The sequence below is a fragment of the Wyeomyia smithii genome, chromosome 2 (genome assembly GCF_029784165.1).
Source record: "Wyeomyia smithii strain HCP4-BCI-WySm-NY-G18 chromosome 2, ASM2978416v1, whole genome shotgun sequence".
NCBI classification, from domain to species: domain Eukaryota; kingdom Metazoa; phylum Arthropoda; class Insecta; order Diptera; family Culicidae; genus Wyeomyia; species Wyeomyia smithii.
In genome coordinates, this window is record NC_073695.1 from 114,892,278 (window position 1) to 115,001,922 (window position 109,645).

At 39.3% G+C, this 109,645-nt stretch overlaps 1 protein-coding gene across 2 annotated transcripts; it reads left to right on the plus strand.

Annotated features, from left to right (window-relative positions):
• The first annotated feature begins 44,276 nt into the window (after positions 1-44,276).
• On the plus strand, positions 44,277-109,300 carry LOC129721542 (neurotactin). 2 transcript variants are annotated; one of them, XM_055674240.1, is made up of 5 exons: positions 44,277-44,940; positions 65,033-65,052; positions 77,508-77,572; positions 105,302-106,367; positions 106,497-109,300. In XM_055674240.1, exons 4-5 carry the CDS (start codon positions 105,341-105,343, stop codon positions 108,056-108,058), a joined length of 2,589 nt encoding a protein of 862 aa, XP_055530215.1. In that variant the 5' UTR covers positions 44,277-44,940; positions 65,033-65,052; positions 77,508-77,572; positions 105,302-105,340; the 3' UTR covers positions 108,059-109,300. The 2 variants fall into 2 exon arrangements, with proteins under 2 accessions (XP_055530215.1, XP_055530217.1); XM_055674242.1 differs by lacking the exon at positions 65,033-65,052.
• Positions 109,301-109,645: the final 345 nt, after the last annotated feature.

The following is a 109,645-nucleotide window of genomic DNA, read 5'->3' on the forward strand; positions in this document are numbered from 1 at the left end:
CTTGGGCCAGGTGATTTTTTTTAATTATAGCAATGCGTCCAGAACGCTATAATTTGTCATTGTTTCGGTTCTACCTACCAGTTTTGTTGATCTTACTAAAATTCTTAACAGTATATATTTCACATACATTTCAAAACGTTCATGTATACAACCCCCTGATGATAATACCAATTTTATAAGTTTTTTCAGGCCTGAGTAAACAAATTTCAAAACACCAAAACATACGCTTGTTCTGAAGCTTGTGTCAGCTGTATCATAAAATTTGAACTCACTTTCACCTCTGCATTGTTCGATATGTCTCACGCTTCGCTGCTTACAGTATAAGGTATTTCAAACTGTCCATTAATTAAGGCAGTTTTGATAATTTTGCTAGACTTTTTTTAAGAATTGTTTGTAAAAAGAGATTGCAGTTGCGATTGAACTTATTTATCTTTGAAAACTTTTAAAAGGATTTTTAAATATTTCTCTTGACAATTGGGAGTAAAACATGAAGAGAGTCAGTTTATTTTCTCTTTATAACAATCTATCACAGAATGCATGCATTAAATTTTAAACTATTCATATCTTGCATTTCTTGTCGACATATTTTAAATAATCATACAGAAAAGGTAATGGTAAAAAATGTATTAAATGATCAAGCATACCTAAAATAACAATGTAAAAAAGTATGTGATTTAAACAAGTGCTGTAAACCCCGCTATTTGACCAGACATCAACACGGATCACAACGCAAGACGTCATTCAATAACTTCCTTTGTGTTATGCGCCTTTAGTCGCGCCCAGCACAAACCGGCGTAAACCAAAACGAACACTCGAACTAAGTTTATCGACTCAAACTAAATATGATCCAACATTGGCCACGGCAATACTTTCGCAAAAACAAAAAGTGGGGGTTTCCTACCAAAACTCAACCATCTGTCACTCTCATCACGGGATCGCTTCCAGAAACTTACTGTTTAGGATTAAATCACGCAGCAAGTGCCTCTGAGCCAGATTGTGATTCACTCAAGTGACATCTAACCGAATTCCTGATTGGAAATCCCGAGTTGAAAAAGTACCATTTCATTATGTTTAGATTGCTTTCCAGTTTTTACTTTAAAATGGGAAAACCCTCTTAACACATTTTCCGTTTTCTCATCCATTCTAAACACGGTGACGCTTCTCGAACCGATTATACTTGCGGATAAAATGTAGATAATCACGGCGAATCACGATTGTCCATTGCATCTTCATCTTGCGACCCACACCGGTTAGAATGTGAGCTCCCTTCCTATTATTGACCTGTTTGCGGTTCAGATTCACACCGATTTGCTTCTGGAACGCACGCTCGTTCTGATCAGCCATCTTGACGTTGGGCGCACATTCTGATCAGCCATCTTGACGTTATTTCATCAGTGTTTCAGCCAGAAATAAACTTTGTGATTTAAACCAAATTTTGTATACTGGTCAACTGTATCATTTCCAAGGAAGGGATGTTTTTTAAACTCATGAGGAATGTTTTTGAATAGACATATGCATCTTAGCATACTCCTTATTTGAAGTATTGAAGCCATTGATCAAACAAAAACCTCAATTAATCCACCTAGCGGTCAGACTCAGCCTTTCTCATTCAAACTTATTATTTGTAAAATTAGATTTACATGAATGCCTAAATCCAATAAATGTTTATCCACTCTTTGGGTTCTAAAATATTGATGTTGTAATTAAAGTATAAAATATGAAATTTGACGTTATGTTAGTACTTAAGAAATAGCGAAATAAAAGCAATGACTCTTAATTTCGAACAATTTAATCACGAGCGATGCCGGGAACGTTCAGATAGTACGATACCACATTTAAATCATGTTGAGCCCATATATATTGATCGAAGCAGGTAAAGTGTTGAATAGTCTTTGAATTTCTTTTCTTTCTAAAACTTTTAAACAGCATATCAAATTGTTATGAAGTTTGTTATTTGTAAGTTTGAGAGATGACTCATTTGTATGACACTAGTTATGTTCAAATAAGTCGTGTAATACTTGAGATAATAGACTTTCGTTGTTTTAAAAATTCAAATATAACGGTTGCTTAAGTTTGATTACAATCTAATTAAAAGGGAACGTATAGGGCAGCCAAACTTTGAAACCACGTGTTCAATCATAATTCATCAGTTAACCCTTAACTAGCCCGTTCATCTAATATCAATATTGTTCATATCGGTTGTGTAGTTTCTAAGATAATGAAGTTTCGTGATTTTCACATTTCGATACATTACAGACAAAGTTACATTCCGATTACAGCAAAATTCAATAGGGTGTTATGAGGCAGCTAGACCTTTCATTTGATACTAATTCTGTGGAAATCGGCTCAACCATCTCTGAGAAAAGTGAGTGAGTCCAAGTAGTTTTCGGAATATGTTTCTTTTCATAGCTAGATTTCACATTTTTGAACATAACAGGCAAAGTAATAATCCGTTTGTAAAAAAAAATCATTAGGGTCTTATGGGGCAACAAGTTCTTTCATATGACACTAATTTTATAAAAATCGGGCCAGCCATCTCTGAGAAACATGAGTGAGATTAAATAGTCTCCAGAACACGTTTCTTTCCATAACTTCTGAACCACATGTTCAATCTTCATAAAACTCAAAAGTTAAGGGTTTTTAGGTAGCCCGTTCATTTGAAACTAATTTTAATCAAATCAGATGTGTGGTTTCTGAGATATTGATGTTTCGTGATTTTTACACTTTGATACATAACCTCTAAACTAGAAATCAGATTACAATAAAATTCAATAGGGTCTTATAGGGCAACTAGACCTTTCATTTGCAATTAATTTCATTGAAATCTGTTCGGTCAGACCATCTCTGAGAATAGTGAGTGCGAAAAAAGGTGCACATACACACGTACACACCCACACACAAACATATACACCTATACATGGATCACTTTTCTACCTTTTAATTAGCCAGTGATCGTTAGAAGATAGTCAATATTTTAACTTTCATTTTGTGATTTCACATTTTTATGAACAACGGACAAAGTTACAATCCGATTGCAATGAAATTCAATAGCAATCTATGGGGCAACTAGACCTTTCATTTGACACTAATTTTGTGAAAATCGGCCCAGCCATCTCTGAGAAAAATGAGTGAGTTTAAACAATCTCAGGTTAACTTTTCTTTACATAACTTTTGAACCATATGTTCAATCATAACGGAATTTAAAAGTTAAGGGTTCTGGAGACATCCCGATCATTTGAAACCAATTTTATTAAAATCGGTTGTGTGGTTTCTGAGATATTGATGTTTCGTGATTTTCACATTTTGATACATAACCTCTAAACTAAAAATCCGATTACAATGAAATTCAATTGCAACCTATGGCGCAACTAGATCTTTCATTTGCAATCAATTTTATGAAAATCGGTCCAGCCATCTCTGAGAAAAGTGAGTGAGAAAAAAAAGTTGCACATACATACACACACACACACACACACACACACACACACACACACACACACACACACACACACACACACATACACACATACATACATACATACAGAAAATGCTCAGTTCGTCGAAAGGGGTCGAGTGGTATATGACATTTGGCCATTGGGACCACTTTTATACCTTTGGTTTTGCAAGTGATTGCTATACCTTTCTAGGAGAAAGGCAAAAACATTATTTTAAGAATCGAGTTGTAGGAAACTAATAGTACTTTGTAAAAAAATATACTTAAAAACGATTGTACGAACAATTGAATCGATTCCAATAACTTTTTTTAATATCCGTTTCATTTGCATGTTCCCTCATTTATCTTCTCTCGAACGTTTATTTTGTGTTCTCTCGAACGTTCTGAGAAGAGAACTCAGGGTGTGGAGATGAAGCAAGGGGACACCTACACGGCTTACACTAGACCTGCTTAAACCTCTCCAGTCTCCAGTCCTGATCTTCCCGGGATGACGGTTAAGTATTACGTCCGGAAATGGCTTTTGTGCTTGATGAAAGCACTTTGCCCACTTTACTTTATAACCTCCTAACTAACCTACAGACTGGCAGTTAGCTACCACTAACATGTAGGTGGTTGAGCCGCCTCACACGTTGCTACTCCAGGACAATCTGGGAGACGGTCGCACGAACCGCGCTCCAGATATCTAGATCTTCGCACATCCTCCGAACTAGGTTATCCGGTTATCCGGCCCGCTACCTATCATCATGTCGCTCCTCGCACGTACAACACGAGGACATACGAAGAAAATATGCTCGATAGTCCTTCTGTATCCATGCACTCGAGACACATGGGGGAACCCGCATGTCGAAACCTGTATAGATATTTCCTGAAGCAACCATATTCTAATAGATCTGTGTCAGGTGTAAGTTTATTTCACCATGGTGCCTCCCGATCCAACCAAATTCCTCCGCAATAAGTCGGTGTGTCCATCTATCCTTCGTGAAAATGGACCATTCCCGCTGTCATCGGGACGACGAGGATGACCTTCTGGTACCTCGTGTATCCCTTATGTCACGTTGGTCAAGGCATTCTCTGTCCTCCTTGATGGCGATTGACGACAGATTGCGTGACACTGTACGATACGCATTCGCAACCCTCAGGCACTTGTGCTAGTAGTTTACCACGATAACTGTTAGCACCGAGAGCTTTAAACCACACTGACCCACCGTACCTAAGTATGGACGAAACCACGTTGGCAATAAGTTTTCTTTTGCTGCCAAACAACGCTGAGCTGTTCGGCTTCATACGAGATGATGCTGCAATAGCCCTTGAGCTTCTTAGTACCTTACCTTACCAAACAGTTCCAAGCCGAGGTGTAGCCTTTGCTAAACGTAAGAGTCGTCTCACTTCCACTCGCTCCTTGGCTGTAATCCACCAGCTCTGCAGTCTGAGTGGAGTCTGTAGGTTGTCTTCCACCTAATCGATCAACCTGTCAGCTGTGCACCTCTTCGTCTCGTCCCTGACAGATTGGTTTCAAGAACCATCTTTACCTGGCTGTCGTCCGACATCCTTACGATATGCCCAGCCCACCGCAACCTTCCATCTTAGCGGTGTGGACTAGGGGTGTCTAAACCCACCGCACCACGACATTTTAAGCTATGCCACGGCGGGTATTTTCATTCCCCTCCAGAGCTAATGCAAAACGAAAACCCACAGTGTTCCAAATAAAACAGCCCTTCGACAGCTTCGGCAAACATCGGCACGAGTGTTCTCCACTTCGTGAGAACACCTCGGAAGCCCTCTGCTTACAGGTTTTTTGTCAAACGCTTTATTTTTGCAAAAGTACACACAAAAAATGCAGGTTATCCAGTATTATACAATTCTCATTACTTTAAGATCTCGTCGTGACGACTAAAGCTTGTGTGCTCCCCGAAACTGGAAGTCCTCGGTTGTCTCATGTGCCGAAGTCAAAAACCCTCGGCTCTCGTGGTAACGAATGGCTTTCCGTGTTTTGTCTTGAGCTCGCGGTGAAGAGTAAAACGAATTGCCCTGCGTGGCGTGTTTGTTAGTAGAGGAACCACCTGTTGCTCTGATTTACGGTCACAAACGTGACCTCCGTCTTATGGTCCAAAATCCAGTTTCCTGGAGTGCATCCAGTCTTCGATCCATAGACCATAGTCCGCAAAGACGACGATCACAACTCCTACGAGAAACTTGAGCTTCAACACACTGTCTCACATGACATTTCACAACATCGTGCCCAGGAACCCTGTGGTGATTAGAACGCACTTTTAACCTTCCCCGTACTCGATTCTGAAAGTAGTTTTCCAAAATCTTGTACAACGGCACCAGTACGTGGATGCTCCTGAGCGCAAGCGCAATGAAGTCCCAGCTGGCGCTTTCGAACGCACTCTTCACGTCGAACGTGACGATTGTGCAATAGCGAATGCCCCTTCTCTTACGCTAGAATGCTACCTCATATTGGTGACAGAATCCCAAGAAATAATGACCAACACTTTACCGGTTAATTATTGCACTTTTTGGCGTTTCGGACGGCAAAAGCCACACGGCCGATTACCGATTGGACCAAGGAGTGTATGTTTCATTCATTGTCACGAATTAGCTCAAAAAATCCTTACTATAACGCGTAATCAATGTAATATTCTCCATGAGTAGTGCGACACGCTGGCCTTTTTGATCATTTGTTAAAAAACGCGGCACCATTGATGAGTAAAATGACCAACACGTTTCTTTGAGATGCCTATGACCCTAACTAACTCGCTCAACTCTACTTTGCGGACCCTATTTAGCCTATTCAGCACTATTTCACGGGCGTGAGAAAGCCAATATTTTACGGTTGAATTTTGTAACACTTATCAATGTTGTCAAATTTTGACTGCATTCTAGCTCAGGTGAAACTCCGTACTGGAATTTTGCAAGATCATTTTCTCGAAAACCATTAAAATGACGTGTGTCAATTGTTTGCAGTTGCACCGCTGACGCATGTATAAATTGGCAGTTCAAGTGCTATTCATGAAATGGAAGATGAGGGTTTTACGCTCAAAATCGGCAAGTAAAAAGAAACCTATCCTCAAAATTGTATGGAAAAAAGCCACTGTCTAGTTTCACCGCAAAGATATTTGCAATGGTCGACAAAATAAAAAAGTGCATTCCAAAAGCCCAAACCGAAAAAAATGGAAGAATATAGCTAACCAACCCTATGAATTTTGCCCCTAGTGTAATTTATTTTTTAATGTGTAGTTTTTACTTTAGTTCTTTACAACTCGGTCTTAAATAGCTATCCAACTAATGGTTTCTGATTCAGAATGCTTTAAGTCCCAACGATATTGAATCCACAAATGGCCGACTTCGAGCCACCAACTCGAACTTTCGGAAGCTCAAGACTCGGTAATAATTAATACGTAGCTTGTGTAAACGCTATTTTATGTCTGCTACGGTGAACTAAACATAAAATAGCGTTTTCACAGGGAGCGTATTATCTATTTCCGAGTCTTGTGCTTCTGAAAATCAGGAGTGGTGGCTTGAAGCCGGCCGTTTGTGGATTCAATACCGTTTTACCTTGAATAAAGTGTGTTAAATCTAAGTATGATTCTCCATCCTAGGATAATACACAGTTTTCTAAACTAAATACATGTGCAAAGTTCACTCGCGTATGTGTCTTCATTTGCCTCTTTTAACTTACGCTATAACTTCTGCACACTATCGTAACATGCATAGTTCCAGTTATAGTCTGAAAACAAACCTCCACGGTAGAAAAGGAATAGAGCAGATTACGCCACTTTCATGATCTACATATAATTGTCATTAAATGCTAACCCATCATCGTCGTGCTTCGCGCTATTAGATCATTCAGCGAAGCTAAAGTTCGCTTACCTTTATGTTTAACGTGCACCTATTTTTTTTTGCTACCGGACTAAGCTTAATCACGATACGCTTTTTTTATAAAACTGCCAACTACCACGCGGACATGCCTCCGAATCGGATCTACAGGAGTGCCGGAGTTTTCGTTTTCCAATTTGCGAGTTGTGACCACAGTTTTATTGTAGTCTGTGTGACCTTGGGCGATAAGGGATAGCGTAAAAGTGAACGTAAATTTTTATGGCGGGTAAATTAAACTGGTTATCGGCTCTAATTGCTTTGTTGCTTTTCTTTTTTTGTTGTATTCAATATAAATTTTTATCTGACTTTTTTTAAATAAAATTCTACAATTCATATGCAGTAATATAACAAACAAAACTTATACTAGGCGGCACAATGGAATATGTAATGCTTCCTGATAACCTTCACGTGCTTCCTTAGGCATTTCGCACACGAATCAAATTTACCCCAGCATTAATTTCTGCTGGAGGCGTGTCGGTTATCGAATTGATTAAACTGTAGTCTAGACATGCTTGGAGACCAAACTGCAGCATCACGACAAACAATTGATGCTGTGAATCCAACGTGCCTAATCTATTACATTGGTCATGCCGGCAAAATCATTCGATTTTGAATTTGATGTGTAATGTAATAGCACATAAACTGAATTAGAATATATCATTATTCTGTAGAAAATTCATCTATCTCAGATTTGGAAAGACACACCGCTCTTTATGATTTTTTTTTTCATTCCTAGATTCTTGCCAAAATACTACAAAATATTCCCTTGCTGCTTAATTTTCTACATTTTTTTTAAATTGAAAATTATCATTGATACCATTTCGCTCCATCTATATATTGTACGCAACAGACTTTATTGATTGAATTATCGACTACTTTACACTAAACGCTTTAAACACTAAGATCATTTATCCATATTCGACTCCTTTGCTCTCAACAGATTAAAGGAAATCGTTTTATGCTCAATAAAAATATATGCTTATGAAACGTGTCTAGGTGGCACGTTTATAGCCATATTTGCGGAATGGAAGTTGAAAGGAGGTTTAGATGTAGTCCATGACTTCTCAATTAGTTCCGTACAATATGCGCACAGGGGTTGAACACCCGTTACGGGACGTGACACTCAAAAATGTAAAAAAAATATAATCCGTACAAAATGCTTTTTATCTATAGTAAGCATATGCAAAAATTTAGCACAATGGAGTTTTAGTTAGTTTAACTGTGAACCTACAAAGCGATCGCGCCGGTAATTATAAAAAGTTGGTCTTTATGGCTTTAATTATCAAAGCAAAAATGCCTAGCCTTGATGCTACATTCCGCTATCGGAACATGACCTGCCGTTTATTTTTTTTAATTTTTTTTTTAAAGAGGCTTTGCCTGATTTGACATTCGCCTCTGTCCGTTTATTATTCGCAGACTTCGCGGCCAACTGTTGGTGTACAGGACAATTTAGAAGCTAGCGCTGCAATCCTAATATGAATATTTGATCTGCTTCTCCCAAAGTATTTTTATTCTGCTATCAAATAACTCCGGTTTCGTCAACTTTCATAGTAATAGCAAGATAAACTAAATAAATAAATTTCTATGTTTTGAAAAAATTGTAATCGTGACCTAAAATTACAATATGCATTCTCTCGTATTTTTAAATAGATTCTATGGTTGCGTTCAAATTGAAATATCACAAGACCACCAGAAAGACATCTTTTAAACTTCAGGAAATGAAGATATTTTAATGGACAGTTTGAAAAATGATCATGGTTTGCTAATTCTTGCTAATCGATTAGATAACTATTTCACAAAATTGTTTTTTTTTCAAATTTTGTATCATAGATTTACTTAACTACTCGAAAAACTTCTATACTCGGCAGGAAAGAACGAAATTATTCACTTTCTATCAAGAGAAAATTTACATTTAATTGTTTTAAGTGAACTCATTAGATTATCACAAGAAATTTTACAAAACCTCGTAGACCTTAGAAACTGGATCAAACAAAATTTTGTGTATGCTACAAAGTTTCATAAAATTTTCTGATCCACAACTTTGTTGAAAACAGCAAAGCTCTAGCGTGTAAAAGAAATAAGTTAGCATCGCTGCGCCATCTTTGCGACCAAATCGCATACTAGTTTAGGCTTTCAAATTGAAGCCCTAACTTTACCAAGAAACTTTGAAGAAAATCAAAAAGCGATTGGTTAAACCGTAAGATTGCTGCTAATTTTGTTCTGCTAGACTTCATTTCTGGCCCAGTGTGCCCAGTGGTACAAGAGCTCGAAATCATAAACTGTTTTCATTTACTCTCTAAATACTGGTTTTATTGACAAACTATCTTCAGAACAAGTTTGGCATACAAAAATTCTCAGAGAATGAACATAAGTTTTAGTACGAAACTCTGCCGCTAGTGGCGCTGAATAACCTAACTTTTCAGCCTTGCACTTTAGAGTAATGGTGTTTTCAGTAAAGTTGTTGCCAATATTATAATGAAAAACTTTGCTGAAGCTGTCTTCCTTCTAACTGGATGAGATTGGATTGGATTGGATTGGATTGGATTGGATTGGATTGGATTGGATTGGATTGGATTGGATTGGATTGGATTGGATTGGATTGGATTGGATTGGATTGGATTGGATTGGATTGGATTGGATTGGATTGGATTGGATTGGATTGGATTGGATTGGATTGGATTGGATTGGATTGGATTGGATTGGATTGGATTGGATTGGATTGGATTGGATTGGATTGGATTGGATTGGATTGGATTGGATTGGATTGGATTGGATTGGATTGGATTGGATTGGATTGGATTGGATTGGATTGGATTGGATTGGATTGGATTGGATTGGATTGGATTGGATTGGATTGGATTGGATTGGATTGGATTGGATTGGATTGGATTGGATTGGATTGGATTGGATTGGATTGGATTGGATTGGATTGGATTGGATTGGATTGGATTGGATTGGATTGGATTGGATTGGATTGGATTGGATTGGATTGGATTGCAGTGATCACGATTGTCATTAGTTTAAGATAGAACAATTGCATGGGAAATAAATGAAAAAAAAAATTTTCAGAATGTTATTTCCAGTTTCGCTGAAACTTTTTTTTTTATTCTCGCTTATTTTCCGTCGGTCTATTTCCGCCACTGTTGTGGCCAATTACCGACGCCCAGGGAGGCGGACTCCACACCCAGGTCCTTAACTCACGACCCGTTTATTAACCGACCGGCGCCAACGGCTTTACTTCCTCATGCGATGGAAGGCGTGATCCCAGAGATTTTCGCCTCAGAAAATCTCCCGGTGTCGGCTAGGATTGAATCTAGACCAGTTGGGTTGGTTGTGAGTGGATCACGCCACCTCACAACCATCGACCCCTATGTCGGCGGTGGGATTCGAACCCAGGCGTCAAGCGTGGTTGGCGGAGACGTTACCAACCACACTAGGCCCCCGCTCAGACCTCGCTGAAACTTTGTACAGTTGTTTTTTTTTTATGAAGAAGCCGTTCAATGATATCGGTTCTTCATGAAGATTCACGACTGCTGTTTCAAAAGGGCCTACCAAAAAATGTGACTGAAGGATAAAAATTTCTGTTTCAGCAAAACGGCTTGTTTAATTGAAAGTCTTCAGCAAACTGCGGCACTGTTTCAGTTTATGCTGCTACTTTCACTTCTGCTCTTGCTCCTGCTTGTTCTTCTGTTTATCGAGGCTGTATATGTTTTAATTAGAAAAAAATGAGATTCCTGTATTTGATGCTTTTTGAACGAATTCAAACAATTTTGCACGACGGAGAACGGTTTGTAGAAAAAAGATTAAGGCCATTTCAATAGGTTTATTCAACCTTCTTTTGAGTTAATTCCGTGCAACTCATTGAATAGCAAACACGTAACGTGAGCTTATTAACTATTTAACCTACAAGGGATAAAATCTGACCCTTTCGATATATCGTATTGCAATCGTAAAACAGTAATTGGAACCAAAACCTAAATAGAACATGTCATAGCTGCATATTTCTGCGGTTACTTGATATGCACCAACGTTAAGGTCAGCCACCAGCTGACCGTAGAGCTTAATCAACCTTTTTCCGGTGCTTTTTTAGCAGCGAAGTATGAAAAACAGTATCATGAGTAAAAACAACTGATACCTATCATTTAAATGTTTTAATGGACTTCAAACTAAGTTACCTGCTAAACAACGACGCGAAAAAAACTAGCTAAAATAATAAAACACAATATAACTGCTTTATCCACGTTCGAATGTTTCAGTGTAACATGATTGCAAGTTATCAAGATCATTGAATAAAAAATATTTCATTGTTAAGCAATCTTGTTTGACTCTACACACGGTGTAGATTTTTTTGTCTAAGTAAAACTTGTTAACTAAAATCATTTATTGCACGCTTATCTCTTGTTCAAATTACAGGTGGCTACGCTAAACAATTGAGAAAACCTTCGAAAAAACACAAAATCATATTTCTTTATTTCTTGAAACAATTTTAACTAATTTATATAAACTGAATATTCGAAACATATTATCGTTTATTATCACTTTAGAAAAGTTTTACTATTATGGTAGTACCTTCTCAATGCAGTAATGTTACAACACGTTCTCATGAACAACATGCCATATGAGCCACATCACTGAACTAGCTATCTTTGAAGCAACGAAAATTTCATAATCATAGAACCACAAACAAGTTATCAATGGGGACGGTTGCTCAAAGGTCACCACTTTGTTCTTCCGGTCGAAACAATGTAAACTCAATCCGTCGTAATGTAAAATCGAATAAGTCACCGTTCACCTATTATATAAGCCCAATCACGTAAACATACTTGATTCCATCATGTTCATAAACCCCACTTTACACAACAAGCCCTTCGCACAGCATTAATTTCATTAAGGTAAAAAAGTATTTGGCGGTCCGAACAATAAACAACAAAAAGAACGCTCTCGTTGTTACAAAAAACGATAATACTGTTCTGGTCAGATAAAAAAATATTCTAAGCTTCAAAAAGTAAGGTAATTAATACCTAATTAACGACATATTAATGTTATCAACAAAAGTTTGTATAAGTCTCAGAAAAAGTTATACGGTCACAATTATATTACCACCTCGCATGACGATAATTTCCAGTTTATCGCCTATTCTCTCTCGTTCTATCTGCGAACACCTGTTGCCTTTCAGATTTATAATCTCAACTAAATTATAATACGGAACATGAACGTCCCATTTGAAAAACGTATAATACAAATTAATAAACAGGAATGCAATATTATCGACTTGTATAATTTGTGACGCTAAAATTTTGTTGACAAAATCGGACAAAAAATTTGCAAAATTATAATCCTTAAAGAATAGAATTTTAATAATAAATTCTAATCGAACCAATTTTTTTTATGCATTGCAAGGTACAGCGTGCAACCGATGACAAACCTAATAGTCAGTTATTAGTGTTGATTGGCGAGGCTAGATAAATCAATATTAGACTGCATTTACATTTCATTGCTCCCATCTGATCAATATCAACAAGCAGGCACTCGTAAATCGCAGGCGCTATTGTTTGTGGAATTGTCACTCCGCAACAGCTGGCGCAAAAATTTTACTTTTTAATCAGTTCACGTCAAGTCGATGGGAGGGGCTGAATTAGTTGGAACAAGAGGAAATCCGGATGTAACAAGTACTTCGCTGGGGATTTTGTCTGGTCCGCTCAACCACTTTCGTAACATCTGGCGGAGCAGAAAGCTAACACTACTTAACCCTCGGTGCTAATTACCTTGGTAATAATTCTAGAAGTGATGAAAAGCTCTGTAGCGTTTGCATCACTTTAAACTGTCATTTCATGTGATATTCGCGCGAATTTTCCACTCCACTGCATCTGTTCAATATGAGTGTGGCACAGCTTAAAACATGCTTTGGAATCCTAGTTTTTATTTTCATGTTAGCGTTCGACGTACGTTATAGGTTCAAAGGCATAATAAACTTCCAAGTCTGATAAAATAATATTTGAGCAAGAGCACTAGCCAACACGATAAGCTGCTGTGGTGTAGGCAGTACATGTTCGAAACTGTAAAACACGCTTAAAATCACAGAAACGTCTATTAAATAAAAGTAGAACTATTTCATACTAGCGTTGTAGCTAGTACGTATATGTACAAAACCAAAATGCTTGTATGTTGACTAGTTCACTCCGCGTTCAGCAGACTGCGTTATGTGTAGAGTATTTTCTAGATAGTATCACTGTGATCCAATTTAGAAAGATTCAGTGTCATGTCAGTGTGTCACCTAATACCGTTATTAGGGCGTCAATCATCGTATGGAAAAAAGTGACCAGAAAATTTCAAAAAAAAACCCTATACAAAATGTTCACCTGCTTGAAAAAACACCCTGTGCAAAATTTCAGCTCAATCGGACTTAAAATGGGGTGGCGCAAAGCGATTGAAGTTTGGCTTTTTTGAAAACCGAAAAATCATCCAAGGGGGTACGTGAAATTTCAGTTTTCGAAAATTTTTTTTTTGATGCCAAATGACTTAAAAACGCATGAAACGTCGAGAATTGGTGTCATCTGAAAATTTTTTTTTTTTTGCAAAAATTTACTCTCTGGGACATAGTCGTTTTTTCAATTGTGGAAGGCGGAGTTCAAAATGTTTAGAATTTATCTTTTGAACTTGATCACCAGTCTCTCAAAATAGCTTGTATAATGATATACACTATAACTAGCATCGAATACATTATGTTTCATTAGGGCGGTTCATTTAATCGACATAGGGTGGTTCATAATATTGTGTAAAAATGAGTATAAAATAAAAAAAAGCACTTCGGTTCGTATGATTGGTGTGACGTCTTCGACAAAGTTGTAGATAATAATTCTGCCTTTCCAAAAAAATTACACTCAAAAAATCATTCGTTCAAAAGTTAGAAGAAAGAATCAAAATTAATTATTCAAAAGGGCTCATTTTTTAAAAAAATGATTTTTCAAATAAAACCTACGAAAGACTACCAAAACAATGAAACCAGTCCGATCATATAGAAATCAAGAAAAATAAGTTATCATTTTTTGAAAAAAAAAAATGTAATTTTTCGAGCAGGTACACATTTTGTATAGGGTTTTTTTTTTTTGAAATTCGAGATGACTATTATGGCTGGCACCTAACCGTTATTCAGAGTAAGCATTTTAGAACTTGCTCCAAAATGTGTTTATAGAAAAGTTGACCAGGACCAATGTGTTTTAGAAAAAAAAAGGTTTAACTTTTGAAATTCAATTGGAAATCATTGTTGTTATTAAACTTTTAATTATGACCTATTACAGGTTTCGCAATTCAATTATACAAATAGTTTTTCTCTCGCAGATTGCAAATATGCTTTATAGAACACAACAATATCGCACGCTTAGCGAGTGCGTCTTGGGTTGTCGTGTACGGTTGAGGATAGTGCAATAATGTCGACGTATTTTATTTAGCCTTCCCGTCGCGTAATCGTTATATTTTAAGTGCAAAGGGTGGAGTAAAAGGTAATACGAAATGTGGCGGTTTCGTATTATCGGTGAGAGTGACGTCAATGTTGAAATCCGTGAAAGATTCGTGCAATTTTGTGGCTAATTTGTGAGAGCTGCATTTCTTTTTCGGTGGCGGAGCACGTTTCCCGCTAGCCCTTGCCTTGCCATAAGTGTGTGTGAGTAAGTGCAAGGTTGCTCTTGCGTGCGGCACGTTCTCGCACCAGCATGATGGTTCAGAGAGGACCTGTGTTTTTTTTTTTTTTTTGTTTGATTTGCATGGTAAAAGGGAACCAATGTTTTTTTTCTGCTTTCCACAATTCCTTTTGTGGGGATGCTACATTTCTGTATACTGAACATCGAAAATGTTTTAAAGATTTCCAGTATAAAAGTCTGTATAAAAATTTGTAAATTTCGTAGAAAATCGTAGGAATCTTCATGGCTTTACAAATCCGTAAACTGTAAACTGTATGGATGAGAAATTTATAATTCACAGATAAATTTAAATTTACATATGTGGCATCTCTGATTGTTATCGCGGTTTCTTAGATGCCGGTTTTGGAATTTTCTCACTCAATCGTTTACAGTAGGTACAGTGCGTACTGGGGCCGATGCTGTTCGGGTGACTGCGTCGAAACAGTTCGGGATGTGTTTTAACGCGCGTCAGTTTTCATTGTTGTTTTTTCTCCTCGCGTGAGAAAGGACGCATTTCGCGCCGCGTCCTTTGCAGTGTGGCGTCGGCCTAACATCGGCCTGTATTTTGAAGGGCGCGTTTGCAGTTCTGTATGTACATATACTTGTGTGGGAATTTTGTTTTGCACAGATTGGTCTGTGTTTGTGGCATCCCTGCTTGTGACCGCGGCTTCGTGGAAGCCGGTTTTGAATTTTTTTAATCTACCGATTGGGCCGATGCGGCGCTAACTGCGTCGAAACAGTTGCGCGTCAGTCTTCATTGTTGATATTATTTCCTCAGGTGAACGGAGACGCTGTTACGAACATTTTGAGCAGTTTTATGCCCTTATTTAATGGATTTTCTAGCTTTTGAGTGAATACTGAAACACATAGACAATTTTAAATTTAATTAAGTAGAAATCTTGTCGGTCAGCATGGCAAATAAATTTTGATTGCGATTGTTTTGGCATTTTGTTAAATCTAATTAGTACTCGGTCTTGTTAGATATGCATATTTGCATTTTTAAAAATTTCTAGCTATGAATGCATGAAACTTTGCCAGTTTTTCATACTCAGTAGGTATCTTCGCTTTATTATTCAAGAAGTAAGTGGTAATCAACGCGAAATACCGTGTCTCCGCGCGTAGCGTCGGTAAGAGGGAATAGAGCGGTCGCGCATAACTTTCCGGGGTAAACGTGTTTTCGGCCCAGGTGAGCTTTGCTCAAATATAGATTTTCGGTGTGTTGTGACTTCCGAGGTGTACCAAACCATTTATTCGCAGACTGTCCACTAGAGATGGTCGGGTATGGGAAATTTGTTACCCGTACCCGACCCGTACCCGACTAATCGAAAATTTTCAAACCCGTACCCAACCCGAACCCGTAGTCTGGTTTGTTTAAAATACCCGTACCCGACCCGAACCCGAAAAATATCTATTCCAACTACCCGTACCCGACCCGTACCCGAAAGAAAACAACGCCGAAATTGCTTGAACCCGACCCGTACCCGACCCGTCCTGGATTTTTTTTTTTTCAAAATACCTGGGTACCTCGCACGTTATATGCACTAATTGTCATATGTGGTTTCTCGAGATGATGGCCGGAGTTAGACAAAAACCGAGTGTGAATGTGAACGCATGTTAATGAACCCAGAGTTCCAGGCGGATGGTCCACTATAAGGAAGAGGTCCACTATGAAAAGTGCATGTCTGGTAAAGTTAAAAAAGCGACGAGTTTTATGTGAACATCGCAGCAACCTGAAATCTTAATATTATAATAAAGTCAAAGTTAATATTGTTTATAACTTGATAAAAATTTAATGATTCATTTGCATTTGACAAAAACCTGTAATTTTTTAGTACAGATTCGGTGTCACCGATTCAATCTAAAAATCGGTATAACACAGATATTTCTGTACATCCCTGGTCACAGTGCAAACAAAGACTATGCTATCGCTGTCAAATCTCATATACATATTTGCTTCGTACCAAACACAGTAGAGAATCGATGGCCATCCGCCTGAATTTTTTTTACGTCAGCTGTTTCATAATATTTTTCCTTTATTGCTATAATGTTCAAGTGCCTAAATCCAAAATGTGGGTGCAATATCATGAGATCTGTTTTTTTATGACTTTTCGAAGTTTGGCATACTGACGTTTTTTGACATGTGTTTAAAAAAAAATTCATTACTTTGAAACAGCTTCAATGATAGCTTGGATTTTTTTGGTGTCAGAGAAAAAGTTGATTCGTAGTTAGTTTGTATGTATTACCTATGTTGTTTTAATTTAAGAAAAAAATTTTTTGGCAAAATTTGGTTGATTTGAGGTGTTGTGCAAAAGCTACGTAATTTGTTTCTGTGAGGAGAACGCCCTGTGGCTAAGGGGAAAAGTGCCAAAATCATTAATAATTAGGTCACCTGCTTTATGGACGGCCCCAAATAAAAAATGGAATGGAGATTGGTGTTCAGCACCCCAAAATTAAGTAAATACCATATTTTTGTCGCATTTATCCACACTTTTTTTTACTTAACCAGCCTTTGTATTTAGTTGCCTTACTGTGCAATGCTCCGCGGTTTTCCTCACAAATATGAAAAAAGCCTGGCAAAAATTCCATTTAACTCAAAATGGTTGCAGGAAGAACTATTGACTTTCACATTAGAAAGAGATAGCATGATGTCATTCCCTTGGTGCAAACACTGCCGACAACTGTCAGAATAGGTATTGGCCGATCTCTCGTTGAGTGAGAATGGGCAATTTCTTGTTCGATCTTTCCGATTATCGACACTAAGAAAACACCTAGGTTTGAAATGTTAAAAATTAATTTCTCATAATGCACGAAAATCAAATTACCCGTACCCGACCAATTGGAAATTTTTCAAACCCGTACCCGACCCGAACCCGAAGCCTTGGTTTTTAAATTACCCGTACCCGACCCAAACCCGTAAAATATTTTTTTACACTACCCGAACCCGTCGGGTACGGGTTTCGGGTAAAAATACCCGTACCCGACCATCTCTACTGTCCACCCGTAGGTTCTATTCCAGCACGCAGTGATTCAGAGTAGGTTCCGTTCGTTCGATAAATATATAAATAATTAATCGCGACAAAACATTGTAATTAATCGCCACCAAATATCGCAATTATTTGCAATTAATATCAGGATTATACGCGACTCGTCTGTCAACGCACACATCTTTTTTTTTTTCTTTTTTTTTCGTTCGATTTGAACGGCGATGGCCAAGCAAATAGGCCGTTTTTGAAGCTCTCTTGCTGACCGCTTGCAGTATGTGTTGAGGGTCTATATATTAACTTTTTTCTTGTTTTTGGTTAATGCATATCTGGTTGCTTCGTAACATTGTGTAGTCAGCTGAGATAAATCAATGAGAGATACGTTTCGGTAGTTGCATAATGACTTCATAAACATATTTTCGAATATTGGAGTCTGTCTTGATTAGATTATAGGTCCGGTATCCTCGCGTGCGCTTTATTTTTGCGGTGTTACATCATCAACCGGAATAAGTTCGGATCGCGTTATGACTTCCGTAGAAGATATAATGAACTCGTACGCGCGATATTTGTTATTATGAATCCGGTATTAGAACTCAGCGCATCGTTTACCAAAACGAAACCTGCTGCAAACCTTACCCTTTTCTTCCAACATCCCAGTGATTTCTCGTGGAAGTGCAGAGGTGTTCTCGGCTTCCAATAAAGCGAGTATCACGTCAACATATTCCCATACACACTCCTTCTTTGACCTGCATTCGGATGCGGCCGGCGCTGGTATTGCCTAATATAAAGATTAAGGTCACCAGTTTTTACACATTGAGGATGAATGTTAATCCCAAGCATCATCCATTGGTTCTCTGTGTAATTACAGCTGATCTGGCAATAACGGAGTAGCAACCGCGGGCGGTCAATCATGCTCATGCTCATGCTCATGCTCACAACAATATCGCACGCTTAGCCTTGGGGCTAATAACGGTCTCGATCAACTAGACTAGTTGAGAGAATTCGTTATCGATATTGTTTTTGACACATTTTGCATGTGTAGGATAAGGCGTCGTATACAAATTACGTAACGCATGAAGGGGGGAAGGGGGGTTAAGTCAGCGTTACATAGGGGGGAGGGGGGTGGTAGTTGAGACCGTTACGTAACTGTGATGTTTGCTCAAAATTAGAAATTTGGAAGAGGGGCAGGTCTGTCCAGCGTTACGTAATTTTAGGGGGGGGGGGTCATATCGAACGTTACTTATCGTTACATAGGGGGAAGGGGGTCTGAAATCTAGATTTTTAGCGCTACGTAATTTGTGTACGACGCCTAAGTACACGCAAAAGTTGAAGTCTTGTACAATCATTGTGTCTTCCCGATTCGCACGAATGTTGCACAGAAATCGCACAATAAATGTGTGAAACGCATAACGCAACAGTTGTACTGCGAATACATTGACATAGAATGAAATCAGAATATGTATCATACATCGACACTTTATTTCTCACGTCGAGTGTATTAGTGACTGCACGCGCTTTTTTCTCAAGCGAGGAAAGAAATTTCTCTCCCGCTCGTAGAATTTCCCTGTTTGTGCGACAAGACTAGACAAGTAACATACAATTTGCAGGTTGCTCTTTCGCTTCTCTTTCGGTTCGGATTGCGACGCGCAAGGCAATATCTCGTTGCTTCACGAAATGAGCGAGACACCCGTGCTGTACATACTTGATTTTTTTTGACTTGAAAAGCGTAGCATATGTCTCGTCCTTAAGCAGAAAGGAGGAGAATGGTTTTGCTTCTCGCTCGCTTTGCAATGCTGCTTGATACCAGTTGAAACTGTTTAGGTGTAGTAGTTTGGAGCTGCTAAATACATTTAAAAAACGCTAGAGCATTAATTGCGTTATGCCCAACACGCAATCATTGTACTGGTTCCGAATTACATCAACAAACGCGCTAAAAACGCACAATTTTGTACTGGTTTCGCACCATCCAACTTTTGCGTGTACAACGATACACCGTGCCCCAGTGCTGAGTCGAGAAAATTTCCAGCTTGAAAAGATCCTCGACCTGATCGGGAAACGAACCCGATATCACAACCGTGTGGGAGAGCTAGCCGACCGACATCGCTAACCACAGAGCCACGGGGACCACTTTATAGAGTTAAAGCTAAATCTATCATGGAAATAAAAATTTCTTATCAAGTTGGCTAAATCCCATAAGCATGTAAGTTGTAAAGCATCAGAAAGTTGTAAATATTAAACCCTGCATGAAGTTTTTAGCATACGTTAGAACGAAATCAATTTCAAAGATAAAGATTCAGATGAGTTCAAAGGGCGGAGTAGATTGCAATAAATTTACACTGATACTGTGGAGATCTGAACATTTTGAGTTTACTCAGCAACTCCTATCCCAACTTTCACGAAGTGCCGACCGAAATACGAGTAACCTTAACGGAGGTCGGGTAACCAACCTCCAGTGGAAACCTTAGTTTAATGCTAACCGGGAAGAAGGGGCGTACGTGGCTGTGTCTCCAGGCCAGGGGCGGCATACAACAGCGTCTGACTCGGAACTGGCGGCTGAGTCGTGTAATGCTCTGCCTCATCAGCTATTGATAATGCGACGGCCCTGTCGCCATTCTGCGCTTTTGTAGTTTCGTTTTTTTTTTTTTTTTTTGATCACGACTATTTTTTGAGCAGGGGGAAATTGAAAATGGTATTAATAATCACAAATATTTTTATGGCTTGAACAATTTGTTCGATCGGTGTGAAGTTTTCGACGAAGTTGAAGATAATTTTTTTTTGTCCAAAAAAATATACACCGTATTTTTTTCAAGAAAAATGTCAAAAAAAAGTTACCATTAATTGAGATATCAAGATGCTTATTTCTCAATAAATAGAGCCAAATACCGATGAAATGAGTATTTCTAGGAACGGGATGAAACCCAGAGGTAAATTCTTGAATCTGCATACAAAACTTCAGCTGTGAACAAAATTTTTATGATGTCTACTTAATCTATTAACCGTTGACTTAAGAGCAAAATAAACTCATCAATCATGATAAAAAATTGAAAATAAAATGAAAAGATCGGGAGAAATCAGTTAGCAAATCGAGAATGTTATTTTATTATTCAATTCTAGCAAAGCATGATCCCAACATAACATGAAAACTGTCAAATATAGTCTGACGGTAAAATAAAAGAGTATCTATAGGTCTTTGCACGAAGCTGCCTAACCTAACTTCTTTACAGTTCAAGATGATTTGTTTACAAGGTGTTAGAGTATGGATCGGAAAATCGATGTTTTTTTCTTACCAAGCTTGTGACATATTCTTTCAGAAAGTGGATGAAAACCCAGTAATGACTAACTCATTTTTATTGTAGTAGGTCAATCCCCTTTCGGTTCCATAAATCTGAATCCTTCCTTAACTGTAAAAAAAATCGTTGTAACATTATCATGCAATTTTCGGCTGTCGATTTTCTTTGCACAGGGACAAGTGTCAATGAAATAATTATTTAAGATGTCTCCCAGCTGGTCTCGAGGTACGATGCTGGTCTAATAAACCAGTCGTCGTAGGTTCGAGTCTCGGCACGGGAAAGACTGTTAGTGTCAGTGCGATCGTAGCGCTATCCCCGCAATTGTCCTGTACACTAAACAGTTGGCTGCGAAGTCTGTGTATAATAAACAGAAGGTCGAGTTCCCAATCGGAATGTCGCACCAAGGCTTTGCTTTTTTATGAAACGGGACGGAATCCAAGCATTATTTTATCATTGTTAATAGTACATGGTTACTTTAAGTGGTCCCCGTGGTTCTGTGGTTAGCGATGTCGGTCGGCTAGCTCTCCCACACGGTTGTGATATCGGGTTCGATTCCCGATCAGGTCGAGGAACTTTTGGAGCTGGAAATTTTCTCGACTCAGCACTGGGGCACGGTGTATCGTTGTACTTATCCTACAACATGCAAAATGTGCCGAAAACAATATCGATAACGAATTCTCTCAACTAATCTAGTTGATCGAGACCGCATTAGCCCCCAGGCTAGCGTGCGATATTTTTTTAGTACATGGTTACTAATTTTTTATTTTTTTGATGCCATTAAATTCAACAGTTCATCAATGTGAACATTTTTGTATGCTTATTGCTAGCGTAGCCTGCTGCTGACAGTGCTGCCAACACGGAAGTACTTGACACACGTAGTTGTCTTGAAACTAAAAAAAAACAAAACCAGGAGTTTTCGAGGCGCTACAATTTAGAGGCAAGTTTCAATCCTTTTCGGTCAATTTTTCACGTAAATCAGTTGCGATCGCTTCTTTAATTAGTGTAAAGAGAAAAGTATACTTAGTTTGAGGGGCTACGTGACTCTTACGTACCGGTATTTGTGAAAAATATTCTAGTAGTTACCGGCGCCAAAATATAAACAACACCAAGAGACAAAAAATAGTGATGGGAAAAACAGCAAGATTGGAACGTTTAAAAGGTTACAAGGTGAAATCAAATCTGCAAATTAGTCAAATTAGATGCTTGGTGCTGGTTTGGCAGTTTCACAATGAATAGTTACAGGTTAGTTCAAAAATTTACGATATTTTATGAGGCATTTCCGAAATGCGGTTGTATGCAGAAGAAGTCATCGGTCCTACCATGCTTGAATTCCCTCCCGTTTCACGGAAATAATTCAACAGCATTTTATAATGTAATGTAATTCGAAGGCCTGGGTATAAAAATAAAACAGCACACACTCCTAAGAAAAAACAGAAATGGCTTGAAAAACTGCCGTTCTACGCATATTTGTCCCATGTTCCAAATCATGCAATCATGTTTTGGGGATACAAGACTGTTTAATTCTCACGAAAATGATCACACGTTTAGTTAATTGAATACGTATCAGATGACTTACAATTACAAAGGGGAATTGTTTTGTCAAATTGCCCATATTTGAACGTTGTTAGGCTTTCACCACTTTGGCTACATACAAACGATAGTTCTTATAACTTTCAATTAGTAAGAATCTCATGCTTTTATCTTCTTATGCTCGAAAAGGAGAGGCATTCAGATTACAAACCAGCACACAAGGTTTAGGTATTCCGAATAAAGATATGAACGTACCGCATTTGAATAATCAAGCAAAGTGATTTTCGGTACCGAATTTCTGACACCCGTAATGTAGCCAAACATTGTAAGGAGAAGTTTTTATTGCTCTGTTCCCAAGTTGTAAATGTGGGAATTATGGATTAGTGGAATCGATTAGAATAAAAAAAATTTAGTGGGACAAATATGTGTAGAAAATCATCGATGGGACAAACAGATTTGGTTTGGTTTTTCAAGACTTTCGGAACAAACAATGTTATTTTTGAAAGTTTTTCAAAAATATACATGAAAATAGACTCATTGGTGATGAAAAACGAAAATCGATCAAAAGTAACATGGGACAACTATGCGTAGAACGGCAGAAAATGTTTCAGAGTTTTTGGAGAAAGAAGCTTGGCTGCCTAGCAGTCCTGATTTTAATTCAGTAAACTTTTCACTGTGCGACGTTATTGATTGGGATATTAATGGAGCTCTTCACACAACAACTGATTTTAACTCAGTGGTCTATTCCCTGCGCTACGTCGTTGAATGGGATATCAATGGAGCTCCTCACAAAACAATCGCTTCACTTAAGTCCGAATGGTGATGACTTCATTAGACTGCAACATGTTGAAACGGCCTTGCAGCAGTTTTCGGAAGCGAATAACTACAGTAGTAAAAACAATCTGACAAGTTCATTAAAGAAATGTTTTATACAAATAATTTAGTATCATTATTATTTAGTCCACATATATCGCACCCACCCTGTAGATTAATGTTGCATGAGTATACTTCGTGGAGTATGCAAACGATCAGTTTAAACACGTCATTCTCACATAGTATACATTCGGGCGTTATGATAGAACAGTCAAAACAGAATAGAAACGTGAGGATTCAAACCATTACACACGATGAATAACAGCAGTAGATGTAGTTTTGAGCATAATGCATTTCATATTTATCGATTCCCTTTGCAGTTACTTCTAGTAACCATTTAGTGGAATATGATATTTTTTTTTGGTAATAACATTTTTATGGTATTCGGATAAACATAACATTGGCAGTTCAAATGTTATAATTTCATATACAGATAGATTTTTACAATAAACAATAATTTATATCAATCTGAAAAAAAATTGAATTTTGAACCACGATGCAGCCAATAAAATTTCAACATTGCAAAGCTTGGTACCTACAGCGAATTAATATGTTTCATTTTTCTTGTTTGCCAATGTTTGTTGGGGCACATTGCGATCCTTTTCATCCCCTTGCACTTTTTTGGACACTTCCTCTGGCTGGAAAACATCTGCCCTACGCACCTTTTTACCTTCCTCCGCTAAGGGGTTTGCAGCAGCACGCACTGGTGCAATGTTTGGTGCGACTAGGCATACTACTGTGCATAAATCGTTCACAAAATTTGACACTCTTGTGGTGACTCGAATGAAAATGACTCATCTATCCGTTTGATATGAAAGTGAAGCGATGCACCGGTGGGATTTCTTCGGTTGAGATGAGCTACCGTATTTTATTGTTCAATTTTAATATTTATAATTCAACTGGTAAATTTGAATAATGCATCATTATTATTGGCCACCAATTTAACATAAAGTGTTTAAGTATCGAGTGTTATATCATAAAAATTTCAGTTCGTCAACACGAAATCCTACATATGCAACATAAATAGGAAGTCTAAGCGTCAAAATTATCACAATCCAATTGCGTTAAAACTAAGTTAAACCGACAAAGGCATGGTTAGGAAGACCTACATCTATGTATGTATAGCGATCGTATGTCAAGCACAATTGATTCAGAGAAGGGCGATAATGAACGCAACATAGTCCTACTCGTCCTGCACACTCTACCAGGGCGGCGTACAACACATTCATACCGCCCGGTAGTGGTTTATTTTTAACGAGGGAGTTCGCGTTGAAAATCTCGACAGACGTACGCCAGTGATGATGGTAATGAGGGTTGTGAACAAATTGGAACATCGATTATAAAGTGATGACCATGAAATTGCAGACCGCTACTGTCGCTGTTGATACAAGCTAACGTGTTTTATTCAATGTGTAGGGATTATCGGGGGATTTGTTGTTTTATGAACCATACCAGTAATGAATATATCAAACTGCAACGGAAACAAACTTAAACTACGGTTGAATTCATTCTAATTAAATACACTGGTAAACACAAATTCAGTTCTGGAGCTCAAGCAGGAAAAAATTAAAGATTCTAGTTTTTCAATTATTCCTGTGAAAAATAAATTTGTCAGAAACTTAAATGAGTTTCCCCTTAAGCAAACGTAGAAGCGACGAACCCAGTGAGCAACTATTCCGTTCATTACACCATGTAAAAGAATCACACGGAACCTACTCCGTATGAATAAAGCTGATCTGAGTACGTTGACTGGCCTACTTACTGGGCACTGTCCGAGTAGGTATCACCTTAAAAAATTAGGTAAACTGACAGATGACTTATGTCATTTCTGTAATTCTGAAGTAGAAATCTCGGAACACTTACTGTGCCAATGCAGCGCATTGATTCAGCGAAGACTGCGTATTCTTGGAAAAGGTATCCTCACGCCTAACGAGATATGGTCTGCTGAACTAATGAAGGTAAGGAACTTCATCAAAGAAGTCATACCTTCTTGGGGTGAAATGCAAAGTCTGGGTGCGACTATCACTGATACCCATAGTGATGGAACGAACTGACAGTGCATAAAAATCAACGCGGAGTATACCACAATATATTTAACTAATGGTAGCAGTGGTCATAGGCTCCTACAGGAAAAAAAACTATTCTGTGGCCTTTTGACGCACTCACCAGTGTTTTATTTATTTGAAAATTTTTATAAAGAATTATTATGGCAACTTTACAACCCATTTTACAAACCCATTTATTGTACATATGCTTAGCAAGGGGAGCCCAGTTTGAAAATTGAAGGTTCCAGTAGTAAAATAATCAACGATGAAGTACTTTCAAAGCCATGCCTAATATAAAAAAGTGCGTGTACATGCCAAAATAAAATTAAAGTAACTAAAAACAAAAACTATTCGTGACATACTTATTGTAAATGATAGCCGCTAAATGAATCAAAAGCTTCAAAGGTTAGTATTTTTTCCAAGAAATAGAAATCATATGCTGTGTTGCATACTGGAATAGAGACATAAATCAATAATTAGTATTCCTAGAAAAATTAATGTCGCAATAACATTTACGATGCGTTGAATGACTTCCACACCCAATAGCCTCGCGCTGTCCGTTTATGCGATTTGATTTATTAGTTCGATAATATAAATAAAGGGTAATAAAATATTAGATTATGGAATGCTGATTAGCCATTTTCTGTGCTATCCGATAGACATGTTTTCAAACTGTACGACAGACATGCTTGAAATTTAAAATAAAATATTTCGTGCTTTGAAGGAGTGGCCTTATTTTTAATGAACAATAAACTGAGTTATATATGTCAGAATTTTCGATACCAAGACACCACTTATTATTCTCCGCAATAATTCAAATTGAATTGAAAGATTATTTTTCGTTCTTTTCAAAACATCGAACAAATCGATCCACTTTTTATCTCCCATTACACTGTAAATACTGTTTGTAATTGACTGAACAGCGTCTATACATATATCCACGTTATACTACAATCTCTACATCGTCCACATGTTTACACTTTTATCGTCGTTTAGTTTGCTGCTAGCCGTTTGCCTCCACTCGCCCTTCTCCAGAAAGGTGGCATGAAAGTGTAACATCCGGCCAGCCACTCAGACTGTGCATCAATATGAGGTGCATATTGAAGGTACAAGTTCAGATGCGCATCATTGAGTTAGAACAATGACCGAGAACCGACGATAACTGTCGATCATGGGCCGTCCACTGCTGGTTCGTTTGACCGATATGTGTAGCAATGCAATGTGACCAAATGGCAGAATAATCAAGGCCTTTTTAGAGAGTAAAAGAGAACTTTTTGAAAAATACTTATGTTTACCTGCTAGTTATATAAGAAAATACATTGAGCGATTCTTACTGAAACCATGCCACTATTTACACAAAGCCCTGAAATTTCAAATCAATGTGCCTGATTGATTGAAAATATTGATTCGGTCACCAAGAGTTTAAATTTTGTCCGCTATCTTATATTTTATCTAATAAAAGTTTTAACAATATTGCCCATCATGCTACAAGACCAAAGTCACCTGATTAAAATACCCTGAACTCAATTCGTGTGGTTTATAACTGCAGTCTGTGAAAAAGGATGTGTAAGGCAGAGTCTATGCTAAACAGTGTAAAACTAATTATGCATAGAAATGGTCCCATAAATCGAATAGTGCGTCAGTATAATCTACATTGTGAAACCATTGGCATAACAATGTCAAAAGAACAAATTAAAAACTGTCTAAAACACACTAGAAATGATGCTTAGCACGTAAGAAGAACATTGTGAAACACTATAAGTAACAACTGTAATGAAATATTGTATGTAGTCTACATTTGCTTGACGAAATAAATAAATAAATATGTTTAGAATAAAGAGTCGCCTAAGTTGAAACCAAAGGAATCAATTTAACGTCATACAAGGGTACCAGTCGAGCAAAGTAAATAAACAAAGTGATAATGTTAGGAGTGGGTGCAAAGTGTTGTAATTGAGCGTGATATAGAATATGAGTTTTTCCGAAGTTTCAGCTACATATATGTAATCCAGCATAAACCTATAAACTGGTTCAGTGACATTCAACAAAGCATCACCGGTGTAATCTTTTTAAACTGTATACCTTGTGAAGAGTTTCAAAAAACGATATTCGCTTATACATGGTGAAAAACAGTACTGTATAGTTCTTGGCAACAAACGGTACAAAAATAATGTTGCCGGAACGATAGATTATCTCTTTGCGCGACTCTATATAAACATAGACTCTGGTGTAAGGTAGCTTTTTATGCACACGCCGAACACGAAAACTAACCACCGACAAATTAGGTATGCTTGCAGCGCCGTCTACTAGTGAATAGACAAGCAAAGCTGTGTAACAACATATGAAAAAATCACGACCTTCATGTTTTTTAAACTCAAAACTTCATATTTGGGCTTGTGTGCGACTACTTACTACAGGTCGTAAACGACCCACTGCCGAATCCAGATTACGTCTCCACATCATCCGATCTTGGGCATTCTCATTGTCATCTAACGTGGACGGCATTCTGTCGGGCCCTCTGCTGAATATTATCTTCGTTTTTTCGATAGTCGCGCCACGCGGCCAATTCACTGTGGCTTACCGTATTTTATCATCCACAATGTTGATATACCGCGTGGCTCATGCGCCTGCGCCATAATCATTCTTTAGTTTTTCGCCAAGTATTGAACGCAGGATCCTACGCTCGAAGACTCCAAGCGCTCGCCGGCTCACCGACCAACAATCATAGCCGTAGAGTACCATCGGATGAATCAGCGTCCTGTTGCGCGCAAATTTCGTGCAGACATGTTTACTGCGAGATCTTAGCTGGCTATATAAATTGTAAAAGGGTATGTTTATCAGTATCATCCGCAAAGACGAAGAGGATGAGAGACTTCGAGATAATGGTACCACTCCTTTGCACGCTAGCTCCCCGCACCACACTCTCTAAGGCAATGCTAAACAACAGATTCGAGAAATCGTCAAGAGTGGCACGTTAGTTCGTTGGGAAATCGCAGAATCCATTGCGCTTAACTGAATCGTATGTCGTTTTGAAGTCAATAATTAGATGATAAGTCTGCAAGTTTACTTCTCCGAACTTGTGAAGGATTTGACGCAAGGTGAGTATTTGGTCCAGTTAGCCTTTCCCTAAACCGCACTGGTACTCTCCAACAAAGTTTTCCTGCAACAGCCTCAGTCTATGAGATAGTGGTTTATGATTCTTTAACTCTTTACAAGCTTCCCTGATCTCTTCCAAGATAGGCGAATACACAGCTTTCTGTTTCTATCAAAGACTCTTTCCTCTTTGCCTTCAAAAACACATCGAAATGTTGTTTCCAATGCATGACCAGCAGTGGCTCATCGGTTATCAGGTTCTCTATGTTGTCGATGCACATGGCACATTGTGATCGCATTTCTTACGTTAGTGGAGTTTCTCTAGCCCCTCAATAACTCCCCCTCATTTGATGTGTCACACGATTTTCTGTTATCATCGAATGAGCATGAGCCCGATTCTCCTCGTCCGTCACCTCTTGATCCTTCGCATAAAAATATCAAACCAATATATTCTACAAAAATGCGAGGTTTAGAAGCATGAACAAAATCTTAGAACATCTTGAACTGTTTCGACGATTACAGAAAAAGTTATTGACGAAAAACTAATTTTGAGGAGTGTTCCTCGTAAAAACTCTGTTTCGTCATATCAGACTACAGATAGAAGATTACAGTGTTCGGAAATTCTTTTTCTAATAGGTTTTCCTTCAACTCTGCTGAAGAAAGCAATCTGGTATTTTGAAAATTAGAAAAATAGTTTTTATATCTAACTTCCAACGAGTCAACCGAAACATTCGCCATGACTGCCAAAAACATGCCTTTCAGTTCTTTCTTCGTTTTATTTATCAATTCCTCCTCAGTTTTCGCGACGACGCAGTAGATCTAGGAGCTTCAGGTTTGCCAGATATTCTTGATGGGACGCAGCTGAGGGAGGTTGGGCGGGTTCGCTGACTTGGGTATCACATCGATATTCAGTCGCTCCATATCCTCCAACGACTAAACTTCCGGCAGGCACTTCGTACTATAAGTTTCCCCGTCCACGGTCAGACCGGAGCGCAAGAAGAGCAGCTTTGACATCCCTTTCTCGCTGATTGTTTGAATTGAAATGAACTTCACCTCGGAGCTCTCTTCCTTCATTGGGGAATTAAAATACGAAGTGCCCTACCAGTCGTTGTCATCCAGAATGAGATAAGTCTCGTCGTCTATCACCACCGCCACGTCGCAATTCGCCGGGAAAAGCGACTTGACCATCTTATTAAACCGCTGGCCTGTAGCTCCTAGACCAGTCGACGAAACTGCCGCTTCCTGACATACATGTCCATGCTCGCCAGGTACTTTTTCACTGTTTAGCCGGTTCACCGACATCCCGGCCAAGCGCACGCAGCGATTGAGCCACTTTTCTCTCGGTCTTCCTCTTCAGCATCCTTTGGAGCTTCTTATCGCTCAGGGTCGTCGGCCGTCCGGAACCGGGTTTTTTCGAAGCTCTGCCCATTGCTTAAATGGAGAGAAAAGTGGCTCAAATGACACAAAATCGGTGTCGAAATACGTATCTGCGTAGTGAAAAGTGAAAGTGATGTAATAGAATTAAAAAGTGAAGTGATTCGAAAGTGTAAATCACACTTCAAGTGCCGCACAATGTCCGTTTTAGACACGGCGGCGTAACGTTCTTTGAACGTAGTTGCTTCATTGTTTTCGCCATCACGGTTAGAGTTCTTTGATGGAGCTGACATTTTTTTTCTACTGACTCATAAGTTACTACGATTGATGCTTCGTCAGTGCGTGTGAAGGTAAACCCATGAAAAACCGACAAATTTTTGTCAATTATTTCAATGCAAGCGGTAAAAATTATTCCCGCCAAGGGGTCTTTCACTAGAAGCTCACGTTTACCTGTTTCCAGCTACCGCACTTCATGGATGGCTCAAACTCTTACCTTCACTTTCCTAAGAGTCCACGCATGCTGGTTCGAGTAAAGTTCTGGCGTTACAGTAAGGGAACAGGTATAAAATGTCCCCCCCTAGGTAACAACGTCAATATGTTAGTTAAGTTTATCACAAATAACGAATCTTTTATGCAGTTAGATACACTATTTAGATGGTAACACACTGCTATCATTTTGTTTCGTAATAACTTTTATACAAAAACGCTATAAATTCTTTGAAAAGAATTATTAAATCGCAAGCTTCCCAATTAACCGCTTTTTTTCTCAATTTAATGTTCTAATTCACAGCGTTCAGCACTCCAGCAGCCTAAAACCGTGGTCGTTTGTGCCGTATCGAGAAATCCACTCTCCTCGGTCTTGGGCTACTCGTCGCCAATTTTTGGTACCCTGGCCTTTGGGGATTTTATAGTACTGTAGTCCGGCATCCAGACCTCGTCAGGTGCACAATGGGAATGGGAAGAGCGCCTGCAGCTCGTGATTCATACGCCTGTGCCACTCTCCGCTTTCGGTTTATACTCCACCAAATATTGTCCGCAACACGTTCCGTCAATTATGGACAGTGCGCGTATGTCCTCCGTAAGCACCTGTGTCATTCCCATATTCCAAGTATATGAACTCATCTACCACTCCGAGCTTATCGCCGTCCATGATCACCGTCCGTAGACGAATGTTAGTTTCTCTCGCGCCACTTTCATATATTTGGTTTTCGACGCATTGATTTCTAATTCAACTCTCCTAGCCTCCACTTTAAGTCTGGCGTCGATTGCCTCCGCCGTTGCAAAGGTTTCTCGTAATAACGTCGAGGTCGTCAGCGAAGCCTGTGAATTGACTGCTTTTCTGAAAAACGTGCCTCTCGTTTTGATGCCCACTCAATGGATTACACCCTCAAGAGCAATGCGTGCTTCGAAGGGATTCGGGAGTGTATCCAAAATGCGCAAGTACCACATCACTCCATCCAATGTAGCTTCGATAAGTCGTGTCAGTTTATCCGGAAAACTGTAGTCGTGCACTATAACATAGCTGGTCTCGATCGACTGTATCGTACGCTGCCTTGAAGTCCACGAAAACGCGATGTTTGGCCACGTTGTACTCCCGGCATTTCTGAAGGATCTGCCGAAGAGTGAAGATTTGATCCGTAGTAGCGAGTGCTTGCGCAACCCACTCAACTTGGTACTGCCCTACGAATCGCTTTGCTAGATGAGAAAGCCGATGGAATAGAATCTGGGAGACGACTTTGTAGAAGGCGTTGATCGACGTTATGCCACGGTAGTTGCTGCAGTGTATCCGATCGCCCTTTTTATAGATGAGGCACACAACTCTTTCCATCCTTTTCTCCGGTAGGTTTTTATTCCCCCTAAATCCTGGAAAAGACACAGTGGAGTGCTATTGCTAGTCTTTGTCGTGTTTATAGAGCTTTGCCGGAAGCCTTTCTTTACTTGCGGCTCTATGTTCTTAAATAACCCAATTTCCCGTTTGATCTCCAGAATATCAGGAACTGGGACGCTGAACTGTTATCGTTTGTGGGCAATCTTTTCCGTTTGCTAGCAATCTATTATTCTCGGATTTTTTTTTCTCCTCAGCACTTTGACATTTTTTCAATATTTACTGATTCTTGGTAGATGGTTTCTTTAAAATTGAAATTGAAGCAAAAACGGACAAAAAGTATCTCTAAGATATTTATTTTTTTATTTTTCTCCCAAATGGTAGAATAAGGTTCTCAATTGAATCAATCTGAAATAATATAAGTATTTGAACACATTGTGATCAAAAAGCATTTTTGTAATCAAAATGCTTGCTATATCAATTCTTGCTGCTAAATAGTTTTAAATTTTACTCTCCGATTGTAAAAATCCACTTGAGAGAACAAGAAGAAAATGCAAGTTGCGAATTATTCGCTCTATCCATAGTAAACCAAAAAATAGTGTTTCCCAGATCAATCAACCCACTTCAGAATCATCATGATAGGCAATACCCAATTCCATCGTTTCCATACGCAGCAGGAACATCTGATTGAAAACTTCCACCGCAGGTGTAGGTGATCTTTAAAATTTAAATTCCGTAAATACGCTGCGAAAAAACAAACGAAGCATAAGAAAATTGATTCTACTATGATTCCACAATACGGCCAGGGTGAGGCGGAACGCTTGCCTTTGATGATGATTCACACAGAAAACCCAACCACCAGCCACTTTGCATCGCCTCACAAGCAGTAGCACTATGGTTTTTGAGGCAAAAAAGCACAACAAATATGATACTCTGCACTCGACACAAACCTACATGGCGAAAAAAATAAATAAATATGTATGCACGAAGTTCAACGTCTAGCTCCTACAGGGTTTGTGCTTGCGTTTGCGTCTGGCTCACCTCTTTCGTAGCACAAGTCTATCCAACATCGAGTCAAAATGTTCTCACTCTCCGTATAAACATGACTCTTCGCCTTGTTTTGAAATAACCCGCATGTTTCATGACTCCAGCCGTCTCTAAATAATCCACGTAAAAGTGTTTTACTATTCAGCGGCTTTATACTGCAAACGACAAATTTTCAACATGCAACATGGTTTGCCGATCAAGTTCCTAAAATACATAGTTGATTTCGAGTCACCCTGTTCTGATGTTGTCGATTTTCTATTTTGTGACAAACGAAGGGTGGCTTAGAGTTTTATGGTAATAAAAACTTTTCTTCCATGGAAAACTCTACAAAACATACACCATGCATTTGTTCTATGATACTCATTACCTTCAAGCACAATAGTATAGGTATATTATGCCCTTTCCTTCCTGTACTTTCGTTTTACAGATCAACAAACTTTGTTCCCATATAGCCATAACGTACACGCATACATGTATTTGAACCAAAAAGCATTCGCTTATGTTGGTGAGTCCTTACTCCGTTATGCTGCAGTAACAAGCATACCTATCGTAAAACCAGCACCGATAGCGCACTCACTCACACAGCATAACGCGGAAAATGTCAGTTATGCTGCCGTGCTTTGGAATGATTTCTCCCGGTGAGTTCTCTTTTCAACGGTGTATAAACGCAAACAAGGGATAACAACGCGCCCTTTCCAGAGAAAGAGAGAATGCTTTTACCAGTGCGCCGATTCCGTGACGCGACTCTCATACCTACAGCATAAAAGCTACAGTGCGCTCAACAGGCAGCATAACTATCGTAAGGATGGTATGCATGCAGAATAATAATTAAATATATGCTTTAACCCGACTGGATGGCCTGAAAACTGAATGGGGACTTTAAACATAACCGTGAACCTCAAAATGTAGTGACTTGGTTTGGGCCGAAATCTATTCGCTAGAAGAAACCTATCTCAATCTATACCTTTTGAAAACAACTGTACCTAGTACATTGTAACAACATCATCATCTAGTTCAATTTCATCAATGAGTTTGCAGCAATTATAAGCAAGCAAGCAAGCCTTGATGCTACATTCCGTTTCGGAACTCGATCTTCTTTTTATTAGGCGTCGTACACAAATTACGTAGCGCTAAAAACCCGGATTTTAGACCCCCTCCCCCCATATGTAACGATAAGTAACGTTCAATATGACTACCCCCCCCCCCCCCTAAAATTACGTAACGCCTAATCTCCGAAAAATTTCGATTTCGAAGGTAAATCGCAGTTACGTAACTGTTTCAACTACCCCCCCTCCCCCATATGTCACAATAAGTAACGCAAACTCAACCCCCCTCCCCTCCCCCTTCATGCGTTACGCAATTTGTATACGACGCCTTATACACAGACTTCGCAGCCAACAGTTTTAGTGTACAGGACAATTGCGGGGCTAGCCGTACGATCCTACTGGCTCTAATAGTCTCTTCCGAACCGGGACTCGAACCTGGCTTGTTAGGGCAGCACCGTACCTCAAGACCAACTGGAAGGGATCAATTGTATTTATTAAAAAATGGATTGATTTCAAAGATTTTACGTGGAATTCCCCACCTATGCATTGTCAATCATATCAACCCAAATTTATACAGAAAAAAAAACTTCACCAACAAGTTTGCCGTTCACAAGCTAATAATTTTACCGGTCATAGAGTACGCTTTGCCTGTCTGGAAGGACTGCGCTAAAACCCACCATCTTAAACTTCAGATTGTTCAGAATAAAATATTACGTATGATCCTAAACACCCCTCCGAGGACACGAAACTCTGAGATTCATCGCCTGGCTGGTCTTCAGGTGCTGGAGCAACAACATCATTGACTAGGTTCAGAGAGTCCTGCGCCAGGTCACCTCACCAGATCATTCGTGAGCTGGTACCTTAGTTTTAAGTTAATTGGTTTAAATTAGTTTATTTGACACGGCACGATACGTTTTCTGTTTTACCTTATACCTTAGGATACCTTAGGAAAAATGGAATGTAGCCACCGTCCCAGTTCATCTGAGTTCCATGATGATTGCCAACTGTTGAGTGTTCTCTGACGCAAAATGCTATAAAATTCATCATAAGCAATTGGTCTTTCATGAATATCGCCATCAATAGCACCCACCTTAGCTAAAGAGTCAGCCTTTTCATCACCCGGAATCGAGCAATGAGAAGGGACCCACGCTAAGGTAACCCGGTAATTTTTATCTGTTAAAGCACTTAAAAACCGCCGTATTTTCCCCAGGAAATACGGGGTGTGCTTCACAGGCTTCATCGATCGCAGAGCCTCAATGGCACTGAGACTATCTGTGAAGATGAAGTAGTGGTCTATGGGTAGGGTTTCGATGATTCCAAGAGAGTACTGAATAGCAGCAAGTTCTGCGACGTACACGGAAGCAGGAGCATCGAGTTTGTAGGAGGCGGTAAAATTTTCGTGGAAAACACCGAAGCCAGTGGACTCATCTAGATTAGATCCGTCAGTGTAAAACCTTTTATCATAACTAACATGTTTAAACTTATTGGAAAAAATCTTAGGGATCTCTTGGGGTCGCAATTGATCCGGGATACCAGAAATGTCTTGTTTCATGGTGGTGTCGCAGAATATAGCATTATTAGAAGTATCTAAAAGTGCGACATTGGAGGAATCGTATGAATAAGGATTAATATCTTGAGCCATGTAGTCAAAATATTAAGTCATAAATCTGGATTGAGATTGAAGGTCGACTAATGGGTTCATAACTGTGCATCGAATTAGCAACCGGTAAGAGAGATTCCAAAAACGATGTTTCAACGGTAGAATACCCGCTAACACTTCAAGACTCATCGTATGGGTCGACTGCATGCAACCCAAGGCAATACGCAAACAACGATATTGTATTCTCTCTAATTTTATAATGTGCGTGTTCGCGGCGGAGCGAAAGCAGAAACAGCCGTACTCAAGAACTGACAATATCGTTGTTTGGTATAACCTTAGGGAGTCTCCTGGGTGGGCACCCCACCAGGTTCCGGTAATCGTACGAAGAAAATTAATCCTCGGTTAGCATTTTCGTGTCAGATATCTAATATGACAAGCCCAGGTGCATTCCGAGTCAAACCAGACCCCGAGATATTTAGCGACTAAAACCTGAGAGATCGTTTTACCCGTTAGTAGGAGCTGCAGCTGACCTGGGTTATGCTTCCTAGAAAAAACGACCAACTCAGTTTTCTCCGGAGAGAATTCGATACCCAGCTTAAGAGCCCATTCAGACGAATTGTCTGAGGTATCTTGCAATGGTCCTTGCAGATCGCTATCCTCGCTACCAGTAATGGATACAACGCTAGCGTCTGCAAGTTGCCTTAGCGTGCATGAATTTGCAAGACATTCATCGATGTCATTGACGTAAAAATTATATAAGAGAGGATTTAAACATGAGCCCTGGGGAAGGCCCATGTAACTAATTCGGGAAGTTGTCGAATCGCCATGTGAGAAATACATATGCTTTTCTGACAACAAATTGAGCAAAAAGTTATTCGAAATTGGTGGAGGTCCCTGCGAATGAAGTTTCGCGCCTAAAATTTCTACAGAGACAGAGTCAAAAGCCCCCTTAATATCCAAGAACGCAGAAGCCATTTGCTTTTTTTCGAGCAAATGCGAGTTGAATTTCAGTAGAAAGCAACGCTAGGCAATCGTTCGTCCCTTTGCCCCGGCGAAAGCCAAATTGAGTATCTGAAAGTAAACCGTTTGTTTCGACCCATTTGTCTAACCGTAAGAGGATCATTTTCTCCATTAATTTCCGGAGGCAAGAGAGCATCGCAATCGGCCTATATGAATTGTGATCAGAGGCAGGTTTCCTGGGTTTCCGAATAGCAATGACTTTTACCTCCCTCCAGTCATGCGGAACAATATTTAGCTCGAGAAACTTGTTGAACAAATTCAACAAGCGTCTTCTTGCAGAGTCGGGTAGATTCTTCAACAGGTTGAATTTTATTCTATCTAACCCTGGAGCCTTATTGTTGCACGACAGGAGAGCCATTGAAAATTCCAACATCGAAAATGGAGGCTCTTCCGTAGTTACTAAAAACGCGTCGCGAAAGGTTTTCTGTTCCGGTACAGAGTCCGGACAGACCTTTTTGGCAAAATTGAGTATCCAGCGATCTGAATACTCCTCACTCTCATTCGAAACGTCACGGTTCCGCATGCGCCTGGCGGTATCCCAAAGAGTGCTCATCGCTGTTTCCCTCGACAACGCGTTTACGAACCGCCGCCAGTAACCGCGTTTTTCGCCTTTACTAAGCTCTTCATCTGCCTGCCCAGTGCCTCGTACTTTCGAAGTAGGTTGACAGTGCCGTACTCCCGGTAGTCCTTATAAGCCGCGGACCTTCGCGCGTACAGCTCAGAGCACTCTTTGTCCCACCATTTGTTGGGAGGGCGCTGTCTAATCGTTACCCCGGGTATCGGCTTCGCCTGAGCTTGAGTCGCGGCGTCGATTATCAAGCCAGCTAAGAACGCCAATTCTTCCTCCGGAGGAAGTTCCTCGTGAGTCTCGATAGATTCCGCTATAATAGACTCATAACGCTTCCAATCAACATTACGTGTAAGGTCGTAGGAAATATTGATTGGGTTCGGGGGAGTTGAACCATTAGCAATTGATATAACGATTGGAAGATGATCACTACCGTGGGGATCGTTGATTACTTTCCACTGGCAATCTAACGCTAGTGATGTCGAGCAGAGGGATAGATCAAGCACGCTTTCACGTGCTGGAGGATTAGGTACACGTGTCGCTTCCCCAGTATTCAAAAGTGTCATATTGAAGTCGTCGATCAAGTTACAAATTAATCTCCCAAAATCAAAAAAGGTGCGGGAAGCAATTCTGCTATATCAAGGAGTTGCGTCTGTTCAATCCGCGCGGATGGGGGAATATATAACGAAACAAGGCATAGGTCTTTTCCATTCATATTTGTTTGAATAGCAACAACTTCAATATTCGAGATCGAGAGGAGGTCGATTCTGAAAAAAGAAAAGCACTTTTTGATCTCTAAAAGTACCCCTCCACCGTGTGAGTCTCGATCTCGACGAATGATGTTAAAATCGTGGAAATTAAGTTGGTCATTTGAATTGAGAAAAGTTTCACAGAGCGCGAACGCATCACAATTGTATGTGTTTATCAAATGTGAAAATAAATCAAATTTGGGGATGATACTTCTGCAGTTCCACTGTAACACAGTGACAAAATTCCTAACCTCTTCCGACGTATTAGTCATCGAAAGATACGATTGCTGAAATGAGGGGCCAAGTTGCTGTGAGTTGCTTCAAAAATGTTTTCACTGTAGGGAGAAGGGCAAGAAGAATGTTTTGAAGGGGATCTGGTATGTTGAAGTTTTAAATATCCAGTCCACAATATCAGAGAATTTTATGAACCCTGTTTCTTTTATGTCTTCTGATCGAGAAATGGGTGCACGAGGGGTTTTTGGTGCCCCAGGAAGCGGTGGGTACTCCTGGTTTGATTTGAAATTAAAACCGGGGGGTACTTACCTCGGTTTTTCTTCACCGCTTCCTTTTTGTGTTGTCTTATTGGCCATTCCGCTGGGGGTTATCTTACGACCTTTGCGAGAAAGATTAGGAGAGTTGAGCATTCTCCTCTTCCTAGATCCCTCTGGCAAGGCATAAGAACACCCTTCGACGGGATCGTCAGATGTACCCTCATCGGTTGGCAAAAAGGAAAAGATGTTTCCTGTCGAGGGTGGCTCAGCCCTCTTAAGCATTTCTGCAAAAGAGCGCTTTGATCGTTCCTTAAGGGAACGCTTAATTTTTTCCTCGCGCTGTTTGTACGCGGGACACGCCGAAAGGTCATGCCGAGCTCCCTCGCAGTAAAGACACTTTTTAGTATCCTCACTGCAAGCGGTCTCAGCATGATTGCCTCCGCACTTGCTGCAGCGTGCCTTGTTGCAGCAGTAGGTTGCTGTATGGCCTAGCTGCTTGCAATTTTGGCAATGCATGACCCGTGGTACAAACAGGCGTACAGGCAGACGAACCCTGTCCAAAGCTATGTAGCTCGGCAGTGCGGATCCGGCGAATGTCACCCGGAAGGAATCCGAAGGGAGGAATTTCTTCTTCCCTTCTTCGATGGATACTGAATGTAATTGCTTGACATCCAGTATCTTTACATTTTGAATCAGGGGGTTCTTGAAACAGCCAACCCCGTGACGCAAAATGTCATCGACCGTGAGGCTTCCTTCAGTAATCACACCGTCGATCTCCACGTCCTTGGCAGGGATGTACACGCGGTGCTCCCTTGTAAAGAGCTCGTAGCTAGCAATTTCGTTTGCTTGCTTCAAGCTACTCACGACAACTCGCAGTTTGTTTGGCCTCACCTTCGTAATCTCGGTTACGGCCGGAAACTGTTTTGCCAAGTCTTTGCTTATTTGAATTATATTCAAAGGTTTTTTTATGGGCCGGAAGTAAACATGGTAGGGACCGCTAGCGGCATCTGGGTAAGCTTTTACCCGTATTTCCGGTACCCTTGGTACAGGGCTAGGTAGCGGGGATGGTACAGGGGAAGGTAAGGGAGAACTGCTGGGGGAAATTTCAATTTCTTCCCCATTTGCTTCCACATCCAGGAAAAGTTGCACCTGCATGTCGTCCATTTTGCGGGAGCGTTACGCTCTACCGCACACAAACGATAAATATTCGAATGTGTGTGGGGGGATCAAATAGTTGATATCAAATTTTAAAAACAATATTTCAAATTACAATGGATCAAATAAAAAAAAGACAGTAATACTAATAATAATAACAATAGTATTAATACTAATACTAATACTAATAATAATAATAATAATAATAACAACAATAATAATAATAATAATATTGATAGTAATAATATTAATAATGATAATAGTTCTAAAGTGAATACTTCACCGAACGTCTATGTCACGACCTCTCGGCTGCTAGTAGGACCAATCTGGAAGTGTGTCTCCGCAGAACAAACAATGACGATCCAGCTTCGTGTTGTAACACAGTGGCCGTGGTCTTGTAGATGCCACTTGTTGTTGATTTCCACTCGCTCGATCGTATGGTGGTCCGTGCTGCAAGCGGGGTAACAGCGGTGCGGGGGAATTATTCTTGCTGATATATCAGCTGCGTATCGGATCACTGGCGGGGTAGCCTGCCCCTACCAGTGTGCAGAAGATGTTTCTGCCGATATACTGCAGCCTATTGTTATCGCACTGCACAAGAACTAACCGACAAAAAAAACACCCGTACGATAACTCGTGTATTGTTATTTTGCGAACTAAGCAGAGCTGAACAATTTGCGTCTAATCGAGACGAAAGCAAAACAACGAAAGAGTTTTAAGTTAATTTTAAGTTAGTTATTCGTAGTTAAGTAGGTTATAAATATTTATTTTTCAATTAAAACAAGTCCTATAAAATTCTACACAAATAATGTAAATGTATAGAAATAAGTAACCAGCAAACCTCAAAACAAAGATGCAGAGCCTTAAAAGGCTAAACATTTATTATGTAAACCAAATGTAACCATATAAAAATATAAATAAATATACTTTGAGTTAAAAAAAAAACAGAAATACTACAAGGTATACAGCCCTAGGGTTGTATGAAATCATGACATGGGACTAAACACTGTAATTAGGGGATTTTTTGTTACAAAATATACAGAGTTTGCAGACAGAATCAATGAGTTTGCTCAGCGACTGTACGTATTTTTATTTTCAGCCTAACCTGGAAATCAATTTTTAAAATATATTCAACAACACTCGAAAGAAAATCGTTTGTATCCAACGATATTATGCCTTTAGTGTTTTTTTTTTGTGCAAACAACATGTATTTGACAAGGCACAAGCATATCCTGCTTGTTGAAGAAGCACCAAGAATTTCTCGTAATGCGTCAAAGTCAGAATTAACTCTATATCCTCAAAAACCAAATCCAATAATACTTACGTTATCATAATGAATAGTTTTGTCTTATTTAACTCTGATTAGATCAAACCTATAATATGGATCTTACTTTCAAAATAATATGGAAGCCCTTACAAAGATTCATTAATTGGGAAACATAAGAAGGTATTTTAAACAAAATTTTTAACAAGTTCCAGCAACAAATCGTAGCAATCAACAGTTCCATTTCTGTTTTTTGCTTGACAATTTTTTATCTGCCTACAACTACATTCGCTGTATTACGAAGACAGCTAATACCTACACGTTTATTATGGTAAAGTTTAAAATAATAACTTATCATCTAACAATTTTGAAATGTAGAAAGAGATTCTGAATGAATCTTAGTAAATCAACACAAAATTCACAAGCATTCGCAAGCTCTTACTCTTCTATAAATGTATATATTTATGAATTTACTCTTTCGATACTATCCGGTCACGGTTATTTAGTGAATATCGAGGATGAAATTAAATATATATCCGTTGCAAAAATTAACAATTATTGTTGGGTAATTTATGGTAATCATATTTATGAGATAAACTTTCAATCACCATCAACAGCAGCATTACAGTTCTTCCTCAATTGCACACGTATAGAAATGTACGAACAAAAGTGTCCCACTGCAATACGAATAGTACCGCTGCAGTACGAATAAAAGTGTACCGCTGAAATGTACGAATAGAAGAGTACCGCTGCAATCATAGACGACGAGAAACCTGCGGTTCTTTACTCCACTGGTACTGTTGCTTTTACCGGCATGTTTCCTTTCAAGACATCAGTTTTTATTAGGTTCTGAAAGCAGGTTTAGAAATTGTTCAAGCATAGGGATTGCTTCAAACTTTTTGGAAAACTTTTACCTTCGAGACATCTTATTAGTCTAAGCTCCTTGAAGCTAAAACAAATTGACCTATTGAGACGGAGAGACTCTGTCAATTTTTATTTCGTTATTGATACAGAGAATATCACAGGGAACGGATGGTGTCCATTCACGTCGTCTGTGCTAGGAATGCTCGCATGTAATTGGTTCATTGTTCGCGTAAATTTGTTATTGAAACTTTTTATCAAATTTACCGCTTAGCAATGAAATTAGAGTGATAACTAGCATATTACAAAATTGTTATACATTTTATCTATCCAACAACATATTGGTTATTGATATCGATCATGTGGTTATGCTGTTATTAACGTTTGAAATCTGACGCAACATTTGCCAGTTTCATTTCCAATTTTACAGAATGCATCCCAGTATAGTAAACAAAGACGTAGTCCCACGTCAAAAAAGACAGCGTTACCCTTCGATTAATTTCAGCCTTGGCGAATTCAGTGGAGCATGGCCGCCCGCAACCGTAAAGTGCAGCATAAACTAGACCGAGAGCGAGATAGCTTGATCGTTCCGCAGAAGCGTCCTCATTTTATGCGGAAGCGTCATTTGAGGCCGGCCGTGTCTGAGCAGCAGGCAGCCATCCAGAGGAATCGACTTAAGGTGTTGATGAAAACCATCTTTCCGACGAAGCGTGATGTTGTGGCCATAGTGGATAACAAGACTTACTTGTTTCTGGACGGCAACGACCTGCAAGGAACCGTATGCTTTACGACCAAGGTGGTGAGCGGTGACGTCAAATACACTTTCCACACCACATCCCGAAGAAAGTCCTTTTGTGGTTGACGATCAGCGAAAAAGCTTGTTCACTAGTTGCGCCAAGCCCTGTTGCTTCATTCGGGGCTTGCGGTGAAGTACGAAGTATCTAACGGAAGTCACTGCTTTCAACGAGAGGTATCCCATGGTAGAGAATGTGGTCTTTGGCTTAGACCTGGCCACGGGCCATTATAACAAGAGATCTTGAGAAGATTAACGTTCTACCGAAAACCGTTAACCCTCCCAACGAAGGATTTGCTGTGACGGGTAATAACGTGTAGCGTCAAGAGTTGGTTGCCCATGCAGGGTTCGATCAAATGGGTGTATAGCACAGTATTTCAAATATATACAGGGTGCTTGGCGAACTTTTGTAGTAAATTTCAAAAAGCAATTTTACTCATGCTTCATGCCAAGATTCAGATAAATTTGATAGCAATGGATAGTTTATACTGCTAGGTGTCAAATGTAAACAAACAGTGTTTGAGTATACGTAAAGATGTCAAAACAAGAGAGTAATTTGTCAGTTTTATTGCGCGGTGGGGCAAGCATAAAGAAGGTAACTCGGTCGGTGAAAAGTGTATGATATAAAGAAGGCTTGAGAAAGTAATAAACTGTAATACGCACCTACCTGGAAGAAACACAAATGCCATTAAAATACCGCTGAGCGGAGCAGGGTCAATGAAGTGAAAAAAAGATTAAATTTTGAAATTTTGTCCCTGGCAGTCACGATATCATTCCTCTGGATTACACTGATCGACAAAAGCAAAAACAAATTACCCTAAAGCTCAAACAAGTTGGACTTAGAAGATTATAACTATTTAACCAGTCCTGTAAATTTTAGTACCCCTAGTGAATGCATAAGTGCGTCAAAAGGCCGCATAGTAATTGCTTGAAGAGTTCGTCGCTTCTAGGTTGGTTTACGGGAAAATTCTCTTAAAGTCCTTATTTCTCTCTTAAAGCTCTTATTTTTGCAAGGGGCACCAAAAATCACAGGAACAGTTAAAAATCTATAACCATTTTTTCTAGTTGGAACTCTAGGTGTGTAGAGTCTTTTAGCGGGATACCAACAGAATGCCTCACACCGCCCTGGGATCGCCCAAAGCTAGGGTCATTGAGGTGATGACATCTATTAATCGAAACACAGTAAAACGTGCATGCAGCAGTTTCCGGAAGCATCTAACAACAGTCAAATAGAGGCGATTTTTTGAATGAAATAATTACAATTCTCATATGATAAGAAAGAAAATAAACCACAAAACATTTAACCCATGTATGACGTACTACTGTAAATTTTCCAAAACATGCCGTTTACTGACAAAATTCATCACGCACCCTGTATTTCAGTTATAATTCTCACCCTGCTGAACTCTTTCACCAGTAAAAGTAACATTGAAAACAAGAGATATAATATACATATTTCAACAGATTTTTGTACTGAAGATGCGTGATTGCAACCCTGACATAAAAGCTTCAATTGCTTCTTTCAAAGCCGTAGTCGCTCGGATCCCACTCGCACTCTGTAGCAAAAAATCGTACACGGAGAGGTAGCAGTAGTAGCCCCGTGAGAATGAGAACCATAGCCGTGTGTACATAGAGTGCCCGTTGTAGCATTGGACAACCAGTGCCAGCATAGACAACGGGCGGCGTCACTGCGAGCGTTTTAGTTTATGTTCGAACGTTGTTTACAGTAGTAGGTTACTAGTCGACTTGTCGGTTCTCATGCCGAACAAACGCTTTGTAGAGCTGCCATTGTTTGCCGGAATATGATTCGTGCATAGAACACTGCCTGCTGGAGCTCAGAGGTATCGCCAGGAAAACGGACCGATAGACGCGAGGGGTGTTTTTGCCCCGCTAGCTTTTTTGTAATCTACAGTTTCGGACCAAGCGTCACTTTTTAGAAGGATATTTCAAGTTTTTTTATGGCGTAAAAGTGATTAAGTTCCAAGGAGTGGCAGAAAAGAAAATTTTCTCCTGCGAATAAAAAAACGTGTGAAACAACAACTTGCCAAAAGTTCAAACAAAAGTGAATATTTCGTAGTGGAAAATACAAATAAAAATTGTGTGTAAGATTTTTGATCGTAGTTTTTTACAATATAGTGAAAAAGCACACAGTGTTGAATGTGATTGCAACAAGAATTTAATTCGAGATTAAATTCAAGCGCTGAAATTACATTTTTCAAACTGGTAGTGAAGGGTGGTGATAACCACATGACTATCAGTAGTTCTTATTCAGCAAAAGGATACCTCGTTTTCTAGTAAGGATTATTCCACACAGCGATTTTTCCGGCCGGTAAGTTGAATGACTAGTGAATTTGCGTTTTCCATATTTGCGAAAACGCGACTTGTGCGACGCGAGTATTTTTCGCTCGCAAATTTCAATGAGCAGTGAAAAAAAAAAATAAAATCGCTTCGTTATTTAGTCGATATTATTTGTCAGCGTAGCGACTCGGAATCTACTGCAGTAGTGCTTACTGTTAAGTGTGTATTCATATTTAGTTTCAAGCTATCTACCACAGTAATAATATCAATGTCGATCAAATTGGCAGCATTCTGTTGCAATATTGCACTCCATTTCACACCAGGCAGTACTAAAATTGGAACCATGAACGTGTGGGAAAATATTCAGTTCGGCAGGCACATAACAAAGAACATGATATACAAATCGTTGTATTTGGCATGATATACAAATCAATAGCAAGTTTACCTTTCGCTCCGAATCAATCAACCAAACGAAAAACCCGATGTTCAATTTGGCTCATTTTCAATTGCCTACGAATATAAATACAAACGATAAAATCAAACACGCTCTTCTCAAGCTGATCGCGCTTTTTCGATATCAAGTCCTAGAAAACGTTAACCATTTGAAATAAATATTTTTAATGAGATTTGAGCTGCGTTCTTAATCGTTTGTACATTCGATAAAATCTCTTAAAAAACGGAAAACCTTCCAAGCCCACAACAAAACACCGCACCGAATCTAGTTTCACCTCATTCGAGCGCCATTTCTATTTCCCCATACCACTTCCTTCATCCCGAGTCTCAGCCTTTGAATTTATTCGTTTTTTTTTTTTTTGTTCCCCTACACCCCTAGCATTATACATAGCGAGCAACACTATAGTGTAGAAGAGATGTACGGTTGATCCTGCGATGGCTGGATCCCTACACACTGTTTCTTCCCTCTCCAATACATGCGATGCCTACTGCCTGACAGGCAGAGCATAGAATTTCATGGAGCTACTACAACTCACAATCACACACACACACACACTAGTAGAGTTGCACATGCACACAAGCCCAACCACCGACGACGGTGACAGCCTGCTGTCGAGATCGAGTCTCGCGCTCCGTTGAATCTCTGGATGTGCAGCGACGAGATTTTTTCGTCTCCTTTTTTGACCTGGCCTGAAGGATACCTCAGCAGCGTAACCTCGGCTGGACTAACTCGATACATAGCGAAGTTCACGCATCGAGATGTACCTATTTTCTAATGTGTTATGCTTGGCCGTCGACTGCCTTCAACGGGGACGAATGATATTAGAAAGACTGGATTCCGGTTGGAATTTTGTTTATGGGTCATACGAGTTTACCTGAAAGTGTGGAGGAAATTTATGGTTCTGGGTGATATGATCGGGATGTAAATACAGTCGTGTCTGGATTATAAACTTGAATGTGAAGGGGTAACCCGTGACTGATACGGAAAAAATGAAGGATAGAAACAACTGTACTTTTTTTGAGTGTTGACTGACACAATGAGTTAATAAACATTAATATTTTAAACAAACTTGTTTGGAAAACGTAAACGTTAACACTATGTATAGTTCAGCAGTGAAAATATGTATTAATATTACATATGATGACATTTTAATGGTGTCTGGCTGAATTTGTTTACAAAATGTTTACTGCTAGTAACTTTGAAACATTCTTTGAGGTCTATGACACATGAAAATGGTTTTTACTATCTATAGAATATTTTTTTTTTCTATAGAATATTTTTTAACAACTTTAAAAGGTGATTTTAATGCATGTGACTTTCAAATAACGAGTATTGCTTAATACCACTCAATATTTGGTGTTCTGAATACTATTTGTACATTTTTTCCCTAGTTAATTCGTAGCTTCAAATAAACTACCTATGCGTCGGAAAAACGGCTAGACTTCAAAGACTCCGATGAAAAAAATTTCATTCTTGAAACGAGCTGCCACACTCCGATTAAATACTTCACACGCATCCCTCACGGTCACGCAATAAAATCTTCTGAGAATCCAACCAATTGATATTCACCGTTCCTTAGGTAAAACGAACATGACGTTATCAATGTGATGCTTCCTGTCGTTATCATAATGAAACGTTGAAATTTTTTTCGTGGCAGTATTTTTCTTATCCATCACTTGTCGCGTAATGCTACTGTACAGTACTGAGTTTACAACATTACAGTTCAAACAATTGAACTCAGAATTCTAAATTTTGAGAAAATTTAAAACAGTGAATATCAAACGAGCACGCTATCACTGCGCCTGATGGATTTCCTTTTTTTACGAATACTGAAAACACGGAGAAAGAGAGAATGAAGATTGCATAAAAGCGAAATATTTCCTTGTGATGGTAGAAAAATGCACTGATATTGATGGTGGCTATTTTTCACTTTCATGCAAACCCGATCAAACGATTATAACAAACGGGTAACACAAATTTATCTGAACTTTATGGAAATAACAAAGCCAGAATGATAAAAAGTACAGAATTATATGTATCAAATTTTGTTATCATACACTTGAATGTTAGAAAGTGTTATTTCAAAGCATATTTATATCAAAATTTGTTATTCAAATAACAAAATATTGTACATTCTAACTAATTCTGATCTTTTTCTGCCAAAAACCTTACAAAACTTGCTATAATTTGTAATAATCAGTAAGTAATTTTGATAGGAATTTTGATATTTAAACTATTAACGAGACCAAGTTTAGAACATCAGTGGATACAAAAAGTTCGTAACAAAATATCAAGATTAGTTATATTCCTGATATTTTTGATTCATCGAGAAAGAGCTGGATTTTATCAGCCCTGGTTGAGAGAATTCGTTATCGATATTGTTTTTGTCACATTTGCATGTGTAGGATAAGTACAACGATACACCGTGCCACAGTGCTGAGTCGAGAAATCTCCAACTCGGAAAAATTCACGACCTGATTGGGAATTGAACCCGATACCATAATCGTGTGGGAGAGCTAGCCGATCGACATCGTTAACCACAGAGCCACGGGGACCACAGAGTCCAATGAAGTTTTCCCATAATCAAACGGAGAAACGACGTTCCCGACGAGCAGTTTCTTTGCGGCCTGTTGACGCTCTTCTGAGGCACCTGGGGACACTAGGGAACTGGTAAAACGTCACAATCTTTCATTTTTCCAGTTTGAGTCCTAGGGTAAAACCTTGAGCAGTATTATATTCAACTTGTTTTAAAGTTGCATGTAACGTAAATCTTCGTGAAGTGATTTCAATTCCGCATGTAGAGGAGAACCGTACAAAACGCACCAGCGGGGCAATATGCCCATGCTATTGATTCCTTAAAATACTCACACACTTGGCTTTAAATGATGAATATGAACCCAGCTCTCCCACAGTTCTTATATGAAAAAGTGCACCATAATGACTTAAATATTCGAAAAAAATATAGAATTGTCTGTGGCTCTCTCCAACATGTAATTATTCATGAATTTTTTTAAGCTTTTGTAGTTAACTAACCTGCAAAAAATACAAAAAACTGTGGTTCCACGAACTGTCACACTTTTGGAATTTATTATACTATGAATATTCTGATTTATTTCACTAACTTTCATCAACTTTTACCGAAAAACGATCACATAAAAATTGGAGTAGAATGCATTATATATTATTATATGAAGATTGCTTGACTACTTACAGGGTATTCAATAAGTTCGAATACACTTTGAAAATGTGTTAAAAAATAAAAATACAAGACATTTTTGCCTGAATCAATTTTTATTTAAGTACTGTTTATTGTGAACCTTTACGACATACTAGCTGGAAGCACACCGCCTTTTCGCTGTATGTCAAGCTTGAATCATTTTTCGAAAAATCGCACGCGGCTCGCCCCTGGTACATCGACATCTCGTCCCAGATCTTGGAAATAAGCTTCTTAAAATCGTCCATAGTGGTTACTTAATGTTCACTCTGCTTGACCAGCACAGACGACTATACATAAAAGTCCAGATGATTAAAGTCCGGGGAGCTGGGAGGCCACAAAGTCTTCTCGAGAAACTTAGTCAAATTCTCTCGACACCACGCTTGGATGATATTCGCCGTGTGAACCGGTGCACCTTCCTGTTGTAGAAGAGAAAGATCCGAAGGTACCGGGGCTACAACCTTCTTCAGAACATCGGTCTTATAATACACGACGTTGATATCCACGTTTTTTTTCTCGATGAACACCAGCGGGAGCTTCCCACGCCTGAACATGAACCCCCAAATTATCACCGACGTAGCGCTCTGGAATCATCGACGCCCACAGCTGATCATTTTGGACAATGTGAGACTGCTGCAAGAGAAAAAGTTTCTCATCAGAAAACATGTACTCCTGACCTGCGTGCCGCAAAAGTATCAGTTTGCTTCTGTCTAGCCTCTTCTTCGTTGTAGCCTCCATCACCCCGTGAATCTTGCGTTTATTTTTACGGCTTGTATTCCAGGTCCTTCGTTATGATAGAGTGGGCCCGATGGACACATCTAGGTCAGCAGCGGTCTTCCGGATCGAGTGGTTCATTTTTCGACGAACCTGCTCTCACGCCATTTTAATGGCGGCTAGCATCTTAATCAAACGCGGCCGCCCGGATCTCGCACGGTCCTTGGCCGAGCTCATTTTCCAATCCCGATGGAGGGTTGTATAGATGAAATTCTGCTTCACCCCGTGGTATTTCATCCAACGGAATATGTCACCGGGTCGCTCATCTCTCGCAAACAACTTTACTACGACGTTGCGGTACTCCTTCATCGTGCACGGTAAACAAACAACAAATGTCAGCAAGTCGATACTATGCGCGTCTGTTAGCCTATCTATGAGACTGAAGCTGTCACTAAAATCAATCAATGGTGCGCACCAAGGATGAAAGATTGTATTCGAACTTATTGCACACCCTGTAGGGTATGTTTCATTGATTTTACTTCTTACTTCTGACACTTTAAGCACTTCTCACCTCGCGTGCTGATTTCTCCTAGGGACATATTAGCCGTCTGCATTGGAGCATATTGATCTTTGTTGTGGAGCGTTTTTATCAAAAACTAGCTGACCCGGCAAACTTCGTCCCGCTCATTTTTTTCTTTATATGAATAATTTCAAACATTCTAATTTCATTACACATACATGTAAAGATTGACCTTGCGATCTTGCTTATATTCTGCAAATACATGACTAATCGGATATTGGATACATTCAAACTTGAAAGACAAATCGTTTGAGATGATTTGTTTTATCGGAATGAGAACATCCTCGCCTTTTACCTTCTATACATCACCTCGATTCTAGAAACACACATATTGGGTGGTATCCGATCATTTTCAGCTGTTTTCCAGAAACCGGAAGTCGTCATCTTAGATGTCATGTATGTATGATGGTATGTGGATGGTATTCGGTCATTTCTGGCTGTTTTCGAGAAATCGAGGGTCGCCATCTTAGAATTCAAAATGGTGTCTGAGATCGATTTTCGGTTTCTGTGCATCATTACGATCCCGGAAATACCGGATGGTGTTTGGTTACTTTCGGATGTGGCTTTTGTGCGTCATTCCCAGAAATACACATATTGAAAGGTATTTCGATTTTTATGGGAGATCCGAAAAAGGAAGGGTTTCTACACATCATGAAATATCTCTCACTCCCGTAAACCTTCACTCGCCAACTAGGTTACATTTACTTGATTAGTTCTCGAGTTGTGCATAAATTTGTGTTTGTGTCCCTTCTAGAAGAGGAAAGGATCTCGAACTATCCTAATCACCTTTCCTGGCCCAAAAAACCCCTACATAAAAAGTTTCACGCCGAACAGTTCCGTAGTTTCCAAGTCCATGTGGATCAGACAGACAAACAGCATTTTTATATGTCAAGATATTTTTAAAATCAAGTATTTTAGAATAAGTTCTCCTTTCATGTAGAGAGCAAAAAAAAAACTTGTAATACTCTAGAGACATATTGCAAGAATATTGCAACTGGGTAGCTTTATCGCCAAATGAATCCGTTGAATGTATACGTAGACTTTTTATTTCTAAGAATGGTCATCGAAAATAATCACACATGCACCCACGTAAACCGATGGTATAACCTCACCAGTTAACCGATCATTTTTCGGATGAATGTGTATAGTATAGTGTGTATGTTTCGAGCATGGTTATAAAAAATTGGATAAAAAAAATTCGACTCTGTTGCTGATAAACATCGCCAAAAATCCTGACTACGCTGTTTTGATCCAGAATGCACAAGTTCAGTACTCTCGTTGCGTACAATTGTATCTTGCACAAATTTTAAGTCAATACTCGGAAGCTTGATTTTTACTACTAATTTGAAGCTCTGAATAAAATTTAAAAAAAATCATCAAAAGTATTTCCCCTAACGTCCGACTTTTTTGGAAAAGCCGCAAAAATTTCTAAATTCACGTAAATCTCAAAACTAATCTGAAACCGCGTAGTAAACATTTCGTAGTAACTTTCTAAGTGCCACAAAGTTGACTGCTATAACGATCATAATATGCGAAACTGGTTTTTAAAATTCTGTCAACATCAGCTGAAGCTGAGTTAAATAAATGTTGTGTGAACAAAAGAAAACAACATCAGCTGTAAGACTTCCAGTATTTTGCCAAAGAAAATGTTACTTGGTCTAACCTTTCATTTGGTGCATTATTTCAACCCTGTTTTGTTTTAATGGTTTCTCATGCATTCATTTATGTTTTTATCAAAAATAATTTTATATATAATAAATTCAGTCACCCAAATCTCCCGTTCGACGTTCGTTAGGTTTTTATTTTTGCAAAATATCGCATGATTCATGTCCGGTTGCCAGCAACTAATTCACCCCTTCTTGTTGAACTTCATCAAAAGCGATCGATTTTCCAGTGGAATAGGTTTTCAATGTCTGGCTACAAAGAAGCCCTAACCATTCGCAGCATTGTAGAAGGGTAGTCAACCTTGCCCTACGCACCGGGTACGAGTGATGAAGTGATGGCTTGGGAATAGCTCAAGGTCAAAGCTGTCAGCTACTCCTACCACTTTCACTGATACAACAATACGTACAATGTTTAAAAGCATAGCGGAGTGATCATTTGCACAAATTTACTCACTGATAACTCTTCAGTGATAAAATTTATTTATTATTTAATAATGTAATGATTTGCAATTCTAGATAAACATTTCAAAACGTCCTATCTGCTTCCATCGTTTTTCCGGAGCGTCTTTTCATTTTGGTAATGGTTCGGCTTTAGTAACTCTCCCATGTGTGATTGTCGTTCAGAAGGCTAGAGTGATCCCTCCGCTAACAACTTGTGCAAATCACGTGTAATAAAAGGTGTTTAATAAGTGGTGGTGATTGAATAAAAGTGATCGATCAAAAAATCGATCAAAGCAGATAGGACCTTTTGAAATGTTTCTCTAGAATTAACAGTTCGATGGTGTCAATGTAAATATTTTAACTAAAGATTACTTATTTCGCCATTGGCTAATAGGGACTCAACCAGAGATTATCGGTTCATTGATAGCCGAAAAAATTCTAAATTTCATTAGAATCAATTTACTCTTCTAGTGTTCCAGCATATTACTGGCAACATTTGAAAAAAAATTATAAAAACGGACGAAACTACCACACTTTACAAACGTGCATAGGATTAGTTTCCAGACATTGAACCAACAACTCATGCACTGAATTGCATTTATGTATATTCTTGTCGCCCTAACCCATAGCAAACAGGAACATAGAAGCGCAAAAGTATGGGTGCTTAACTGTAAGGACTCTTCTCACCCTGTAATCTACCCTGGGAAGACCACGAAGATTTACAACGAGGGTGAGCCCAGTTCCCCCTGTATGTGGCTTTGACCGATTGCATTGCACCATCCCTACCGTGCCATGCATTGCCGCAAGCGGCGCCGTTTGAATACAAGCGAAAATTCATTATTAATCAGTGGGGTTCCTCGCGCGTCTTTAAATCTATGTACGATTGCACATTGAACCGTACAGAATGGCAACCCCGCGCCAGAGTTGAAATTGAAATCGAAATATGAGGAACGATTATTATGTACTGTGCTATTTGAAAAGCATCCGACACGACAGATTTTCCTTCCACAATAAATTTAACCAAGCTTTTGGGATGATTCTGGTAATGTAGGAAACCTTCGACAAGGATTTGTACTTTCTCATGACTGGCATTTAATTGGTTTACTGTGGAAATCCCTTCATTTTTGTATATTTGGTTTATCAGGTAATATTTTCAATTGGTACCCAATTTATTAGAAGGAAAACGAACTTACGTAAATTAGGAAAATGAACAACACGAACAGAAGCGTGGTATTGCATAAAACATAAAAAGGGTTTTTTCTGCTACCTCGCACGTGACCAGAAAAGAATTTTTCATTTTCAAAGATGAAAGCGAACGATTGAAAGACCTCCCAAATGCATTTCGGCATATTTCACAAAAAACCCTTTTCAATCCTATTTTCTTGTCATCGTTTACCTACCTAAAACGAATCGCTCACCCCTTATGACAATACTTTTTATCTCGTTTGAAATTCTAGTTTGCACTGCGTTAACTACACGTCATCAGGTAAAAAATGCTTTCACTCTCAGTCCCTTCAGTACAGGTAAAATTAACTAGCTAAAGTGCCATAAGTCTTGTTTCTCTTCACTTCCTTTATCAACCAGACAAAAAACGAACATCAGTATTCAACCGAATGCAGTGAAACCAGATAGGTTCTAGTCAACAACTTGTGGAGAAAGTATAATGATTATATGTCTCTCAGCTGTTTTCAAGATCTCAGAGTTCATTGAACTGTTTTTTTTTTCTGTCTGCACTCAAAAAAATCATATGGTATCATATGGTGGAGTTAAGTTAAGATGGCGTCTTCTTTCACTGTCAAAATAGAGTGAGAATTTTTCGCAGTGTTGCCAAATAGTAATTTATTCTCCGGGCCGTCGTGATTCGGTGAATAGTACTTAAAATTGTGCTTTGCTTAGTGTAACATCCGAATCGAAGTTAGAAGCTTGGTTGGGAAAGGTGTTACTAACTTTGCCAGCCAGTCAGTCTTACACTACTTCTGAGGCATTTGCATCAATTCAGCAAATTAATCAAAATTGATGAACTGGTTAAGTTTACAATAAGCTACAAATCAACAAATCATGCAGAGCGGGGGCCTAGTGTGGATGGTAACGTTTCCGCCAACCACGCTCGACGCCTGGGTTCGTATCCCACCGCCGACATAGGTGTCGATGGTTGTGGGGTGGCGTGATCCACTCACAACCAACCCAACTGGTCTAGATTCAATCCTAGCCGACACCGGGAGATTTTCTGAGGCGAAAAATCTCTGGGATCACGCCTTCCATCGCATGAGGAAGTAAAGCCGTTGGTGCCGGTCCGTTAATCAACGGGTCGTGAGTTAGGGTCCTGGGTGTGGAGTCGCCTCCCTGGGCGTCGGTGATTGGCCACAACAGTGGCGGAACTAGACCGACGGAAAATAAGCGAGAATAAAAAAAAAAAACAAATCATGCGTAAACTATTTAATGATGGAAAACCTCCTCTGACCTGGCAGCTTTTACCTAATTTGAACTTATCCAGAATTAATGTTCTGATGGTAGAGCAGTTTACTTGTTCAGTCTTGTATTGAGAGAATCGATTTACTTTGAAACAAACGATCCAAATATTTCAAACCTCATCTCTCATCGGTTTTGTCTGTTGAACTAAATTGAAAATATCTCATGGGCATTCAAGAAAACCGATGCCAAGACCTTACCCTAGGTTGAAACTGTCTTGATTCAATTTTATTTTGTCTAGTGCGTAAATTGGTGATTCTTCGTTTGAAGTTTAGGGTGTTTAATTGATCATTCAAAAATTTCTAGGTTTACTCTCATATTAGCAAAGTTCAACTCAATTCTAAAAAGCGCAAAAACATTCTTCTTACTGAGTTTTGAAATGAAAATGCTCTCAGGAACCATTCAAAAATTACATAACACGGAATTTGGCAATTTTCAATACCCACCCACCCCCACGTAACATAATTTTACATGTTTGCCACACGCAGTGTAACGCTTCGCTGAATACACCCCTCCCCCACCCCCCACATCTGAGCACGTTATGTATTATATAAATAATCTGTTATTCCCTTGAAAATCTCACGTGAGACAATTACATCAGCGTAATATAATTGAGTAATACACGAACTGACTCAAAATCACCAATTACATCGCACTTCACAAATGGTAAATTCCTTCTATGCAAATAATATGCTCCCTCATTGCATCATCGGTACTGCAGCAGCCGAATCGGCTGGAAACTTGCGGGAAAATAATCGATATTACAGTTGGGCAAATAACCGAACAAAAATTTTCCACTCACCATCGTCGAGCTGGCCGAGAGCTTCAACGCGATGGTAATTTTAAGCTAATTATTAAAATATGATTAATGATGTGTTTATTATCGAAACCTGTTGCCCCAACACATGCGCATTTTTCAAGCAGAAGAAGGAAAGATTTGAAAACACTGATTTTTGCTGTTGCTTTGAAACGAATTTCTGCCTTCATGTTTCCTGCGGTGCGGAAGAACATCAGCTCAATGAAGGATTGAAAAATGATGCCTCATCCAGTAATGACCTGATACGTAACGTGAAAGCCTGTGCTGAAACGTGGATTTTAATAAAATAGGTAATACTGCTGTGTAAGTAATATTCAAAATAACAATTCCTAATGATTGATAAACATATTGAATTTTCCTCAAACTTGCTGGTATTCGGATGGTCCACGAAACAGTGATCAGCTGAAATTGATACATACTTTCATGTATCAATGAAAAGCAAAATATCAACAAAAGAGAAATGATGGAGGTAGAGAACCAGTGCGATGTGAAAACCAGTCAAAAATCATCAATGGATTTTTAGTGCATGATTTTGCGGTTACACAATATACATTGTTCTTACCTTCAACGGTTTCTTGCACGTGAGTTTTTTTCAATTGTTATTTTCGAAAATTGGCTTTACTTCAAAAACAAATCCTTTTCTACACAAATTCTGTTCTGAAGATTTTTAAATAATGATAAATCTAATGATATAACACTCCTATCTACCAACTCCAATCCATGCTGACATCGTCTGACGTTTAAAATCCATCTCTGGCAGCTCCCCCTCATTTTATCTCTTCAAATAACTCACCAAACCGACCATGGCCTCTCATAATCGCTTGTTAATCGTTTCTAATTTTCTCCTAAACTGTTAAGCTAGAACAGTCCCAAACCACGTTATGGCAATCGCCAGCAGTTGAACATTTGTTCACTACTAAACCAAAAAAGAGGTTTTTTCTTCCTCAACAAGATCACATCGAGCGCGTGTGACCCACAAAAATGTGTTACCATCTCGCCGACCCGAATGGCCAATTTCATCTAATATGTAGATCTGGGTGCTGCGTAGAACACATGTACGGCAAAATTAAACTATTTAAAATACACTTTTTCTCCGGCCGACGATGACTGTTGTTTTACGAGCATTATAATCCTCTCACATTTAAAAACGTGAAGCGCCGAATTTAATTCGTGTCTTGCCTCACACCCATCGGGAGAACGGAACGCAAATGCAAATGCCCATGGCATCATCTGTCAGTGCCATCATCAGAGCATAGAATGCCGATTGCATGCAACGATTGTTTGTTATTCTTCCATCACATCTAGCAGGGATTGAGTTACACTGTACGTGGATCGATATAGAAAAACAATATTCGGAGAGTTTTATGGAGAAGAACTATATAAAATCTAGGCCATGTGCACATATGGACGATCAAGTGCCTACTTTTTTATTTGGCAGCATGCGCAGATTTGGAAAATAATGAAAACTTCGATTACATTGTTCAACAGTTGTTTCAACGTCTAATAAAAAAAACCGAAAAGTTGTTGAGCAAAGCAATATTAAACAAACCATATAAACACTGATTTTTTTTTTGCTTTTGCTACGGTTTTGTTTTAGTGGGTTGACAGTTCCTTCGACCCACTGATGAAGCGTATAATACAAATATGGAAAATGAAGGCGACAATCAGCGTTAAAGACGTTGAGTTCCAAAAACAAATCGCATCGAAAAAACGGTCAAACAAGTCAGCGGATTAATCTGAACTCTGAGTTTCTGGATTCCGGGTTATGTCGTGGAATTATACAGGGTGCGCTATAATTATTGTAGCACGAAACAGCTCGCTAGGAAGTTGGTCAGCTCCAACTGCTTTGTTGTTTTTCAACCGGCCCCGGCCAATCCCGCTTTAACCTCTTGGAGGTCAGGGGCAAGAATTATACAGGGTGCGCCATAATTATTGTAGCAAGAAACAGAGGACCGTTAAATATGTTTTTGGCAAATAAGAGAAAGCTTTTAAATTAAAAATAATTCATTGAATAAAAACAATTAAAAAAACAACACATCATTCAATGTGCCCTCCTTTAGCTCTGATAACAGCTCGGAGACGTTTAGGATAAGACTTTACGGCGACCAAATGTCATTTTGAGGGATTTCCTTCCAAATTGAGCAGACTTCTTCAACTCGTCCAAACTTGTGTGTTGTGTTTCGTGAGCAGGCCTTTGCTTCTAACATTCCAAAACGTGATGTCCATCACGTTGAGATCTGGAGGCTCGTCGAGTTTGGAGGTTCCTTGGTGATGACAGAGGGATAGTTGGACTTGCACCAGTCTTGTCTCGTGCCGAGGCACCGACTTGCATGAAGCTCCAGTTTTGATTGTTGTTCGTTTTCTAGGCCCAACAAATATCTACCCGCAAGCCTACTTGGCATTTTTGTTGCACCAAGATCTACTACTACTTCGTCGTCGTCCTCTGCTGCATCGCCGTTAAGGTGCTCATCGCAGTACTGTTTCCACCTTTCACACTTGTTCGTGAGAAGGTTGCCGCCTAGGTCCCACTTGTCGGTTTACTATATGTAGCCTTTGCGGGAACTGTTCAGTTTCTCGTGGAACAGTTCCTCCATCCCCTCGCGATCTCGATCTTCCTGCTGGCGCTTCTTCTTCCGAAAGATCAGGTTTTGCCTGTTCCGTGCGCGTCGGTAGCGCTCCACGTTCGCCCTCGTTTGGTGTTGCAGCACTCTCTCTCGCTCATGCCGCACTCTTCTTCTCCATTAACTCGTCAAACCAGACGTTTCTCCTGTTCAGAGCCATTGTAGCCAGTGCCACTACAGAGTGCTAGCTTTGACTGATCGAAAGTCCTTCCAGCCATCTTCAAGAAAGCTGCGCCAAGCTGTCCTTCTGTGGGTATTGCTGCTGCCAGCTATTGCACGTACTTCTGTATAATTTCGACGTCCTGTAGTTGCTCGGTGTTTGGCCATGGCCAGCGACTTCGACGCGTGCTGCGCACCGTCGAAAGTGTTGAACACATACATACCGCAACGAGGTTACGATCCGAATTCACCGTCATTTAGAACGTGGTCTATTTGGTTCTCTAAATCGTAAGTTAGGGCAGGTGACCTATATGAAAAATATAAATAAATATGTCATATATAAATGTTTTAGTTTTGTATGTGATTCGTGTACAGTAGAGTGGCCATTTTTGTAACATCATGCGATTTCGATGAGCGCCGGGCGAAAAAAGTTTCCTTTTTACTCCAAAAATAAGCCATGAAAATTTGAAGCTGGTCCGAGTTCATTTAATGGACCCACAAAACGCTTATATTAAAAAAAAATAGATTCTCATAAGAATTGCTGTTTTTCATCTCTTTATGAAGTTTTTTGCCTTAGTTTCCTAAAATAGTTGTATATTTTGCGTCGAAATACTCTTTAATCATAAAATCATATCATTAGGGATATTCACATGTTACGAAACGCTAAATTTTAGCAATTTTGAATACCTTTCAACCCTAAATAACACAATTTTGCATGGGGGCCTCGCACAACGGAACTCTTTATTGAATATCCCCTTCTTCTGAGTACGTTACGTAATAAATGAATGACCTCCTGTATTCGTTAGAGGATTTGAAGCTGCCATTCAGTGATTATATCTCTAGTGAACCGTCACAATCGGATTGGTGAAGCAAAATTATTGACGTTATCAAGAGCTTTTTGTATGGATTTATTGTTAGTTTTAGTATTATTATAATTTTTTTCTATGAAAAAGTTCAGCACTAGTTATCTGAATTCACTAGGACAGTGATTTTTTTCAAATATAGTCGGTAGATCTCATGTTGATCGAATTGCAATTCTTATGAGTTACGATGGAACAGCAAAGTTCTTAGGCGCGCTTAAAATTGAGTTAAGCCCCGGCCAAAAATATCGCCTAAGAAGTTCATAATACGCTAGTGGATAGGAATATTTCGGAAAAGTTTCAAAAACTAATCAATATTACTTGTACTCTTCATATCTTCGAACTTTTATGCAAAATTTATTGCATGGCAAAAGCATCGGACCTTAAACACCTTTCTTCAACCATTTGTAAGAGCATCAAACGAAATCATTCACAGCTTCAATGATCCAAAAGTTCGCTCGAAATGGTTCGATGAAGATTGCAATCAAATCAAGCAATTTTATGCAATCAAGTTCGCGGCTACTATGAAGTGCTCTTGGAGTTAGCATTACGTGTTACCGAGTCTTGTGCCTTTGAAAATTCAAAGTGGTGGCTCCAAGTCGGCCATTTTTGGTTTCAATACCGTTTGGCCTTAAATAGCTGATGTCGAATGTCGCAAGCAATAAAATCCTGAACAGTTACCAGTATATAATTTATCCCATCTCGTTTTATATAAAACCAGTGCTTTCTTTTCGAGTTTTGAACTTAATATTGATTTTTTCGACCGTGACCCAGCCGAATAGAAAATAATGAGGAAAAGCAAACTTTTTTCAAAAATTATTCGTTATTAACGACGCCACAGAACATGGTGTTTAATTCATGAAAAATTCTAACCGTGTTCCAACACATAATGAAGACGAACTTCAGTTTATATTGCATGTTGTTGATTCATACCGTAAAAATACCCTACTCATACAAAATTCGAACTTTTTAACAAATACCAAAAATTTTAGATTATTTCAAACTTAAATTAGGATAATAATATAAAACTTAAATTAGGATAATAAGAAAAAACTCCGTACAATTTTCATGTAAATCGATTTCTTAAATATAAGCGCTTTGTGGGTCCATTAAATAAACTCCGATCAATTTCAAATTTTCGTGGCTTATTGTAGAGGTCAAAAGGAAACTTTTTCAGCCCGGCGCTCATTAAGATCGATAGTTTCAAAAACGACCATATAAAATATGGCCACTCTAGTGTACAGGGTGTCACCATGAAAGTGATACACACATTTGAGTGCCTCTTTTCACATCGAGAAGCCTACCCTGTTGATCAACTGTATTTGTTTTGATTGCGACACATAATACAAGTTCACTTGCGAGTGATAAAGGCAGTGTTTCACTTTTCTCATAGGAGAATTGCAATGAACCCAAGTAAAGGACAATTCAAGACTTTGTATCTTGCTGGAATTAGCAACATACAGATCAGAAGGAAGTAGGGATAGGCGATACTGACGAAAGTATCGATACTTTGGTATCGCGAAACTTCGATACCAGGTATCAAAGTATCGACCGAGGGAGTATCGATTATAGATGTTTCGATAGTATCGGTATCAAACCTGCAATTTTTTTTCGAAAATCATCGTTCAGAAAGTATTGATACCGGTACTCGTATCTCGCGGTGAGTATCGATGCCAAAATACTCGATACCGCGACCCCTAGTATCGATACCGTTGGTATCGATGCTAGTATTGCCCATCCCTAGAAGGAAGCATCTAAATTTGAACAGATTATTCATGTGCAAGACCATCAAACGGTTCGATGAAACTGGCACGGTTGTCCCCAAACCGAAACCGGGTAAAAAACGGAGTGTGTGAGGTGCTCAAAGTGGTCAAAATATGTAACCGGCGAAATCCAACCCGGTCGGCAAGGAAAAAGGCTCATGAAATGAACATGACGTCCTGTATTAGAACTTTTACTCGTGTTGAACACCTGTTTGACTTCAACGAACCCTTGGATCAATTCGTGCAGAAGATTAAGAGATCGAGCATTTTATAAACTTGACAATGAAACTTTGTTATATTTATTAGGACTTTGGTCAGATAAATCATAGAAAATAAATAAATAAATAAATAAATAAATAAATAAATGGCCCATAACATTATGCTGAAAATAATCAAAAATGACCTTGGATACGGAGCTTTCAGGAAACAAAACATTCACGGATTATCTCGCAGAAGTATCACCGACAGGGTTGCCAGCACTCGATTGTTACTAAAGACCTACGCTGATCACAACATAATTTTTCAGATGTACGTTGGTGGCTGTTTTGAACAAGCAGAATGATCGTGTGTATGGAGCACGTCTTCGTGATATTCTAGCCGATAAAAGAGAAGTGGAACGATTCCTGAATGCTTCAACACTGATGGCTTGAGGAGCACTATCCAACAGAAGAAAGTGGCAACTGCTATTCATCGACAAAGGTGTGAAAATCAATAAAAAGTACTATCAACAACACGTCATTAAAGACTATTTGCTGTTTTGTCCCTAGGAATTATCTGAAAAAAAGTTTTTGCTTTCAACAGGATTCAGCGCCAGCGCATAAGGCATTGATTGTTCAGAAGTAGTGCAACGAAAATTTACCGTGTGTCAGCCCCTTTTAATAGTCCGCATCCTCTCCCGATTTGAATCCATTGGACTTCAACTTTTGGGTGTACATGCTAGGAAAGCTGGGTGAAGTTAAACACATGACTTTGGACACTTTTAAGAAACAGTTTGGTGAAAATCTGTGATGAAATGCTGATCAAAGTCGTACTTGCGGCTTGTGATAAGTTTTAGAATCAAATGCAAAGGCGAAAGATTTAAATTGACTTAATTCAACTGTAATTTCATTACTCCACCATGATGATAAAAAGAACCAGTAAAGAAATATTCATCTGTTTTTGTTTGATGGCATGATTAAAGTGTATCACTTTCACTGTGACATGTATTCATGTATTCATGTGTTCAGAAATATTTCAAAAAATATCTGCGTATTTTTTTTCCCAAAGGACCTATCACTGTAACCATAATCATCTTTTCAGAGAGTTCCATCAGTACATTTTTCATAGTACGATAAATCATTTTCCACAACATAGCGACTATCATTAAACTCGCCTAGTATCACCCATATGTTTGTATTTATAATTTATTAATGATCTCCTATACCCTACATCAATCGAAGCGTAAACACTTCTACAAGTTCGTAAATTTAATTTGGAATCACGTTCGTTTGATTGTGAGAAATCCAAGTCAATCAAACCACTGCTTTATAGCAGACCTCGTTCCACATCTGCAATAATAGATCATTTGGATTTTAGATTTATGATGATTCTACACCGTCCGAAAAAATACCTACAACTACAAAGTTGAATCGTTCCATCTAGGTGCACGAATCGGATAATACCATACCATTTTCGTGCCGACAAGCGTCGGAAGCAGCAAAGTTGTGTAAACAACGATCATTTTGGTGAACAATTGAAATGAGAGAGACTTCTCTCACGTACAAATTTGTACCTTCAGCCTGGTTCAGCGTGGGTTCGATCAGAAATGATTTTTCTTCGCGTAATCAACGTACAATTCGGCGGCACTGTCAGCCACCTCCCTCCCGTACCGGTGGGCTAGAACCAGAACGTATCAGAACAACTCGTAATGAGCCACAGCTTCAATTTGTCATGGTTCACGCTTCGCTGCCAAAATTGCCGCTTGAGAGCGAAGACGATAGGTACCTACATAATCTTGCCATGTGGGAGACTTGGGAATCATTATTTTGCAGTAGCTTAGTAAATATTTCAAATAAGCAGTGCGACTAATATTACACCAATGGACGCTCTAAAATTGTTAATCCTGGTCGAAAAATTTTGTCTAAAACTTTTTATCAAACTATTTTAGCTTAAGTTAATGATTCTAAATGGATAGTAATAAAACGCGTTTCGTTGCTTTGGTAGCAATACAAATCACATCAAAAAACGTTGCTATATCTGAATAAGTTTTAACAGCTGGATGATCGACATAAAACAGATTCACAATGATGGTAGACACGCTGAATACACACGCCTTCAGCACCGACAAAGCCGGCATAAACGAAATTTGATTTCAATTAACCATTAAATGAAACTAAATAGACCTCCATTGACATTATATCGCCATGCCATAAATTCTGGTGAACTCCCAAATCGATGATCTACACACACATATAAATTTAGATATTCGATGACATAAGAGATCAAGTGCTGTCATGATATTAATAGCTGACTGACTGACTTTAACATTTATAAAGAGACTCGAACGAGAATGTACGAATGGTTAGCAAGTGAATTACGACGTGAATCACAAATAATTATCTTTACGATATTTTACCCATTTCCTGCTGCTTGAGAAAGTGACACAGCCGTTGCTTTCACGCGATCTAAGTCTGATGGTAAACTACGTACGCATACCATCCGACTGAAACGGGTGAAAACCACTTGACTTTCTTCTACAAGGTTTTCTCCTTGACCCTTTTATCTACTGAGACTGTCCGACAGAGGATCCCACCAGTGCTAGCACTTTCGGAAAACACCATGAGCTAAAAACCATCATCATCCTGTGATATTTTACGACTGATGCCACGCGCGAATATAACGGTCAACTTAAGATGTGCTAACAGGGCGTAAAACGAATAGTTTTTATCGAGCAGTAACATTTAAGCAATTTGGTACCACTGCGCATTTAATTGCTTTTTAATATGACTTTTTATTATGTGTTTTATTTTTTTACATTTGAAGAATTTGAGGGCGATTTTCAGCTTACATGATATTCTTTTGATTCAAAAATAGTAACACTTAAAAAATATCGATTTATTAAAACATCGGTAATTAAAGAAGATTTTTATACATGATAGAGGTAAAATTTTCTAGTAAACGATCGACCGCATGCAGTGCTAATTTTCTTAATTTTCATATACTATTGTCCCGCAATTGAATTTCATTTCTTTGAAAGAAATCGATTTCAAAAATCCATTACAACCCCTTGCACCCACATCTATGTACCTGCCGTCAATTCAGCAACATTATGCACTCTGAGATCAACATTTCCGACGAAAAGTTGTGCTGCCCGGCTGTCTGCCGGGCACCAATCGATTAGCTTCACCACATAAGGTGCGTGTTAGCACATTACCTTCATACCCGGCGAAGTAATTCCCGAAACGATCGATACTCTCGATTTTGTTCGAACCCGCACAAGAAAAAAAATACACACACAGACTAGACTTTAACGTTTGGCAATCAACTTCCGCTTCTTTCCCGCACTCGAACGAACATGGAGTCAACATGGGTAAGCATAAATAAATTGAATTTCCTCATTATTGTGCAAGAAGTTTCCTGTTAGACTTTCGCCCGAATGTTGGGTGGGAGACGAAGAAGAACGGTAAAGCGTCCCCAGCTCTTCTCCACCGACCGGCAAACAGAACTTATTCGTTGCGTTACCGATTTTTATCGGCTTCGCTTACCAGAGGGGGCCGAACACGACCGGTAATCACTCAGCCAAATAGCCGGCATATATGCACATAACACAAAAAAACTTCAAAACCCGAAGCGGGAATCCTTCGTCCATTAGAAACAGTTGAACGGTTTTTACTGTTGGAAAACTCTTTCCCTGTCGGCTTATATATGTCTCTGAATAATGCCATGCATGCTTTGCTCAAAGCAATTGTTTTTCTAAATTAGGGAAACACATTTTCCTTTAGAATAGTTTAAGAAGTAGTTATTGGTAAGCATAACAAAGCTGGCCTGTATTGAAATGTTTCCTCTACCAAGAATTATTACTTGCTGTGCAATCTTCAGACTGTGGCATTTAAAACAATGACAGAGACTGCAAGTGCGAACTGCTCGACTGTGCAGATAATTGTGACTCAACCGTAATATTCTGCTGTGTGCCAATGTGCTTCCGACATGCAAACAAACCAGCCAGACCGTTTCGCGTCGAATGCATATCTGTAAAAAGGGAGAGTTGTCTCGTTTATCGTTCACACTATATGATCAAACAAACCAATAAACCGGTTTACGTTTCATAATAAAATATATTAACTTTTCTCTTGGCAGATTTTTACTATTCAATTTTTTTTTTGTTTCAGATATACACCAGCACTACATTGTAAGTACAAACTGGCTTCACGTAAAACATCGCTACAAATCTCATTACGCTAAAATTTACAAACATATGGTTGAATTCCAGGAAATGCTTATTTTGTTTTGAAGATCATCGTAAAGGATCGTTCGTTTTCCATCAAATGAATTCAAAACAATTGCACGAATTAAGCAAATCAATTCAGAAGTTTTTGGAAAATAACAAATTTTGTAGGTTGCATTTTCAATTGTCATATGAGCTACATTCTCAAAATTACCTTTTAATGAGGCGTACCTACAATATTAAATTTTTAAATTAAACTACTTTCTTTTCAAATTATGGCTGAAGGATTCAGAGACCAGTTGATCGCACACAATAAAATTATATAACATCTCATAATTATATAACTTAAATAAAAATCAACACTAAAAATTTAAGCATAATATATTTGTTTTGTTAAAAGTAACCTTGTTTATATTGCTAATGATGGTTGTCAAAATAGTTTCGGGTGTGGAGTTCAAACGACTGAGGTACAGACGCCGACATTCTCTTGAAAATATGTTATCTGTGAAACTGTAGGTAACGGTGATGGATTGAATACAAAACATCTATTGGTTTTCTATTTTGGAACAAAAAATTACAGTAGTATAGGAGAAGAAGAATTGCAAAGGTAGATATTGCACAAGCAATTTGAGGAAAACATTCATTTGTATTGAATAATTTTAGGAGAGACGTAAACGTGCACTGTTGTTGGCAATGCTACATGCCAATGCACATAAAACTCTACACACAACGTTCTCAACTCCGTATGCTCGTAGGACTTCGGCACCCCATTATGCCCCCATTATTTGGTTGCAATGCAAATAATAAACACTACCAAAGCAAACAAAAGTATTCGGTTAGGTCTGATAAAAAACGATAGCCTAGCAATATTCAAACCGTCTACTAAGGTTAGGTTAGTTTATGTTTATTTACCACTAGCTGGTACCCAACCCACATATGAGAAAAAAATTTGATTTGAAGAAAACTTTGCACACGTGTTTGGCTAAGCAAACTGAGTACTTCTCACAAATGGAAGAGTTGTTCAAATTTAAGACTAATATCCTAAACGGCGGACAGTGTTTTGTACAGCTTCAGCTTCGTACGGCGGCGCAGTCGATTGGATCTCATCTCTTACGAAGTGCAAAGTAGGCACGATTTCCCGCTTGAATGCGTCTCCAGATCTCCTTGCTGGTGTTGTTATCAGCGGTCACCGTCTACGATGATCCGCGGTGGAAAGCTAACACAGTTCTCCTTGAAGCCTCATCCCTTCATATACTTTGTTTTTGACGCATTGATCAGCAGTTCAATATGCTTAGCTTCCGCTTTCAGTCTGGTGTAGGTTTCCTCCACCGTCGCAAAATTTCGTGCTATGATGCCCTTAAGCTGAACTCGCTTCGTGAAAATTGTACCACTCGTGTCGATGCCCGCTCTTGGTATACAACCTTCGAGGGCGATGTTAAAAAGCTAACAGGAAAGTCCATCACCTTGTCACAATCCTCGGTATAATTCAAAGAGACTCAAGAACACGCGTATCCCCGAAACACGCACGTAACATATCACACGTATTGTAGCCTTGATCAGCCGCGGCAGTTTAGAAAATACTACTGCTGGTACTCTCAGATCCGTTCCAGTTCCGCTTCTGTTTGTTGCTTCGCTATTTAGCTGTTCATCGAAATGCCGCTTTGCTATTGTTCGTGATGAGATTACTTTTCACATCTTTGCAAAAGTAGACTCGCGGCACAAAGCCTTTACGGGATTGGTTAATCTTTTCGTACAACTTTCACGTATCATTAGCAGTGAATGCTCTTCTAGCTCTTCATGGTCACGATCGTTAGGATCGTGGTCATGTCGTTCCTTGCCCGTCTGTACTTGACCAGGTTCTCTCTCGTTTTTACCCTCGCATTTCCCATCATACCAGTGATTTCTGCACCTTGGCGTCTCTGTTCCTAGCCACTAAGTAGTCCGAGTACATGTCCACACCTCGGTAGGTGCGTATGTTATTGATGTCCGAAAAAACCGTCCTCCGATGGTCAATTTGAATTGTTGTTCGTTGGTCAGGTGATTTCCAAGTGGCTTTGTGGGTGTCCTTGCGGGGGAAGAATGTACTACGGACTACTAATCCTCGGGAAGCTGCAAAGTTTACGCATCTTTGGCCGTTGTTGTTCGTCTCGGTGTGCAGACTTTCGTTTCCGGTCACCAATTTATGCAGGTCTTTTCTACCGATTTGAGCGTTCGTATCCCCGATGACGACCTTGATGTCCCGCTATAAGCAGCTGTCGTAGACGTCCTGTGCGTAGAAGGCTTCCCTTTCAACATCTGGTCTTCCTTCATGCAGGCAGTGCACATTGATAATGAAGTAAATGTAGAACCGGTCTTTTATTCTCGATATACACATCCTGTCGCTGATCGCCTGCCACTTGATCACACGACTTGCATCCTGCCCAACACAATAAAGCCGGTACCTCGCTCATTTGTTCTGCCGCCGCTCTTGTAGTACGGGGCCCTGCGGCCACACATTCTACGTACATTTCCTCCTTTTCGGCAGAGCTCCTACAGCGCTACGTTGCCGAAATGACGGGGTTCCAAATGATCCAGTAGGATCCTGTCGCCACCCGGGATGTTTAACGATCTACAGCAAGCAAGGCAAAGCCGATCATTCCGATCCGGAACTTGACCTTCTGTTTTTATACACAGACTTCGCAGCCAACTGTTTAGTATACAGGACCATTTTGAGGCTAGCGCTACGATCCTACTGACACTAACAGTTGCTCCCGAACCGAGAGTCGAACCTACGACAACTGGCTTGCTAGGCCAGCATCGTACCTCAAGACCAGCTGAGAGATGTGAGCGATCTACAGTTCCATATTTCGAGATTCCCGTCCGTGTCCTTTATTCGTCGCCTAGGTCGTTGCGGATTGTTCCGATCTGGTTCTTCTTCTTGAATATTCGTGGGTGTAGCTGACGAGAAACCGCATTTCTCTCTTAGCCGCTCCTCTGAAGTATAGAGGCTGTTTGGACTGCTCCTCCTGGAGCGCTTACGACAACACCGACTCACTTTTTAGGAGTCGTTAGGTGAGATTGTGTAGAGCCCACTACGCATCCCTCGGCCCTAAGTGACTCCTGCTGCTTGTTCGGGGGTACTTATTCATTATATTCGCACCTAACCTCCATATCTGGAGGACGTTTTGCTATCCACAGCCTGCGACCCGTCCGATTCGTTGCAGCTAGGCTGTGCGTATTGGAACTCACATAGAAGATGTGAAAGCGTGTTGAATCCTGTGAGGATCAATACGATACCCACATTGGACCCTGTGAGAACTACTACACGCAAAACTTTTTCTTATTACTTTAAAAGCAATAGCGCAAAATTACCCTTTAGGTAACAAATCTGTTATTTGCAAGGAATAAAGTTCTTTCCCATCAAGTAACAACATATAGTGTTATTTATTTTGCACGTGATACGGGAGTACGACTATTTAATAAGGGCCGTTTCAACCACATGCAAAATTTTCTCTGTCGAAAAATTCTCCCTTTCAATCTCCAGTCAAGAAAAATCACACACCGTTGCATATGTTGCACATATGCACATATGCTCTTCTATCTCCAATTCATCCGGTGTGCATGTATTAGTTCGCTGGTTGTATGCATGGGTGGGGAAAAGTGATCGATTTTCCAGAACCAAGTTTTTTTGGTTCCTTTTGGGCCCCAAACAACCCTAAACTTACCGGAAGTCGATTGGTTTTGTCTCCGCTTGGCGCATTGCATTTCAAATTTGTATGAAAATTTATATGGGAATACCTACTTTTTTTGCATTTACCTTTCTAGAGAGCTCAATAGTGATCTAAAAATGCACTACATTATGTAAAAGTATAGTATTTTAGATGCCTAACAACTTTGCAGAAAGCACTGAAGAGCTAGGATGTTCCTATCTTGTTTTCTGCCAACATTACCAATGTACCGGTGCCAGTAGGATTCCTATCAGAAATAACCTGTCGTAACGAGTTTATACACTCAGCTGGATCAAACAAACAAAGTCAGGTCAATATTCTAGTCGTAGGTAGAATCTACAACGTGTTTCAGAGGATACTTCTGATGGAAAAAATATGACAAGAGCTGCCAGGCAGCATTTTTCCCCTTCATACAGTATGCTTATCACATGGTATTACATATTTCCATTTCAAGTAAACACTGGGGAACGAAACGGAAGTGTTTCTAATTAACTAGGACAGGACTCACGTCTTGTCCTGAGAAACCAAAAATCACCCAAAGTTCTGTCAAAGTGAAAACCCCCTTTGATTGGTCGATTTTATTTAGCGCGCTGTTGAATTTTGTTATTAGTCGGTACGGTTGACAATGTTGCGAAAACTATTGATATTTCTCCTTTACACTGTTTCTGTTTACGAAGTTTTTCAAAACTTTTCATAGACCGGACTGTGTTATATCTGTAAAAATCAACATTCAGAATAGTAATCATGTTTTGAATTCTGAATGAGTTGAAATTATGACTAGTGCAAATAACTCCGAAATAAATCTTTAGATCAATTCAAGATTCCATGAGCATTGAGCAACCATTATCAAATGAATTAATTATAAATAAATAAATAATAAATAACAACAACTAAGGGAAAGCACCGACAAATTTCACAAACCGAGTTTTCGGAAATAACAACCCCTTTCGATGAGAAAGAAGAAGACTTACAGGTAACACTCACCAACCCTCAAACATCGTCAAGCACCATATCCCCAAAAATTTCTTCACCAACACAAAATGCGACTGAAATTCTGGTTTACTGTCAAAATTTCAATCGCATGAAAGGCCCAGCCAAAATAAAACAAATTTACAACAATCTTTTAGGCTCATCCTTTTCAGTCATATTGGCGACTGAAACAAACTGGGATGAAAGTGTCAAAAGTGAAGAAGTTTTTGGAAATATGTTTAATGTATTCAGGAATGACAGGAATCTTCAAGAATCCGAAAAGAAGTCAGGCGGAGGAGTCCTCATAGCGGTCTCTGTGAATTTTAATTCAGAAACTATTGTTGCACCTAAATTCAAAGAATTCGAGCACATTTGGATAAAATCGCACATAGCAGGTGAAACACACGTATTCGCCTCTGTGTACTTTCCCCCACATAACGCTAATAAAATTACGTATGAAAAGTTTTTTAATTGCGCAGAAAAAATTTTATCTGAACTACCTCCAGAAGTGAAAGTTCACATCTATGGGGACTTCAATCAAAACACCGCTGACTTCACCTCGGACCCTGAAAACGGAAGCATTCTACTCCCAGTCGTTGGAGATAACATCACTTTGCACTTCATGTTTGACGAAATTGCTAAACTAGGTTTGAACCAGGTTAACCATGTAAGAAACCGTGAAAATTGCTATTCGGACCTACTCTTAACGAATATCCATGAAGACTTCTGTATGACCGAATCATTTGACCCACTGTGGAAAAACGAAAAGTTTCACACAGCAATTGAATATTCTTTTTTTTTACATGAATATCAAAGACCCTACGACTGTGAGTATGAGGAAGTCTTTGATTTCAAACTCGCGAACTATGCAAATATTAAAAACAAATTAAACTGTGTCAATTGGCACCAAATTTTTAGAGATGAAGGAAATGTCGAATCATCTGTTAGCGTCTTTTACAAAATTTTGTACAACATCATCTCTCAAGAGATTCCATTGAAGAAAAAACGAGGCCACGCTAACACTAAACATCCAGTCTGGTTCAACAAACAAATAAAAAATTTTAAAAACCGCAAACAAAAAGCCCACAAAATTTTCAAAAAACACAATAGCAGTGAAAATCTAGCAATTTACTTGGAAATATGTGATCAACTGAACTTTGCAATCAGTGATGCCTTTGAAGAATTCAATGCAAAAACTGAACTAGAAATTAAGTCATGTCCAAAGAACTTCTTCAATTACGTCAAAACAAAACTAAAATCAGACAATTTTCTATCAATAATGCAACTCGATGAACATGTTGGTGATAACTCGGAGAAAAGTTGCAATCTCTTTGCAAAATTTTTCCAGGAAATCTATACCACATTTTCCGAAGAAAATCGCGACCGCGATTATTTTGCATTTTATCCAGAATTTCCAAGAAACGTTGGTGTCAACCAACTTCAGGTACAGGATGTTTTGCAGGGTCTGAGAATTTTAGACCCTTCCAAAGGACCTGGACCTGACGGAATACCTCCAGCACTCATGAAAAATCTTTCGAAGGAACTTACATCTCCTTTGTTCTGGCTGTTCAATATGTCGTTGGAAACTGGAGTCTTCCCAAATATATGGAAAAGCTCATCTGGGCGTAAATCTGACATACGTAATTATCGTGGAATCGCTATTATCTCTTGCATTCCTGAACTCTTTGAGGCAATTGTCAATGAAAAGATATTTGCTCAAGTCAAAAATCGAATAACTGACAAACAACACGGCAACTTCAAAGGCCGCTCTACATCCACAAATTTACTTGAATTCGTAGATTACTCATTGAATGCAATGGATAATGGGAACCATGTTGAAGCTCTCTATACAGACTTTAGCAAAGCATTTGATCGTATTGACATACGAACGCTACTTTTTAAACTGCAAAAAATTGGAATTGAGTCTGGTCTCCTCAAGTGGCTTGAATCATATTTAACAAACAGGCAACAAATAATAAAATTTAATGGAAAAAAGTCGAATCCCATTCAAGTTACTTCAGGTGTTCCCCAAGGCTCCCACTTAGGACCACTTCTTTTTATTTTGTACGTAAACGACATTTCCTTCATCCTCAAAAATATTAAAGTTCTAATATATGCCGACGACATGAAGCTGTTTTTGGAAATAAAAAATCAAGAAGACATCAATGTATTTCAGAATGAAATCAACACATTTTACATCTGGTGTAAGAAAAGCCTACGTAAAAATATGCAATGTAATATCCTTTAGCAGAAAAGTAACAACGCCCAAAATTGTAATTGCATTAGGGGATCAGAATGTGAAGAAATGTGATAAAATTAGGGATTTAGGAATAATCTTTGATTCTAAACTTAATTTCATCGACCACTATAACACCATCATACACAAGGCAAACAACATGTTAGGGTTTATCAAACGCTTCTGCTACAATTTTCAAGATCCGAACACTATCAAAACTTTGTATATTGCCTATGTGAGGTCAATACTGGAATACTGTAGCATTGTGTGGTCTCCTCGTCCTGGCGTACATGAACAAAGAATAGAATCAGTACAAAAGCAATTTCTACTATATGCTCTTCGTAAGCTAGGTTGGACCGCACATCGTCTTCCGTCATATGAAGCACGCTGCATGTTGATTGACATTCAAACATTAAAAGAACGGCGAGAGTACGGGATGGCTTCATTTGTAAACGATATCGTTTCGCAGAACGTTGACTCAGCAGTACTACTTTCTAAATTGAACTTTTATGCACCCATTCGACAACTTCGACACCGTAGTTTATTTGCTCTTAACCATCATCGTACGGAATACGCAAAAAATGGACCTATAAATAGTATGATGAATTCTTATAATCAACACTGCGAAGCCGTTGACTTTACGATGTCCCGGTTTAAACTGAAACAGTATTTTAAGTCCATTAGGCTGAGGACACAAAATTAATTTGTTTTATGTTCGTGTATAGTTTAGAAATTAATGTTACCAGTCTACATATATGATTGACGAAATAAATAAATAAATTCAGAACTTGAAAGAAAATTTTGGAAACACTGCCGAGCGTCTTGCCGAAAAATCGAATTGTTTCATGAGAGCGATTTTGGCCGAAAAGAAGAATAACTATAAGCCACTTGTCACGTCCTGTTCTAGCCAGGGGAGTCTTGTGGCTGTCAAACTCCATACATTTTCCATTTACCACTCATTGATTCTGGTACCAGCGTTTCTGGTACCCACTTTTTGGTTGGTTTGCCCTAAAACAAGTGAAATAGAGTAATTCTCTAGTAAATGTCGTTTAGATGGAAAAAACAAGAGCTCAACATTTGTTTTTAGTACAATGTGCACTTTCAATGTATAAGATAAGTTTTGTAAGCATTTGAAATGAAATATTACCGCCGTGATGAATTTATGATTGGTAGGCAAAATGTTGACGTTTATAGGCCCCTGGTCCTAACTAATTAGATATTTGAGGTTGACAGGTTGACTTTCTGATTATGTGTGAATAAAGGGGATAGAAATGAACCTGATCGTTGCATCAATACAAATGCAGCGAGTGAAGTCTCGATACACACGCATTGCGGTTCTTGGTTGTATGTTTGCCGGCAGAAACACACGTGCAGCCGTTATATATTTTGTTACTTTCCGTTTATTACACTTTGTGTATACTGCGGGGTCATAGAACACATTGCGAATTTGTAAAAACAACTTCATCGAACTACGTAATTTTATTTCTGCAGTGTTGCCAATATTGTGTATTTTTTTCGATTCATTTTGATGTTGGCCACGCTATTGTGTTCAGCAGACGATTTTACATAGAAATAACTTGTAGGCAAAAATCAAAACGCTTCTACACAAAATGTTGCAATCGCCATGGTATCCTAGCAGGCGTTTGTGTAATCGAAGAGATGTTCCTGTTACAACGAGCAATCGAAGTCCCCTCGAACGACCGTTACTGATAGCAACTGATAGTAACGTGATATGGCAGAACGAAGCGGGAAGATAGACGGACGTCACCTATTGTTACTCTCACTGAAGTGTCTTTAGATTGGAGAGGAGTCATCAGGTTAGGCAATTAAAAGCGTTCATCCGATTGAAAAACTTTAGAAGACAAACTTTGATCGTAGTTGATATTATATATTAAATATTAAGTTGAAACTGATTTGTCGGTTGTTACACGTGCGGAGAACATTGAAGATAAGCTCATAGGTCGGAGATCAGCATTATCGATTGTGATCGAACACCAAGATTGTGAGTAACTAAATTGAATAGCATCCGTTTTAGTTTTAATATTAAATTATTTGCAGTTTAAAGCAATTTATGAATAAAGATTTGCTAAAGATTTGGTTACCCGAACAGTTCCTAAAGGAGCGTCTGTTAATGATGTAACGCAAATAAATTTAAATAAAATAAAATGAACAAATGAATGAATTCTTGCAACGGATCACTAAATATCGCGATGTCTAATGTTTTAAAAACAATATGTAAAACTTCCAAAGTTTCACCCGACTCGATTCTAGTTTTTTTTTTTTTAATTCGAGTAAATTATCATGTTGTTATTGACATTTGAAATTTTAATCAATTTTTTTCCAAAAGGCATGTCTATACAAATATAGCATCGAATTAAATGGAATATTCACAGCTGGTTCATTTTAAGATGCAATCAGTAAGAAATTTATTATTTTATGAATTATTTACTGATAGTTTAGTTTTTTTTCTTCCCTGCAGTAAAATTGTGTGAAGAGTTGTCATGTTGGATTCCGAAACTTTCATGATTTTCTCTGGAAGTCTTCGTAACATATTGTGTGTATATTTGCGTACTAATGATAATAATTGTATAGATCCAACATTAAATTTTCGATCAGTTTCAACATGAGTGAAACGTTTGAAATGTTCATACAAAAAAACGATATTAAGCTAACACGTCGCTGATGCAAACAGTGACGACACATAGTATCAATTGTAACCCTTATCAACCAATTTCACCAAACTGGTATACCTGCAAACCCGAATGAATTCAGTCCGGCAAAACAAAAACTACTCAGAAGTCTAAAATGTGCCTCCATGGCAAAACAGAAGAGCGTAACACTTCTTCGCAATAGCAACCGGCAGTCCTTTTAATAGTGCTGCTTCAAAAAACAACAAACTTGCGGTAACCCAGTTCAACAAACTCGGCGCAAAAACAGGAACCCCATTAGCAGTTACACAGCAGCGCATAGCCGGGAAAATATGCTTGCCGTATGCTGTTCTGCGCCATTTCAGTCCAGAAGATAACAACCAACAGGCGAGCGTAGAAGTGAAACCACAGTCTGTAGAATGGTTCAAAATTTCTGCTGTCGATCGTTTCGAAATTGATACAATTCAATTTCTTCAAACTGTGAGGCAATCTATTCGATATAGCGTAACAATAAAGATTAAATTCGTACGTAAAAAAAACTTACTATGTTTGAAAGGATGTCAAGCTTTGACTTATTTAACAGATAAATTCCATTCTCATAGAGCTTTAGAAAAAAAATCTATACATGCCTAAAAATGAACCTCTGCAATAACCGCAATCTCAGCTGTTCAAGCAATTCTCTTCTCCAATATTAAAGGGGCTGAGTGCTGCACTACACAGCGTATGTGCATTGCAAATAGAAGAAAAGGAAAAAAACAACTTTTCTTCTCTCTCCCACTGAAAACTACTTACATTATACGGGCATCATTACCAGGGTAAAAGAAAGCTAGCATTTCGTATCTTTTTGGCAATCGACCGGTAGTTATTGATAAATCCGACAGAATCAACTGCACTACCGACTACCACCGGCGGTGGCATTCGCGCTGTGATTTCCGCCCACTTATTGAAAAACATCAACCATAGCATTTTTTCACTTTTGACCAGGTGATTTACGGTGTCCATTATGAATAGGTTCCCCATCGTCAAGCAGTTCCATTGGGGGCCTAAGTCCCATTGTTGCTACCTAACGCCGGCTGGCACAAAAGTTACAATGGGGCATTGAAATAACGGTGGCTAGGCATGCAAAAAAAAAACTTTTCAAAAATGTACAGCCAGTCGAGTCGAATGGTATATTTTCTTGACTGCTGCGCTGCGGTTGTCAATAAAATAGACGATATGCCATATACGCTGGCTGCAGTTGTCGTTATAAAGTCTGAAGGAACAAACAATGATCAATGCATGATGTGGAAAAACTGGATCGAAATAATTTAGATATAGCTGCAGTCCTCTAAATGATTTATCATTTGAATTGTATCCATTACTTTGTATTGACCAAATGAAGCAAAAAGAAAAAGATGCGTGCTCGGTGCTTTTTCGAAAAAGTGGAAAAATATGCTTACGTAATTATTGAACGGCCCCTAACACGAATGATTTCAGAGCGCTTCCACATCCAATCTTTTTAATGTGTCTCACCTGTCTACGCATAACTCGGATTCGTCCAGTGTCTACCGAGTCAACTTAATCCAGTTTTTTCGGGAATTGTGTCTTGAATTTTATCGACTCATTTTACTTGACTGAATCGTACGCCGCCTTTAACTTCATAGCAGATGACGAATTTGCAGTTTGTACACTCTGTACTTATCTAAATTCCTTTGCATAGCAAAAACTAATTCATCAATGAGTGGCACTCTCTAAAAATCGTTACCAGCAACCTTGATATTTGGCCATGAAGGAATTCGTAGAAGATGCCTTGACAGTTAACTAAGCTTAATCCTGCTCCTGGTATGCTTCCCTTGTTCTTCACCATTCAACAATATCTGGAACTTCCTCTGCGAAAGAATAATAAAAAATCAATTGTTATGGTAAATAGAACTTGGTTTTCACTCATGTCAGTTTAGTGTACAGTATTATATCAAGTGTCAGGATATAATAATTTTTATGAACATTGTATTCAATCGAAATTATGTGAACCATCATTAAAAACATTTATATTTGTCCATATCAGTAATTCCGTAATCCGCGTATAGAAATTCCGTAAATAAAAACCGCGTAAATTCCGGAATCCGCGTAAAACTAGCCGCGTGAAAAACCATAAAATAAAAAGCATAAAAAGCGATCGAGCTTAATGATATACATTAACAAACTTCATAGATCAGCAAGAAAGTTAAGCTTAACTTAGCGACTAAGTTAAATTTAAACCAACCATCTTATTCGAACTGTTTTATTGTAGTCAGTTGACATTGTGATCCTGGGAACTAAGGAAGTCAAAGAGAATTACTGAAAATGCCATTTTTTCAGTGTCGGGGTAACATAGGCGAACAACTACTTGTCCCACAATGAAAACATACTAATTGACGTTCCAGTAAGAAGTAAAATGAACAAAGAAAAACTTGGCACATGCTCTACCATGCCAATAGGTGCATCACGTCACGTGTATCTGTGCTTTGAAGGTGATTACTGGTTCCGTCATTTCAGCACTACCTTTTTTCCTGCCACAACAGAATGTTATTCTTTTTCTTTCGCATTACAGTCGTAGCGTAAAAGAAAAGCCGCGATTCAGTTGCGATTGCAATCGAAAACTAGGGCCGTGTAAAGATATCTGAAGAAGTGAAAAAGCAACTGGTGTACAAGCATTATTTTTTTATTTGAATGAGTTATCAAGTTTTATATTACGTATATATTGCCTTTTCAAGCTTTACAATCATCTGCAAAGGTCTTTCATTTTTAAAAGCATCTAAAACTACTCGCGGTATTCTTTCCTTCCGCTTTCACGTGACAAATAACAGTATAATTATTAGGTTCTGTATTTCTATATTACAGGTGAACAACAAAGCGAAGATTATTTCCACGTACGTTCCTAGAAAACACGCACAGGAACATTAAAGGTATGTAACGACCAATGTTAATACATTTTTAAACGGAAAAGCAATTATTTCAACCACGCTTTGTTCGACCGCACTGTCCCACAAAATCACGAGCAGCCAGGCGGTCTGGCACTACATAATAAGACGTTCCGAAAAAAAGGTGGTTCATGGCATATTTATTTACGCTACGCCAGTTTTTATCGCTCCGGTCAAATCGCACGTGTTTATATGAATACCGAAACTTTTCAATATATGGTACCGGTTTCGTCAGAGGGAAGCGAGTTGGTGTGGAAGCTCAGCAGAGGGATTTAATTTTGAACAATAAGGAACAGAACAGAAAATTTTAATGCTGATGAGCATCTGTCTAACATCAATAGGCCCACTAGAGTGCCTATTTTTACAACCGACACATTTGAGACTGCTCTTCAATACGAAACCAGCAATGCCACTACAGTTTTATTAGGAACGAAAACTCCTCAGTCATCATACCATTTTTCACCCCCATAAACCCAGCGAGCTAAATGCAGTGGCAAAAAACATATTTTATTTCATAGTAATTCACCTGTGACTTCTTTTAGTAACCAAGCATATGCGTTGAATGCTGCTATGTAACATAGGGTGTCCATTAGATTATAATTGCTATCTAATGGACACATTTAACACATTGAGATGGCAAAACACAGCATCCCCAAGATTGCAACCTTCTTTTTTTAAATAATTTGTTATAACATAAAAATACAACTATTCCGTAATCGATCTGACACGGCAGCAAAATAGTGTCTCTCGAAGAAAGCGTTAACTTGAAACACGATACACGTCCCCCAGAGGCTTTAAAAACATAATTACAATGATTTATTCGTAGCATAAGCGAGTCGACGTTGGGTTTTTAAAAACACGCACGCCACAACATGGACAGAGAAGTTCTTGCCTTGTGCGGGCTACAATTTGTTCGCGGTTGTTGCAGCAGAGACTTTCTTTTCTCGCCATGATGTGACCGTTGGTTGCCCCACTCCATGTACCTATAGCCGTGCTTTGTTATTAGAGAAATCTCCGCATGTGTGATTCCAAGTACTGGATTTCAACTGTCAGTACAAGTTGCTCCACAATAACTGTTGAGCAATTTTTTCCGTCTTACCGCGGTGTACGCAGTCATCATCTGCATATATTTATAGGGCGCATGCATTCAAGCAGTAAATGCGACCGTGTCATATTTACTTTTTCAGCGATTGTGCAATTCTGGCGAAAGATAATTCGTTACTAGGAAATATGTTTTAGAAACGGTACGATTGGCCACCTATAGAGGGAGTTAACCAATATACGTCAACGTAATAGCAATTGCAGTTAGGTCGAAAAGGATCGTTGCACAAGTCCAGTTCTGTATTCTAAAGGTTGACTGCAAAATTTTTTAAAGGAAAAGCGAGGTTCAAATTACTTTTACCTACATCTTATACTAGTTCTGTAAGGTTTTCATGTCTTGATTATTGAAGATTACCAATATACGGTATTTCTTTGGCAATTCTAAAAAAAATGTTAAAATTATTAAAGAAAATCGAACGACCTTAGTTTGCTTATAATATTTTAATTACCCTGCGCATTTAATTGATATGCGGGTCATTCCATACGAAGTGTACATGCCACTTGGACACGACCATCACGGATTTGGCTCAAAGCTGGGGGAATTATTCATCTAGGTTCACTATGAAAAAATCCGAAAAAATCCGATCGATTGGAACACCCCCCGCTCTGTGGGACCCCCCTCTTTGTGACAAAGTCAGGCAATTTTTGTTCAAAATTCCGTTTTTCTTTTTCTTACAATTCATAGATGTAGGACGTCCGCAGAATAGATATATAGATGATTTTTAAATAAAACAAACCAAGGGATCCAAAAAAAATATTATTTTTGACTGGAAGTGTTGCCAGATAGATTATTTTTGTATTTGAAAACTAAATTTACATTTTTCGGAAAATGCAGCCATTTTTATTCTAAATTTGATGAAATTATCAAATTTAGAGCTTTGAGCCAAATCCGTGATGGTCGTGTCCAAGTTTATTCTTTTCCATGGTCACTTCGTATGGAATGACCCTTACATAGTTTTTGTAAGGACAACGGACTGTACTAATTTAACCAAAGGGAACATTCTGAACAGAAGGTTCGATTAGTTAGAAAGGCTTTTGAATGATGAACTACTAATCATTTCATTTGAACTCAAAGTTTTTGTCAACGAGGGGCGCATGAAACTGAAATTACATCGAGCTGAACCGGTTTTTTTTTTCTTTTTATATCAAATTCTCGATTCGGATTTTGATCAAGTATAGTTTAATTACAATTATTATTTGTTTATGTATTCATATCCTCATGATAAAAGAAAGTAGTTATTTGGCTTAGTGTGATTCGAGGTATTGCCTTAAGAATAATTAATCATTGTCAAAACTCGCTGCTACATCAACAGGCCTTTTGTTCCTTATGATTTTCTTATATGTACTAAAAATTACGTACTGAAGTTAAGAAGCGAGTCTTTAGCATCTCGGCTGGTGTCGAAATGGGAGTATGTAGCGTAACGATTGAAATGGTGCTGGAGATCGGTTATCGCGCTGAAGCTGCTGTTGCTTGTTCGCCTATTCTGAACGTGCAGAAAGAGACTGCTTCGCAACATGCGTGATCGAAAATAAATATTGAGTTGCTCGAGAATTGCCGGATAATCTACTCGTCGGAGACGAATATTGCCCTGATTATGTACCGACGGATTTTCAGTGTATCTAAGTTGATGAGTCTGCAACGCTGTTGGTAGCTAGGTAGTCGAAAAGGACTATACCACGGAAGTATCTGGAGAGCAAAACGAACAAATCTTCGTTGTACTGGCTCGATTCTGTTTACTCCATTCAGATAGTAGGGATTCCACACTAAAGCGCAGTATTCTTAGTTCGAGCACGCCAAAGTGCAAGACAGTGCTTTCAGACAATACATAGATGTCGTTTAAACTTTTGGCGATACGCATAATAATGTCATGTAGGGTTTAAAAATAAGCTTTGAGTCGAGCAGTACTCTCAAGTCCTTGACACAGTTTGCGTCGCAGAGGTGTATTTGACAAGTTGTAGTTGAAAATTACTAGGCTACGCTTTCTGGAGAATATTATTATCTTACATTTGTCAACGTTCAATTGCCTGCGGTTGTCCGCGCACCATTCTGCGAAAATCCCTAACTGGTCCTGGCGCGCTGCGGCATCTGACGGAGTTTTCACTTGTGCGAACAGTTCTAGGTCATCAGCGAATGACAGTCTAAGGTCTTGGGGTCGAAAATGAACGTCGTTCAAGTATATCAGAAATATCAAAGGGCCGAGATGACTGCCTTGCGGAATACCGGTGTGAGCGGAGAAAGATTTCGGAAAGACTCTATCGATATTCACTACTAAACGCTGGTCAAATGAATACGACTTAAACCCGTGAAGCAGTGGGCCTCCAATGCCAAGCTTTTCGAGTTTCGCCACGGCGATTCTGTGGTTCAGTTTATCAAAAGCAGCAAATAGGTCGGTGTAATTGACGTCCATCTAAGACTGGTCATCAAAGCTGTCCATTACGTAGGATGTGAGCGTCAGGAGATTTTTGGTCGTTGATCGCTTAGGCATGAACCCGTGTTGTTCGTCTGCGATGTACTGCTTGACGAACGAGAAAGTAAGTTCAAACACGACGAGCTCGAAGAGTTTAAGTATGGAGCAAAGAGCTGAGATTCCACGGTAGCTGTTGATGTTACTTCTATTTCCTTTCTTGTGTACTTGAAACATGTACGCTGAATTCCAGACCGAGGGAAAGACGCCAGAGCGAATAGATTGAGTGAATAGACGACTCATTGGGGAAGCCAGAATACCAATGCATTTTTTCAGGACAACGGATGCCGTCTGGTCCAGCGGACCTGGAAGACCTGAGTTTCGAGGCGGCTAATATTACCGCGCTATCGTCAATGGAGAGTTTAGTTAGTGCACCATCGAGAAAAAGAACACGTTCTACACAGGCAGTAATTTCGTCCGTCGTCCACAAATTCAGCAGCGAATCATTGGAAGGTTTGGAATTATAGTTTCCGCACTTGTCTAATGCCGCGTCTCTCGCAAGTTCGTTTGAAGTCTCTGACTCACCATGCCGACGCTTAGCAGGACGGTTGCGATTTGGTTTTCGCACCGGGTGTATTTCATCAACTAACAACACCCATCGCACATCCAAAACAGGTTATGTTTTTCACGGACGACCTTAAGAAATGGCACGTTAAAACCTGCACAGCGTTTCTTCATAATGATTTTGAATAGTGTATGAATAGTCAACTGACAAAATCAATTGGTCAAAACGAGTGATATATAACTCGTATGCAAGGATGGAAAAAATCGCATCGCATAACAATCCTTTAGGAATAGTAACTGAAAGCGCTCTTCATAAGCTTTCGATCCCTATAAACCATCGTGGGGCCACGGTCCATACAAAATTTTTATATATGAGCAGTTTTCCACGGAGGCGGGGGGGTCAAAACGTTTGAAATCTGTCCACGTGGTATGTGGATGGCCCCTAATTAAAATTACGCATTTCTACGCAAGCAAGAGACAAACTGACGCGAAGAAATTGACAGTATTCTTTGATAATTTCGTTTCAGAATTGCTTGTTTCATGCAATACGATTAATTTATAGTGAATGTTTCACGAAAAACCGATTCTTTCAAACGATTCTTCAACGATTCTTTGTGTTGTTTGCAGGCAGGCAGGATTTATCTATTCCAAATCGTACTTTCACCGAGTTGATCACAAACGCAAACTCACATTTATATGGATTCATGATTTTGTATCACTAGCGATAGTTTTTCAAAAATTCTCGTGATACAAGCGAACTTGGATACAATATTATCATGTATTATCATGTTTGAGTTATTCAGTTTTCTATGATAGTTTTTGGAACTGTTAGAATTAACAAACAATCCGCAGCGTTTCTATGAAAAACTTGCACGCGAGTGAGAATGATTGCAAGATACGTGTTGAATCAAAGAACGCATTTGCATCAAATATTACGAGTGAGTGAAAATTTTCATACTTTCTCGTAGTATAGGTACAGGGTAACTTTTAGGTTTCTTCGATACTCTTTCTTAGAGCGGCTCAGACTTTAAGTGTATACCACTTAAAGCAGTTCGGTTGGTTTTAATTGAAATCTGAGAAAAAAATTCTTTTGAAAGCGGAAAAAAGTTCAAAAGTAGTACTGTTTACGTATTTTGATAACGTATTTTGATGTTTTCTCACAAAAAAAACGTGGCCAACATTCTTGTGTTTCGAACTCAAATTGAACATTTTGAACCGCTCTGAACTTTTTAATATTTTTGTTTCCAAAGTTTTATGTATTTAATAGAAAATTTTCTCAGCTTTTAAATGAAACCAACAAAACTGCTCTAAGTGGTATATACTTTATATTAGGACCACTCTGAGGAGAAGTATGCAAGAACCTTTAAAGTTGAATACACTGGGGTCGCTTTTTACGCGGGTTGTTTTTATGCGATTTTTCAAACGGGATATTTTTACAATAAACCGGATTATTTTCACTCGATTCGGAAGATTATTTGTACGCGGTATCAAACAAGTTTCATATAGGTATATCTAATCTAATCTTTTAAATGCGGTACAACCAAACGCGTAAAAAGCGACCCCAGTGTAACTCCGAATAGAAGAACGTTAGGGTATGTGCGTAGAAAAGTTCTTCTGATCAAGGGCCACATTTGATCAGCCCCTGAAATACTCCCAACAAGAAACCAATCACCTTGTATTTTTATCTTTAACGTTTATCAGTAACGACTTGCACAATTTGAGTGTTCTTTACTTCATTTCATTCACTATTGCAATCGCTCATTATTGAAAAAAATGTGGATAAATTATTCAGTTACGCGGCAAAATTTGCGCAAATCTTTAAAGAAGCGTCATTCTTAACTGTTTTTGTTCTCTAGGGAAATTTATCTGCCTGTTAGGCAAAGAAGATATATGGCACGGGTAGTATTGCTCTAGATGTAGCCATATGCGACATCCAAAGAGATTTGAATAATTTTACAGCATCACAGTTTAATCAATTACCGCATGTACTTCTGTAATTTTATTGTTAAAGTATATAATTTTATTCGATGAAATAAAATTTAGAAGACGCGAATGACCAAAACGGTTAAAGCGTCTAAAAATTAAAAAAAAACACTCCATGTGTGTATTTCAAATGATTTTATCCAAAATTTGTTTGTCAAATTGTGTTCTCTGAGATTTATTTTAATAGCATATTGTTCCAACTTCATGCTCTCAAAAACGGTGGCGACCTCGTAAAATCTAGATTTGCTGTGTTTATTGTTACATCCATCTCAGCTGTAGACGGAGAATAGGCCATAATTACAAATAATCTTTAAAGAATCATACAATGATTTTTTTATTGCCGCTGAATCAGAACTTCATTCCCTCCATTATTATACACATAAATCCGCGCACATAGGGGTCAACCTACATGAGTGTTCCCTAATTTACTGTCACAACGAACGCCGACCCGAGCTTCCCACTCCACTCGATGCACACGGTCACGGAAGATTCTGTAGCATAATGTTGCCCAAATATGCACGAGACATTTTGTTGATACATAATGCCGGTTCGATGCCTGCTATATCCCACTAGCACATACAAGGTATTCATGGTGCCACGAAACGATCCGACGATGCCATGAACCATGCCATTCATGCAATTATCGTTTCAATTGGCCCTCTTGAGTCGTCCGAATGCAGCGAGGCGAGAACCCTCCGGAGAAAACTCTGCCCTGGTAACGCTGCGCTCAATCATACACAAGAAAACTTGAACGTGTTGACTTTGACACTCGCCTTAAAGCTGTGAACAGTGGTTCAATTTGTGATCAATCGGTCAAAACTAGTCGAATAAATGGAGCTTTAATTGTGTGTCGTGTATAATTTTGACCAGTAATGACAGAAGTTTGTCTAAAGCAGAGGAATCTTTTTTCATTGATCTAGCCCTCCGTGCAGTTTCAATTTATTATGAATGAAGTTTGTTCGCCACGTTCTCACCAGGTTCAGAACTGCACGAATGATGTCACGAGACTAATGACCTTTTTGTGCAGACAAAGTGCACACACCACTTCTCTTGCTTCCAGTTCCCATCGCATCCTTTCATTCTTCCGCCAAATCCAGATGAGCTTACGGGACTCAATTGGTTCTGATTACCCTGACAGTCAGTATCATCTTAACCCGTTTTCTTTCATTTTTCACTTCCTTCTTAGCGTGCCCGTGGTCCATACGAAGTCGTATTACATTGCACAGAGTGAATTGTTGAAGGTTAGTTTCCTGCTAATGGAGCTAAACTGTTTTCACACACATCATATAAATTTCGCCCTAATTTTATTGTATCCTATTTTTGTAAACTCGTGTTTTTACAAATAAAAGAGTTTTCAAATCATTCAAATCGCACAACATCATCATCTGTGCCATGAGGATACCACACATCATTCCAATGTACGCAGGGTATTTCTTTTGAGTTTTTTTGCATGTCGTTTTTCCTTCACTATATCTACGCTGCGAATGACGGCTTAACATGCGCTGCACCGCAACGTTCGGGATCACTCGTTCCGACAATCGTGACCCTGGAACTGTGCTTAAAACGTTTCCGCCACACAAATCAAATACTTCCAGGGAGTTCCAAAAATATATCCAACTCAAACATGTTTTGTTCTCGGTAGTAATAAACAGACGGAATAATTAATTAGGCAGTTCTCGAATGATTAGAAGCTTCTGTTGGCTCGAACAGCGATTCATTTTCCTTCTGATGGACAAAGAAAAATCTATAACAAAGATGGCTTCAGTATGGGAGTAGATCGATGTGTGAAACTGAACTGTCAAACTGAACGTTGTGCTACTTATGCATTTAAGTCCGATTCAGAACCGGTAAACAAAGGTCCGATTTCGAACCGGTAAACAAATAATTGGAACCACATCTGACAAGCTATTGCGCAAGTTTTTTTAGTTTTTTGTTTCTATGGCCTTGAATTCAGCAGAAAAAACATACTGCATAAAACTGATGTACGTCTATTAGGAATCTTGACTCAGGATATGACTGGGGCACTAAGGGCACTGGGTAGAATTGTCTCCACGAGCGTTAGTGATTGGCACAGCAGAAGCGGAATAAGTCCGACGGAAAATTAATGAGATAAATTAACATACAATATTAACCATCGATGACTATCGGTTTCGAGTAAAACAAAATACATAGTGTAGTTTTTGCTTTCACTCTGGAACCCTGTTTTCTGGAACAATACCTACAATTTGATTGTCCCGAGTGTTGTAAATTCGATTCAATAAAGTTTCTCATAATAAGTAACATATGATACATAGCATTTTCAGAGGTTTTATTCCCATCAATCTCAGAAAACATCTTATTATTTTTTGATTTGTTAAACGTAACTAGCATTCACTATATATGACTGAGCGGTGTCAAAACCTGTATGCTTGAAAACCGTAGAACGATAGAGTATCAATTGAAATTAAATTGCTTTCAAACATGATAACATGCCTTCCAGGTCGATTGTCTCCATTAGGTCCATCTACGCCTTCTGCTGGTTGCGTCGGTTGAATCCATGAAACGCCCAATTACTGGCACCAGTGCGTGTCGCTTCCATTCCTAGGCCGAAGTAAAACTGCCTAGTGCTGACCTATCCATCAAGCTCTACCTCTTTCCGTATCTCTTCCAGAGAAAAAAAAAGACGGGTGACATCATCTCCTGTTGCGCGATCGGTCATTAAATTGTACCATAGAAGAAGGGAAATTTAACGGACGTATAGCGAAACGAAGAAGAAACATTGGAATGAAGGGGTTACAATAGAAGAAGGAAATGATTTTTTTTTATTTAATGCTCGAATACAAGGCCGCGATGGACATCGTCAGTGCGGGAGTTCGACCGTAAAGCCACGCAGGATATTTAAGTTTATAATTTAAGAACATTTCTCTGTCATATTTTATTGGATAATATGCTGAGAAAGCACACGGAAGTAGGAAGACAATTCAGCACTACCCGGGTGGGCCAGAAAATTTTATTTGAATGAGCTCTAAATTTGCTCTCTAAAATACTTCGTAGTTGAAGAATTTTCATCAACAACAAATATGCTTTATTCTTTGCACTATAAAATCTACTTAGTTCTCATTGCGTTCTTCCCCTCTCCGTTATAATGTGTGGCTATGCTTCAGAGTGCATGAAAATAAAACCTATGATTCATGGGCTAGAACAAAGCCAAAGATCTCATTCAAAATGCAGCCGTGTTGATGTGCGTAAAATATTGGTTGAACAAGAGTTTTAAAAACACGTTTAAAAATACCAAGAATAAAATATTAGTATATTTTTTACATTTAGAACTATTTAAAAACTTAAATAGCTGCCATGCTGATGTACGCGTCTCAAATTTTACTAGGGTAGATTCATCGGAGTCGACACATCCTATACAAAAAAAACTGGGAACTGAAGCGGTCAAGCTTCAGCAGAAAACATGAGGAATAAGTGTCGATAAACAGTGTACGCTACGTACTACGAAAACAGTAATCCTTTATGAGTGTCAAATTTCATCGCCTTCGAAAAAAAGCATTATGTTTTTACGAGGCTCATTACTGGCATATAGTGAATATCTACGGAGGCCACCGAAGTCACAAACGGTATCGTAGAGCGAGCACATACAGTTAAGTGCTCGAAAGAAGCTCAAATTACCAGTGCAAGTGCGAAAGGCGAGCCCTCGAGTGAGGAACCCACTAATCCCAACCGGGAACAATTTTCCGCTAATGCGTTACATCGAACGCGCCTCAAAATAAAACATGGCACCTGTCGTAGCGATCAACCTTGAAAAAGGATGTAATAACTAATACTTAATAATGAAGTACTTGTCTTCTTTCTGAGATGCCACTGGAGGAGACTTTGCCAGTGGTCGTTGCGGAAATGATCATTATGTTGTCATTAAAGTCACTAGAAACCAACATCAGACGTATATGCATATCATGTGGAAGCGCGTGCCACCGTTGCTGCAACGAGTGCGGCGAAATACTAGCTAGGTTCAATAATGGAGGAAATGCTGAACCAGCATGTAGAGAAATCTGATAGCACCGGTCTTGACAATGCGATTAACGCGTTGCGGTTTCACACTAGACGCCAGCTAGGGTAGGTGAACGCGTTGTAGCATGTGGCACTGGTTCAGTTGCCTTTTTTTAAGAGTTTTCATCACAAGTATACTTCTTCTCTATATATTTTTACTACATGCCATCTAATTGATCCATTCATAAAAAACAACTGTAGAAAGCGTTTGGACATAGCAATTGGTTTGCATTTTCCTACTTTTAGCACATCGATCCCCACTCAACATAACTTTTATGTCGCATTTGCACACATACGAATTTAATTAGTACAAGTAAATCCGTAAACTGATATTGGTTTCACCATTAGTGAAGTACAATCAAAAAAGAAAAAGCCTTGATGCTACATTCCGCTATCGGAACCTGACCTTTTGTTTATTATACACAGGCTTCGCGACCGACTGTTGGCGGTGTACAGGACAATTACGGAGCTAGCACTACGATCCTAATACTGACACAAACAGTCTTTTCCGAGATTGAATTACAACAAATGACGACTGGCTTGTTAGACCACCATCGTATCTTGAGACCTTGGGACCACCATCATATTCTGAAACCAGTTACACGATTTACGCCTCAATGTCGAATATCTGGCAGATTTTAAGATTTGTCTGATTGTCTGGCACGTAATCTGCCAAATCCAGATTTATCTGGCATAATGGCAACATTATTAGTATGTTGTATATTGTATAACTATGTATGTAAAAGACAAGTTTTCTCCGATTTTCTTTAAACTTGGCATACCAGTTCCTTTTACAAAGGAGGTGGTCATAGTCTTTTTAAAAGAGGGGAGGGACAACCCTCGAAGAAATGAGGGGCCCAAAATCACGATTTCTCGTGCCTCATGGAAACTTTTTGAATTAATTCATCCCATCTGTGGAGGCCAGAAGTTGTTTTCGAAACATAATGTCTGCTACTATCTGCAAATCTAAGATGGCGACTTTCGGTTTCTGGAAGTTTTATAAAACTGTAAGAAAAACGTTCATAAATCCCACAAATAGTGGCATTTCCAGAACTAAGATGACGCTTAGATAGAGAAAATCGCGGGACAAAACACAACACTTATCGTTCTTACTACATTAAACATTTTAAAATTTTAAAATGTTTAATGTAGTAAGAACGATAAGTGTTGTGTTCTGTCCCGCGTCGCGTCGTATGAGTACACCCAGAAACTTAAAACAGTTTTTTTATCAATAATAGTATATTTGACATGGTTGAAATACTTGTCTGATGCCATTTTGAAATTCAAGATGGAGTCTGTAGGTATCTAAAAGCTGTTTAAAGCCAATATTTTTTTTAAGAGAAGGTTTTTATTTAAAGTGAAACGACATTTTCTGGTATTCTACATGCAAAATAATCATTCTAGTTCCTATTGATGACTATATGGCTACATCTACTAGCTATGCTAGGATCAAGAACATCGATCGAACAAAATAAGGCGCAATCCAAGAATTACGTAACACTCATAGGGGGGATGGAGAGTATCCTTGAGCAATATGAATTGTTGCATAGGGGAGAGACGAAGTAGGATCAGTTACAACAAATATCTGGAAATTATACTTCAATAAACTAGCATTTTTATTAAGCAACTCTATTGCGTTAACGTATTTTTATGAGGGGATGAGGGGTAAAGATAGGGGAAGTTTTTACGCAATTTATAGATGTCGCCGCAACGCGATTCTAAAAGGACATAGAATTTTTGAGATCAAATAGTCCTCAGTAACTTCTAAGCCACCATAACAACATGAGCTAATATTGAATACCTGCGGATCAGTTTTCTTTTATCTTCAACGTGTTCAAGGTCAACAAGGCGGCAAATTTAATGGCTCACGCCACGGTAGATTACTCAAAGATATTCTAACAAATCTTTTTTTTTTTTTTGGACACACTCTATCCGAGATTTCCATACAAAATCATATGTCGGTTTGCTTTAGATGCTGTTGAGAAGTAGTGAAGATTGAAGTCTAGCGTTGGGTCAAGTAGAACACCAAGAGTTACACGATTTACTCGGCGAAGCGTAACATTTTCAATATAATAACTGTACAGAGTTGGGTTTATAGCGCAGTGGAACGTCATCACCGCATACTTTGGAATACTAATAATGAGTTTATTACGATGGCACCAGTCAACGAGAATATTCAGCAAAGCCTGAAGATGATGGCCATCCTCGATTGAGTAAACTATAACATACAGTTTTTTGCATAAATGAGCTTAAATCTAACTCCCAACAGAGCTGTAACATCGTTAAAGAATAACGTGAACAGAAGTGGGCCCAGGTTGCTTCCTTGTGGTACCCCAGAAGTACTAATAAAAACTGAAGAGATAATCGAGCCGAGTCGCACATGAAGGTTTCTTCCAGTCAAGTATGTGTTCAACCTTATTATAAGTAGCTCGGATGCTCCTAGTCGTAAAAGCTTGCTTAGCAGAATTTGATAGTCGATCTTATTATATGCTGCTTCCAGATTCGCGTAACTTCTACTTGTGCTTTCTTCTCAAGCACGTTGATGTATGTACTAATAAAATTTATAAGGTTAGTAGCTACGGATCGTCTGGGAATAAATCCATGCTGGTCAGTTAAGATGTAATTTTTAGAGCGAATCCAGGTAACTTCACCCAGGATAACTGCCGAGAGACTAGTAACACCACGGTAGTTTCTGTTCCCACCTGTCCATAGCCTCAAAAACAGGAAATGTAAATGACTCCTTCCATAATGCTGGGAATTTACTTGCTCAAAAGACGCATTAAAAATGACTGCTACAGGATCGACTAAGAGCGCCAGCTAAACACTACTAACGGAATTCCATCCGGCCCAGGAGCAAGCGGAGTCTTAAGTCTTCTCGTTGCTGAAAGAACTTGGTGACCTGAGTGATGGATATATCGCAAACATTTCACACGCTTCATTGGGGGCTATTGATTTCTCATTATCATGAATCACGTTGACTGGAATGCTCGTGGTTTTCCCTTGCCTGTCAATAAATCCCCAGAAGATCCCCGGACGTGAAATTTGTATATCCTATAATAAGCAGAACTAGTAACCTGAAATCACGTTAAGTGCTTTGCGTTTAATGTCACCGTAAAATTCGCTATGCTGCGTTACGATCATGTTTAATCTGTCTGAGCAGAGATCCAAGATTGAAGTCAATCTCGTCGCTGCAAAACACCAAGCCCAGAGTACCACCGCGTGTATTCCGGACTGTGTTTCGTAGATAAAGGTTAACGAACTCCTTTCCATCAACAAGAGCTGAGTTTGCAGCACTCAGGGTAGGCTCACCAGTAAGAGTAACTCTGCTTTCCCTAGTCATCCATTGAAGCAGTGGCTGATTACAATCACCGTGAACAAGAACGTTATCCCCAATATTTGTCATGTCGTACAGATCTTTTGCAGAGGCAATGCGAGCGTGAATTACGTCAACATCGCGTCTTCGATCGGGTGGGATGTACACAACTATTAGAAGAAGTCTGAAACCAAGTAACTTCATAGAAACGAAGGCGTTTCATTGCGCTGCGATACAGCAATCTCTACGCCACCGAAGGAAAGTTTTTTGCAGTTATACGCGTTGCGTTCACAACGAAAAAAATCACAGGAGGGTTGTGTGCAAAGCCACGACCGCAAGGATGAAGTAGAATACTTTTACAAGAAAAAAAACCCGGCTGCTTGCGTGTCAGTCATTTTTTAATTTGTTGTTCAATTCAACACCGGATAAGATACCGATCACATCTTGGCGTTATCACTGACAGTGCGAATAAAGTATTTCTTGTGATAAAATAAACAGTGAAAAGCTGATTTTACACTCAAAACTAGACGGCTCATGTGTTGGCCAAATGAGTCGACTTTTCATTGAATGCATTTACTAGTGCCAGCTATCGCACAGAGATTGCATTTCACTAAAGTGCCTCACTGCATCAGCTGCTATCGATGCTAAACCCGCTGCAACTGCTACGCTATCCGTAGCCATGCCAATGTTTTGGCCGCTATACGCTGCTATTGGTATCCGCTGTCCCTGCATCAGCTGGCCCAGCTGTTATCGATGCTGAGATCCGCTGCAACTAGTGCACTATCCATTGCTATGCCACAGCTGTGGCCGCTATCCGCCTGGTATCCACTGCACTGCTACTGCTGCTGCTAAGGGAAGACTGCTGTTGTCGCTGTCTAAAACTATTATGAGCGGCTTCGACTTGACTTGAATTATCTTTTATTCCGAATTTGTTTACAAAGGTATAATTTATAGCAAATTCAAAATGGCAAGGTCTATGATTCTGTCGACCGTGCTTTGGAAGCAATCATATTAACGACTAATCAGATCAGTCAAATTTCGCGCTTCAACAAGGATTGACCATTCTCAATAATAAAGTTGCTTGTCATGATTTGGACTTGATAATTTTTGAATTTTGATTATGCGAAAAATTAATTTTTATGCTGATAATGAAAGCTTTTCGGATGTTGTGCTCATGACTGAAGGAAAAGATAATTCAGTACGTTCTGAGACACGGAGGTGAAGCCAAATATATATCTGTTCCAAAATTTCTTGAAAGTGTAAATTGATTCAAGAGGAAATATTAACTCCTCTATTAGGTTTTCATTTCATCCTGAAAAGGACAATTTGTTGTTTAATTCAATGTCTGATAAGATGCCGATCATATCTTTGCGTTATCACTGGCAGTGCAAATAAAGTATTCCTTGGGGGAAAATAAACACTGAAAAGCTTTCCAGAACGTTTTTTTTTTTTTCATTGGAAGCATTTGCTAGTGTGCCTGCTATCGCTCAGAGACAGCATTCCACTAAAATGCCACACTGCATCAGCTAGCCCTGCTTATATTGATGCTGAGACCAACGACAACCGCTGCGCTATCCCCGTTGCCACAGTAGTGGACGCTTCCGTTGCCTTTGGTATCCGCTGCCCTGCATCACCTGGTCCTGCTGTCGATGCTGAGACGCGCTCCGCTATCCGTTGCCATACCACAGCTGTGGCCGTTGTCCGCTGCACTGCTACTGCTGCTGTATCCACTGCTGCTGCTAAGGGAGGACTGCTGTTGTTGCAGTCTAGAATTATAATGAGCGGCTTCGGGTGAAACAGGCTCTTATATAGGCCAAATAGCACATTTCAAATGGCAAGGTCTATGATTCTGTCGACCGTGCTTGGGAAGCAATCATATAACGACCAATAAGAGGTCGAAGTTTTCGTTTTGACAAGGCTTGACTATTTTCAATAGTACAATAGTTTGAAGAATAAAATTACAATTATCTGAATTTGGGAAGAATCTTAGAAGATTTTCCAATATATTGCTGCAATAACGAAGGATTTTCATTGAATACTAACCGATTTATTAGCATTTGAAATTGGACATATTTTTCACTTTTTTTGGTTTTAGATTTTCATTTTGCATCCCTATGTAGCCGAACTTCCTGAGAGAAGTATTCTACTTCAAAACGTTGTAGCCAGGTCTAAATAATCGAGTTAATGCAGTCGTTGAGTGCGATTTTGGTCAATATAACAACACCAAGATTGCAGTCAGAAACGGCCAGGAATAGATCGTCAATTTTCATTCGAGTGCATGGGATATTTTGGTAGTATACCCAGATGCAATTTTCCATCGAACCTGCCTATTGCTGATGTTTCTGAGGTGGAAGTTTTGCGGCGCTGAAATCAACGGTTAAATCACGAGCGGAACAGTTTCCGAAATCATTGTATTCGCTTTGAATGTTTGAATGGGGGTTTGGAAAACCCCTTCTCTGATCCTACACACAGGTCTGGGATGACTACTAGCCGATGACTGGAATATCTCGACTGTGGCAGAAAGGAAGAGGCTTCCATAGTACAAATTTTAGTGCGTCCCAGAACCTGACAGAAAGAAGTCGGATGCGAATGATTGGTGATTGGTACGGAAATTTCTGGTGCGTTGTCTGATGCATAATACATTTAATTCTGGTCGTTGCCTCTAGGCCTTATCGGACAAATCGTCATAGCCATCACGGTCGCCAACTGAACTGGTTTATGATGTTCACTTATGTTCACTAAGACAGATACATTTAAGTGGAACTTCACAGCATGAGTTTATTCTTGGAATTTCACTTACGCTTTATTCACGTTTAGTCCCTCTTATAATTAAACTGGCCTGAGCGACATTGAATTGAAACCTTTCCAGGGAATTCAAATTGGTGATAACATTGGCAGAATAAACGAGGCTCGCTATTATACAGCACTAAGCGTAAAAAGAAGACATACACACAAGCACGAATAAAGCTTGCTTCATTTACTTTCTTCAGAATTAGCACCATCTTTTTCTGCATACACAACTGGTCCACCTCAGCGAATTACTTTCCTGGTGAAACATGCCTCAGAATTTCACCTACGTTACAAAGCTACGCCTTAGCACTCGGTCCATGGCAGCTTGCCTCCAGTTTCTTGAGCGTTGTACACTTCCAAGATCTTGCTCAGCGGCTAGTTTGTTCCAATTTCTTGCTATCAGTGCAGCATCCTGCATCACCTTTCTATTCGTCTTCCTTTTTTCTGTTGATTCTTTTCGATTGGGTAGAATTCAAGGGTTTTAGGGTGGATTGATATCCTTTGTGATGAAATCTAGCTTGTTGTCACGGTAACACTAAACTACCTCCCGGCTTAATCATTTACTTGTCAAATCTAGCCAAAACTTCGCAGGACCTCTGTGTGCCCTAATAAAGGGTAGAACTTACTTTGTAAGACACTCTTGCTTGTACACCGTTGAGTCCGTCGTCTTGTTCGTGATAAAAACCTGGATTTTCCGTCTACATCTGCAAATTTCTTCCCAGATCATTAGTTTCCGTGCAAATTTATCAGCGAAAATAATCTCGAAGTTATCGAGAACATCAGCCCATACTGTGGCGAGATAAAATTTCGTTTCGGGAAGCTATTCAAAATCCATCTTCACGTATATTTCATCGTCTATGAACAAGCTTGCTTTGTACTTCGTCAGAACCTTCCCGTACAACTTTCTAGTGCGTGTTCTAGCCACTAGGTTTCGCTTAAGCATCCTGTTGGCTCGCTTACAGGCTCGGAAAGAACTGAAGCCTCCTCGTTGGCGGATCCTCCTGACAGTACAATTGTTAGCATCATGATTTTCGGGGATATGCCGATCCTTGTTGGCACTCAACCAGCTGCCGATCGTATGTTTCACGACGAAGATACCCTGATCCGTCCGGGTCACGGTCATCTATTCGCGGAAACGTTTGAGCACATCATACACAGTGGGTTGGGCGAATTTCAATATTTTTGTTATTTGTCGAGTTCTCGACGTGAATGTGCAGAATTATTTTTCTAATAAGTATTGAAGAGAGGTCATTAAAAAAAATTGCTTCATAAACGATTATTAAACAGCTTATTTTAATAGTTATATTTATGACGAATTATAATAATTATTCACTAAAACTAGTATATCATTACGGTTTAAAAAACTAAACAATAGATACAACTATTTTGATATCTATGGAAATTATATCTTTTCCACGTTAGTAACTGCTGAGTGCAACATCACTCCCAATAACGCAATAAAACGATGTCAGCAATGTTAAGATGATGACATCTTTCAGAAAAATTAGTAATTAAGGTTACAAGGTGCTAGGCGGGAATCAGCATAACGCAAGTACAGAACGATCCCGTGTTTTGACCTGAAATGGATAGTGCTAAAGATGCCACCACGACATCGCTTAAATAAACTATTCTATACTTTGTCATGCCCACGCGACTGTTACCAAAGCGTGTGTATGTATGTAAGTTTGATGCCGCCTGAAAGGAGAAATAATGTTCTTTCCCTGCTAAGCGCGGGGGTGGAATTTCAAGGCAAAGCACAAGAAAGTAGACGGAATTGTCGAGAAGAAGCGCGCATAAATTACCAGCGTCGTACCAGAGAGCTAGATCTCACTATATAGGTCCACTTCCTTCTCAGACCCAAACAGACCGGGTTTGGCTCTAATCGATTGAGTTATGGTCGCTCTACGTCGACAGTAATGTAGCGTGCTGTCGGGACATTTACGATGCCAGAACGGAATTCTCATTAGCCCGACTGTTTGATTTGTGATAGCGACGACGATTCGTATAGGTCGTTCTAAAGGTACGCACACTGGAGCTCCCTGAAGAGCATAATGTTCTGTTAATGTGTAGTTAAAACGATATCGTTTCCGGACAAACAGAGAAAGTAAGACGATTTTATACTTTTAATTGATATAACGGGTTGTATATACTAACACTAAACATACCTTGTAGTTTCTGAAACATTTTATTGTAAATGAATAAGATACACAGAAAACTCTCTGTGAGTGCAAATCACATTTCCTACAGAAAAGTTTTCGCAAATTTTTTGAAGCACTAAAACTTTACAAAATTCCTCAATTGTATTTGATCTCCCGCAAGAATAATTTTCGAAATATTAATTTCTATTTTGCATTTTTACCACAGTGATGAGAATCTGATAAAAGCTAGCTGAAACTAGAGCTCGAAGCTTTAAGCCATAACATACTACATTAGATAGATGACATTGAAAGCAATTGTACACTTTCAGAACTATTCTCACCATTCAAGCGTGCCATCAAATGTTTTTAGTTTATCGTCCAAACCTTCTGAAGTGGAAAATGAACTGACGAGTGTAATTGCATTACACGACAAGCAAACTCGTTATAAAACGATTCGAGTACTACTTCCACTTGAGCTATGTTAGAAATTTCGAACTAAACAATGGTGAGTAGCAGGGATGTCATTGAAAATTTTATAAACATTTATGCAGCATGAAATCGGTCAGCACAGCATCGCACAACCAAAGCGCAGTATCGAATCACAGGCATTGCAAACAGTTCTCACGAGTACCGAAAAGTCGAGTCCCAAACGGGTCTGACGATCATAATCTAATTGAAACTTCCAACTCTCTCAAGCGTGACTATAGCGATGAAAAAACTTTCGCTTATGAAGACATAATTGAACCATAATAGATGGCGTTATTAACAATTTCTGGAGTGCAAACACGCAATCCAGCTGGCAGGTCAACTGTTGCGATAGTATTATCGACTCTCGGTCAGTTGGTTCCCAGTGAGTACAAGTATATAGTTCAAACTCTGAATTTTAGATGACTAAGAGCTTTTGATTGATAAATCTGATTTTTATTGAATCAGTGTTTGGTGAATGGGTACCGCAATGGATGATGCGGGTCTTTCTAATTGAATTAGCGTCATATAACTCATGCCACGACGTGGTGATAGAATCCAAAAATACGAGTTGAATTATTCAAAATGAATCGTTCGGTGTCTTGCTAATACAACAAATTAAACTTAATCAACAGAGTCATATCATAAGATATGAAATTATCTGAACACTCTTCAAATGAGTCTGAAAACAATGGAATGTTTTAAAAATAACCCCAGACGAACTGATACTGTCATGTCATCACGTGGTAACCCATCATCGCCTTTACACCATAATCCAACCTATTTGAACAATCTCCGACAACCAGAATGTACCGGCAGATTCGAAACTGCTGACTAGGACAGAACAAAACGAAATGTAGGCGCGTGCATTAACATTTTACGTACGGATCGCTTCTATATGTCAAATTCGAAGCAGCCTTTTCCTTGTATCACATTCCAAAAGAAGAAGACCCATTATGTCCCATTCGTTACTAGCGGGACGGAACAAGCACAAATCGCCTCGAACTTTTCCTGCAAGCCCCCATACACCCACACCGCGCGCTAATAAGCGCGGCGAGAGGTGTGAATGGATCATCTTCCTAAACGGGTAAGGTAACTTTTTCCACACTTTCGGTCATGCCACGTCTGTTATAAGACTATTAGATGTTCCACAGCCGCAGGAGAACCGATAGGTCTATTCTACCCATCTGCGGCGGCTGGTCTGGTAGTCATTTATTTATGGGAACAGAGGAACTATGACTGTGCGACTGAAAACTTGATGCGCCTCAAGTGGTTCCACGGGATGCCCGGTCGCATCCCGGAGTTCGCCTGCCATAACAAACCGGGCAAGCTCAATCGGTGCAGTGTACGACTGCATTTCACTGAATTCTGACACGTTTCCCTTTGCGTACTTAAACCTTATGAGCAGCGGTTGGCCGATGTGCATGGCTTTCACTCGATGGCGATACAAGCGATCATGTTATGTTTAGTTCACACTTTTCCTAAAGGTGCGATATATGTATTTACAATAGGCAACAAAAATAAACAAACAGAAATGTAACGGTCACCTCTCGCTGGAAAATGCTGCAGACATTTGTGACTGACGTGAGCGGGAAACTGAAGTTGAATCGTGAGTACTCATGATCCGAAAGGACCGTCAAAGGTGCTTTAATCACCTTTTACCGATCAACACATAAGGACCAGAATGCAACGCAAATTGTGCACATGCTAGAAGCAGGCTTTGAGAAAATCCTGTATGAGCAGAACCACTCCAAAAAACCTATGATCGAGTATCAACATTTGTTTATTTGAATGAAACTTTACACACGTAAACTGAGTATTTCTCACAGGTAGAGAAACTTTTTACATTCGAGAGTAATTTTCGTATGCGTTATGACATACGTTTTATACGAAAAATTGTAGCTCGGAATTCGTTGGTTGTGAAGAAAAACTGTGTAAGCATGGGTTGTAGGGAATTAATAATACCTTGTAATAAAATAAACACCGTATAAAAATTATTTTGACTGAAAAAAAATTTATGTTCAAAAAAGTTGATTTTTTTTCTTCATATTACTCCATCCTGAACTTTTTATCCAAAGTTATGTCATGCAAAGTATCATTCCAATTAAAAATCGGCATATTTTCAGATGATTTGGCGTGGTTTTGCTCGTATGAGTTGCTTTTTCAAAGGAGAAGCTTTTCATGTGTGGAAATTGATGAGTAAAATACGAATGACAATGAACCAATTCATTGATCAATTTACCTAATGCAATCGACACACGATTTATCACAAGTATTAAAACTGCATTTTTTAACTAATTGAAAGTTAACAACTATTGTTGCAAAAGACTGTTGTTGACTTATGTTTGAGATACGGAATGTCAGCCATCTAGATATTATCAGCCCATCACAATAAAATCGAAAGATTTAGTTTCATTCTATGATTCCCATTTTGAAGTTTTCAATTGAGCTCACAGACGAATCACTGTCACCGTAACGGTGTGATCGATTCCGTGCTCTGTATGAATGTCACGGTGTCCCTGATAGAAGAAACTTATTCGAAAAAAATATTATCGCTGCAATACTCGTCTGAAGCTTAAAGCTTGCCGTTTAGTATTCTACCAAAATTGAAATGTCTAAAACAGTTTTTTTCAGAAATTGTTTTGTAATTAAATGTAATCGCTAGTGAAATGGGAACTATGAAAAGTTATCAAGGGTCTCCGATCGTAATGAAACTTTGAGGGTTTGTTTTTTTTTTCATATGGTGGAACAATGTTTTGCATAATCTCAAATATTTGATAAGGGTTAAGTGGGGTTAAAAGGACTCTCGAAAACTTCGAATCAACAATTTGCTGTAGTGACAAAAATGCTATAACTTTCAGCACGCTCAATCGATTCCTTCAAAAACTGGCATGGTACTGCTATCCAACAAAAATATACAATGCTGGTTATTGAAAGTTGCTGTCGGGGTTAAATTATAAAATAAATGCATTTTGTTCAAAACCATGGCGATTTTAGGAGTTTCTTTTCTCTTGTCAACAGAATTAGATCTCAAATCTAAACAATACGTTTTATAGAGCAACTCAAAAGCCTCCATATGACATTTTAAAAAAAATACTTGTTTAAGAAATGAAAATTTTATTTTTCCCCAACATGTTTTTGGCTATTATTCACAGCCATGTCCAAACCACGCTCTGCACTGAGGGATATATTTGAAACACGACACGGCGTGTTTTGTAACTACCACTCGGCCCCGGTGTTTCAAGCTTCGGAAAACACCGGGGACAAGGACTTTAGTTTCTTGAAAGCACCGAAGCCGATTGTTCATACTTCGTAGAAACACCTCGGTCACTGCCATATGGCTATGGTAGTCCTAATACGACGCTAAACGTTTTTGAATATACTCACATTGTTTATTTTATTCCTTACTCAACGACCAATGTTTTCCGAAGCTAAAGCCCTCGGCTCTGATGTTTGCCGAAGTCTGAGGCACCGGGACTAAAAATATAACACTGTCACTGGCTCCGAGCGGCTACTTTCTACCACAGTGGTGGCACCGCGTGATGGGGTGGCAGCCGAGCAACGCAAGGATGTGCAAGTTGAGGCCCTTTAGACTGGTTCTTTAACTACAGCATCATCAACGCGCACTGCCCACATGAAGGAACACCCGACGACGAGAAGGAAACATTCTACGCGCAGCTGGACCTGGTCCACGATAGCCTCCCGCGACGAGACGTGAAGGTCGTCATTAGGGACATTAATGCTCAGGTTGGACGGAAGGCAACGTACAGGTTGATAATCGAGCCAGATAACCTGCACGCCGTGTCTAATGACAACAGCCATCAATGCGTGAACTTTGCTGCCTCCCGTGGTATGCTAGTCCGAAGTACCTTCTTCTCCCGCAAAGACATCCACAAAACCATCCTAAGATCATCCGACCAAAAGACAGAGAAACAAATCGACCACGCTCTAATCGACGGAAGGTTTTTCTCCGACATCATCAGCCGGCGTTGCGCAGAAATACGCGCAGCAGCTGAAGGCAGCGTTACCCACGGAAGAGAAGCTTGGCGTAGCTACTCTTGAAGACGGCTGAAGGAGCATTCCATTCGCCATAGGTACCACTGCTGTAGCGCAAGAGCTCCGAATCGTAGAAATGAACGGTTTGACGACGAATGCCGAGGAGAAGAACGCAGCATGGGCGAGAATGGAACGTGAAACGATACCGACGGGCACGGAACAGTCAAAATTCAGTCCCCCAAAAAAGAAGTGTCAGTAAGAGGACCGAGCTTGCGTAGCGATTGGAGAGTTGTACAAAGCTAACGACACTCGGATGTTCTAGGGGAAGCTAAACAGCTCCCGTGAAGGCTACGTACTTCTAGCCAATATGGAGCTTGAAAGGCAACCACCTTACGGACGAGTGTGAGATGATCGAAAAGAGGAAGTAGCACTTCGATGAACATCTGAACGGCGATGCGGTAGAGCGCGAGGTCGGCATGGCAACTGATATTGGTGCTCGAGCAGGAGACAACAGGATTCCAGTCCCTGATCTCTTGGAGGTGGAGAGGGATATTGACCGGCTGAAAAACAATAAAGCTGCTGGAATGGACCAACTTTCCAGTGAACTGTTGAAATACGGCGGAGAAACACTGGTTAGAGCCATGCACTGGGTCAATGTCAAGATTTGGGAGGAAGAACGAGTACCGGAGGAGTGGATGGAAGGTATTGTGTTTCACATCTACAAAAAATGCGATAAGCTGGAGTTCATCAATTACTGGGTAATCACTCTGCTGAACGCCGCCTACAAGGTACTCTCCCTAATACTCAGCTATCGACTACCACCGTTTGCGAAGCACTACTAGGCGAGAATCATGGGTGCCCGCGCCATCACAGATCAGATATTCGCGGTACGGCAGCTGATGCAGAAATGCCGCGAATGCAACGTGCCTACACAATATCTTTTCATCATTAAAATTAAATCGGCATACGACACAATCGATCGAGATGAGTTATGGCAAATTATGCACGAATACGGATCTCGGACACCCAACGCGGTTGGTTAAAGCAACGCAGGTGTCAGAAGAAGAGCGAGGTTTTACACGAGTGGCACGATGTTCCAAAAGCAGGTTCAACTGTTTAGCTTCGCCGACGATGTCGACATTATGGCTCGGACCTTTGTGAAGATGACGGATTCATACATCGGACGAGCGGATTGGACTGGTCATTAATGCATCAGAGACAAAGTACATGAAAGGGAGGGATTCACGAAAAGACAGTGCTAACTTCCCAACTCGAGTCCAAGTTGATGGTGATGAAATCGAGGTAGTCGACGAGTTTGTGTGCTTGGGCTTACTGGTGACTGCCGACAACGATACCAGCAGAGAAATTCATCGGCGCATTATGTCAGGAAATCGCGCATACGCTGATGTCCGGAAGATGCTCCGATCGCGTAGAATTCGCCGCCGCACAAAGTCGACGATCTACAAGACACTGATCAGACTGGTAGTCCTCTACGGCCATGAGACAAGCTTATGGAGGACCAACGAACCCTTGCGGTTTTCAAGCGAACGGTGTTGCGTACCATCTTTGGTGGAATGCAGGTGAAGAACGTAGCATGGACAAGGCGATTGAACCACGAACTGCAGGAGCTTCTTGGGAAGCTATCTATTGGTAGATTGCGGTGGATTGGGCATTTCGAAAGGATGTCGGACGACAGCCCGGTAATGATAGTTCATAAAACCAATCCGTCAAGGACGAGACGGAGGGATTCAGAGCTGGCGAACTGCATCCATGCACCGAGTGGAATGGAGACGAGTCTTACGTAAAGCAAAGGCCACACCACGGCTTGGGACTGTTCGATAGGGTAAGGTAACTGGCTCCGGTGTACCAAGCAGCGTTGCAAAAAGATCGAGAAGCAAAATCTCTCTTCTCCTTGCTGCTTGAGAACGAGACATATGCTACGCTTTTGAAGTCTTTTGCACACACGCTTTTGAGATACTTTTTATTTTTCATGCACTCACTGGAGTAGCTGCTACTGCTGCACCGGTACGCAAAAACTCTTTTGCCTTGCTGCTCAGCGACTGTAAAAGAGTACGCGAGCTTCTGCTTGCTAGTAAGAGCACTCGACTCAAGTTTCTCGACTAGGAAAAGTGCTTTGCTTCGTGCACCGACAGTCGACGGCGGGGTGAAGAATCTGTAAAGCATTGCATACTGGAACGTGTAGCGTATCACACTGCTTTCGTAAGTTTTGCAACCTAATGCAAAACCATCCGAAGCAAACCGCTGCCGAAATAGTCCAATATCCTATTCCAGCGGTTCTCAACCTTTTTTGCCCGCATACCCCTTGGCGATATTTCCGAATAAATTGTACACCCTAACTTAGAATGTTCTCGCAGAGTGGGAGAGCGTGTTAGATCATGTTGTGGTAGTCTAGTTGTGTTTTCGAATTTAACTATGGTATGTTTGATTGTTATAGTCATGTTTTAGGAGCAAGTTAGAACAACAAATGAAATAATAAAGCAAAGCTCAGCCTTGGTGCTACATTCCGATTCGGAACTCGACCTTCTGTTTATCATACACAGACTTCGGCTGGTTGTGCTCGCGAGTAGGGGAGTACACGCGAGTAGGAGAGTGGACACGAGTGTGTACATATAATTTCGGGAGCGAATACGAGCAAGAAAGAAAGCGAAAAAGAACGAACAATAGCTTGAACGGAGGATACTCCAGTGTGTGATATCGGTAGCAACGAGAACCTCATTCGAGGTGTTAAATGCTATTTAAGCAGTACGATCGGAGAGCCCTACTAATCATTTATTTTTCTGGAACATATTATTTATTCCCATTTCACTGGCTTTTAAACTGCTCTAGACCCGGTGATAGAACATTTGCGATGCTAATTTAATGACATAAGTTCTTCCACCAGACACACCGTGATTTTTTATTACTTTTGTACTAAAGACTCGTTCGTCATAGTCGCTAGCTTTTTCTTACCGTTATATTTTTGACGTTTGTCAATTGAAATGGGAGCTGTAATGAACTGATTTGAACATACAAGATATAAATGAAAAAAAAAACTTATTTAAACAGTGATGCGAATCAAAAAGATATTAGATTTAATCTGACGGTGATTTCCATTAAACAGTTTCCAACGCAAGATCATTTCGTTGCACACTGTGGTTCATTTTGAAATTAACACTAAATCTCTTCAATTATTCGAATTGTTGCGTGACAAATTGAATCAAACGCATGATGTAAACATTAGGTACAATGTATCAGTAAGGCATTCATGTTCTTCTCGCCGATTTCTATAAGTAAACGTTTTTCTTTGAGAAATGGCTCAATTAATTGATTTGGACTGTAATTCATATAATTGAAAGCAGTTAAACTCTCGGTAAGAGATCCATTATAGCAGTTGATCACGAAACCCTTTCAATGCAAGCCATAAAATTGGTCCTTTATTTTTTTAATATGTTTACATCATTTTTTTAGTATTTGAAAAAAAAAGATCAATTTTGAAGAAAATGTCTTTTAGTTTGAAAGAAACTTGTTTTTAATGTAGGAACATTATTGTTATATTATTTTTAAACTTGAATAAATTCTAAAGAAAGCCAAATTTACGTTAATATTAATCGTTTTGGTTAAAATTTTGTATGAAAGAAAACGGAAAGTTCTTTTAAAAAAATAGACGAGATTGATTTTTGGGAACAATGTATACAAAAATGTTAATGAGCCTCCCCAGCTGGTCTCAAGGTACGATGCTGGCCTAACAAGCCAGTCGACGTAGGTTCGAGTCTTGACTCGGGAGAGACTGTTAGTGTCAGTAGGATCGTAGCGCCTAGCCCCGAAATTGACCTGTACACTTAACGGTTGGCTACGAAGTCTGTGTATAGTAAACAGAAGGTCAAGTTCCGATTCGGAATGTAGCACCAAGGCTTTGCTTTATACAAAAATGATTTTTGGAATTTTTTTATAATATTCTCAAAACAAAATTTACTATCATAAAAAAAAACTTGTTCATAATCTTTTGCAAATTATTAAAACAAAAACTTTCGCAAACATAACGTTCTTCGATTTATTCATTAATTATATTTGCTGAAACGTCTTGTTCGCAAAATAGTCCACGTAATTTTTGCTCAAGTAAATAGACTTCCTCGCAAATTAAACTTTTTTAAATCGTCAATAACGCATAACAATGTAAGTATGCTGAGAAACATTACATTCACTGACCTTAACAGTAATATGTAATGTTGCTGAACATCGTGCATTTTACGACGCATCCTAGAAATAACATTTTTACGAGCGCTTGTCAAGCAGACCGGTTTTTTTCAACCCAGCTGCGCCCTCGTCTCATCTCTCATCTGATCCAACCGATTAGTTAGTTTTCTATCTGGCAAAGAATAAAACGTAGAGAGTGATGCAAAATGAATTGAAATCGAACATCAACAACGATCGCAAAAACGGCGCTGCAAGATTAACGATAGATATGGTGTGCCCCATCTTTGCCACTGTCCAATAATGGAAACTACAACTGGATCACGGATGTAGAGCAATAAACCCTGTGCGATCGAAGTTATCGAAAACACAAGATGATGTTGATTTTATCTTTCTCGCTGAGAAATAGTTATAATTTGACTCCGAAAATGAACTTTTTAGTTAGTACTGACAGAAAAACACTTCGTATACAAATCGATTCAAAAATTATAACCCAATTAACTGCTTTGAAACTCTTGATTGATTGAATAACTTTTACAAAGGCTATAAATAAAATTGATTTTTACGAGTAAGCTACGTTCTACCCACTGTTACTATCAAGCATAAATCAAACCATTCTCTTCCTTAAATAATATAATGAACCAATTTTAATTCATTCAAGATCACTAAATTTTATTCTTATCATTAAAATCAAAGACAAATACATATTGAAAGAAACTCTTTTCTATCTTTTCAGATTTCTTGCAAGAGTAAAAGCTAAAACAGCACCTTGACCATGGGGGAAACAGACGAGAAGGACACAGCGCCGCCAACGGCAACGGAGAAGCCAACTACGGAAGCACCTGCCCCAGTGACCGACATTCAGGAACCTGAACCGGATCCAAAAGAAACGGAAAAATTACTCGGTAACCGCGAGGAAAAATCCGACGACAAGGAAACGGAAAAACCAACTGACGAGAAGAAGAAAAGCAGTGAAAATGTTAACGGTACTGGCGAAGAGATCATCAATATTCCTGAGGAATCCGCCAACGAAACTGCCAAACCAGATGAAGAGAAAATCAAATCCGATAAACCGAACAAAGTGCAAGCCGAGGAACGAGAGGTTAAACCGAAAAAAGTTCCCGCTGGTGCCTTCAAATTGCCTGGATTTTTCAATAAAAACAAAGGTAAAGAAGCAGATGGAGCCGATAATGAACTACTTGAAAAACAAGACACGGAAAAAGAAGTAAAACCGGCGGAAGTGGAAGAAAAACCAAAACGGGCTGGATTTTTTGCCAATTTGCGCCTGAGGAACCCATTCGCCAAGAAACCGGCAGAACCAGCAGAGCCTGAAGAGTCGAAAACCAAACCGGAAGAAGAAGAAAATGACGAGGTAACGGCCGAAGCTACCGACAAAAAATCAGACGAAGGGGAAGCCGTAGTAGAGAAAAAAGACGAGGAGACAGCCGCGCAGGCCCCGAAAAAAGGTCTTCTAGATGCACTGAAAGTTCCTCTGGCCAGTATAATTCCAAAACGATTTAAATCTGGAACAGGCGAGACTGAAGATGATCTGGAGCTTGGCAAGAGACCGAAAAATCAAGCTGGTCTGGCATCGATGGAAACCTTAGATGATTCATTGAAGGATACGGAACAAAAAGATACAGTAGATAAAGCTGCAGCCGTAACCGCTGCCAATGGAACAGACTCGGAAGCGCTAGTGAAGCCAGAAGAAAAGAAAGACACCGAAAAGGAAGATGCCGATGAACAGACGCCCTCGAAGTATCCTTGCTTGGAACGAATTCGGAATTACAAGTGTTCCGTCGGTAAGATTTTTACACTTTACTCTCTTTCTATTGAATTAAATTAAAATCATACAGTTTAATCTATCTGGTAATCTTTCAAAACATTGAGTCAGTTACCTTAGAAGTTATTTGATCGTTTTTACTTTTCAGATGATATTGCCATAATCACTGGAATTTTCGTGTTCCTACTATTACTCGCACTGATCATCGCATTTACATTCATCGGCAAAGGCGAACCGGTAACGGCACCGGTTCGTGACGGAAAGTATATCGAAACGGTAACTTCGTGCGGCAAGGTAGAAGGAATTCTTGAGGATGGGGCATTCGCATTCCGTGGAATTCCGTATGCTGTACCACCCCTCGGCCCTCTTCGTTGGAAGGCTGCCCAACCAATCGAAAACATCAACTACTGTTGGAACGAAACGCTGAAGGCACATAATTCGACGCCGGTCTGCTGGCAATTCTACGCTGATGGAAAAATAGACGGAGCCGAAGATTGTCTGACGTTGGATGTGATCACGCCGCACGTTCGTTACGACAATCCTCTGCCAGTTGTGGTGCTTATCGGTGCCGAATCATTTACCGGAGATTCGCCTGGTAAACTGCGTCCCTCTACCCGATATGCCCGCGCTCGTGATGTTATATTCGTGCGTCCGAACTTTCGACTGAACGTATTTGGATTTCTCACGTTAGAACAATTAACCAAAACTGCTCATCCACCTACCTCAGGAAATTATGGCCTTTCAGATATTATCGCTGCACTAAAATGGGTTCAGTTGAATATTGCTCATTTTGGCGGTGATCCAAAGTCCGTAACTCTTTTCGGACACCGAGCTGGAGGAACTGTTGTTGCAGCCCTTGCATCATCCAATAAAACAACTAAACTTTTCGCCCGATCATGGATATCTTCCGCTGCGGCCATTTTCCCAGGAAAACCACTGTCTGACTCTGAGAAAGCTAACGCCGCCTATCTTGGACGGATCAAATGTACAGATGCTACTTGTCTCCGAGAAAAGGAAGACGAAGATGTACTAGATGCCGTACCAGATACTTGGAGAAGAGTTTTCCCTGACCTTCCTTCAAAAGACGAAAACACTACCGCCAACCATGAATGGCTCTCTCTTGATGGCCGAATACTCCAACAGCACCCGGCTGATGTTTGGAGTTCAGAAACTGGCATGCTAAAGTACGTGATTGGTACAACTGCCCACGAAAGCCATTCAGAGAAGCTACGTCTTAAATATACCGAGTGGACACCAGAATTAGTTACCAAGCACGTCAATGAAAGCATGATTGGTAAACTTGGTCTTACCAGCGAAGCCATAGAACGATACAACGCCACCTATCAAGGACTAGTATCGATGATCTCCGATATTCGAACGGTGTGTCCTTTGTTAACAATCGCCCAGAAGCTACTAACGTCGCAATTCTATGTTGTAACACAAACCGGAGGTGAACTGAACATCGCCGATGTTGACTCTGACATACAAGCCATTCTAGGTCGCTATGAACCGAAAACTCCCGAGCAAAGACGTTATGTCTCCGCCATACAGCAATTATTCTATCATTATGTCTCACATGGTGAAATCAAATCCGAGCTGCGGAGAAAATTGCTCGATATTGGTCAAGATGCATTGCCCACCTACAATACTTCGAACTGCGATTTCTGGATTAAGAACGACGTTGTTCCACGATACGCACGGCTAGATTAAAACTAGAGGTGTTGTTCTATATAATGGCTAGGCTGAAACAAGTTTGAAAAAGGAACCAGTTATTTGTATTCGTTCGCTTTTGGAATGGTGATCGAACAAATTATTGCATGGAAATTAAAACAAATCAGGCCAAAATTTGACCATTTTCTGCTTCCTTCACAGATGGTAGTTTTTGAAACAATTTTTTTTATAATTGCCTAATTTTATGGGCGAACCTCTTTATCGTCTATTTTCCAGTATTATCTAAAGTTCGTTTCAGAACAATTTTGACCAAAAATATCGCGTAGATTTCATCCATCATCTTTTCATAAATGAGCATAGGACAAATATAACCATTTTTGAACAAACTTTGACATTTACATTATTCCTTTGAAGGAGAAAAAGTAGAAGTTTATAACATTCAGATAAAATAATGAACTACCCACGCGTGTTTTAGCGATAGTTAGTTCCCTAATTTGAAATACATTTATTGCTAATCTAATAAAATGGCTGTAAAAAGTTATAGCTTTTATTACAAAACAAATATGCTATGAAAACGTTTCAAAATCGTAATATATTAAACAAATCTCATTAATTTATAGCTAAAATGTGGTGTAGAGAATCCTTCAATCAGGATCGACAGAACAGCTAGTACGAAAAACGTGAAAAAAGAGAACAAAGTGAAGAAAACAATGAACAGAATAGAATGTATGAAAACGACACACTAAGATAAGGAAACTACTGTGTAATGCATATTGTTGTAATTTATACCTCTATGTAATATGTAATTATTATGTACTATTTTTGCTTTTTTAGTTCCATGACAATTTAGTGATCGTTTAAGTAAGGCAACTTTAATTTGTCCCTCCTGATTACTGATAGACACGTTAAGACGATAGTTTTAAAAATGGGCGAGTTTAAATGATTCATCACAAGAGTAAGTTTTACACAAAACTATGTTTAATTTGTTTTAGTAACCAGCCTGAACGTTTACATTCATACAAAAAGAACAATAAGTTTATATTCAAAGTACAACAAATCAGTGCATTTCATTTTGTAAAAAAATAATACTCAGCTCAACAATATTCAATACATATACCCTTGCCGAAATAATTATGTTCCAATATAATCTGGAGAGCAGTGCATATACATGACAAGCGCGTCAAATTCGCATTTCGCTACATGTAGTAATATGATCGCAATGTGTAAAGAGCTCGAGAAGAAAAGCTAGAAATATACATTCGTCTTTTGGGATTGTAGAAATGGGTGTTATCATTGTTGTCCGATCATAAACCTCATACAAAGCAACACGAAATGGATGTGAACATTTTTCAAACAATAACTCATTTTCTACGCTAGAAACATAAACAGAGTCGTAACTTTTTAGCTGTAAAATTTCCTAATGAAAACTTAATCCTTTTTTTCAATTTGATTGCTTTAAAAACAAATTTACCACTATTTGTTGATACTTATTACGGGAGTCTCTTCACGGTGAAATAAATTTCACTTCACGCTCACAATTGATCTGTTTCTGATTCGTATTGTTACTGAAAAATAAATCCAATATATCTAATCGTTGGATCACAGATTCATCGACTTTTAAATCCT

Coding starts and splice junctions, on each gene's coding strand:
- LOC129721542 (XM_055674240.1), top strand. CDS start 105,341: ATGGGGGAAACAGACGAGAAGGACACAGCGCCGCCAACGGCAACGGAG. Junction 106,368..106,496: donor GAATTACAAGTGTTCCGTCG/GTAAGATTTTTA, acceptor TTTACTTTTCAG/ATGATATTGCCATAATCACT.